This window comes from Porites lutea, chromosome 2 (genome assembly GCF_958299795.1).
Source record: "Porites lutea chromosome 2, jaPorLute2.1, whole genome shotgun sequence".
NCBI lineage: Eukaryota > Metazoa > Cnidaria > Anthozoa > Scleractinia > Poritidae > Porites > Porites lutea.
In genome coordinates, this window is record NC_133202.1 from 44,879,829 (window position 1) to 45,023,314 (window position 143,486).

General features: G+C 39.0%; 11 protein-coding genes across 11 annotated transcripts in view; 7 read left to right on the forward strand and 4 right to left on the reverse strand.

Annotated features, from left to right (window-relative positions):
• LOC140928754 (uncharacterized) overlaps positions 1-823 on the reverse strand; it is a 2,217-nt gene extending 1,394 nt beyond the window's left edge. The window contains exon 1 of the mRNA XM_073378538.1: positions 1-823. This exon is cut by the window's left edge and continues 1,394 nt beyond it. Within this exon, the coding sequence (XP_073234639.1) occupies positions 1-794 (794 nt within the window). The 5' untranslated portion in view covers positions 795-823.
• Positions 824-7,777: 6,954 nt separating this feature from the next.
• LOC140928765 (cytochrome P450 10-like) lies at positions 7,778-16,625 on the reverse strand. Its single transcript, XM_073378548.1, has 9 exons — positions 16,200-16,625; positions 13,726-13,925; positions 13,015-13,296; positions 12,602-12,699; positions 11,626-11,792; positions 10,795-10,873; positions 9,612-9,768; positions 9,112-9,155; positions 7,778-8,255 (listed from the first exon to the last, which is right to left on the reverse strand). Exons 1-9 carry the CDS (start codon positions 16,619-16,621, stop codon positions 8,145-8,147), a joined length of 1,560 nt encoding a protein of 519 aa, XP_073234649.1. The 5' UTR covers positions 16,622-16,625; the 3' UTR covers positions 7,778-8,144.
• A 6,778-nt stretch (positions 16,626-23,403) lies between these two features.
• LOC140928756 (cytochrome P450 10-like) lies at positions 23,404-34,805 on the reverse strand. Its single transcript, XM_073378541.1, has 9 exons — positions 34,352-34,805; positions 31,692-31,891; positions 30,552-30,833; positions 29,659-29,756; positions 28,884-29,050; positions 26,823-26,901; positions 25,644-25,800; positions 25,109-25,152; positions 23,404-24,212 (listed from the first exon to the last, which is right to left on the reverse strand). The coding sequence occupies exons 1-9, from the start codon at positions 34,771-34,773 to the stop codon at positions 24,102-24,104; spliced, it is 1,560 nt and encodes a 519-aa protein (XP_073234642.1). The 5' UTR covers positions 34,774-34,805; the 3' UTR covers positions 23,404-24,101.
• Positions 34,806-37,724: 2,919 nt separating this feature from the next.
• LOC140928755 (uncharacterized) lies at positions 37,725-40,100 on the reverse strand. The gene has a single exon (XM_073378540.1). The coding sequence runs from the start codon at positions 40,087-40,089 to the stop codon at positions 38,335-38,337; it is 1,755 nt and encodes a 584-aa protein (XP_073234641.1). The 5' UTR covers positions 40,090-40,100; the 3' UTR covers positions 37,725-38,334.
• Positions 40,101-51,133: 11,033 nt separating this feature from the next.
• LOC140928760 (universal stress protein in QAH/OAS sulfhydrylase 3'region-like) lies at positions 51,134-54,970 on the forward strand. The gene is made up of 4 exons (XM_073378544.1): positions 51,134-51,305; positions 52,121-52,207; positions 52,809-52,909; positions 53,827-54,970. Exons 1-4 carry the CDS (start codon positions 51,224-51,226, stop codon positions 54,028-54,030), a joined length of 474 nt encoding a protein of 157 aa, XP_073234645.1. The 5' UTR covers positions 51,134-51,223; the 3' UTR covers positions 54,031-54,970.
• A 4,753-nt stretch (positions 54,971-59,723) lies between these two features.
• LOC140926281 (adhesion G-protein coupled receptor D1-like) lies at positions 59,724-114,869 on the forward strand. Its single transcript, XM_073376042.1, has 13 exons — positions 59,724-59,851; positions 62,089-62,373; positions 63,051-63,154; positions 63,444-63,515; positions 63,921-64,187; positions 64,414-64,572; positions 108,946-109,254; positions 110,100-110,264; positions 110,903-111,112; positions 112,023-112,182; positions 113,233-113,369; positions 113,692-113,949; positions 114,761-114,869. The coding sequence occupies exons 1-13, from the start codon at positions 59,803-59,805 to the stop codon at positions 114,854-114,856; spliced, it is 2,271 nt and encodes a 756-aa protein (XP_073232143.1). The 5' UTR covers positions 59,724-59,802; the 3' UTR covers positions 114,857-114,869.
• Positions 66,306-72,476, forward strand: LOC140928764 (adhesion G protein-coupled receptor L3-like). The gene is made up of 8 exons (XM_073378547.1): positions 66,306-66,498; positions 66,751-66,915; positions 67,481-67,690; positions 68,612-68,771; positions 69,806-69,942; positions 70,265-70,522; positions 71,280-71,415; positions 72,063-72,476. The coding sequence occupies exons 1-8, from the start codon at positions 66,457-66,459 to the stop codon at positions 72,197-72,199; spliced, it is 1,245 nt and encodes a 414-aa protein (XP_073234648.1). The 5' UTR covers positions 66,306-66,456; the 3' UTR covers positions 72,200-72,476.
• On the forward strand, positions 87,824-94,186 carry LOC140928658 (uncharacterized). The gene is made up of 6 exons (XM_073378436.1): positions 87,824-88,114; positions 88,298-88,439; positions 89,531-90,172; positions 92,043-92,353; positions 92,611-92,752; positions 94,086-94,186. Exons 1-6 carry the CDS (start codon positions 87,824-87,826, stop codon positions 94,184-94,186), a joined length of 1,629 nt encoding a protein of 542 aa, XP_073234537.1.
• On the forward strand, positions 94,241-108,158 carry LOC140928670 (uncharacterized). The gene is made up of 14 exons (XM_073378446.1): positions 94,241-94,531; positions 94,714-94,855; positions 96,476-96,786; positions 97,046-97,187; positions 98,300-98,610; positions 98,794-98,935; positions 100,746-101,056; positions 101,289-101,430; positions 103,041-103,351; positions 103,539-103,680; positions 104,561-104,725; positions 105,394-105,485; positions 106,985-107,251; positions 107,991-108,158. The coding sequence occupies exons 1-14, from the start codon at positions 94,241-94,243 to the stop codon at positions 108,156-108,158; spliced, it is 2,937 nt and encodes a 978-aa protein (XP_073234547.1).
• A 12,295-nt stretch (positions 114,870-127,164) lies between the features above and the next one.
• LOC140926282 (EGF-like repeat and discoidin I-like domain-containing protein 3) lies at positions 127,165-130,464 on the forward strand. The gene is made up of 3 exons (XM_073376043.1): positions 127,165-127,455; positions 127,644-127,785; positions 130,103-130,464. Exons 1-3 carry the CDS (start codon positions 127,165-127,167, stop codon positions 130,462-130,464), a joined length of 795 nt encoding a protein of 264 aa, XP_073232144.1.
• A 6,509-nt stretch (positions 130,465-136,973) lies between these two features.
• Positions 136,974-143,486, forward strand: part of LOC140926283 (adhesion G protein-coupled receptor L3-like) — a gene marked incomplete at its 5' end in the record, with an annotated part of 11,726 nt that continues 5,213 nt past the window's right edge. Inside the window, 6 exons of the mRNA XM_073376044.1 lie at positions 136,974-137,087; positions 138,055-138,321; positions 139,394-139,552; positions 140,072-140,338; positions 141,260-141,424; positions 141,952-142,161. Coding sequence (XP_073232145.1) covers positions 136,974-137,087; positions 138,055-138,321; positions 139,394-139,552; positions 140,072-140,338; positions 141,260-141,424; positions 141,952-142,161 — 1,182 coding nt within the window. The remainder of the gene's footprint in view (positions 137,088-138,054; positions 138,322-139,393; positions 139,553-140,071; positions 140,339-141,259; positions 141,425-141,951; positions 142,162-143,486) is intronic.

Consider the following 143,486-nt stretch of genomic DNA (forward strand, 5'->3'; position numbering starts at 1 on the left):
GAGGTCTTGAACGATTTTGCGCATAATAGGCATTTAAACGGCGTTTCCCGCCCCGAGTGTGTTCTCTCATGTAATTTCAAATTACGAAGGAAGTGGAAAGTTTTGCCACAAAATCTGCAAGTGAATGATTTTTCCTCGTTGTGTGTTACCATGTGATACTTCAAGCTGGATGCTGTCGTATAACTTTTCTCGCACTGGTTACATTTATGAAGTCTCTCCCGCACTGTGTGTGTTTTCTCGTGGGTCTTCAGAATTTCAGCTTTCTTGAATGACTTTCCACAGTCAGTGCATTTCCACGGCCTCTCTTTCTTGTGCACAAGGCCATGAGACTTCATGTCCTCCATAGTTTTGAATCCCTTACCACATTCGTCACACTTGAAAGGCCTTTTATTGGAGTGAACGGTTCCGACATGCCTCGTCAATTTGGTTGAACACTTGAAACTCTTACCACATTTAACACATTGGAAAGGTCTGTCATCTCTGTGTGAAACTTTGTGGGCCTTTAATTTAGACAGTCTCCGAAACGTCTTGCCACAGACCTTGCACACGAAAGAATTTTCACTGCATGACGGTTTACTTTCTTTTCTCGCCTGATCCACCTTTGATGATCCTTCCGTTATATCACTGCCCACGGTTTCGATTCTTTCATGCCTACAACCTTTTGACTTTTTAGTGGCTTCGGCACTCTCAAGCGGATCCTCTTCACATTTCACTGAAATTGGTTCATTTTTACCGATTTCATTACCACTGGCGATGTCAGTGAGAGCAACTATGTGATCAGACTGCTTTGCCATGGTATCTTTCCCTGTAAAGAGAAAGCAAAAAGAAGACCACTATCAATAAACTTTTCAAAGGCTCCTTGAATCGATACATGTACTCTTCGTCATGTCAGCAATGCAACACTATTTTTCTTTTACAAATTGCGCTATAGTTTAACAACAAGATGTCATGCATATTTAACTATTATTAGTATTATTATCATCATTATTATCATTGCTGTTGTTGTTGTTGTTATTATTATTATTATAATTTCTGTTTGAGTTTGAGATGTAAAACACAACTAGCAAAATGAAAATTATACAAAAAGAAAACATTTAAGGTAATTGAAGCATTTTCGGTAACCCTCATTACCACCATAAACAAAAAATGGAGAATTTTATATTTATCATCACCTGTTATAACCAAGAACCTAAAAAACATGTAATGTAGGTACCTAGATTCTTTCAAGATAACTACATGTACATGTTTCCCTACAAATACACTAAGTTTATTATTATAAAAAGAAAACAATGATTTAGAACAGTTTAACTGCATTAACATGGCAGAACCAACACAAATGAGTTTGGCTCTAAGAAAAGTGCTGCCTTGAGACAGATGATGCCATTTGCTAAGTGATCAGTGATTGAATGTTCTTTTGCGACCCACAGAATCAGATCAGTAAAAGCACTGTGAGACAGCCTGGCCTACTGTTTTTCTTGTCCTTAATGTCCAACAAGGTCTAACCATTTGCAGACATTTAACAAAGGTAGCACCTTCTCGTCAATTTTTTTAAAAGACAAATCTTTTAACTTTAATTCATGGCATTAATTACATCTATTTTTTCAGTTCTTTGCAACAGTTTCATCTGCATTTGTTACACGGGTACATAGAGGTTCCTTATTTTCTTCATTTATTGTGCATGATTAGCCACCACCCTTATTGTATTGGTGCAAGGTTTTAAGAAATTTGCAATATAATTTTAAGTAGATAATTAACCCTATGCAGAACTTGGTCACGTGATTGGATACCACTTAGCAATGGCTCACTTAATGGCCAGCCATCTAAGCATTTCAGATTACAAAGCTATGAGTGGGATCGGGTGAAGCCTTCTTATGTTAATTCAAATATCTTTTAAGTCTTCTAGTCCAGTCATTTTGGTTAATTTTCAACAGAGAAGAATAGAGAAACTCTTTGCTCAAACACATTCAAAGATTTGTGATTGGAATGAACGCTTGAATGGCTTGCCATCCAGTGAACCATTGCTAAGTGGTATCCAAACATAATGACCAAGTTCTGGTAATGGCCAATCAATAAGCCACTTAGACTTACTTATTCCTAGAACTTTTGCTGAAAAATCCACTTTGAGGCTAGTCAACCTGTTTTCTGGTTACAGTCTGGCCAAAAAGAAACAAAACTTCCCATAATGCTGCCTAATGCTGCATTCTATTCCTGATGAAAAATATCAGCTCCCAAAGTTTGGGCATATGTAGAAGCTACATATCCATGTATTACCTATCAGCATGCCGTAGCCTGGCATCTGCCATACTGTTCCTGTTACTTGACTATTAGTGATTCTCTTGTTTGATTACAAAAGTCTTAATACACTAATTGGTCATGCCTTGGTTCCTGTCTTATCTCCTCAACTGGCATTGGAATTTTCAAGTCAATTTTTAAGTTGACACTTTAAAATGTGTTTTTGTTTTACATTTTGCTTAAAACCTGTGTGGCTGAATCATGGGTATGGTTATGGTTCAAAAGGTATCTTCCCCTTTGCACAAGTTAGATGTCCAAGTTGTTTATGACTGTTACTGAGCTTTTTACAAAAATGCAAACTCTTAAGTTCAAAAGCCACCTTCACGATTGTGTTTTTTGCTGCCGTCAATCATAATTACGATCACAAGCAACGAACCTTGAAACACAAAAACACACAAAATGGATCGAAATCCACCAATCACAAATCACAAACCATGACCTTTTCAACCCGTTAAAGTAAAGTTTTGTTTCCTAAGAGGTCCGTTAAGTTGATTGACAGCAGTGAAAAATGCAATCGTCAGTTGGCTTTTGAACTTCACAATTCGCATGTTTGTGAAAAGCGCAGTAAATTGAAGACCACTTGACTAGGATTAGGATAGCAATGTGGACAAACAAGTGACTTCTATTACAAAAATAATTTGCCCAAAAGAAAATGCCGAGAAGGAAGTTTAAAGTAGAGAGCGGGGTTACTCCCAGTGCATAGAAATGACCTCATTATAAACTTTAATAGTACTTAAAAAGAGTAAGTCATATCATTAATTATAATAATAATAACAATAATAATAATAATAAAACATCAATTATTTATACAGTGCAACTAAGCATTAGAATGTTTAGCTGTCAAGATAATTTGAATTACATTAATAATAATTTAAAACAAAACTTTTCTTTAAAAAATAGAAAACATTTTTCAAACATTTCTTTTAAAGATTCATAACTTTGTACATGTCTAGTGGCTGTTGGCAATGAGATTGTGCCAGAGCCACTGAAAAACAGCTTCTCTAATGATCATTATCTGGAATATTCAGGCTACAGAACTGAATCATCAATGAACCATAAGTCACCCAAAAAAATTATTAAAACATTTTTTACCCTAAAATGAGTTCCCCCACTGGGATGTCGCTCAAATCCCACAGTTAATTTACGCTTCAACATGTAGCCACAATGTCTTGGAAGGACATTATGTGTATTAAAAGCGACAAGTAACATAAAGAGAGTGATTGCATAGTGTAAAGCAACAGCTTCAAATTAATTTAACTTCAGGCAAGAAGCCTCTTAGGCAACCTGACTGTGGCATGTAAAACCAGACCTTGTAGCCCTGAGAAAATGCGGAACTTTTAAGTTCCACACCATCAGGCAATTTAAAAATTGCGTGATGATTGCTGAAAAACAGGCATGTAACACTGAGTAGCAATAAATGTTCAAGACTAAATCCAGTTCCATCAGTCTACTTTAACTTAAATTACATGTATAACAAACTCAACGTTCAGTGGCAGATCCAGACCTTGAGATGGGGCGGGGGGGGGGATACTGAGGGGGCCGGTCTCCAAAAAAAATTTTTTCCACCCTTTAGGCCTCAGTTTGGTTCTAAAAATAAGGGAGGGCGGGTCCCCCGGGCCCCTCCCCTGGATCTGCCAGTGATGTTTCTGGCCGCTCCAATATCAATATACTTTATTGACTCCTGTATAAGCGCACTCCTGACACTTAAAACTATTTTGTTTGTTGATAATTAATTTGCATTTTGTTATATGTTACAGGTCGAAATTAAATGCAAGATAAAAGTTTTTAAGCTTTTTTAACCTAGGTCAATTCTCAGTTTTATTTATTTCCTAGCCCTAATTCATGAATAAAATTAGTACTTTTCGCACGCCAGCTCATACTGCGAAAATGTAGCCTCTACTCACGGGGTAGGCTAGGAGACAAAGGAAATTGGTTCGAAATTGAGAATCGACCAAAGTTTAAAAAATTTAACCTGAATTTAATTTTGACCTGTAACATATACAACCACTCCAGTCAGCAATCCAGGGCGGATCAGCCAGGCACTCAATTTCCTTTCTGTCTACTCGGGTCAAAGGCCGGGAATTGTTTGAACTTTTTATATTAGATGCACTAATTCCTTTTTCGACCTCTTGATAGTGCAAAATTGAAACGAACTTTAACCACTGACACTGAGCAATGAATAAGGAATATTTATTTTTAAAAGAGCACTTTAAGAACAACTAGGTACACGCTTCAACGGTAAGCGCAGCATATGCTTCCTGGCAGACTTAAAAATGTATCTTTCAATGGGGACTGAATCACGATAGCAAAATTCGTTTTTCACAGCAAAAGATATTTAAGTGAAGAACATCTAAAATACCCAATAAATAGATGAAGTACAAACTTACCTGCACTAACAGTCTTTTGAGGAATCCTTTCGGAATACTGCAAAAGATAATTCCTCGCTACCCGCTTTGTTTTCCCAGCTGCCTCGCTCGGAATAAAAGGACGCCATCTTGACACCAGACCGAGGCACTGTTTGGGGCCAAATGAACAAATAGCAGGGGTGGACATGGGGGTTAACTGCTTCATATGAAAACTAACAGGAACCAAGGGTTAGGAAGTGCTAGCCTGTTCACAGACCCTCTATTTTCTCTTCTTTAAAGTCCGTCGAGGGCGGGTGATAAAATATAAACCTGCGGAAATGCGTCTGCTGTTCGCAGGCTACTTAATGGTGCGACTGATGTTGAGAACCGCTATCATAATTGTGTACATGAATATGGAACGATTCTATTCACAGTTGCTTAGATACAATTGACGACTCCAGAAATACCATAACATACCATAATTCTTTTTGCTTTTTTTTTTTCAGTTCCTCTTGGGGCCATTTTAACTCCCAAGAGAAACTGAAGACAATGCTTTTGCAAAATTTTGGGGCGACAAACAAAGAGCATTATGGTATGTTTTGGTATTTTCTGGAGTAGTCAATTAGGCCCGATTCAGACGCCGCTCCACCCATGTGCCCAACCTAACTGATGAATTAAGTACGGCAAAAGAGCGGCGTCTGAATCAATTTGGTACGGCAGTTTTAGTTTAGTGCGGCAAAAGCGTTAAGTTCGACAGACTCTGTCGAACTTTTGTCTAACTTAACTTAGGTTCGGCACACGGTACGCCGTCTGAATCAGATATCGCGCCAGTGTCGCTCCAAAGTCGAACTTATTCAGTTAGGTTCGGCACATGAAAAGTACGGCGTCTAAACTAGGCCTAAGGCCCCAAAATAAGAAATAAAATAACATTTAAACTGCAAAGGACCGCAAACGCATATGCCGAAGAACATAGGATCTATAGAATACCTGATCAGGAAAATTATACAAAGAAGACACATTAAATTCTGCAAAGCTGATCGCACTACATGAAACTCAACTATCATGCACCCTTGCAAATTTTCACGTAGTACGATCACAGGGAGCCCACACAATCTATTTGTGTAGCCGATTGTTATTTTATAGTATTAAAATGTACTGGATTTACTGTTTTCTTCACCTATAGCGACATATCGCTAACTATGTATATAAATCAATGATAAATAAACGTTGAATTACTTTACCTGTGGTAAACCTTTGAGCGATTTTGAAGGAGTTTGATTTCGCCGTTGACTGTTCCTTATAATAGTGGTACGATCAGCTTTGCAGAATTCAATGTGTCTGTTTATTCTGGCACTGTTTTAATGACCCTTAAAACTTCGTTTCAAAATATTTCCAAAAAGGCTTTCATAAAATTTGTTCAAAATCGAGACAAACTAAGGGAGGTACAAGTTCTCTTAAGCGATTTCTGTGAAAAAATTTCCTGGTAGAGAGAAATACAAAGGCAAGTAAAAATCGTAATGGCAACATTTCGTTGCCATGGCAATTCCGATGTTAATGGAACCTAGATCACAACAAATTTTCACCTTTATATAATACAGCCGATATCTTTGTCAAAGGCCAATCAAGTAAACGCTTAAAGTGGGGAAGTATATTCCCTAAAACGCTTTACGACAAAATCCAACAACTTCACTCAGCATGAAAACTAGCCTCCCACGCAGGCGATTTTAGGGGAGTTCGTATTTCTTCCTTCTTGGGGAGGGAAGAAATACGAGCTCCCCTAAAAACGCCTGCGTGGGAGGCTACATGAAAACTGACTGATGGTACAATATTCAGGGACACCCAACGTCAATTTTCGGAAAATATCTGTTCGGAAGACGATATGAGATCCAGAATTTTCGGAACGTTTGTTGTAAAATTTCTTGCTTGCCTGCCCCTCCTAGGATTTTCGAACATCTAAAAAATGGTACATTTGCCCATTTTTACCTAGAATTCACCTAGAATTTTCGGGAGCTTTTTTCTGGCTGAAAGTTTCGAAAAGGCAAGTTTTGATCCCTAGAATTTTCGCATCACTAGACTTTCAGCTAGGAAATCCGAACAGATGAAAAATGTTTAACGGATGAAAATATGCCTATATCTACCGTTTAAATATTAAAATACGTTTAACGATGCAATGTTTAAGTGGTTTTGAACTATAGTCTCGTTGAGTGCCCCTGAATATTTACGCCCGCCATAGTGTCTAGTGTTTCGCACCGTTCGATAGAGACGGCTGCAGTTCCATGTTGAGTTTATAGTTTATCGCTGAAAACAATTGAAGATAATTAATACAGACAGCTATGATTTCCGAACAGATAACTGCATTAAAATTTAATAAGCCCCAAGTCCAGAAAAAAAACTCCTTTTTTTCTCTCCTTCCCTTTACTTTGTATGTGGTGTGCAAAATTAATTAAAAAGAAATTTTTAAAAAAAGCTAGTGAGTATTAAAGCCCTGAAGAGGAAATTAAACATATAAAATTGGTTATCTAAACAATAAGAAACGCATATTAAAACAAAAACTAGCAAACTTTATTTCGCTTGACGACCAAGAAGTGGCATTGTTTATTTTCATCTTTGATATTTTCATAACGAATTCTTCGAGCCCAGGTTTTATGGATATAAAGAAAAATATAACCATTCATTGCGACAACAGACGCCTTGTTAGAAAACTGAAAAATGTTTTTACTCCGTGGTGGGCACTGCTCAGAAAAAGTTTCCTACTTCTTCGAACCCGTGACCTCTGACGCTGGTGTCGCTTTGGTAGCATACAAGTCGGAGCTAGTGACTGTATAGAGTGTTTTCACATGACGTCACGGCGGCCATATTGGTGTCCCAAAACAATGAAACGGCGGCCATGTTGGTGTCCCAAACCAGTCCTGTGGGAGTTGAACTCTTTTCTTATACAAACGCTTTGTTTTGTTCCAATAAGTTTGCATAGATGCTGGCCACGTTAGTGAAAACACTCTATACTACCGTATACTGCCGTCTTATAAGCCATCCCTCCCCCCTCCCCCCCCCCCAATTGTAGGCCCTTTGAAGCTTTATTAAAAACCAGTATATGCAAAACGTATTTTTATCAGCACTGCTGTTATGGGATACAAGCCCCTCCGTTGATAAGTCCTCCTCAAACCCCGTACGAAGATTTATCCCAGGGCTCGTGAGCGGCGGCAGTTTACGGAATCCCGGTATCAACGCTTCTTTGTCACACACACAAAAAAGAAAACATCAAAATTTTAATGCGACCGAACTGACTTAGATTTTGTCAAAATTAACCTTGAGACCCCGACGTCTAGCAACGGCAACCTCGTCCCCAGGGACTTCTCTGTTTTCATTGGAAAAGAAGAAAACCTACGCAGCCTGCGTGGCTTGACTCGTGGCAAGCGCCGGTTGGTTTTTTTCTGCTACGTATGCTTGAAAAGACCCTGAGGACGAGGACGCAAGGGACAGCGGTGTTCGCAGGTTACGCAGCGTCAATTACTCTCGGTCTATGAACTTGATTCTCATTGGTCGATCAGGAACCAGCACGAATTCACTTGTTATTTCAACTGGCTTCTCGTGGAACTCCAACACAAAGCGCTGGACGATCTGAAAGTTAGAATCGAGGGATATTTGTATTACTTATGACCTGAGACAGTCAGTAAAAATTGACAGAAAAGTCAAAGAGGCCGGATGAAATTAGTTCAAAAAACAATTTATCTATGACCTCCTACGCCCAAGATTCTTGATTCTCGATGGACTCTTCTCGAGACAATCTTAAGATCATCATTATGCTACATCTCGGCATTGAAACAACCACAAGTGCGGAGTACTTATTAATTCAAATTTCAAAATTCTCAATGGGAAAAGTTCGATCAAACACTCAGAGCTAATAAGTATAGAGAATGCTTCAAACCGCAGAAATACAGAGCCCTCAGTCGAGGAGGATTGCTCAAATCATATCAAGATGGAGCCAGCACAGGCTTACAGCTGACGGCTGGGAATCCAGACCTTGAAGTAAAGATTGGGAGAGCCGGGGGGGGGGGGCGGCGCTCTCTCGCTGAAACGAAATAGCTGGGCGCCACGACCTGTTCGGAGAACAGTTGCATGTCAGCTTCTTTCTACACACCAACCCACATAATGACTAAATACACTAAACATTATGCTGGCTCCACAAGCTGTACTTCAGCAATTTGTAATAATCATAGCCTGCGTAGCCGGCGGGATGGTTTGCGCGAGGAAAGTTTTAGAGCAGAGGAGCTGTGAAGACGTGCGGAGAATTGGGCTGGGGGGAGAAGCTTTGAAATGCCGAGAAGTTATTCGGCGCTCACTTCTCTCGGCAAAGCTGCGCGAGAGTGGCGGTATCGCCGCTGAAACTCTCGCATGAGCAACAATAATTCCGCCAGCTAGCACAGGCCATTATATTCATCGCACTTTGTTTGTAATTCCACAATCAGCTCCTTACCATTGCGGCCAAAAGGCAGAGTTCAGTCTGAGCTACGCGTCGTCCTGTATAAAAAAAGGAGCCAGTCAGTAAGAAAAGCAGTAATAATGACTGGACTGAAACCAAGAGAGAAAATCGCCGCGGTGCTGCCTAGATTCAAGGCGCCACTTTAATTCGAAAAACAGAAAGCACATCTTCTCGAGACCCAACGCTCCCCCGTGTAAGAGAATCCGGATTCCGGAATCGGCAAATTTTTGCTTGTGGAATCCGGAATCCTGGGTTTTGGAATCCGGAATACAGCACAAGGAATCCGGAATCCCACTGACGATTGGAATCCGGAATCCAATGTTCCACTTACAAATACTGGAATTCAGTACCTGGAATCCGGAATCCATGGCGTGGGATCCAGTCCAAGACTGTGTCAGATTCCCTTACGAGGGGCGACAGCGCCGCATAAGAGCAAAGAAGGAGACCTGCGACGAGGCAGAAGCAGTAAATCTGTGTGATAAAAAGTCACCTACCTATACACATGCGTCGCCCGAAGCCAAATGGAATTGATGCATAAGGATGAGGGCCATTCTTTTCCGTGTTCAACCAACGTTCAGGTTTAAATTCAAGAGGATTTGAGAAAATTTCTTCTGAATGCCCAGACAGATAATTGGAGTACCTAATCGGGGTCTAAAAAAAGGTTCACATCAAAGCTGAATAGAAGGCTAAGAAATGTCGTCGCATTTGAAAAGAGCTTGGTGTTTTTTAACGGCTAAATATGCCTAAATAAGGACAACCAAAAAAAGACACATTCCTCTGAAGACACTAACATTTTAAAACATTTACCTAGGTAGAAAGAACAATGCAGTTCGTCTTAAACTGAGGGAATTTTTTTTTACTATCTTTTAACAAAGTGTTGCACATTGGTTTCTAAACCTCTCCACTATTAGATAACTCAAAGGGGCTGAGTTACGGCTGTCCAGTAGTGACTCTAGTTCATTTTGTTGCCAACTAATCGACCTTGTTCGCTGTGGGACTTGAAAAATTACTTGTGGATGACAACAAAACCACAGCTTTGAATCAAACAAATAATGCCTTCCAAGCATTATGTCAAACCTTATCAAACGTCGCAAACAGCAAAAATGAACTTTGACAAACTGTTAGCCTGACAAGTTTTCCTGAAAAACCACAATCGCGGCAATCCGTGTTAATCTTCTTCAAGTTTGTCCATTCGTTCCTTGTTTTGTATTTGCTGTCTTATTTTTACCTTCTTTTAATTCTTTGAGGGGTTATTCAAGTTTAGGTTTCACTCGACAATTTGGACGCAGTTGCCACCGTTTGAATTTTTGATAAATTTCCTGTCATAGACCCATTACTGAAGATGCACGGTTTCCGGTTTACGGGCACGGGTAAATTAAAGTCGCCTCGTCGGCTAGGCTACTGGGCATAACCACATCTAGGAAAACATAGTCTCCTAAAACCAAGTGAAACATGTTCCTCTACCAGCAACGGCAAGAAGAAACAGTGTATCTTGAGGCTCTTATGGGCTGTTCAAGGCTTGAATACTCAACATCTCCGTTGTTTGCTAGTGCCACAATATCTCCTACTTAGTGTCGTATATCATTCTCGTTCATGGTTTTGTTCTTAAAACCTTTTACCTTTTTGTACCCTCTGCTAACTATGTTTTTATTAACCCATACTTTTTGTGATACTTACCCCCGCGGGAACACGGTAACCAGAGAGAACTGCATCCCTGCTGAGAACACGTGACCAAAATCCTGGATCAGGGTATAACCTGGACGATCGAAGAGACCGATAATTAAGAAGTATACAGTTTACTATTTTATACCAAGAATTTTTGTATGTGTTTGATTGGATATCAGTACAGTTGTCGAAAGAAGTGTTTTCCGCGACAAGCGCTCTGTTCGGTCGCGAATTCGACCATTGTAAATAAAACTGTCGGCCACAGTGACCTCACGTTGCTAAAAATCAAAAAACCAGAATGAGCTATCCTGAGTCAACATAAACGACTGTTAGATGAAAGGAGTATTAAGGTCCCCACTAAACGGAGTGAGATTACGTCTACGACGCAAGCTATTAAAGTGTAAACCTATTGCATTGTGCCACAGGTAGCCCAAGCTCGAAATATGAGCATCGGCGAGTATCGGCATTGTTGCGTAACATTCGAAATGGGAAAGAAACGAATCGTTTCTGTAACCTACGAAAATGAAAGGATTTCGATTAAAAAAACAGCTTACCTTACTTAAAATGTGTGTTACGTCTCTCCTGTGTGGTCCACAGGCCGATTTATGGCCGTTTTATAGGTTGTACTGTAAACGGTTTTCTCTCTATGTATAAGGTTTATACAAATCCTTATATTTTGAATGTTACGCAACAATGCCTATGCTCGCCGATGCTCATATTTCGAGCTTGGGCTACCTGTGATTGTGCTTTATTCGCTTCCTAACTTCCAAATCTACATCACTCCCAGCTACATGACGCAGGCTCTGCTGAGAACTCCCTATAGTATCGAATTTGGGTCCTTACCTTAGAGTTTCCCTGACACAGGCCTTTGTGTAATGCAGTTTTCCAAAGCTTTCAGTAGTGAAGTCTTCATTGGTTTTTATCAATGAGGATACTTCTTCATACACCTTTTCTTGCACCCTAGGGTTGCGTGCCAGCTCGTACAAGAGCCAAAGAGCGATGGTACCGGTCTATATGAGAAAAAATTCCAGACTGTAAGATAAATTATTCAGCTATTAAAAAAAAATTATTGACATTAAAAGTGTTTTGTAAACGAAATGATGGGAATCTATCAAATGGCCTAGCAGTCCCCAAAGTCTGTCCATGGTTTAGTAATTAGAACCGCACCCCGCGACCAGTGTCTGCGTTGTCATGGGTTTCCGATGGGGGAGGAGAGTTTTTTCTCTGCATCACACTCCTAGCTCAACAAAATTTTATATGGGGAGGATACGCCGGGAGGTTTAACTCCTTACCCGGCTTTTATATACCATTTTTGGTAGAAAAGGTACCCCTTTGGTAGTATACCTTCTATTTAAAAAATAATACCCCTTGCAAATACCTAGTTTAGAACTTTGCATCCCTTTTTCTGACTACGATTAAATTGCAAAAACACAAATTTTTCTCTACTCAGTTTTTCGCAGCCATAAAATGCATCTGTAAGCCCTTTTGGGCCTCTTTGCAGACCGAAATGGTACTACAGATATTCTTACCCTTTCATATACTTCAACTCTATTAAAATCCCCTGCCTTTTCATACACCTCATTTAGGTTTCTGGGGAAACTGCCCACCTAACCCTCCCCTAATTCAACATTCTTCCCTAAGTGAAAAGTAAGTGTTAATGTTGACTTAGGGGAGGGATAGGTGGGCAGTTTCCCAGAAACCTAACTTGATCCAGAGCCCCCACGTATAGACCATTGTAGGGAGTACACCCCGGGGCAACGCACTATTATTTAAACTTATTTGATACTTGCTTTGTTATCCTGCCGCATTGTTATCTTACCACTTCAACACCTGCTCTGAACATAATAACTGAGCTAAGAGTTGCTTCCTCCATCTGCAAATCACTTTTGGTTAAAAGATACGTCAGCAAAGGAACAGCTGGAATTAAAAACAACATGTAAGATAACTTTATCGCTCGTTTAGATTTAGCAACAAAGAAAGATATAATATGTAGGCAAAAGAAAAAAGAAAATTGCTTCGCTACTCCAGGTATATCCAGGAAGATCGACTCGGAAAAGAGCAGCAATTCATCAGTCATGGAAGTCATTCGCTCCGCTGAAAAGAAAAAGTCGTTATCTTGCTTCATTTCACAGAGTGCGCCATTCCTACCCCATTTTCCTACCTATCCAGCGCATCCCAGAACTAGGCCTTCGCGAAACTAAGGACTTAAACGGCTCCAAAGCATTCATTTACCTTGATCGTCTTCCACATCATCAGCTGTTTCTTGAAATTTCTTCATCGTCTTGTCCACAAGCTTATAACTGGTTTTTAGAACGACGTCCAGAACGTCACACATTGTTTTGAAGGTAGATGTCTTATAGCAGGTGTACTTTAGAAGAAACGATTCCAGTCCTCCATTTAATTTCCCCATCAACTTGAAAGAATCATTTATAGCTTTAACCATTTCGACTGCTTCGCTGTTTGGTGGGTCGTCAAAGAGGCCAACTCTGCTATCAAATACTATTATACCCATAGCTTCAATAAAAGAAAAAAGAAATTTTATACAAACATGTTATAGTATTTATTCTATTAAACGCCACAGCTTTTATTGAACTTTTCGCTATTGAAGGGTGGCGTTTATTTAAGAGAGGTATTCAAATCACTGATAACAAATGCCATAAATCATTTGTGGATATTATGTAAAGTTTCAGTGTCTCGCTGTTTTTGCTGGGGTTGAATCGTAATTGTCTGCATGATGTGCAATACGAAGTTGTTCGCAGTTGTTTTCTCATAATCCTCGAATAGACCGTCGCAACGGTTTCGGCGCGGCGTTTTTTCGGGGATAGCTTTTACTGACAATTTTTCCTCTATGCAGTGCGTTTAATCGAGTAAATACGGTAGACAAATCCAATTGGGTTTGGACAGGCTGCAGAGACCTCGACTACCACTGATAAATGGACTTACTTTCGGCGGCAAAGTTATGAAGAACGTCTTCGAGGTTAGGAATCTCGTTGTCAAATCCAGCATCTCCCCTAGTCTTTGCCAAATAACTAACAGCATCTCTTGTCATTCTCCAAAAGCTTTGAATATTCTCTCCAACATCTTGGGGTCGGAGAAGTTTGGGTGTCATTGCTTTACGCAGTCGGGCCCACTCTTCATTATTTCTGACATAAGAAAACAAAAATTCGTCAACTGCTTAGCTTTTATTCCTGCATGACCACATTGCCGCCTGTGGCCCCAAAACCAGAAAAAAAGCGAGTCCGGATCCATTCCATGAAAGCATAATAAGGAAGGTTTACACGGCAAAAATATCTGGTCTGTACCAACTTTTATATGGGTCCGGACCCATTTTTTTCTGTTGTGTAAATGGGGCTTGAGTACCCTGGATGCCAGAGACTTTTCATGCGCGGTTTCCAGTTTCGGTCAAGTCTTACAAGAATTTATGCATTAGGTTCGGTACGTGAAAAGTTCGGCGTCTGAATCAAAGCCGTTCCAAAGTCGTTCCACAGTCGAAATTCCCGGCCGGGCTAGGCGTGAAGAACGGCTGAGCGTTCCAAATTGAAACAGGCGTTCCTAACTGATTCGGAGGCCGAACTTTTCATGTACTTAATTCAATGAATTCGGTTCGGCTCATGAAAAGATCGGCATCTGAACCGGGCCTAAGCATGAAAAGTGTCTCGATTTCAAATCTTGATCTCACACCAACTGCCTGGTTCAACCCTTTTCCCACCATTTGTTGTTTTTGTTTCTGTCGGCACCTTTGTTTCCTCTTTGGAGTTGAAGAAGATAGACAAGCCAATAATATGAAATCGATGTCCATTGTTTGCAAATTCAATCATACACATTGCTAGCCAACTCATTCCGCTGAAGTACTCTTCTGACTCTCCACATCAATCTCGACCGGCAAACAGGTGCTAGTATTAACGCAGCCATTTTGTTTTGTATTGTTAGTTTGTTTGTTGTTTTTCTTCTTTCTGTCCAGTCCCTTCCACAAACTAAAAATTGGTTTGAATTCTTCTCTCCAATCTATTCCTGACGAATATTATATTAGGGGCCGTCGACATATTAGAGAGTTTTAGATCCGAGTTTACCGCGAACCTCTAACCGCGGTTTGCCGTTACCCGTTTGCGGTTCAACGTTCAAACATAATTCGATTTAGATTGGTGGTGGAAAAGAAGTGGATTCTGGTTTATTTTTCCGCTTAGAAATAGAAGAAAAATCAATCAGTGAAAATAAAAGAAATTTACGGTAACACTGGGTTATCTAGCAGCAAAGAGCTGTAAATTCTTACTTTAGTTCTTCTTGCAATTTTAACGGCCGCCATTTTGAACCAGCAGCCATGAATGGCACTAGTTTTCAAGATCCAATAGGATTTATCAAATTTAGCATTTCGCCCGTATTTGTGCCTTTGTTAATGGATAAAGACTTGCTCCACAAGATTTTTGTATCATTACGTGGGATAAAACAAGATTCATACGCTAAAATCTTTCAGGTAAATGACATACGTGAAAACCTATCTCCCCAGGTTGAAAACGCACGTCGTAAACCTCAAACGTGACGCGAAAGACTTGTCACGTGACCTCCAGCGGTTAGAGGTTCGCGGTAAACTCGGATCTAAAACTCTCTATTTACTTTTCCGCCGCTTAACGTCAACTGGACATTTAACGGGGAGGGGGTAAGGGAGTGGACGCTAGTGCGGGGCATACTTTTGGACAAAAGCAAACTGATGCATTTTCATCAGTTTTACGTCATGTGTTGTAGAATGGCGCTCCCAAAAATAATTTTGTTCGAAATAACTGTACCCCAAACTTCACTTTCTTTTAAACAGATGTTTTTTGCAAAGACCAGAAGATATTGATGTTAAGCGAGGATCACGCACTGAACACGAAAGCAATAGCCCTGTCACGTTTGTCATACACAAGCGTTTTCAGTGTCTGTCGTCCTGTTGTGTAAACTAACTATTCTCGGAAACCTTGCATCAACCTTTGCAAATTTGGCATTTTTTTTGTCTCAAAAACTTGCATGACAAAGGTGCACTTAGTTTCAATTCTCTCTCGGGAATATACACAGTCGACTCCCGGTAACTCGAACCCTCTATAACTCGAACCTCCCGCTAACTCGAACCAATTTTTATTTCTCTTCAGAACACTTTCTATATCATTTTACCCTCGATAACTCGAACTCCCGATAACTCGAATTTTTTTCTCTTTCCCTTGAAGGTTCGAATTATCGGGAGTCCACTGTATTTCGAAATATTTAAATAACAAACCGGTCTGATTGAATAATTACTCGCAAAATTGGTGGCTAAAAAAATTAGCATTTTCTGGGCGATTGGTTTTTTTGGTGAAAACGAAACTGGAAAATACGAAGAATTGCACTTTTGCATGACCATGCTCCTGTCATGTTGGGATAAAATATCCTGTGGATAGAATACTTACAGCAAACCGAGGCTAGGCACTACCATAACGTTCCTGGTTCTAAGGTATTCCTTCAGTGTTAACATTACATCGGTTGATCGTTTAGGAAATTTTCCTTCGGCTTTGAACACGGCTTCAAGATCGGCGGGACTTTGGATGTAAACGTGGGTCTTGCCCATGACAGTCTCCTTAAATATCGGCCCGTACTGTTCAAACAGCTTTTTTTGAGTACAAACATGTTGAATGGATTTTGCGTTCATGATGTGCTGAATCACAGAACCGAACCACGGTAATCCGCGAGGACCTGGAATCTTACTAAACGCTCGAACATTTTTTGGTAGCTGGGCTTGCGAACCATTCCATGCACTGCGGAATTTAGTGAACAACCAAGCAGCTACAAAGAGAACCACAGCGATGCATGCAACAGCCAATGCGTCCTCCATTGGGTACGTGTGTTGCATTGAGCTGGGCTATGCATATTTTAAAAAATCCAACTAGTGGTCTATTATCAATGCTACGTTCTAATTGGTTGAGCTACTACTAGGAGTTATAGCACACTAGTAGCGAAAAGCGCCGGCTTTTCACCGGCTTTTTGGCGGTAAAAAAGGATTAAAGTCCAGCTTAAACTAGCTAAAAATGTTTTGTCTCGATATTTTTGACCAACTAGTTGGATTTTACAAAAAACAATTATTCCTCGAGCCCGAATGGTCTCTGAGTCAATAGCCTATTCGTCCTTCGGGCTCGAGGAATAATTAACGAGTTGAAACCCGGATTTACTGGAAAATCAAGAATCGGTGATCGAGGATCAGGGATCGGAGACTTGATAATATAATAATTAATTAAATAAATAAATAGCTGAAAAATTGTAGAATATTCGTGGATCTTGGTGATGTGGGCCGGAGACTGTGGATAAATTTCACAGAACATATCCCCCCATAGGGGTACTGGCAGTGGTTGTTTTGACTCGAACCTGTGTTTGATGCTGGAAAATGAAGCGCTTAAGGTCTCTTGTCTGTCAGAATTGCATTTATTTTTAGTGCATTTTTGTTGAATTGTATTGCTAATCTGTATGACATTAAAATAATAATAATAATAATAATAATAATAATAATAATAATAATAATAATAATAATAATAAATCAAATTAATTATAAAATGTACCCTCCACGTGATAATCGATCCCCGACCTCTCGACCAAAAGTTGGACTCCGAAGACTAATATGGGGTCAGACAATTGGCCACAGAATTGACTATAGCTGGGTAGGGGTTGTGAAACTGACTAGCTTATTGAAGTGCGCCTTCTTCGTTTTAGCTATGTGCATCACTAGGGGAACAGACTTCTTCTTGGCGACCTGACACAGCATCTGAATATTTTCTCGTTGACATCGCCAAGAAAGGAAGAATTTTACAATTTTCAAAACACTGTAAACCAGGCAAAACATAACTCATGCACCGCTTATAAACCTTGTCCATAATCTAGAAACTGTTCGCAGAACTAGGTGATTGGACGATAACGCGTGAAAATTAACATGGGAAGTATCTACGTAAATTCTTTATATTTATTTCTGCAATTCTTCGGTTACTTTATTTTTAATCAATTAAATCCTCGATCCACGATCCCCGATCTCCGATTCCCGATTCCCGATTCCCGATTCCCGATTCCCGATCCTCGTTTCCTAGTAAACCTGAAACCCGACTGCCTTTTGTTCTTGTCCAGGCATGTCTGAAACTTATGTAAAATCATTCACTGGTATATCGCTGATTCAATAAAGGTTTCTTGTTTGGTGGTCACTGAAGTAAATCATTGTATTGTGCCATATGCCAAAACGCCCAACGCCCAATTACCAATGACCAATTACTAAAGCAACCTTTTTTTGATTTAGCTGTATTAAAAAAGTCTAAGACGTCTCAATTGTTTTTTTTTTTCGTTATCATTTAAATATTTGTTGCTGCAAATTTTAATATTTGTTCGACTCTTTCTTCAGTACGTACTATTTATTTTTGATTTCACATCTATCACAACAGTCACAAAACAATAAAGTCACGCGTAGCCTACGTGTAGCTGCACCCTCCCCCCAACAAAGGAAAAACGGAGAGAGGGGGAGGGTGCAGCTACACGTAGGCTACGCGTGACTTTATTGTTTTGTGACTGTTGTGATAGATGTGAAATCGCCACCCCCTCCGGGTCGATCTGTTCTGCACAGTATAGACTGCGAGCAGTCTCTTATTTTTCTTTGCAAAGGTACTGTACGCAAAACCCAAGCAGATGGAAAGAACCTAAATAATGTTTTTTAATTTGAGGTAAAAATGACGGTAACACTTGTGCTGTGTCTGTCCTTTAATAAAGACTGACGTCTTTAAGAATTCGTTTTTGTTCGGATCTGTCGCCTGGGGAATGAATTACCCGTTTAGTATAAGAGATTCAAATACCTTATCAATCTTTCGAAAGAATTTAATGGCCTTTTATTATGATAAGTTTAAGGTATTTTTACATTGTACTTTACTCAATCATTTGTCCTTTTAAGGTGATTGTTTATTTTTTATCTCATGTCTTCTATAATTTTTTAATAATACTTTCCAAAATAACGTTTTAGATAATTTTATTAGTTATTTAAATATAATTCTCAAGATCTATTTATGATGTATTGTAATAATACCGGTAGGTAGCTTATTTTTAAGGAGTCTTGTACTCTGTTTCAAGCCTACCTCAGATTGAGCGATTGATTGATTTAATTGTCATTGTAATTGTAAATCTGAAACTTGATTAAATATCTGTTGGCTAAGTGTTCGCTTATTAAGCCATTGCGCGAATTTTTAACACAGGGCACCCACACAAACTAAGTAACCGTTGGTATGTTTGAATTGAGAGGAAATGTATGTCGAATCCCGGCAGCCGATGTCGGATGACCGAAAATTTCGTAATATACCACAGGTGGCCGAAAATCATATTCTTGAGAGGAAAGGTAGCCTTCCGCGCAGAAATTCTTAGGGCTTCGTCAAGCGTTCCTGCCCTATAATGGGCGATTCGCTGGAGACACAGTATATAAGACTGGCATGGATGGCATATTTTCATTCCATCCATTTCCCACATTTGCCCAAATTGATATCCAATAGTATTTCTGAAGCTTGTCCATTCTTGCATCATTCAGTTTGCCCCTCCTTCCCAGGCCTCGGTTTTCACGCTTCAAATTACGAAGTGCTGAGCTCAACTCTTTTCTGAGCATGACCGGTACACTCTTTCTTTTAAACTGACACACCCTCCACCCTGCAGAAGCTTTGGCTGTCTCCTTCTCCATAATGCTCTGTATCTTGCAACTCTCTTGCCCCATTGTCCCCGCGAAGTCTGGGAAAGGGCGGGCGAGTCTCTTTTGGGATGTCAGAGCTCACAGTAGAGTCCATGACTGACCGAGCCGAGAACGTCTAGGGACTAGGCTGATACAGATCCACAGATCAACACCTTCAGGTTCCATGGCAAGAGCAGAACCCTTACCATTCGCTTTGCATGTGTTGTGGCCTGCTCTCCATCTCTGATATTCCTCGCTGTTTTTGTCAGTAAATGTGGATGCAGCTTACATTGCTTTGCTATCATGTCTGGCTAAGGGCGTATTCGATTGACAGTATTCCAGAATAAGAATAAATGGAATTAACTATAGAAATCAATTGTTTTGGCATTCGTTGCATTCGCTATTTTCACATAGACTATAATGCACCTAAGTTGACCCCCAAAATTTTGCATAACTATTGGATACTATAGGGTACTAGGTATTACGGTGGCCCCAAGAGAAATCAAACACAATGGTTATGCAAAATGTTGGGGGGTAAACAAGGTGCATTCTGGTCTATGAGAAAATGGTGAATTGCGATGTCTAGAAATCTCCTTAAAATAAAAACATTCAAACATATAAATAATAAAAACATTCAAACATTCAAAACATTCCGATGCCTGTAGCGTTTTAGTAGTCCAAACTCACTATACACTGAAGAGGTTTGTAACAAAAGTTAGCGTATCCTTATTCCGGAATCACGAGATCAATCGAAGCACCTCATTGCGTTCGAGGTACGAGAACGCAACCCCTAATTTGTGTTGGGTGTATCGGGGCTCGAAGAAAATTGCCGAGAGTAAGGTAAAAAACAGTTTTTACTGCACAGTGAACATTTTAATCACATTTAATTGTAGAAATGTCTAGTGAAAATTAAAAGATACTTCTAGATTATAAATCAGAACGTAACGTAACAAACCATAGCCTAAATAGAGCATGCGTTTTACTGTTTTGAGAAGTAAAGCTGCTTCACGTTAGCCTGTGACAATCAATATCAGCCTCCACTAGTAAACTATACTCATACAACACGTCAATAGGAAGTCCAAAATTCAATGTTTCGGACGCCAGTAGACGGCTTTTTTCCCGACTTTTTAAGGGCTCAAAACATGGTTCGAGTTATCGAGGGTAAAATTATATAGAAAATGACCTGAGGGGAAACGAAAGTTGGTTCGAGTTAGCGGGAGTTCGAGTTGTCGAGGGTTTGAGTTACCGAGGGTAAAATTACAGTAAATGTATGACGGAAATCCAGGGGAAATCGATTTTGGTTCGAGTTAGCGCGAGGTTCGAGTTAGCGATTAGGGGTTCGAGTTATCGGGAGTCGACTGTAATTCATTTTGTCAACAAGCTGATAATTGGATGCTCTTAAAAATAACATAGGAAATTATCCGAAGAAATATGTTTTTGAAGAAAGAAAAAGAATCCCGGGTTAAGCACTAATCGGCCTTAGCAACTGCGCCCTGTAACTCACACCAGTAAAACAAAATGTTCTATTAACACGCCCGACGCACTCTGGCCAATGTCTCCTCCGATTACAAGCACTTGACACCGAACCATACGATATCTTTTCAAAAGCTTCTTATAACGTGATACACAGTTTAAATAGAGGTTTTGCTGTACGCAACCCTTACATTCAAAATATACCATAATCATATTTATCTATATCGCAACCACCCTTCCCCCTCAACTGCTACCTGTACGCCTAACAAACATATCGAACACACTCTCCTAAGCTCCGATTACTTCTAGTTAATTAAAGAGGTTCAACTTCAAGCACTTTGCTCGGCCTGTGATGGCAGTCACACAGCTATTCCTTGATGGAAAGCCTCGTTTCTGCCACTCAGGACACGCAACAATTCACCGTGTCTGTTCCATTAGAGTTACTTGACCTAATCAGACTTTTTCCTCCCCGGCTGCTTCTAACTTTATTTGTCTGTCCCTAGGCAAATCTAGGATAAAAAGGAATGTTTAGTCTAGCAGACATTCTTCAAATGGCAGTTGTCATCCGTTGACTTGTGTTTTTTCTATTCTTGCTGCGTTTTTAGGCTTAAGTTCGGCTACTCCTTCTTGGCAAGACATGTGAAATTTGCCCCATTTTCTCCAGCTTTACCATGCAACACATCCGATCCGCGAGCTAACGCAACCTCGTTCACAGGGCTTCTCAGTCGCAGTCTAGAGCCTGTACTATTGACGTCATTTTACCGGATATTTGGAAATGTCTACCAAATTTGTTCAACGCTAGCTGATTATGAAGATTTAGCAAGGGGATTTGAGCCAATCAGAAACAGTGAAATATTTTGAATTAATAAAAAGATAATGTAAATATTCGTCGCAGTATATTAAGATGTAAAAATTTTTTTCGATAAATGCTATAAATTCCTTTAATATTAAACATTCGAACAATCACATAGTTTGTGTCGACACCATGTAATTAACCTGGGCAGAATTTCGGGAGTTTTGGCTCGCGGCTCCCCCTTGATTAGTCCTCTTCGCCGCGACTTTCCTTTCACAGCGCAGCAAAGCACCATAGGTAAGAGAAAATGGCAACTTAAACGATAAGGCGTATTTTTATGTCGATACAGGAAATTTTAGGCGTCCCAATCAGCGCACGTACGACCAGTGTACCGTTAACGCCTCCCATGTAGGCCACTGTGAAATGTACCAATCGAGATAACCTCGTGTAAGAGAGATTATTCTCTCTTTTGCCTCGTGCCGTTTTTGGCGGGAAATCATAATGGACCTGAGACCTCGTTTGAACAGCTCCCACACATTTTCCCCTTAGTGGTAGCGCTTCGTTTCGCTGTATTCAATAAATGAAAGGACAAAAAGAGCGCTTGAGTTCAGGTTCATGCATGGATAACCTGCATTTTCGGGAGGGAATCGCACACAGACTACGTTTTTTGAAGAAAGTTGATGAAACTACAGGCAAAAAAAAGCAAACTTATTGGCTTTTCCGGTCCCCAAAATTAACAGTTATCAGCAAAACTATAGAGCTCCGCTTTAAACTTGGAAAATCTATTTGTGTTAACCGCTAGTTGCGCAGCTTAGGTTCAAAATACGACTGGAAATTGTCTGACAACTAGAGTAATTAATTAAGAAATGGTCGTCAGGCGGAATAAGGTTTGCGTTTCTTATTGTTAAGATAATCTATTCTATATGTTTAACTTCCTCTTCGGGGCTTATTCCGCTTGACGACCATTTCTTAATTACTCTAGTTGTCAGAGGGGTTTTTTAAACTATGGAAGTGTATTATTTTCATCCAAGAGAGAATGATTCTCTCTTGTTTCATCTTAGATATTTTCATAACGGATCCTTCGAGCCCAGGTTTTATGGATGTAAAGAAAAATATTTAACAATTATTCCTCGAGCCCGAATGGGCTCTGATTCAATAGTCCATGAGGCCGAAGGCCGAATGGGCTATTGACGGAGAGGCCGTGAGGGCGAGAGGAATAATTGTTTTAGTAAAATCCAACTAGTTAGTCAAACATATCGAGAATAAAAAAAATTGTAGCTGCTTAAAGCTAGACTTTAATCCTTTTTTGCCGCCAAAAAGACAGCGCTTTTCGCTACTAGTGGGCTATAACATATAGCCTAGTAGTAGCTCAACCAATCAGAACGCAGCATTGATAATAGACCACTAGTTGGATTTTACTAAAAGCATTTATTGCGATAACAGACGCCTTGTCAGAAAACTGAAATATGCTTTTACTCCGTAGTGGTTACTGCTCAGAAAAAGTTTCCCATTTCTTCCATGGGGATTCGAACCCATGACGCTGTTGTCGCTTTGGTAGCAGACAAGTCGGAGCTAGTGACTGTATAATACCATTAGCTGTCGTCCTATACCCCCCCCCCCCCCTCCCCAATTGTAGGCCCTTTAAAGCCTTAATAATAATAATAATAATAATAACAACAATAATAAAAGCTTTATTTATACTGGAGATATCTATCAGCATTATACAACGCTGTTCTTAACAAGATGTCCAGTAAATAAAATTTATAATAATATTATTCTAAATTACATTTCAAATACGCTGAAAACTGCTAAGATAAGACTACTATAAACCGTTAATTTAAGAACTACTAAAAACTACTTAAAAATATCAAGAACCACTAAAAACTGTTAAGAACACTAAAAAAATCAACCTAGTTGAGGTTGAGGTTAAGCCTTATCAAAAACTAGTATATGCAAAACGAATTTTTATTAGCACTGCTGTTATTTTTTCTTTTCCGGTTATAAACCCAGTGGGATATAATTATATATAAGCCCCTCAGTTGATAAGTTCCCCTTAAACCCCGTACGAAGATGTATCCAAGTATCAACGCTTCTTTGTGACATACAAACAAAAAAGAAAACATCAAAATTTTAATGCGACCGAACTGACTTAGATATTATCAAAATTAAAATCCCTGGAGACCCCGACGTCTAGCAACGGCAACCTCGTCCCCAGAGGCTTCTCGGTTTTCATTGGAAAAAGGGAAGACCTACGTAGCCTGCGTGGCTCGTTTCGTGGCAGGCGCCGATAGTTTTTTCTGCTACGCAGGCTAGAAAAGACCCTGAAAAAGACGTCGCAAGGGACGGCTGTGTTGGCAGGTTACGCAGCGTCAATTACTCTCGGTCTAGGAACTTGATTCTCATTGGTCGATCAGGAATCAGCACGAATTCACTTGTTATTTCAACTGGCTTCTCGTGGAACTCCAACACAAAGCGCTGGACGATCTGAAAGTTAGAATCGAGGGATATTTGGGTTACTTATGAACTGAAACAGTCAGTAAAAATTTACAGTAAAGTGTAAGAGGCCGGGTGAAATTAGTTCTAAAAACAACTTATCTATGATCTCTTACGCGTCCAAGATTATATTCTTGGTTCGCAATGGACTCTTCTCGAGACAATCTTAAGATCATTATAAGGGTACATCCCGGCATGGAAACAACCACAAGCGTGACGCCGATAATTTTACATATTACCGTAATCCAAATTTTAAAATTCTCAAAGGGAAAAGTTCAATCAGACAATCAGGGCGAACAAGTATCTTACCAGAATGTGCTTCAAACCGCAGAAATACAGAGCCCTCAGTGGAGAAGGATTGCTCAAATCATATCAAGATGAAGCCAGCACAGGCTTACAGCTCACGGCTGGAAATCCAGACCTGGAGATAAATGCGAGAGCCGGGGGGGGAGGGGGGGGCTCTCTGGCTGAAACGAAATAGCTGGGAACCACGGCCCTGCGGGCCTTGGTTTGGGTTTGCCAATTCTGAGATCAGTTGCATGTCAGATTCTTTCCACACAGCAACCCACATAAATACTAAATACCCTAAACGTAGCATTATGCTGGCTCCACTGTACTTCCACAATCATAGCCCGCGTAGCCGGCGGGATCGTTTGCGCGAGGAAAGTTTTAGAGCAGAGGAGCTGCGACGACGTGCGGAGAATTGAGCCGGGGGGAGACGCTTTGAAATCCAAATAGGTCATTCGGCGCTCGCTTCTCTCGGTAAAGCTGTGCAAGAGTGGCGGCATCGCCGCCAAAACTCTCGCACGAGCAACAATAATTCCGCTAGGTACATAGGCTATAATAGTCATTGCAATTTGTTTGCAATTCCACAATCAGCTCCTTACCATTGCGGCCAAAAGGCAGAGTTCAGCCTGAGCTACGCGTCGTCCTGTATAGAAAAAGGAGCAAGTCGGTAAGAAAAGCAGTAATAATGAGTGACTATAACCAAGAGACAAAATCCTGTGCTGCCTAGATTCCAGGCACCACTTTAATGCGAATAATAGAAAGCACAGCTTCTCGAGACACAACGCTCCCCTGTGTAAGGGAATCCGGATTCCGGAATTGGAAAAATTTTGCTTGTGGAATTCGGAATCGGGGAAATTTTGCTTGTGGAATCCGGAATCGGCAAAACTTTTGCTTGTGGAATTCGGGATTCAGGGGTTTACAATCCGGAATACAGCTCAAGAAATCCAGAATCCTAGTTCCACTGACAAAGACGGGAATCCAGTACCTGGAATCCGGAATCCATGGTGTGGAATCCAGTCCAAGATTACATTGGATTCCCTTAAGTGGGGCGACAACGAGCGCCGCATATGGAGCAAAGAGGGAGACCTGCGATGAGGCAGAAGCAGTAAATCTGTGTGACAAAAAGTCACCTACCTATACACATGCGTCGCCCGAAGCCAAATGGAATTGATGCATAAGGGTGAGGGCCATTCTCTTCCGTGTTCAACCACCGTTCAGGTTCAAATTCAAGAGGATTTGAGAAAATTTCTTCTGAATGTCCAGACAGATAATTGGAGTACCTAATCGGGGTCTAAAAAAAATTTCAAATCAAAGCTGAATAGAAAGCTAAGAAAAGTCGCATTTGAAAAGAACTTGGGGTTTTTTAACTGCTAAATATGCCTAATTAAATAATTAAGGACTACCAAAAAAACACATTTCTCTGAAGACACTAACATTTTAAAACCGCATTTGCCTAAGTAGAAAGAAAAATGTAGTTCGTCTTAATCTGAGGGAATTAGTTTACTGTCTTTTGACAAAGTTTTGCACATTCGTTTCTAAACCTCTCCATTATTAGATACCTCAAAGGGGCTGAGTTATGGCTGTCTAGTTCATTTTGTTGCCAACTACTCGACCTTGTTCACTGCGGGACTTGAAAAATTACTTGTGGATGACAAAACCACAGCTTTGAATCAAACAAATAAAGCCTTCGAAGCATTATATTACACCTTATCAAATGTTGCAAAGAGCAAAAATGAACTTTAACAAACTGTTAGGCTGTCAAGTTTTAAAAAACCCGATTGCCGCAATCTGTTTTAATCTTCTTCAAGTTTGTTGATTCGTGTCTTCTCGGCTTTTGTATTTGCTGTCTTATTTTAACTTCTTTTAATGTTTTGAGGGGTTATTCAAGTTAAGGTTTCACTCAGCAATTTGGACGCAGTTGCCACCGTTTGCGGAATTTTTGATAAATTTTATGTCACAGATCCATTAAGATGCACGGTTTACGATTTAAGGTTTACGGGTACGAGTAAATTAAAGTCCCCTCTTCGGCTAGGCTACCGGGCAAAACCACATCTGGGAAAACATGGTCTCCTAAAACCAAGTAAAACATTTTCCTCTACCAGCAACGGCAAGAAGAAACAGTGCCCTTGAGGCTCCTTTAAGCTGTTCGGGGCTTAAATACTCAACAGCTCCGTTGTTTGCGAGTGCCACATTATCTCCTACTTAGTGTCGTATATCATTCTCATTCACGGTTTTGTTCTTAAAACCTTTTACCTTTTTTTGTCCCCTCTGCTAACTATGTTTTCATTAACCCTTATTTTTCGTGATACTTACCCCCGCGGGAACATGGTAACCAGAGAGAACTGCATCCCTACTGAGAACACGTGACCAAAATCCTGGATCAGGGTATAACCTGGACGATCCAAGAGACCGATTATTATGATGTATACAGATAAGTATTTTACATTAAGAATTTTTGTTGCTGTTTAATTGGATACGGCGACGGCAGCGAAAACATCACGTTCATTCGATCTTCATGGCAATTGTTTAAACTCACTTACATACATACATACATACATACTTTATTGAGACTCCCTTCAACAGGGCTTTTCAGTCACAATGTTAATTATTACATAATACTGGTAATTAAGAAAAGAAAAGAAAACTTATTTACAGTAGTTCAATTAAATTCAAAATACATTCAAAATTATCCAAAATATATTCAAAATCATTTCGTATGAAATATCTTATTAAAAAGTCTCCGCTTAAAACTATCAGTATCTTTAGTGTTTTTAATATTGTCAGGTAGCCCATTCCATTCCTTTGGACCTCGAAAATAAAATGCCCTTTGTCCCATTGATAGTCTACATCGGGGGACCACAAAATTGTTACATCCCCTTGTGTTCTTGTTGTGAACTGCTGAACGTTTAATAAAATATTTACCTAAATAATCTGGAGCTCAGCCATTTACACATTTGAATACTAAAACTAAGTCATTAAATAGAACCTTCTCCGAAACATCTAACCATTTAAGAGATCTCCGTCCCTAGGAGATATGTCAAACTTCTTTAAACCTAATACAACTCTGGCAGCAAAATTTTGTACCAACTGCAGTTTGTGTAGGTTACGTTTAGATGTGTTCCCCAACACTGAGGAACAATAAAAACGTTTACTGAAAACAAAGCTATTTATAAGTAATAAAAGGGTTTTCTTATCCAAAAGATGTTTAATTCTACTACCTATCTGTACCAACTGGTTCATGCAGCTAGAGACTGTTTTACTAACATGTACATCGTAGGTAAGATATTGATCAATTTATACCCTGAGGTCCTTAGCAATAGACACTGGTGAAATAGTTTTGCCCAACAGGGATAAGGAGATATGAGGTAGCCTCTTAATAAGTTGTGCTAAGCCAACAACCACTAATTTTGTCTTCTCTGGGTGTATGAGTAGAGAATTCTTTGCACACCATTTACTGATGTCCCTAAGATCTTGGTTTACGGCTGCCATAGCACTTGATGAGTCTGATACAAAAAATTTAAAGTGCAATTGGCTGTCATCAACATATGCAGCGGATTGGCTATGGGTAACAACACTGATTAAATCATTAATGTAAATAGTAAAAAGCATAGGACCCAAGATCGAACCCTGAGGTACTCCATTTGTTACCGGTAACAATTCTGAGACTGAATCTTCGTATCGTACTCTTTGGTATCTACTTTGTCCAATGTAGGCAAACTCTCCTGGAGTTGAATTCCTAAAAACCATATCCAAGCTCAGAAAGAGAAAGAAAATTTCATAGCAGCTTGTTTACGTCCTCCACAAAACGTTACAAAGGTTTTTTTTTCACGTCGTAGTCGTGTAGTGACGGCAAAGAAATGTACGAAAAGTGTGCTGCACGTGCAAAGATGTTGTTTTGCTAATCTTAACCCTGCTTGTTTGATATTCCCGTTGCCGTTGAAGTCATCGAATTTTAAGATCCCTAGCAACCTGGGTGAGATTACGCCTGCAACGCAAGCAAAAAGTTCGCCCAAGCTCTAAATATGAGCATTGGCATTGTTGCGTAACATTCGCAATATTAGGATTTGTATGAGAAAAAACTATCGTTTCTGTAACCTACGAAAATGAACTGATTTCAATAAAAAAAACATCTCACCTTTTATAAAATGTGTGTTACATTTCTCCTGTGTTTCTCTCTATGTATAAGGTTTATACAAATCCTTATAATTCGAATGTTACGCAACAATGCCGATGCTCACCGATGCTCATATTTCGAGCTTGGGCTACCTATGATTGTGCTTTACTCGCCTCCTAACTTCCAAGTCTAATCACTTCCAGCTACATGACGCGGGCTCCACTGGGAGCTCCCTGAGTGTATCGAATTTGGGTCCTTACCTTAGAGTTTCTCTGACACAGGCCTTTGTGTAATGCAGTTTTCCAAAGCTTTCAGCAGTGAAGTCTTCATTGGTTTTTATTAATGAGGATACTTCTTCATACACCTTTTCTTGCACCCTAGGGTTGCGTGCCAGCTCGTACAAGAGCCAAATGGCGGTGGTAGCGGCCTATATATGAGAAAAAAATCCAGACTGTAAAAGAAATTCAGCTATCAAAAAATAATTATTGACGTTAAAAGTAGTTTGTAAATAAAAAGATGGGAATCTATCTATGGGGGGGTTGAGAGGTTTTTTCTATGCATCACCCTCCCTACTCAACAAAGTTTTATACTGGGGGGGGGGACACCCGGAGGTTTAACCCCTTACCCTTTTATATATATACCATTTTTGACCGAAAAGGTACCTTCTATCTAAAAAATAATACCCCTTACACATACCCTACAAGTTTAGAACTCCCTTTTTCTGACTGCTGTAAATGCACTGTCTTTTAAATATTAATAAATCACAAAAACCGCTCGACTCAGTTTTTCACAGCCAAAAAATGCATCTATAAGCCCTTTTCGGCCTTTTTACAGACCGAAATGGCAGATATCCTACCCCTTATATACTTCAACTAGTAAAATCCCCTACTTTTTCATATACCTGAAGCCTGAAGAGGTACCCCTTTCGGGTGGAGCTTCCATGTGTAGCCATTATAGAGAGTACACCCCGGCCCCGCATTATTATTTAAACTTTTTTAAGAATTGCTTTATTATCCTGCCGCACTGTTATCTTACCACTTCAACACCTGTTCTGAATATAATAATTGAGCCAAGAGTTGCTTCTTCCATCTGCAAATCACTTTTGGTTAAAAGATACGTCAGCAAAGGAACAGCTGAAATTAAAAACAACAAGGTAACTTTATCGCTCGTTGAGATTTGGCAACAAAGGAGGATATAATACATAGGCAAAAGAAAAAAATAATTGCTTTGCTACTCCAGGTATATCCAGCTAGGTCGACTCGGGAAAGACCAGTATTATGAAAGAATTTTCTAACATAACTAATGTCTCTCCTATGAGACTAAAGCTTACACATGTTTTAAACCTTGTTAAACACGCTTTCAATCGTTTTCATCACAAAAGCTGTTTACTGATTTGTTGTCGACTAAAATTAGCACAAATGAAAGCTTATAACACAGTCCAACAGGGTTTGTTGATGATGTTTGTAACTAGAGTAGGTCTCTTACGAAATTTTCATACCGGAGTGATCGCAAGGAGACTGGGTATTACTAGAAAAAATCCGTAAAAGTCGTTCAAGTTGTATAATCTATTGGAATAGTTAGACTAGAAAAATTCCAAATACAGGGTTTGAGATATATAAAAAGAAAACAAGTGAGCCCGTGGTCTTGAAAGCATATGTTTACTGATCCGTTAATGGCTGCCGCGCAGAATTTTTCCAGCAACCTAAAAAAGCCCGGCCTCACTCAAAATATCCTTCAAAAAACGTGCGGGTGAGAAATGGCAAAACTCATCATGGAAGTCATTTTCATTGCTGAAAAGAAAAAGTCGTTATTTTGCTTCACTTCACAGAGTGCGCCATTCCTACCCCATTTTCCTACCTATCCAGCGCATCCCAGAACTATAGGCCTTCGCGAAACTAAGCACTAAAAACTCCAAAGCATACATTTACCCTGATCGTTTTCCACATCATCAGCTTTTTCTTGAAGTTTCTTCATCGTCTTACCCACAAGCTTGTAACTGGTTTTTACAACGACGTCCAGAACGTCACACATTGTTTTGAAGGTAGATGTCTTATAGCAGGTGTACTTTAGAAGAAACGATTCCAGTCCTCCGTTTAATTTCCCCATCAACTTGAAAGAATCATAAACAGCTTTAACCATTTCGATTGCTTCGCTGTTTGGTGGGTCGTCAAAGAGGCCAATTCTGCTATCAAATACTATTATACCCATAGCTTCAATAAAAGAAAAAAGAAATTTTATACAAACATATTACCGTATTTATTCCAATAAACACCACGGATTTTATTGGACTTTTTACTATTCAAAGGTGGCGTAGGTATTCAAATCACTGACAACAAATACCATAAATCATTTGTGGATATTATATAAAGTTCCAATGTCTCGCTTGTTTTGCTGAGGTTGAATCGTAATTGTCTGCATGGTGTGCAATACAAAGTTGTTCCGAGCTTTTTCTTATAATCCTCGAATAGACGTCGCAACGGATTGGGCGCGGCGCTTTTCTGGGGACAGCGTTTACTAACAATAGACCTTTTTACCGATACGGCGGCCATATTGAATTAATTGGATTTAAGGAGTATTATGGGATGCCCAGGGGGCATGAGCAAATTTCCTTTCTATTTTCGAGCGCTTCCTCGGAAACTTTTTCTTAAAGTTTTCTTAGAATAAGATTGTAATGGGAAAAAAGATCCTTGTGCCGAGTTTGGATGTATGATGATCGCCTTTTTTTAGTTTAGTATTTGAAATATGGTCTTTCACTGTATATTTCTTTGCAAAAAAAGCGATCATTATAACATCCAAACACGGCACAAGGATCGTTTTACCCATCACAATCTTATTCTAAGAAAACTTTATGAAAAAATGTCCCGAAAAGCGCTCGAAAACACAAACGAAATGTGCTCATACCCCCTGGGCATCCTATAATACTCCTTAAATCGAATTAATTCGATATGGCCACCGTATCGGTAAAAAGGTATATACAGGGCGTTTAATCGAGTAAATACGGTAGACAAATCCAATTGGGTTTGGACAGGCTGCAGAGACCTCGACCTACCACTGATAAATGTACTTACTTTCGGCGGAAAAGTTATAAAGAACGTCTTCGAGGTTAGGAATCTCGTTGTCAAATCCAGCATCTCCCCTAGTCTTTGCCAAATAACTAACAGCACCTCTTGTCATGCTACAAAAGCTTTGAATATTCTCTCCAACATCTTGGGGTCGGAGAAGTTTGGATGCCATTGCTTTACGCACTCGGCTCCACTCTTCATTATTTCTGACATAAGAAAAAAAATTCGTCAACTGCTTAAATAGCTTTAATTCCTGCATGACCAGTCTACGCTCACAACGACTTTAAGAAAGTAATATGTGCGCTCGCTGATTGTCGAAAACAAAAACAAAAAAAGCAACGTTTGACATGTGTACAGGCTACCATTGCTTGGTAAAATTTATGCTAAAGACGGATAAAAACAGGCGTTTAAACGAATTTGGCCCAAAATTCGTCTACACTTGAGCCTCTGTAAAGGTACCTGCGGACGTCGATTTCATCTCGCGTTTTCCATCAACTCGTCGGCTTTTCCGCGGTGGAAATCGTCAGATGTCAAGACTGTTTTGCGTGGTAACGCTACCAGCGAGCTCAGACACAACCACAACGGCGAGGGAAACGAGAAAATATATAATTTTTAAATAATTCTGAACGTGCAGAACACTTTTAGTGGCAGGTTTCTTTGCAGTCATTGTACGACTACAGGAGCCTGACAACTAAATGTTGTTAAACTTAATTGAAATGGCAAGATGACACTGAAGATGAGATCGTCACTCCATCAAAGGCGATCGTCGCAACTTCAATTTCACGGGAAATACCCATAGTTAGGCCCACACTTGATTCGTCTGTCAGCATGTCTTATAGACGTGCTAAGAGACAAAATATTTCTTTTGAGACGGATCGGAATCCATCTCGTCTCAGAATTTGTATCTGGACAGAAATCGAAATTGAAGGTGGACTTGACCTAATCTTTGACTGAAGAGGGGCTGGTACTTGTTTCTTCGAAAGGTTTCTTATAAGCATTAAAAGTGTCTCAATTTCAAATCACGATCTCACGCCAACTGCCCAGTTCAACCCTTCTCCCACCATTCGATGTTTCTTTGTTTCTCTCGGCATCTTTATTTTCTCTCTGGAGTTGAGAAGATAGACAAGCCAATAATATGAAATCGACGTCCATTGTTTGCAAATTCAACCCTACACATTGCTAAGCAACTCGTTGCAAAATATTTTTTCTTCCGTTTCCTAGACGTATAACCACTAGGTTTGTAGTTCCCATACGCAAATCTGTACGTAGGAGTTTTGTATTGAATATAAAATTCAGTTCGTTTTTTAGGTACATATACAGGTATTCTTAGTTGTGTGGTATTCTTAGTCGCACGAAACGCGTAGGAAAAAATATTGCAGTTTTTGCAACTCAAGAAGTTTGCAGAAGTGCTACTCACTGGTTTATCCTTTTAAAAATAATCAAAAGCATCGACAGGAAAAAGCAGTTATGCAGATTTTGCAAGAGAACATGTAAGAGAAACTATAATTCGAAGTAAGAATTTTCTACCACGTTTTAAAACAGGGGCACCCAACGTCAATTTTCGGAAAGTATCTGTTCGGAAGACGATTTGAGCACGATATATCAGATGTATTGATGTCAGCATTAGCGAGTTTCAAAAAACACGCCTTTGTAAATTTTCAGCTTGCGTGATGTTTCTTGATGTTTCTTGAATTGTACCATTTTATGGAGATGTAAACCGTCGCCGCAAAGTGGGAACTTAAAAAAGAGTATAATCCATTTATCTCGAAACATAATACACATGACTTACACGACCTTTATTTTCTTAATGTGAGGGGCAAAAACAGTTTTAATATGAATGAACCATAGGGTTTTAATTAATATGAGGGTCAATTATTGTGCATTGAAATGAATCGCTTGAAAAGAGAGAGTTCGCTTGCAGATTAGACTGTTCACAGTCCTCTATTTTTCCGTAAGATCATCGATATCGAGCGCTTTGCGTTACGGGCTGCCATCTTGCATGAGTGTCAAAACTACTTTTAAAAGGGGGCGGGGGTCTCTGTCTAGTGCAAATTAGTCCAGTGGGGAGTAGCTGACCCTGTCTCCTCATTTTATACTTGTAGAAAGACAATAGTTTTTGGAAAATCCGGTTACGTCTAATTAGGCACGTTATACTGTCATACTATGCCGGGTTTTGGGAGGCAGAGTTTCCTGCTTAGAATTAATGACTAACTTGTTTATTTTTATTCATAATGGTGGAATTTAAAAGTTATTATACAGCCCCCACTTAAAAAAGGTACTCATTTCTTTTGTTACGAAAGTCTTTCAAAAGGGTACAATGTTCTGAATGAGTTAATGTTTCAGTCTCACGTGAGATTCTGTCTCACGCAATGATCGGCGACAAGGTTTTATGGTAGTCTGAGTGTTTATAGCCACCCCCTCCCCTCAGAAAAAATAGCCCCTTGGCAGCCCAGTTAAAACTCGCCTTTCGGCGATTCTTGTTTAACAAACCGGTTTGATTGCATAACTACTGGTGGCTTAAAAAATTAGAATTTTCTGGGCGATTGGTTTTTTGTGAAAACGAAACTGGAAAATTCGAAAAATTGCATTTTTGCATGAAACTACGGGATCAGGAGCCCATGGTCTTGTCATGTTGGCATAAAATATCCTGTGGATAGAATACTTACAGCAAATCAAGGATAGGCGCTTCCATAACGTTCCTGGCTCTAAAGTATTCCTTCAGTGTTAACATTACATCGGTTGATCGTTTAGGAAATTTTCCTTCGGCTTTAAACACGGCTTCAAGATCGGCGGGACTTTGGATGTAAACATGAGTCTTTCCCATGACAGTCTCCTTGAATATCGGCCCGTACTGTTCAAACAGCTTTTTTTTAATACAAGCATGTTGAATGGATTTTGCATTCATTATGTGCTGAATCACGGAACCGAACCACGGTAATCCGCGAGGACCTGGAATCTTACTAAACGCTCGAACATCTTTTGGTAGCTGGGTTTGTGAGCCATTCCATAAACTGCGGAATTCAATGAACAACCAAGCAGCTACAAAGAGAACTACAGCGATGCATGCAACAGCCAATGCGTCCTCCATTCTGTCCACTGAATACGTGTGTTGCCGTTGAGATGAGCGAGACGACGATCGAATAGTATCCCATAATGCATTTTTCCAGACGAATCACGCGATATCGCAGTCATGGAAGAGTTCCATCGTGAAATAACTCGTGGGCTTTTTTCTCATTCGTCTTCCAGTAAAAGTAAGAAAATTGCATTATTTCGTTATTTTACATGATTTCTTCGATTTGCAATGGTTAAGAGCGATGTTTCCAAATAGAAACATTTTTTTTTCATGGTTTCAATTAGTCTTCGCATCACACCACAGGCAGACCACCCTCTGTTAGTGGGGGCCGTTGTTGATTGAAATCTGAGCAACGATCTTTTGTTATTTATAGAAGGAATACATATGAACAATACGGTAGCTATAATTTGTTCCAAAATGCAGAATTTAAAGCAAATTTTTCAATAAAAGTTTGAAGAAAATGTTAACTGAGTCATCTGCATGTTTTTTTCGCCGTCCCGAGCTGTTTTAAGCGCTATTTTGCAAGATCAATATTTGACCTCGGCGGTTAGAACTATTATAGTATTCTCGTTCGCCTGCTCGTTTCCGGTGTCATCTCCGGGATGGCAACGATTAAAATAAACTCATAAAAAACGCAATGTAGCATAAACTCTTTTTTTGTTTTTTTTCGTCTTTTTTAAGAAAGCATTTTTCTGGCTATAGCCTGGCCAGAAAAGGAAAAAATCCGTATTTTTGTGTGATGTTTGACCGATAACGCCGTAACCCAAACAAAGGTGCCACGCAGCATGCAAGCGGCAAAACGTAAAAGAGCCTGCTCAGAATTTGAAAGAAAAACAAAACATCAGAAACTTTATTTATTCAAAAGAACAGATCAGTATTCTGGCCAGGAAATTTCCTTGAAGATTGGTTGAGTCAATACCGGGTAGATTGTGCTACAGAGGATTGTTTGTCGCATCGATAGGTTAAATTTTATTTGTAACAGTAATTGCCGTTGTAAACTGAGGTCGATGCTGTAATAATAGCCTGCGAAAACATCCGTTTCTCCTCGCTCTTTGTAGGTGTCCCCAGCGGCAAAGAGCGAGGAGAAACGGATGTTTGTTTTTTAAATTCTTCTCATGTGTTTTAATGACATCGATTGCATCGATTATTACCTTTTCCAAAAAAAAAAAAAATTGGAAAAAAAAATGTTACCCTCGACCCTCGACATGGTACCCTCGCCCTCGACATGGAACCCTCGACCCTCGACCCTCGACCCTCGACAAAAAGATAGACTCGTCAAAAACAGAGTACGTACCCTTGCATTTTATTTGAGGTCGTGTTGCGTAATTAATGACTTAACAATGCTTGACTCACGAGCAGTGTCCCGCGAAGAAATTCCAGCTGTGTTATTCAATTACAAAACAAAACGCACTGTTAGTGAAATGTTCTTCTGACTGAAATACTCATGTATGAACTCTGAATTACTGGTTGTCTTTAATTCTTTACACTAGGCTGTTAAGTAAGACTTAAGAGCCGCTAAGTTTTACTTAACCAAGAATTCGTGGGTGAAGGCCTAAGTAAAATCTCAATTAACTTTGCTTTGCATCTCATTAAAGTCGGAAAGTTGAAACGATTCAACAAAGTTTCAAGCGACTTGAAAACCATCCTTATAACCGACTTAGCTGACTTGCGATTTTTCGGTTTCTTGAGCGTTGAGAAAGGCGAGACGTGTCAATCAATGTTACAGTCAAGCCAGGTGAAGCGTACCCCCAAGATGCAATTAATGAATTTATTATTCAAAAGTTGAATCCGTTGGTAGTTGTAGATTTCAGATTCATCTCTGCATTGTTGCATGCGTAATGAGCCGTGAATTCACACGCGAGGCAGTTACGAAATTTCTGCCAGCTCAGTTTCCCTGAATTTGATGTAAATATGTAAATCTTCTAAGAAATATAATCTATTCAAAGATTTCAATCTGACCTAATACAGAGAAGTTCTCATTAGATATTCACTGCTCATAACGCATGGTTAAAGCTTTTGTGTTACCGCCAAAAAGCCGGCGCTTTTCGCTACTAGTGGGCTATAACCATAGCATATAGCCTAGTAGTAGCTCAACCAATCAGAACGCAGCATTGATAATAGACCACTAGTTGGATTTTAATATGCATAGCTCAGCTCCAGACGACGATCGCATAGCATCCCATGATGCACCTCGTTTCATGTTATGCAGTTTAACCCCGCTGTTTCGAAGTCCCAAGGGGGTTTCGAAATAACCGTGGAAGCGTAAAATTCGTGACAAAGAATCATTTTTTAATAAAATACGGTACAGTATAAAGAAAGACACTGATTAAATAAAAATACAATGGTAGTCTTTACACTAGAGCCTAAATAAGCTAAGAAATATTTCAAGACAAGTACATTTAAAATAAAGCTTCACACACAAGCGATTCTTTTTTACTTCAGGTTATTTTCCCACGCAACACGGTCCAAACTCACTTTACACTGAAGAGATTTGTAACAAACGTTAGCGTATCCTAAATCCGGAATCACGCCGTTGACTTGTATTTTTGCTGTTCTTGCTGCGTTTTTAGGCTTAAGTTCGGCTTCTTCCTCTCCGCAAGACGTGTGTAATTTGCCCCCATTTTCTCCAGCTTTACCAACACATCCGAACGTACGAGCTAACGCAACCTCGTTCACAGGGCTTCTCAAATTGTAGTCTTGAAACCGGCTGAATGCATAAAAAAGCAAACTTATGGGCTTTTCCGGACTCCAAAATTAACAGTTATCAGCAAAACTATAAAGCTCCGCTTTAGACTTGGAAAATCCATTTATGTTAACTGCTGGCTGCGCAGCTTAGTTTCAAAATAAGACTGGAAATAATTATTTGTCTGCTAGGGAGAGAATGTCAAAGGAGGCCAAATTAACGGAAGGGGGAAGGTTGTAAACTAACGCACTTCATCAGAGAAAACACTCCTTTTCTTGTTTGATATATACCACAGTTTTAATAGCCCTTTAGATGTTGAAGAAAAGAAGTAGAAAAAAGCTTCTTAAGTGAAGATGTGTTGGAGAGATACGAAAGGTTGCTATAATTCAAACGTTTGGGGACTATTGCCCCATCATCAGGGTAAGTCTTTGTTGATTCTGATTGTCTCAGTCTCAATGTCGTTCAATTGCGACACAAAGTCACACGTTTACTTCATATGATAGAAAAAATGACTCGTTTAAATGCCCTCGATAAACTGAGGTTCTAATATCTTTCAAAAGGTAAATTATTGAAAAATTAAATTCTCGATTCGTACATAGAGGAAAGAAAGGTCCTATGTCCCATTAGCCAATCGCTGATAATTATGAGAAGTGACAATTTATCTAACCTACTATTTAACCTAGCGCAAATAAGCGGGAGACATAGTCGGCGAGTGCGACGCGAGAGGAAGACATTTTTCTTCCCGGGGCCGGGAGGAGGGGTACTCCCTAAAATGGCCTATACATATAGCCTATATATATTATTATTTTTGCCTTTCGCTCTCGAACGTCTATGTTTTCCGCTTATTCACGCTCATAAAAACAATTCACCCAATATACATGTACAGCAAAAGTTTAAGTCACAAAAGTCTTGGAGTGTACAAGTCTGTTCACACATTTCTGGGTATGCTGGCGTAGGGATTCTTCTGATACCAACATGCGCCCACACAACCAACAATCAGGCAGCCTTTCACGAGTGTGGACGTAACTATGTTCTTTAAGGTCTGACGCTGTTAGAAACGCCCGTTCACACTGGTTACACTTAAATGGCTTCTCATCCGGAGGCATTGCTTTTAGCCACTTTAAATGTGATACCGTTTTAAAATGCTTATTCAGTTGTTCCGATGATTTAAACCACATTTCGCACACAGAGCACTCAAAAGGCCTCTCATCGCTATGAGAGACTTGATGTTTTTTCAGTTCAAATCTAGTCTTGAAGGACTTTTTACATGAGCTGCAATTAAATGGTCTTTCATCACTGTGAACTCGGCTCTGGTGAACTTTGAGATGCTGTGAATTCTGGCAAACCTTTCCACACAAACTGCACTGTAACCGTTTATCGTTGTTATGCAACATCATATGCTTCTGCTTGGCGCAGAGTGTCTTGAATCTCGTCTCACACTGGTCGCACTTGTAAGGTCTCTCATCACTATGAGCCCTGTAGTGACCACTTAGCTGTGAAGACGTTGGAAACCCCTTTCCGCACAACGAGCACACGTGCGGTCTTTTGCCACTGTGCAGCCGAAGATGGCTGGTCAAAGCCTCCTGCGTCTTATAATATTTCCCACAAACTTTGCACAGAAATGGTCTACTGTCACTGTGAACTGAATTCTCGTGTCGCTTCAATTTACTTCTGTCTTTGAAGCACACACTACATAAAGAACACTTAAATGGCCTCTCTTCTCGGTGAGTTTTATAAACATGTCCTTTCAGGTGGCTTTTGCTCTTAAAGAACTTTTCACACACGTCACACTGGAAGGTTCTTTCATCAGTGTGTGCTATTTGGTGACCTTTGAGCTCATGGGTTGTCTTGAAGGCTTTATGGCATTTGCTGCACTTGAAAGGCCGTTCATCACTGTGTACTATACGGTGTCTCTTAAGCATTGCAGTTGTCCGGAAGCCTTTCCCACACTGAGTGCAGTGAAAAGGTGTCTCTTTACTGTGTGATAGACTGTGCTGCTTCAGACATTTGGCTTTCATGAAAGTGCTGTCACACTGACTGCACTTAAAAGACCGCGCACGGACAGTGTGCGTTTTTAAGTGTTCGGTCAAATCTCCACTTCTCTTAAAGCGCTTTCCACATTGACTGCACTGAAAAGGTCGATCATCACTGTGAATAACAGCGTGGTTTCTAAGAATTTCCTGACTTTTGAAGTGTTGCCCACACTTGCTGCACTGGAATGGTCTGTCATCTGAATGAACGACGGCAAGGTGTCTCCTCAGCTTGTCAGGAGTTTTAAAGCCCTTGCAGTCACACTGATTGCACTTAAACGGTCGCTCTTTACTATGTACAACACTATGTAACCTAAGAGCAGCCGGGCTTGGAAATAACTTATCGCAATCATCACACTTGTATTTCCTTACTCTGGAATACTTACGAACACCACGATCGCCATCATCACGCTCACGATCACGTTCCTCGCTATCCCGATCACGATCATCACACTCATGCTTGATTTCAGAAACTTCCATAGTTGACAAATTTTCACCCTCAGATGAAGACTTTGATGCTGAAGCACTCTTCTTGGTTGCTTTCTGGGAACAACTCCGGTTTAAATCTTTTACTGAGCTTTCTTTTGAATCATCATGTTTATGTCCCACTTGATCCATGTTTTTCTACAAGTACCTGTCCTGAAAACACAAGGGGAAAATTATTGACAACGCTGAAAACTATTTAAAAATGGGGCAAAGAAGGGTATTATGTAGGGATAAAAGCTTCCACAAATAAAAAAAATAAAGATTTGAGATTTGAGTGATTGCCTTATCCAAGAAAGCCTGTCATTAGTCATTAGTTTTGTTTCGTTTATTCTCTTGCCTGTCTCTTTGCCCTCTTCCCCAACCCCCACAAGAATTCTTTCTTCTGCACCCCCTTCCCTTCCCCCCAAAGTGCCTGCATCATAGCTCTGACAGAAAATGCCACAACACCAACAGATTAATAAATTTAATTTACCCTATGGATGAGAGAGTGAAAAATATTTCGGCACTACTTTCTACTTTTTAAACTTCAGGTAACATGTTACTGTAAACTCCCTTTAGCAATAAGTAAAGAAGTGTGAAAACACCAATATTAGAATTTTCAAAATTATGGGCTTTGTTAGGACCTTCTTAGACAGAAAGGATGATAAATTCCTCCTCAGCCAAAAACAGTGTGTATTAGAGAAAAATCACAGTGGTCAAATGTAAATGCTAATAATTTAAACTAAAACTGCAAGATAATACTTGCTTTTTGCAAGGAGGCAATTTCATATTGCTCTTTCTGAAACAAGTAGCCTACCATGCAGATGTTCTTAGGGTTTTGCAGACATGGGGGAGGAATTTGTGACAAAGCCCTAAGAACGTCTGCATTGGAGGCTAGGAACAAAGCCTCAAGTGACTGTTCACATAACAACAATTCTTTGGAACAATGTAATCTTGAAGTTTATCTGAAGTCACTTATCAATAATTAATTATTCTGCTCAATCAAACAACAGGAAATGCACAAAAAATGTGTCATGTTAATGGAACACAAGTCTGGTATCACTGTAAGATAAAAGATCACCTGACACACAATCACATGGCAGTACAATACATGCCACAATTAAAACACAGAATTAAAAAAGACAATCATTCAAATCAGCACTAAAGCAATTAATTGTCCCATTCTGTTTTTTCCAGTACCTCAAAAGACATTCATCAGTTTTAAATACAAAATTATATTAACTACATAAAAGGACCAGAAAAATATATATTTGAATCTATTAGATAACCACTGATGAAATACCAGGTTAGCTTTGGCGCAAAAACATGATATCTTGACACATTAAATTAACATGTTTTATTATATGGCTACAACAGTATGCACACTCTGATTGGCTGTTTTCTTGTAATGACCAGGCATTATTTCCTTGTAATGACCAGGCATTACTAGCTAAGTGTCCAAGGCATAAACATTCTGTGTTTAACTTGATAGTAGACATCCTTATGGACATCCACGTTATGATCAATTGACAGCTGTCAAAAAGGGTATCCGCTGACAAGTATCACCTGAATGTGTACAACTCAAGTGTACAACTCATTGCGGTGACATTTTTTAAGTTATCCGCTGACCAGTTGTTGGTTTTCATTGATCGCAGGCTCAGTTCCATAATGAAAAGGCCAAATAATAAATAACTTATTAACCTAGTCCATTCGGTCATTACAAGGAAATCTCAGACCTCGGCCTTGATGTATTGAACTCAAGGCCTCGGTCTAAAATTTCCCTGTAATGACCTCACTCTCAGTAAATAAGTAGTATATCTTCACACATGGTCACCATTTTATTGCTACATGTATGGCTACATTTATCCTCTCATGTTCAGCAACCAAAAGAGACAGATTTCATAGATACTTGCATGCCCATGCATGTCGTATCCTCTATGTATTTTAACAGAATTTGTCTTTTTTTAGCTATTTTGAAACAACAGCCCATCTCAGTGGTCTGAGCTCATGTATTTTGTATGTTCTTGGGTGTCACAAGTTGATGGACCAGCTCCATGAGGCTGAAGATACTACAGTCAAAAAGTTCAGGGCTCTGCTCTTGCAGAGCCTGGTGACCTCTAGTGCCTAACTTACACTCCTGGGTGACTCAAAAATCTTACTTTTTTTCTTGCAAATCATATGCTGAACACCCTAAATTTTACAGGTTCAGAGTACTGTGCTCCCTTGAATTTTCCTTAAAGCACAGCCTTGTCATATTTGGAACAAATGAGATTTTGGCATAAAAGATTTCACCACTAAAAGTCAAACAAGAGCAATTTGGTTCTTCACATTTTTTTCTCTTCAAAAGCCGAACATTAAAATTACTTCCTTCTTTTAAACAATATTGAGTACAGAGATGGTGCAGTTTAAAGGTTCATATTTTAATAGAGCTGTTACCTTAAGAAAGCTCCAATTAAACCACTTGACTTTGTAAAGAAAAGAGATCTATTTAGTGAAGTGTGCTCCCCACCATTTGAACAAGCTCCAAATATCTTTTATAGCATCTAAGTTGGTTTGATGTTAAAGATTGCCCCACAGCCCTATACATGACTATTGTGTGGAACTTACCTGGCTCATATAAATTGAATGAACACATTACATATCGATGTTAGCAAAACCCGGCACTGTACATTGCTAAGCAATAGTCCATGTACGTAAACATCTTTTTGTGATTCAAATGTATCAAACACTGAAACAAAGAACCTCTGATTGTTTCCAGGGTCACTTCTCTCGAGCGGTCTCATATATTTTTAACTTTACGAGAAATATGTTTATCACAGAACCAAACAACAATTAAAGATTATTAACAGAATCCCATAGAAAAGATGGGGGCATTCATAAGATATCATTAAGCTTGAGATTTTGCAGTCAATAAAATTGGTGGTTACAACCACAGCTACACAGGCAAGTTCACGAGTGAGAATCCTTACATAACAGAAATATTATAAGGGCCAGCTGTGTGGGGGTTTTAGTGTTCATTATTCAGGGGGCTAAATGTCAACATAGCAATAAAAATACAACCTATCTTCTTACCTTGTCTCCTTGTTTCATTGATGGTGTGCTCTTAGCATTTTTGGCTGTTTCAGGGACATTCTGGAAAGTTTTGGTTCTGTCGTTGTTCTCTCCATATGTTATTCCCCAAGGTAAACGTGTCGCATATCCACTGAAGAATATCAGCTGAAATTCCTAATTTACTTAAGTGGATAGGCGAGACCTTCGCTAGCAATTATTAGTCACCAACGTTGGGGAAGTCATTGTTTATACTCAGAACAATAGCAGAACCTAAACTCAATGGAATCGCTCTGTAAACGGGCAAGAATGCTAAGAACAAGTTCAGATGTATTTTCATTGCTATTTTTAACCCCCTCGTACCGTAGCGATCGCTAAAATCCCCACAAGGTCACGATGAGTCCAGAATCTCACTTGTCGACTTGTGGCACGTACAGATGACTACCATTTCGGCCAAGAGAGTTTACGCTGAGTACACAGTGTGTTTTAGGTGAATATAGTTCCTTTGATATAATATTATTATCATTAATATTGCACATATTCTTTAACTTTTGTGAATCTAGCCTACTGACCGTCAACTTTACCTCGCACCATGTTAGCCACGAGGTTAACCGAAGCCGAGTTTAACACCGTTCCCTTGAATTTTTAAGCTTCACAATTACTATTTTCATAGCTTTTGCACAAGGAGAATCCTTTCACGTTCTTGTACAACAGCCGTTCAAAACATACCTCTGACAACAATTTCCAACTGTCCGCTTAACTCCAAACAGCGCCCGAAGATTCCCGTTGTGTGTTCAGGAGCTTTTGTTTCTCTGTTGTGATCAACCTGGTTCTAACTCTTCCGGGGTGGGGACAGGAGTTATGACGCCGTTTGTATCACCTGTCGTGGTTTTAGTGCGCACTAAAAGCAAACTAAAGGAAGAGGCCAAGTCAGGGGGTCCCGAGGGTATTGGCTGGATTAAAATCATGAGAACAGCAAACACAGAAGAATTAAACGACTAAAATGCTCACTGGTCAGATATTACTGCCGCAAAAAAGACTAAACCAAATCTGAGCTTCACCATTTCATCGCTAACCTTCCAGTACCTCACAATAAACACGTAGTCGGGCCAGTTGGTGAGGAATTCAGCTTTCGTCAACCACACCTCCTAAAGCCAAAAGGCAATATGAATTCTTATGAGTCATATTAGCTGTATCTCTCGATTGTAGCCTTGTCATTAACTGTGTTATCCCACATACCTGGTATTAAATGGAATCGGTTGGTTGATCTTTCAAGGACCTAAATATTTTCCCTACTCTCTAGTGTAAGAAGAACTTTTTAGGGGGGAGCTAGCAGATTTATCAGTCTTCAACAAACTCGGAGATGTGACTTCTTTCTTTAAACTTCCTTTAATAGTTACCGAACTTCACTGTTTGCACGATAGCTACAATTTACTCTCTCGATTATGGTGTGGCACCTCTTTTTACAGTGACCAGAAACCCACCTGTTCCGGTTCAAATCAATGGTTGCATACGTCTTCTGTGATTGGCTAGAAGAGACTCGTTACCATTGAACCTTCGAGTTATTGATTTCGGCAAAACAGTTTACTTTCTTAAATTTCACCTAAAAGCATAGGTTGTCCAGTGAATATAAAACAAAGAGAGCAATATAAAAATTACAGACAATTTTTTTCTAAATAAAATCCTTACGATAACAGTGAGAAAAGTACTAAAATTGCAGTTTGAAAATCATGTTTTCGACGCACAGAAGGTGTTAATTTCCTTCATCGAAAATGATTGGCTAAACTCTTTCATAAATTAAAAAAGACGTGTGTGGAATATTCGTAGGACAAATTAAAAATGCAGTTCACGGTAGAGAGCAGAAATTTCAACAATAGATATTTACTCTTAACCAACACCTGTGAGTTGGAGGATATTCCATACTATTATTATTCAGCGCCGAAAATATGGAAAATGAGCTAAGAATAGGATAAAGGTAATTTCCTGGAAATCCAGACGAGCGGTCAAATTAAGGCGAAATATCAAACCATGCAATATTATATATTTTTTTTAAATTCAAACAAACCTTTGTTGAAAACCTTAATTAAACAGTATTCTACGATAGAAGGGTTGTCGTGGAAGTGCCATAAAATAGAACATATTTGTTTAAGAACGAATTTATGACAGGAGAAGGTTTATGTTGATGACTATTTAATTTTAAACGTCGATATGTAATTCTAAACAACTAATACGTGAATCTTCGTGATACCTGGCATTTTAAAGAGAAAATAACAGAAACCACTTAGGCCCCGTCCACCCTTATTCCGATGTTTTTGAATCAGCTACTTTTTCTTTCCGGATTCAAAAATTTCCATGTTCACACGTATCCGGTGAATGCGGCATACGAATCCGCAACTTTTTGAAGCCGCTTTCCAGAGTGGAAATTTTGAATGCGCGATTAATCCGGAATCGTGTGGACGCTTTTATCCGGTGACGTAACAAGGTCGAGCCCAGTTCTTTTCCCCTAATACAGTATTCGCCACTTTTACATCTCCCATAATAAACCATGTTTGCCCCCCCAAGCCCCCGCCCCCAGCTTTGATCACGACAAATGAACTATAAAATCAAAACAGCAAAGACAAGAGGGACTTACGCTTCCAGATATTTTTGACAGTTACATCATATTTTATGTCCACTTTACTTGTTAAGTCTCGAATATCATACACGTTATGCATTACCCAGCTGGTTACAAACTATTCACAACTTGTCCTTAGTCTTGTCTTACAAATCTGGCTAATTTATCGTTTGAAGTTAGCCTCCTTGAATTTGAAAGTTCTTTATCCGGAGTAATATCTCTTGGCGCAAGGACTTCTCGGTCACATTTAAGAAGAACTGGTAACCAGTCAGGAACACTTGATGACGAGGTTCTGTTGGCATAGGGAAGGTAGTAGAAGTTTCGAACTTGTCGGGGAGACAGACTTGGCTCGTTTTCTTGCGTCAACTCATCAACTGTGTTGGCTTTTTTCTCCTTCTTCCATCTTTGGCGTCGATTTCTAAACCACATCTGAAAAAAGATAAACAAACAGCATAGATATACAAGCATAGCACTGGTTTTATGAGCTTTTCAAATGTCAATTTCGCTACTTGTCAAATTCCGTACGCGGTTCGTTAAAGCGGCATACATTTTCATAGTTTCTCTCAACTAAGAAATATGCGTTACAAAGTATCTTCTTACGCGGCTTACAGTACGAGACACGTCGTCTGAAGGAAAAAATCTATTGTAGCGAAGAGTATTTAGTGGTATTCAGCTCATTCCTAGGGTAAAACCTGTATGCCATTACAATTGCAGTGGTTGGCGTAATAAGACACCTATATCTCCAAAGAGGATCCTGGATGTTGACTTGTCTTACTTGCTCAAGAGAAGAGAATTTTTTGTAGATTTTAGAAAAAGGGTTCTTAGACGCGGGTTCTTACTGCACATACAACTGAATCTATAGAGCATAGATCACGCGTTTTTGTCGAAACATCAGGTTGCCAGTAAAAGTACCTGAACGTTGAAGTAGGTAAGCCCAAGCTCTATTGCTAATGCTGATTTCTCTCTTCTGTTTGGAAACATATTCTTCAGAAAAAGCTGTTCTAGTGCTGTCTTTTGTTGAAGGGTCAGACACGTTCTCCTCGAGCGGCAAGACTGCTCACGAGCGTCCTGTTCTGATTGGCATCGATTGGGAAGAAGATCTGCTAATATAAAACCAATATACGAGTTAAAGGAGCTCTGTCAAAAATTTATCAGAATTCAAAAAGGGAACTGCCATCAAATTGCGTGAAACATGAAAATAACAGCTCAAAATGTTAAAAGAAGGGATGGATAACACGCGCGGCAAATACAAAAGAATTAAGGCGCGGATAGACAAATCTTGAAGAAAATTGAAACGGATTGCAATGGTTGTTTTTGAAAACTTGTTTGCCTAACAGTTTTTCAAAGTTAATTTTTGCTGTTTTCAAGTTTGAAATAATGCTTGGAGGTATACTTGTTAGACACAAACCAAGAGACTATAAAGGGGACAGAGAGGGCATCCCCCCTATACACCCTATTCCATAGGTAATTCGTCTCGAGTTATTTTTAACACCACAGATCTCAAGGGGGATTAGACAACAGCCAATCACATAGTGCGAATGTGTTCCGCGTGGATGACCCACACTGAGAGCCACGCGTCCTTCACGAAATGACGCAAAACAAAATGGGGGAAGACGCGGAGAGCGATTTTGCTATTCCTTTTGTCGACGAAAACGACTACAGCAAGATTTCTGCGAAAGCTGTGTCAGCGAAACCGAAATTAAAAAAGAGTCGCCCTTCCTCTCTTGTATAGAGCTAACAGTAGAGCAGGGAAATCCTGAACACACTGAATATTCTCTCAGGATCATTTATAATTTACAGTTTGAAGAGAGCAATTTCGGGTTTGATGTTTATTTTTTCAGTCTTTATAGCGATTATTCCTACCCACTTTGTCAATTGTAGGCGAACCCTCCTAAAGCTGAATTTCAAGGGACCATATTCAAGCTCACTAAGAAAAATAAAATTTCGTCGTTGCTTATTTACGTCCTCCATAAAACGCGAAATTAGGCATTTTCACGTCGTAGTCGTGCAAAAACGGGAAAGAAATGAACAAAAAAGTGTGTTGCACGTGCGAAGTTGTTGTTTTGCTAATTAAACCTATTGTTTTTTTGACGTTCTAGTTGTCGTCCACGTCGTTGGATCTTAAACTCCCTAAATTGTACAAACGACCGGTTTCAATAGACCGGCGAAATTTCTCATTTTATTAAGTACTGAGGTTACGACAACTTCGAGTTAAACTGATTTCACGGGTTGTCAAAGAGTCCAGCGATTCCTTTTTCCCAGGTGAGCGCCGACTCATTTCGCTTCAATATTCAGGAATGCTCTCGATCTTTTTACGCTTTCATTGCCTCTCGCCCGACATGTTTTGCACGGCGTTTGGTCATGCGAAACCTCCACGAAACATCCACGCCTCGCGCGAGGTAACTTTATCCCGATTCTAAAAATAACTCGAGACGAATTACCTATGGAATAGGGTGTATATGGGGGATGCCCTCTCTGTCCCCTTTATAGTCTCTTGACACAAACCTGTAATTTTGTCATTTATAAGATATTTCTCAACTGTCATAGCGAATAAGGACGCTTAAAATTGCATCATAAACGGCAAAATGAACTTGCAAGCTGAGACACAGCCCCTGTAAAGTCGTCATCAAACTGACTCCTGCTTAAGACTTAAGTTATCTCGCTAACATGATACATCGTTCAATTAGTGCTACTTTGCACCCTGTTACACGCAACAAACTGTAATTAAAGTTCACTTACCCAGAAGAACAAGCAATGCCGAAGGATCAGTTTCTCCGAAGTCTAGCCGACGGCGAACGGAGCTGTTGCTCGCATTTTCGGTATGATAGCGATCTGTTCTGGCTGGCCGAGGTTTCTTGACAACTTCTCCAAAATCCAGTTTACGCCTGACATAGTCTATTGGCGAGGAAAAGATAAGTGTTTCAGCAAAACGATTGGGACGAGACATGTCGTTGTAATTCTCGGCGAGTCTATTCAACGCACGCGTAGTGTAATTGCTTCAACTGACTTGTGTTTACACATTCAATGTTCTTTACTTATATAGCCTTCTTGAGTAGGAGGAGATAAGTTTTTCTTGTTTCAGGTATTTGCTTTTAAAAAACAATAGATGTAAAATTGAAAGGACTTGAAGTGCTAAGATGATAATTAGCACTCTATTCTGTAAACATCAAGAAATTGTTCTCACCTTCCTATTGGCTGAAGCATCGAACTTTTTACAACACTATATAACAATATGATACGATATAATAACTTATTAAGTAAAAGAACAAAAACTTGATAATCACACTCCAATTCAAATAAACGGCAATGACGCGCTTTGAAATATCTCACCTATATTGGCCCTACGACTAACTGCTTTATACAGTACCTTTTTTAAGGAATGAATGGAAACGCGCTTTTTCTCGTGAAATTATTTTGTGCCTAACACAGTCGTGATGTTGATCAGGAGAAAATAAAGGACGGTAGAGCGAGAGATCAGAGGGAGGAAAAATAACTCTTTTCTCTTCCTCTGGTCTCGAGGTCTTAAGAATACTTTTCTCAAGGTAGCATTACTAGATTCTAAAATGACCGAGCGAGAAATACTGCTTCCAGCGTGTGCGTTGATGTGAGAGAGACTTACAAAAGGTAGAGAAAGCCTACTTTACCAGCTCTTACGAACTTTCACTAGAATTTATAGTTGAAAACTATCTAAAAAATAACTATACAAATTCAAGAACGCCCAATTTTGAACTAAGCTTGAGCCACTGGCTGAAAGTTCTTGCCTAAATAAGAGAAGCAGGAGTGAAACTCGGAAAAGAAAAAGAATAAACAGATGATATCATTCCTGGTGGTCGGTACGGGTATAAAAGGCTCATTTATCGTTTGTCTCGCGATAGAGACACTCGATCCCTTTCACACAGGTCTGGACAAATTTTTGAGGAGAGAAAAACTTGCACGGATCTGCTTTCAGTTTACACGGGACCCGCGCACCGTGCAAGTTTTAAAACGGCAAGGTGTGAACTTTTTGTAACAGAATACGCGCGGATCCGTTTAGACGCGTTGCACAGGTAAAAAATTAGTCAGTTCAAAATTTTTCCGGGTTCATGTAAACAGGGTCTTGGTTGTTCATCGCGACGCTTTGACCGCTCACTGCTTATCTTCTTAGTTTGTGATTGGTACATTATGAACCTTACTTATGCATGGTTAATGGCGTTTCGATCCAACAAGACAAGACAAGATAAGACAAGGCGAGATATTTATTATCATAATATTGCCTGTACAATTTCTTGGCACGCAGTTAGCAAGAAAACGCTAGTCGTGGCGTGCCAAATTAATTCTATTACAAATCAGATATTACAGATAATAAGTAAAAAGCAAAGAAAAAGAAGAAAAGAATATGTGTAATAAAGTTAAAAGCACGAAAGAAAAATCTGTTTAATGCAAGTTGTGAAAAGAAGCTAAAGTTTAGGATTTCGCGATTTTATTTCTCGTGTTATCATGGTTGCATCCAGGTAATCATCTTTGTCTTTTAATATTTCAAAGAGCATACTGATTAGTTTTCGTTTAAACGCCTTTCATCCTAAGCATGCCACTGTCCCTCAGCTGAATACGCTTTAGCTGCTGTGTTTACGTTTCTGGATTCCGCTTTCCGCCACCACCTTGATGTTTTTGGGGAGAAGCCTGATAAATACCAGCAGTACTAGGTCGAAACATCGAGATAAAAATGACTATGGCAAAACAAACGATAAACAATCCCATCAAGGAGAGAAAAAGTTTGTCAAAAAAGCTTACTGCTGAGATTATGAATTTATGTGAATTTCATATGCCCACTAGTGGTGCAGGAACGCGTGACGAACCCCTAAGAACGTCCGCGTCAGAGGGTAGAAGGCATCGGACCGGCATCATCGATAATTTTGCAGTTAATGACAGGAGCACTTTTACAGTTGTTTAATACACTAAAGCCCCGCGCAAACGGACGCAACTATTCGCCAACAACTCCCAGCATTGTGTTACATGTTGCGTCCGTTTGCACACCCTGTTGCATGTTGTTCATGTTATTGCCTGTTGTTGGACTGTTGTTGTGCAAAGTTTGTAACCGGCCAAACTTAAGCCTTTAGCTACATGGAAACGGACGCAACAACTCCCAACATTGTTAGGCCGGCAATGTTGGGAGTTAATGCGGCCGTTTTCACCAACCTTGATGTTGGGAGTTGTTACTCAGTTTGCACGTACTATAAATCCTCTGCTAAGCCCCCCAAGCCCATTTGAAGGGGGAGGGGGCTTATTTGAGAGGGAGGGCTTATTTAATTTAGAAACGACGATGGTATCAGTTCTCCATAAAGAACTAGAATACAAAGTGGAAACGCTCAAGTACGAGAAGTTTTAGGTCATGTCATGTGTAGGGGCTAATTAACTTTCTTCTTCTGAAAAGGGGGGCTTATTTGAGAGGGTGGTTTGACAGAGGATTACGTATTCCCCGCGAGGGTGGTCGCGTGACTTGGTTCCAGTATTTTCTCCGCCTCACATTGTCCATTGCGTGACTTGTTCCCAGTCTTTTCTCACGCTCACATTGTCCTTTGTCGTGGTAGACAACGTGTTCTGGGTGCTACTGTTATTGTAGATTCATAACATAAGTTTTCTTTAAATATGGCTGAAGTTTCCCAAAATCCGTCGAGAACTGTCTTGGTAGCAGTAGACAACAGTGAATACAGTCTGGAAGCGTTCGAATGTGAGTACACAGGAGTACGGCAAAAAATCTAACGTGCATGTGCCTGTTCATACTGAATTATTAACGTGCCACCTTTCACGAATTCAGCTGTAAGTTAATCACACGCTTTAGTCGAACTCGAAAAACGGTTTTTAATCTCAAAAAGGAAACATGTCAGTGCTAATGTCTTCGGATTTTAAAAATGGTTTTCCCCCGCATCCTAAATTTTAACATGGTTACGCTGCCCATTTCAGGACAACTTTGATCTGCTTTCATTACACTCATTAAATATTCATTATAAGTTTAAATTTAATGCTTAGTTTTATTTATATTTCTTTTATTCGTCGTTTTTTGTCTGTTTTTCAGTAATATTATAATACGACTTGGAATGCTTGGAATGTTTTTTACAACCATGAACATTAGCAACAAGATATCCCATTAACCCACAAAACCATCATACCTCTTAGCTACTACCCCCCCCCCCCTCCCACCCCCGACAATAGAGGTACTCATTCAAAAGAAAAAAGGAGTTTGCAGATCTCCAAAAACAGAAAAATATAGATGGAGAAAGATAGGTAAGGGAAGGGGAGGAGAGGAGAAGGAAGGGGCAGGGGGTGGGGGTTGGTAAGCATGATTTCACCTGGAGATGGATAAAATCTAAAATTCAGACAAGATGAAAAAAATCCAAGGATTCCCAACTCCAGGGAAGGAGGAGGGCCTCTCAGACATCATTCATTAATTATTTAATTTATAAAGTACCATTTTTGTTTTTATAATGTGCCATCTGTGATGATGCACAGCTAATAGATCTAATTCACTTTTCCAAATCCTGACAGGGTTCCTGGCGAATATCTACATGAAAGGAATGGATGAAATTATTCTATTGCATGTAGCAGAACAACCACATGTTCCATTTTTAGCTGGTAAGTGCCCACATTGTCCCTCATAAATATATACTAAAGTGATTGACGACTGTGTTTGAAATAAATTAATTCCTGATATTTTTGAGCAACAGGCTGAAGCGGTTTTTGTAGTAATTTTTTTTTTTTCGGGGGGGGGGGGGGATTGGTCAAATCCCCTAGGATGGAGACATTGGGTGGTACCCAATACTGGACATAGTGGAATACCACAAGAAAAATTGGCAAATACCGATATACCAAGTCCAAAATTGACAAAATACTGATACCGCATTTATGATCAGTCAAGCTTACTTAAAGTTGCTTCCACCTAGCGTAATGACGCCCCCTGTCAACATGTGTTAAGTGAAAGACAGTCTTCATAAAGCTACCTGAGAGTGAATTTTTTTTAGTAGTAAAGCAAAGCATTCATGATGAGCTCAACTGCAGCATACAAGACTGTACCTGTCTATATTTACTTTAATTGTTCACTTTTTCTTACTCTCCTTTTCAGAGGTAATAAATTACAACCATTTTTTCATCAATACAGACAGTTTGATCGTATAATTTAAATTAAGAATACTGGAACTCATATTCCAAGGACTAAAGTTTCAAAATTTTCTGACAGATGCCTTGGGTATTGAGGAATGGAAACAGGAAGTGAAAAAAGTAGAGGAGCATGTCAGAGCTGTGGAAAAGAAATTTATCGATAGGTGTAAAGAGCTAGAGGTAGGGTTGTGTAGGTGTAGTGAATAATATCTACCACTTCAATAAGTGATGCCACCCTCGAATTAGTGCCACTGAGCCCTAATATAATTGAAATCGTAAGGCTTCAATTTTTTTAGTTTATAGAAAATAATAATAGTGTACGATACTGTAATACAAAAATAATATTTTGCATTTGGTCCAACTTTCAAATAAATATTGTCCTCAAATAAATGCTGCCCTTGAATATTAGCACCACTTTTGAGGCATTTAAAATTTAACAAGAATGCTCTTACAGCGGTATTCAGTCACACTTGCTTGGAGATTAGATCGAGAAAAAACACAAAACAGGATTTACCCGCTAAAGGTTTTTTACTTCCTACTTTATTGAAGTTGGTACTTTTTATTTGTTTCTGAATTGATTTAACGCATGTTAGTCATGACCGGAAATATGTCTGGAGTCACAGGCTATACACGTGTATAAATACACGAAAATTCAAGAGCCTCGATTCCAGAGAAATAACATCATTGCTAGAGATCAAAAGAGTGATTTACGTGGCACGTCATTTCAATCATCGCTGAAAATAAACCGCATGCTCGTCAGACGACCATTTGCATACAATGAAAGTTTACAACACCCAACCATCGCAGTTTTGCTAAGATTCTCATTTTCTTTTGACCACTCAGTAGTGTTCACTTTTTCTAAAGTAATCAACACTTTCAAGCGATAGAATTCGTGGACCAACATGTCCCGCAAAAGCTCGAAATTTAATCTTTCCTAAGCTTTCTTCGCAAAACGTGCATGGCTTCGATCACACAACAATTCTTAGTCCCAGTTTCAAGGGTCTCTGCAAGGAATTCCTGGCACAATGACCTCCCCTTTGTGTCCTGAATACTACAAATAAATAAATATTTTATTGTGGTTTCTTTCTGCCTGACAGCTTGCTCATGTGACTTTCAAGTTGGAGCAAGGCAAACCAGGAGAGAAGATCTGTGAAGTAGCCTTGAAAGACAAAGTCAAATTTATAGTGTTAGGCAGCCGTGGCATGGGAGCAATAAGACGCACTGTTCTAGGAAGTGTAAGCACTTATGTCATCCATCATACAAAAATCCCAGTTATTTTTTGCCCTAAAGATCATAACTAATCAAAACTTGTCTAAAAAGACCTCATGGGGGTCCCTTTAAAATGAAGGGGTGCTTTTTGTACCTTTAAGAGGCTGAAAGTTGAGGATTGGTACCACAAGAGCTTAAGGGAACTACTGACTTCTTTCTTACTTGTAAACTTAGATAGATTATTGTAATCAAAAGGTTGGTGGTGCCCTTAAATTTGTTGTCAGTTCGTGTACCTCTAAAAGGTGAAATTGAATAAGAGCCACACCCATGAGTGAGATCTAGGGTGCTTACCATTTGACAGATAAATCCAGTTGAGTGTAAGCATAACAGGCTATTTGATTACTAGTTTATTGTAGAATTGTTCCTTCAATTACAAGTTGAATCTGAAAAAGGCTCAAATTTGTGTAGCGTGATTCTGGAACCAAACAAATGGAAAATGGCAAGTAATATTCCCTTCAGTTTAACCAACCTTAATGAAAGCCTGTTAACGCAAAATGTAGTCCTTAACGTTTGGTTGGAATTTCCAAAAAATCACGTTATAAACAATAGCATTCCTCCGAAATAATGAAATTTTTTAGCTAAATGGTAAGCACCCCCTTGTAGAGTGTGGGGGTGAGGGGTGTTTTGCAAAGGTTCCAACAAGCTTCCCTTTTTTTATAGGGACGTCACCCAACATGGTTTAAATTACCCAACAATCTAATTGTTCTGGCTTGTATAATGAGGTTTCAGTTCGTTTCACCACATAGTTGTCTAAACTGACAGAATTTAGAACTTTTAGCAGGGCTTATATTTAAAGACAGAGGTTTAAATATGAAGAGAGAGTATAAAATCCAAAGATTGTTTTTGTTTTAAATGTCACTTGTCAGAAAAGGTGTTAATTAGTAGTTACCGACATTCAAAGATTGTCTTCATTAAGTTGTTCATTATTTAATTTCCAAAGTGAGAACAATAAAGCCAGTCAGTTATTTAAAATTCTGTTATCTTTCCTCTGGGGGCAATGTTTGCTTACCCTTTCTAGCTTTCTCTTTGTCTTTTACCCTGCATTTTATCCAAGTCTACTGGCAAGTATGACTGTAGCCTATTCTAGGCTCTCAGATAGTAGGGAAGACGCGAAAGAAAAAAGCACGCGAAAGGTTTGGGGGGCGAGGCGCCGCCCCTGCTCTCCCCAGTTTCCTCCCGTTATATTTTCGTGTTTGCGCTTTCTCAATTCAGCGGACCCGACTATCTTGGAGCCGCTAGTATGACTGTTAATTATAACTCGATGTAAGATTTCTTTTTGTTTCAGGTCTGTTTGTAGCCTGAGAAAACAGCCGACTTTTCACGGAGAAACCAGGGGTGGCATCGCAAAATGTCGGCTTTCTTCCAACAGACTAGTCTGTCCGCAACAAATTTATTTTCTGAATACACCGATCCCACGGCATGGGCGGTCAAGGGCGTGTCGACGGTCGTCTGCTTAGGGGTGAGCAGGGTGCCAAAGGCGTCTTGGGAACCCCTACTAGACTAGTCTGTCCGCAACAAATTTATTTTCTGAATACACCGATCCCACGGCATGGGCGGTCAAGGGCGTGTCGACGGTCGTCTGCTTAGGGGTGAGCAGGGTGCCAAAGGCGTCTTGGGAACCCCTAGCTCTCTCCGCGATCTCTGGAATCGACGCCAAAAGCAAAAAGAGTCGAAAAAGAACAGAACCGTGAATACTGGTAGGCTCCATTTACCCTGGGCAAACGGCTAGTCTATGTGGTAGAGCGATTAGGTCATAACTATAAGGAAATCATGGTTGCCAACATGTTCAACCCGTACCCGTAAAGGTCCCTGTCATGAAATGATTTGGATTCTGGCAGCCAAAATTATTAGAAGTGCCTACGCTGTTGTCTCTATGAGTCGGTATCAAAAGTTTATCAGGAACACCAAGAGATAAATTTGCCTGTGGTTAATGGCCATATTATTTCAAACAGGTTCCATAATTGTCTCCTTCAACCATTTCTGAAATGTTAACCTTTAATAGGCAAAAGAAACACCGGGACATTAATTTGTTTTTGCACTCGAGTGTGGACATTTTTCTGCTGTTTCTATTGGGTAAACGTTTACCTTTTTAAGTGGATAGGAGCTTTATTTGTCTGTATTGAATGGTTTTTTTTTTTTGCAACAAGTTACATTTATTTCATTTTAACCGAATTTCGTGACTCCTTTATGGGTAAAGTTTACATTGCGTAGTAAAGACCCTGGGGCGTTAAATTCCCAATTATTTGCTTTTCCGGCAGCCAATATAGATTTAAAGGAGTTGTGTCACGTTTTTTCTGGTATAGCTGCTGAATCGGTCAAAAACATTGGACTAAAAGAAAACTCAGACTGCTATGGAAAAGGATGAAAATAGATTGCAACTTAAGAAACAAATTAAATCATTGGACCTAACATGCGAAGTAATGACCGGTGAGGATACATAACAAGACATAACGGTACTTGGTTGCTGATTTCAGATACGTGTTTTGACCCAAAAATATGACATTTATCATTACAAAGCCCCTTTTGCCCTCGGGTTAAGTTTTGACTATCATGTCCTCTCCTGCACTTGACTGAGCAGCGCAGTGCTTTTAAAATTCCTGATTTTTTTAGGTGTTAGTTATTTGCTTTGTTTTGTTTCTACTCATATTATATATTGTTTTCTCTTTCTTTCATGTGTAAAAAGCAAGCCACTTAGGTGATCAGCATGTCGCTTTTCTTAACTTCCGACAACCCAGTCGCCCTCAGTTCCCGCCGCAGCAGCAGCAGAATGATTAAAGAATCGATTCGCCATCAGCCTAATCCCTTAACCAGGAGAACAATTAACTTACTTGTCTGGCGCTGGTTTTCCTAGTTTACAAGCAGATTGTGTAAACTGTGCATTCAAATTACATCATTAACTGTGTAAATGATTACAAGGATCGAGAAGATAAATCTTTCTTTCCCAGTAGTTATCAGTTTTCATTTTATGAAGGAAGTGATTTTTTGCCTCGCCAATTGTATGTTGCCCCAGCAACGGGGTTTACATGAGGGTTTTTTTAACTGAGATTTTTAAAGAATAAACAGGAATCGCCGAAAGGCGGTTTTAACTGGACTGCCAAGAGGCGATTTTTTCTTTGGGGAGGTGGCGGCTGTACACACTCAGGCTACTATAAAACCTTGGTCGCCGACCATTGCGTTAGATAGAATCTCGGGAAGAGTGGAACATAAACTCATTTGAACATTCTACCCTTTTGGAAGACTTTCGTAGGCAAGAAAAATGCGTACCATTTTTAAGTCGGGCTGTATAGTAACTTAAATTCCACGATTACCGTGTGGCACGAAATTTTTGCGGGATCGAGTTTATAACTTTTGAGGGTTGGCGATTTTTTGTGTTTTACAGGAACTAATTTTTGCAATAAGAACAGGTTGGTTTTTCTTGCCTGGAATATTTTTTTTGCGATTTTCAGAAAGTACCCAGTACCCAGCATTGCTTGTATTTTCGTTGTTATTGAGTACGTGCCAGTGGCGGATCCAGGGGAGGCCCCCCCCGCCCTTATTTTTAAACAATACTACGGATCCGGATGACCCCCCCCCCCCCGCCCCACCCCTTATCTGAAGGTCTGGATCCTCCACTGTGTGTAATAGTAATACATATTTTCAAACAATACTACGGATCCGGATGATCCCCCCCCCGCCCCTCCCCTTATCTGAAGGTCTGGATCATCCACTGTGTGTAATAGTAATACATATTTTCAAACAATACTACGATGTGCGTATCCTACGTAAAACCAGAATTTCGTGCCACATGGTATAAAGAATAAAAACAAGCAAATAGGCCACGATTAGCATTATTTTCACGCACCCCTCCCCAATCCCTCTCCCCCCTGAGCGTACTCATCGCGGGATCTTTTGAAGAAGACGATGAAAAAGCCCAGTACGCTAGCTTTTAACCAGAATCCCCGGGGGTACTCTCTTCCATTAACCTTATAGATATAGCTCTGAAAGAGTGTCAAGATTAGGAGAACCGGACGGCACACCCCCACTACGACTTCCCGGAATTACCCCCCGAGAAGAAAATGGAACGTGAACTGGACCTTGCCACAGGCAGCCCAGTTAAAAAGCAATCGTTTTATTCTAACCTGGCTAAATATCATAGAGATTTGACAGTCCTTGCTGAAACAAGGTGAAACGTTTTAAAAATCTTGACCTCTGATAAAGCAAGAATAGGCTTTTTACTGAAGTGAAATGCGTTTCTTCTAAAATATCAACAGAACAAATCAGTCCGGCCTGTTATGGAAATCTTCGGGTGTTTTAAGTGACGATGTTAAGCTATCGAGTTAAAGTTCAAAATACCTTATATTCCGAAAATAAGCCCCTCCATGTATAAGCCCCTCCAAATATAAGCCCCCCAAACTCGTAACGCAAAAAAACGCCTCCGTTAAATCGCCCCTCCAAATATTGTACTTGTACTTGTGCTAGTACTTGGAAATTGCCCTCAAATACAAAGTAAAACAAAGCAAAAACGGTAAATTCCTTCCGCTTATAAGGCTAGCCAAATCGATTTTGAAACGCAAATTTCCTACATAGGTAAGCCCCTCCGAATGTAAGCCCCTCCAAAAATAAGCGCCTCAAAAAGGACCTTTAAAAAATGTAAGCCCCGGGGCTTATTTTCGGAATTTTACGGTAACTGAAATGGGTAATGTGGGGGTTTTCTAAACTACTAGCATGACTAGTTAAGATCAATCTTCCCAGTAAAGTGCTTATCCGCAAATACTGAGTTCCGGCCGATGAATTTGATGGCAAGATCTCAGATTTGTCTTTGCACGTGTTATTGGGTCACTTAAAGGAATTTTTTGGCAAGGTAGACCCAGTCAATATCAAAACTTGAATCACTTACATGTAAAAACCCTCTTGAGCCTCTTAACCCTTTTAGCCCTACGAGTGGTCAGCATCAATTTTCTCCTTCAGTAATATCAATGCTTTGTAAAATAGAATGGTCATGAGAATCACGGACATGATCACACAATTAAGGTGAATTTGCTTGATATTTTATCAACTTCTCCCCACTACTTCTGTAGGAAAAAAATAGGGGCAACAAATGAGAATTCAAATTTTGATCTTAGGATTTAAAGGGTTAACAACACCACTTATGATAGAAGACAGCATGGCACCCCAGCGATTCTAAACCAGTAGACCTGCACCGTTCTAAACCTCTTATTTCACTGGTCCCCTTTAATCTGCACTTCCATTGTTTCGTAATCAAAAACAATCTTTCAAATAAGTGCAGGAGCGCCCTTGTAAACCCCTTGCTAAACCCCTAGGCCCATGCGAATGCAGAAGTTAGATTCCTTTGACAGTAAAATAAGCGTTGAATGTATTTATACAACTTAATTTCTAACACAAAGTGGAAAGATATTTTTAAAAAAAATGTCAGACATAGGACGGAAATCAAGGATCGTATATTTATAATAAACTTACAAATAGACGGACATGGCCAGGCCCTTTTTACGTCATGAAAAGGTTTTTATAGTTTTGCACAAAGAAATGCCTTCGTATTTTCTGCTTTATATATGTTGTTCTTTCTATTTTCAGAATGATAATAAATTCCTTTTGTTTATTTGTTGCTTCCTACGCAACTTAATTGGCAATAAATAAAGCTAAATAAGTTAGCATGATATTCGCCTGACCTGCTCAGGAAGTGATTGCCGCAGCCGAGTATTGCTGTCTGAAACGCTAAATATATGATAAATAGCCCTTTTCAAACAATGTATCAGTAAACAAAGACGAACAATCAGTCGGTCAGCTTCTTTTTTACCTCAACAAAAATGTTTACTTTGGTAGTTTTGACTTTGTGGATTACTCTAACTGAAACAGGTAAATCAGTTTTGTATGTATTATAACAAAGGCGTATGCAGTTATTACTTTGTTCCGAAGCAACGCGAAGCATTTGTATTGAAATTGGGGTCCTTGCTCCTAGCTTTATCAATATTTTTACAATTTTACCAATCTTCCCGTAAACTTTCACTTAACTGTTAAATAGGCGACCTTCGATCGCAGTATTGTGTAATCACAAACTGTAAAATTCATAAACGAATGGATGATTATCGCCGACATATTGTTAACCATAGGCGAGACATGGGAAGGACTTTAATACTGTTTTCGTTTCATGACTTCAGTCCTAACTGAACCAGCTTTCTGAAACAGCCGTCCCGAGTGTACAGTTATTGAACTGAGAATTTGCTTTCATGAAAGATAGAAAGTGATCTTGAGCAGCCTTGCTGCTATAAGAAAAATTACAGTTCCAATTAATTACGAGCGTAAGTTCAGATAGTTATCGATATATTGGAATATATGACTGAGCAGATGAAAGCACTTGGAGTTATTAAAAAGGCATGCAGTACTGTAACACCAAGGACTAGGCTTTCCGAACAATCTTTTAAGGTGAAAGGAAATGGATGACACCAACCTTTGAACGTTATAAACTCATGGTCATTCAAATTTCTCCCATTAACCATTTATTGTTCTCTAGGAAGCAAAAAGGGTCAAAAAGAGAAAGTATTAATAAATTTCCCTCATCTCATGGCCGTGGAGCTGTTTAAGTGTATATTGAAACATGCGCAAACTTTCACAGTTAATTCAAAATCTCTTTTGTATCACACCAGATGATGCGGGGGAAAGCATTAGAAATATTGACTCCGGCAGTGAAAGAGAGAGCAAACCGACTTCAGATATTAAAACACCTTCGTTATTTCGGTCTTATCTGACGCAAGACGTGAAATTCAGAAAAGGAAAGCGCCAGGGCTCATATCTTGAGGCCTTTTTGAGAGCAGTTATAGAGGAAAAATTGCGTTTCCAAAATCTGTTGGGCTTATAATTGGAGAAAAATATGTGCAAGCTTTTTTTGAAACTGCAAGTCATAAGGATAATTCTCAGGCATTGCAATTACAACAGCCGTAAAATAAATTGAAAATGAAACATTTACATACCGTTGATAAAGGCAAGTCAATACTTCATTAGCCGCCATAACAGCGCCCAAGTCATTAAGAAACACCCCATGCACAACTCACTGACAACTACTATTAATTACTTTATAGTTTATGAGGTAGCTTAGTTTATTAATAGTTAAGTAATGATGTAATTGAATATGTTTACTCAAAGTTCATAGATATCTCAGTAACATGTGAAGATTTACCTCCTGCCTTGTCTTGTCTTTATTTCATAATTGAGGGTAATTCCCAGATACAAGGCCCCCGGGGGTGTATATGCGCGGGCACTTGTGAAGAGGCCTTTTTGCGTTTCTAAATTAACTTATAGGAGGCTTGTATTTAGAGAGACATATAAACGAAAGGGCTTAATCTTTTTGTGAATGTTACCGTATATTTTGTCTGGTTCAACGTTTAATTATTTTTTTTCTTTAATTTTGTAACTTATATCTACTTATAACAGTACTTGAGCTTCATTACCCGAGCTATCTTTGAGGCCGCGAGACTGCGCCTTTGAAAGCGGAAGAATTAAAATTTAACTCTTTGTGCAGCTGTAGCTTCGGTTGCACTGATCTTGCTTTTGATATAAGGCTGTATATTTTCGTACCAGCATATTTTGTGATAAGTTTCGACCTCTTATAATTAATTAAATATTTTCTCAAGTCGGTATCATAAATTACCGCGAAATGGAGTAACTATTAAATCTTCCTTTTTGAAATATCCTGGAGAGCTAAAAAATAAAACTGGATCCGGATTAGACTGCGACCAACAAGCTCTCCAATTCAGTGGCGAGCGATGCGACTACCGTACCCTGAAATGTTGAGCTTGTTCGCAGGCTAGAGCCGGATTCCTGAAGCCGTCCAACCCTGCCTATAGTTGTTAACAGTTGGCTATTGTTATGAGATAATACTTCAGATACACTGTCTTAATATACGGATGGTATACTGGATCAGAGATGGATGGATGGATCGAGTGATCGATTGATTGATTGGTTGATTGATTGATTGATTGATTGATTGATTGATTGACTGATTGATTGATTGACTGATTGATTGATTGATTGATTGATTGATTGATTGATTGATTGATTTACAAGTAGAAATCATTCCATTATGTTACTTTTTAAAGCCTTTGGACAGATAACAGAGTCTTACTCAAGAACCTCTTCGGTCCACAATGGAGACAGACTTTTCTTAAGGTGCACTCATAGAGAACTGAGCAGGATTTCCCCTATAGAGAGATTAATATGGTTCAAAGATAGTGTCGCGATCCCAGCATCAGATCCGCGGCTTAATTCGGAAAATGGCACCCTGACAATCGAACAAGTGCGTGAAAGTGATGCAGGCACGTACCGTTGTGAACTGAAAACGTTAGATATCTTGAGCAACAGCAGCACGACAATAAATGTTATAGGTAAGCTACTGAATCTCAATTTCCTTTTAAGCCCTCATATCCTATAAGCCTCGCACCTCTCTAACGCGCACACCTATCGTTGGTCTCTAGACTCCTTTAGTCATCTTCTTTGTCTCTCCAGTAACTCTCGACAAGGCGGACATTTCCTTAAAGGGAACACCTAAAGATACTCCCTGCCATCTTTCAGCCATCTTCTTTGCCTCTCTATAAGCCCAGGGGCAGATCTAGGGGGAGGGTGCAGGGGGTGCGCACCCCCCCCCCCCCCCGAGATGACCTGCGGTTTCTAATACAACTGGTATTCTGCAAAAAAAAAACTACGTGGTTTATTGTTGTTGAAGTAGAGCAAGAGACGAGTGCACCCCCCTCCTAAAAAAAATCCTGGATCCGCCCCTGAAGCCAGATCTATTTTCAAGAGATTTTTTCCCAGAGACGGAGTTGACTTTTTTAATGATTAAGTAAGGATTATCTCTTGATGAAGTATTTTACAGCAATCAGAAAAGTACTTTGGCTGATGGTTACAACTACCACACTGAGTAAAGTAAAAAGGTCTTATAATGAATTTAAGAGGGGCTGAAAAGAGATTTTAATGCAAACTTCTCCTACAATATAAGTTAAATCAAAAGGAAACCGCACTCCGGTTATATTCCTTAAAGTGTTTTTTTTCATCTCTCTCACAGGAATGGACCCATTCAATCCAAGCAGCGTTACACATACGGTTATAAATATCAGTAGCAGTCCTCCAACAACATCGTACAACAAGATTGCATCGTTACAAAAAGAGGTTTGTTTGCAAAGTGGCCTACCCAAATGTAAAATGATTACTGGCTAACATAATACACTGTACGAGCTTTTTTTCCAAATTCCAGTCACTGTGGTTTTAGTTTGTTTATGCTTTAAAACTGCGGAATAAGCAAAGGTCTGCTCGACTACACCAAAATTAGTACAACTTACATGATGTACTATCAGACAGTACCAACAGCGGTTCTAAATGTAATGTGGCAGTGCTAAATAGATTTGCTGTTCATAATTATTGTTTATTTCTCTTCTAACTTTGTTATTCTCTTTTCTAGGTCAACGTTATGAGTAGCAGTCCTCCACCACCAACAACATCGTACAACAAGATTGCATCGTTACAAAAAGAGGTTTGTATAGGACACGTCATGCTGTTGAAATCTGTTTGATGCGGTCACTGTTGGGGAACGGCCAACCGCCCCCTGAGTTAATACAGGTTAATACAGGTCTGACAAACAGAAGAGTTACCTTATCAAGAAAATAAAGATATCAACAAAGCAAAATTTTTTTCGTCAGGCGACAAATTTACCTCAAAGTGTTTCTACCTCTTCTTTTGCCAAAAGAAAAGGAGCAAGGGATCACTCGTCTATTGTGCCATGCACAATGTATATATGTAGCACTAGTGTGGTTCGCCTTCGTTGACAAAATGGTCCGTAGGCCGCGCGTAAAAGTAGTATCCACTATCATCAGCACGAAGATATTGAGAGTCCTTTGTATATCAAGCGAATCACCTTTCTATTTTTTTCCCGATCTAGATTGACGAACTATCGAATGGGAACTCCTCGGTAAATGTAAGCAGTTTTATAAATAGTCTCGCAAACGCAACAAAATCAGGAAATGAAATCACACTCACTGCAAAAGAATTGTCAGCATCAGTGAAGATGTTAGTTCAACTTGTAAACTATAATTCATTGGTGAACAACAGTGCAGTTAATACGACAACAGACCAGCAAAATATTGTACAAGTAGCAAGTAATCTTCTGGAGGAAGAAAATACCCCCACTTGGTTATTTCTGGAAGAGGTATGTGACGTTGTTTTAATTATTTAAAACACTGGAGCAGCTATTTTCTAGCCTGCGTCGCAGACTTAAGGAACAATGTATTAGGAAGGGGGGCTGAAAAATGAGCCTGACATAGAGTGATATTAAGTAGCCCTTCCTCGCAAAAAGACAAGTTAGCCGGCTCTGACTGTGCAGGCTACTATTTTCAAGAAATTGCTCTTACTACGTTTTGTTTACAAATTCTTAGAGTGGCAGTAATGTAACGGATAACCTTTTAAAGGCAATGGACGACTTTGGTTCACAAGTTGGTAGCCAGCTAGACGCGGGTTTGGACAACTCATCTAACGTGACAATCTATACTCGGAATATTGTTTTTAGGGTGGATCTCTTAAAAACTGCAAAAAAGGTAAAATGAATAAAATAGCCTAGTTTGGAGTTAAAGATTACCGCTGAATACAAATATTAACGACACATTCATACAGGGTTAGCCTCGACATGAAGTAAAACTTTCACAAATTCCGACAAGTCATTGAAATGTTTGAAATTTGAAATTCATCACAATAGACAGAGTAATAAACAGGTCTTCGTCTCGTTGGAATTTGTAAATATATTTACTTTAGATGGAGGCTAAGCCTGTAAAATTTGCGTCTTATTCACCTCTTTTATTCAGCGGTCAAAGCGATCTCAAAACTGGACTATGAGTCATGGACTAGAATTACTTTTCGCATTTGAGGAGCAAGGATGGAGCAGGGGTGAGAGTACTCGTCTCCCACTAATTAATGTGACCCGGGTTCAAATCCCGGCGTCGACCCCATATGTGGGTTGAGTTTGTTGTTGGTTCTCTCCCTTGCGCTGAGAAGTTTTTCATCGGGTACTCCGGTTTTCCCCTCTCCTTAAAAACCACTGAACACTTCCCACTTCCAATTCGACCTGGAACGTACGGACACGTTTAAATGAGTTAATAAAAAGTGCTTCGTGGGTAAACAAATTACAAGTTACAAATTTGTATCATGATATATTTGAGCAAGAGAGAACATTCTCTCTTGATTGGAAACATTATATTCTCTTGGTTGGAAACATTATTTCTCCTCTGTTTGGAGCAACACCACCCAATCTAATCTGGACAAACTCCAAGGTGTACATAATTTCGCCTGTAGAATTGTGAGCGGGGCTGGAAAATTTGACCACATCACTTGCGCTGGCTCCCAGTCAAGCAACAGCTATAATTTCGACTTGCTGTTTTAATAGTTAAGTGCATGACTGGGTGTGCTCCAGCGTACTTAACATCAAAGTTCGTAAAAAATAGGCCGTTTTGACAAGGACAACCAGGAACTCAGAAATGTTGAGAATATCACTCTTCCTCACTGCTAGTGGCCAAAGGTCTTTCGAATATAGAGCGACATCCCTTTGGGATAAGTTGCAACCAGAGCTCAAGCTAAGCAAATCCGTTAAAAGTTTTAAGCGTCAACTTAGACGACTTCTTCTGGACGCCTCCTTCAGCTATCAGTTAGTTAATTATTTTTCGTGTTTTAGCTTTCTGTGTTTAATATTATTACAACTGTAACACTGACTCTTAAAAGTCCTGTGGGGACGAGCCAATAAATATGTATGTATGTATATTTATAATGTTCTCCAATCTCTCTACGTGGATTAGAATTTTCAATTTTTTTAATATAATTAAAACTTTGTTCTCCTCTGACCGCGCATGAACAGACCAGTCTTGAGTTGTTATTGGTATGGAGGCCAATTTGTTAAGCCCTTTTTTTAATGCAAATTCTGCGCAAAAAAATTTATATAACTAATTGTCTTAACTTCCAACATGGCCGCCATCCTACTCACATGGTTCTAAACCAAAACTCTACAAGAGAGACGTATTGACTCCTAATCAGTCAAAACTCCTGAATGATAATCACAAAGCTCCCATTTTCATGTTTCACCCGTTGTCAAAAACCAACTGTATTGTCGTGGTTTCGTTCACATAACTTTTAAAATTAGTTCTTCTTTGCATTATCTCTTGAGAGGAAAGCCCCAATTCTGCATTGATATTTCATTTTATTTTTTTCAGCTCAGCGTTAACTTCTCCCAGCACGGCGCAGAGATATTTGTTCCTGGTGAAGTGTTCGCCTCAAATTCAGCAACTAAAGCTTCCACCATTGTCTACAAGACTCTCAACAATATCTTAACACTTAAAAAGGAAGATGCAAAGAACGAAGAAAAGAATGGAAAGACAAAATTCAAGAGTGGCTCAAACATTGTTTCTGCCACAATTCTTCCGCGTCCTGTCAGTCCGATGAAAAAACCAATCAAGTTTGTTTTTCATCACAAGAACAAGGCAAGTTATCAGACAGCAAAAAAACTGAGAAAAGATGTCATTTTTATGTCCTTTATCCGCAAGTCCTTGAGTCCAAGCGGTGGCTTTAATTTATTCATTGTTTATCACTTTTTCCATCACTTTTAACACCCTAGCACAAGTCCAACTAGCAGTTTCCTTTCTTCAACTCTTCTCAGCTTCTATCCGGTGTCCATAAAGATGGAAAATGAATGATGTAACTGATCAGGAAGTAAACTGTCTTTTTGATTACAGAGTGAAGATGTTATTGGAAGCTGTGTATTCTGGCAAATAGGACTTCCGCAGAGAACGTGGTTAACTCGTGGATGCGTGCGTGTGGAACACGAATCAAGTGCGCGAGTAACCACATGCGAGTGTGATCACCTGACAGTCTTCGCAGTGTTAATGAACAACAAACCGGTAAAAATAATTATTTTGTATTCTCCTGTAACTCCGAGAATATCATGATGAGTAAATAAAAATATTTATATTGCAGCTTTTTTGCTGCAACCGAACTTATCTTTTTTAGAAATTCAGTTAATATCTTCATTTATCTTTTTGTCATTAACGTTGTCTACTGCATTTCATTCACGATTATACCCCGCTGGTTCTTTCTAAGGACGAGTTTGTGTCACAATGAAGCCCATATCAACGGTTACAGGCTGTGACCATGTAGCTCAGCCAGTTGAACGCCTTGAGCTGATCGAAGGTTCTTGGCAAAGTGGACTACCCAAATGTCACTTTTACTGGCTAACATAATACAAGCTTTTTTTCTAAATTCTGATGGCGTTAGTTTGTTCTTGCTTTAAAACCGCGGAATAAGCAAAGGTCTGCTCGACTACACCAAAATTAGTACTGGTTACATGATGTACTATCAGACAGTACCAACAGCGGTTCTCAATGTGCTGTGGCAGTACTAATAAATAGATTTGCTGTTCATAATTATTGTTCATTTATCTTCTAACTTTGTTATTCTCTTTTCTAGGTCAAAGTTCATCACGAACTGTACTTGAAGTCTATCGCCATCATAGGCTGCGCATGCTCTTTGCTGTTTCTACTGCTGACCTTCATGTTAATGGCATGGTTTTGGAAGTATTTAAAGAGCCCGAGAGTGAAAATGATATTACATTTGTGCCTTCCTATTGCTGCGACTTGTATTTTAATCATTATCAATGAGAACTACCACCTGGAGGAGGTAAATATTTATATCTCAAGTATTGTTTACCAGGATAAGACTGGTACCATCCTCTTACTCACATATTTGCTTAAAAAAATTAAAGGCTATTCCAAACTTTCCCGAAATTTCTGCATTTAGTCTTTACCATATGAACCAAAATCCTTCACCATCCTTCTTCAAAATCCTTTACCAATCAAAGAGACAAAGAGGTTTTTTAAAAATGTTATGTTGAACTCATTGTAATATATTTATTGCTCCTTCTTCAGTTTCGGGTTGGTCTCTACTGTTGCAGATGATGCGATCTCCAGATGACGTAATACAAAACATTAAACAAGCACTACACAACACTCACACCACATCACAAAGCGTTACCAACAATCTACAACACCGAGAAAGACTCAACACCCCAATTGGCTATTTGGAAGACTTTTTTCAGACACCGACTACATCTCTTTCTCTTCTTTTTTTTTTTTGTGCCCCAAGAATTATTACTTGGCACCAATAAAGACGAAACAAAAAAAAAACGGAAAAAATCATCGTTTCTTGCTCATAGTAGTAAGCCTTGGATATCTTCTTTCTCGGTGGCATCACCTCATTTTGTTTCCCTAGCGACTGATCATCTAATTACAATAGCGGCTGCTGTTGTTATAAGAATCAGATTGAACCTAAGATCCTTTAACCCTGGCCTTTAAGCTCCAATATACAAATACAATTTAATGTTCTCCAGAATCATTGAGAGAATTTGATAAAATATCTAAACATTTTTCCTTTGGTGATAGATTTATCGATTCTCATAGCTGATGATGCATTGATATTGCTATTGGAGAACTCTGTTTCCTTTAAGCCAGGCAAGAACGAAAGACGCACGAGGAGGAACAAATAGGCGGTCACTCTGGGATTTAACGGGTTAACAGTCACTTTATATTTGTTACTTGACAGGCTTGGTGTACAGCCATGGCGGCGTTACTTCATTATTTTCTCCTGTGTGTGTTTACATGGATGTTCAACCATGGGGTCCTGCTTTATTTACTCATCATAAAAACGGAACTGAGAGACAACATTCATTCAAAGATGAAGTGGTTTTACACTTTTGGATGGGGTAAGAAAAAAGTTAACGTCAATTTGCGTCATCACACCCATTTCCACAGAGGCTCGACGGAACGTTATTGGATTTCCGCTGTGCGAAATAAATGAAGACGCGAAAACTGAAAGATGGAGCCTGCCACCTCACTCAAAAAAGCCTCTTTGAGCTTCTGTGGAGAAAATACAGGCTGTCATATTGTATATGTTCTTCGGCTATATTGCTAATTCTCTGTATCATAGAAAGGCGGTAAACAGCAGAAAAGCATTTCTCACCAGCTCATCCAACGTCCCTCTGTCCTTTGCTTTCAAATTTTATGGAATGCAGAGACGTCTAAATAACGTGGCCGGGTGCATAACTATAAGAAATACATGTTGCGTTCTCTTTCAAACTGAAATTATTAGAAACAGTGTTTGCTAAACCTGATAAAACGTTGGTCGTGGGGTACGAGAGAACCAAGATAGACTGGAATTGTTTCCATTATTCTCTCTTGAGAGACCTTAGTTAATTTTCGGTGAGAAAGTAAGTGAACAAAAGGAAAGAAAAAACAGTGAAGTTTAACGTTATTTAAATCTTGATTGTAAAGCAAAGGTTTTCTCTATTTAATGGAGAAATTGTTTTCTCCAGTGTATGTCAGTAAGTTACGAGATATACTTAACAATTCGACAACAATTTTCCATGGTGTACTGTATACTCTCATCGACCATAGTAATAACGTCAACATGTTCAAAACTCACTTTGGAACCACCACCCGCAGGCGAGTGGTGTCACTGCAAAGAGTTTGAACATTTTGACGTCATTCCTTTGGTCGATAGGTGTATAGACCATAGGAAATCGTTGTTGATTTGTTTCTTAACATTTACAGTTTTTTACGCCAACTGCCATTATGTGCCATTGAGGTTTTTTTTTTCGTGAAAGCTCGCGCGCAAGAAAAACAAATAGCTTCACCATCACGTAATTTCCTTAGTCTGTACTTTTTTAATTACCATCATAGCTCTCAACCAATCAGAGCTAGAAATCGCTCAGATATTTTAAAATGTCCTTCGTTTCAGGTTTCCCTTGCACAGTAGTGGGAATGTCCCTTATAGTAACTGGTATCGACAAATATGTAGCTGAAAACTGCTGGCTGACATTAGAACATAACATTCTTTATTGTGCCTTTGTCGCTCCGGCTGCTATGATTATTTTGGTAAGTATTCTTTCTTAAAGATCCTATTTCCCTTTTTTGGCTCTATTTCTTTTATTTTGCGAAGTTTACTAAGTGTAAAAATTCAGTTGGTCGACTCTTATAAGGCGAAAACTGCTTATGAGCATTGACACTCGCCTCTGAATGAGATCATCGATGGAGGTTGTTGTTGATCCCTGGGACCAGGCCAATACTCAGGAGCCTTCACAATCCGATGAAAAACCTTCAAGGAGCAACCGTTTTGCCCTAAACATGTTAAGGTACCTTAAATTTCTTTTTAAAAAAAGCATCAATTTATACCATTATTATTCTGTATTTGTTTCAGGTCAACTCTATTTTGTTCATCACTTTGCTTTGTCGAATAAATAGAGTGTCAAAGTTCAGAGAATCCATGACACGTGCTCAACACGTGAAGGCGTGGCTGAGGAGGTCCCTAATTCTTCTGCCAGTCCTGGGAATAACGTGGTCTTTTGGCCTTTTAACGTTTATCTCGTCTACTATTGTCTTTCATTATTTGTTCACAATTTTTAACTCTTTGCAAGGATTTGTCATCTTTTTCAACTTTTGCGTTCTGGACTCTGAGGTAGGTTTTTTGGTTATCCTAGTCACTACTGTCAATTTAGACTCCAGTTTCGTCGTTTTTTCTGTTGAAATCTTCAAGGAGGGGAGCGCGCGAGGCGCCCGAGTTTCAGCCGTGAGGCCTAGTGTTTCCTGAGTCTCGGCATATGCCGTTTCTCATTACCCCTCGGACTAGACCTTGACCTGTGCAAAAAACCCTGCTATTTTGCAGTCTACAGTGCGACTACTATAACCTGGGCCACCTAGACCACAGGCGGCCCAAATTCTGTGTGGGTTCGTTGGACTTTGAATTTATAAGAAAATGTATGAAAATAAAAATACGTCCTAATTCCATTTAAAATGACTCACCTTGTGTTTTTGTTTTGATTTTTAGTGTCTCTTTGCTTCTAGAGCCATTTAAAAGCCATTTTATCGACGTTTAATATTTGAGTTGCACTACTACGTCGATAAAACGGCTTCCAAATGGTTCTAGAAGCGGGAGACAGTAAAAAACAGAACAAAAACACAAGGTGAGTCATTTTTATTTCTATTTTTTGGAGCTTGTTCTCTTAAATTTGTGTATTCAGTGTTTGACTGAGTTTCTCAAAATAAGAAACTGTTTCAAAATTGTAGGCTTAAACAGGTTCTTGATGTTAAAGGGATCTAAATGGACAATCTTAGCATAACAGGCTTTTAACATTTAGGTTCTTATACGCGGGTTTTTACTGTACCGAAAGTGGCCTACTAATAATTTACTTTGCAATTTAACCATTTTCTTGCAGGTCAGAGCTCGTGTAGTTGGGGCTTTGTGTAAAAAGAAACATACGTCCGCTGGATGCGTCAGAAACAAAGCTGTAGCAGAACCAATCAGTATTGAGGATAACGTCCACAAAAATAATAATCTGCAAGCTCCAGCAGGTAAATAAATCACCGAAAGTCGTCTTCAGTTTTAGTCCTTGGTAATTACTTCATTTCACGAGCTGAATCAAGCATTATACCTCTGGTCCAACAAAACCTTAGGTCTTCTTTAATAACCCGGGAAAAACACGTGCAGACTGGGGAGAGAGGATCAGGCGCTTCTTGGGATGAGCACGACTGATCGTATTCCTGAATAGCAATACGCAGAAATGTTATAACAAATATCTTTTAGCCTTATTCTGGGATCACAATGGAATGCTACATACATCTTAATATTTTATTTCAACCAAATTTCTGTATTCTAAGTTGCAATATATGCCTAAATTACTTTTTCCGGAATACGGTCAGTCGACCACGCCCTTATTTTTGGGTGCCAATGACCGACTACTACCTGAGAGCCTAGGACAAGCGACCTTTGACGGGTTGGGGCGACTAAGGCCAAATTTTCAAATCCCAAGTAAGCCATGCCTAAGGCTCAAATTAGTGTAAAAAAATATTTGCTGTCCTAAAATATGTAAGGTCTTAGGAAACCTTTTCAGTCAACCCAAAAAAGTTCTTGGAACGCAAATTTTTTGGCAAATTTTCTTTACCAAGAAACACTTTGCTTAATACTGTGAGAAGTAACATTATTGTTTGTCTTTATTCAGTCATATTCCTGACAGCTGTCCCAGCAAGGATTCAGGGAATTGAAAACAAGCGATTTTTCAGCACGGATGAAAACCAACTGACGCTGGAAAGACAAGACCCAAAACTACAAACGTGGATGACGAAATCATATCTCTGATAAAAGCTACATGAACCGAAATTTAAGACACTCTACTGTATTGTTTCATAGTTAATTAATACAGAGGTCTTCCTTGGCTGACATAAAACAATGGAAGAGACTTTCATCAAGCAACAACTGTAAAGTGTCGGTGTAAATATATATTTCCATTTTTTTTTGTCTCTTAGAATTTAGCTTAAGATGGTGAAGCACTTTTGATCAGGATATTGTGAAGAGCGCTATTTTAGCTGAAAAATTATAAAATGAAATGAAATGAAATGAAAATGCAAAATTTTAACAAGTGCTGTACGCCCCATAATTTATGTGATTACACTTAATTTTTTATGAAATACAAATTTCTTGAACAGAATAATGCAGAATCTATGCTTTTCTTAAAGAATGAAAGGAAGTAGGCCAAAATCTGTTCGCCCTTTTATACATTTTCGAACACCAGTAGCATGTCCAAAACCAATCTAGCTTCCAGGGTCTCTCCTCTACCTTGTTCCCAGGGTTCTCTCCTAGTCCTACTCTCTCCGGGGAACGAGTAGGAGAGGACCCTGGAAACCTGGAAACGATTTTTCATTTCGCCACCTTGCTATGTTACAATAATAAAAAAAATAACAAAGTTGTACGACAAAATGGCAAGAAAGCCCACAGAAAACACGAGGGCTATGCAAAGTGGGCTTTATCTACTAAATTACAAAAAACGCTAAATATTAATTGAACGGCTGTGGTGGAGTAACAAAACGTAGCCAAAATGTATTAAAGAAAAAAATGAAAAAAAGCAACAAAAGTAAAAAAGAAAAGAAACAGGAGAGGGGGGATCGAGGGAAAAGAATAAGTTTCGTAAGGTGTTTCTTCAGTTTGTTCTAAAAAGTTAATGCACTAACTGAACTTTTGGTGCCTGGGCTGAGAGAATTACATGTGTAAAAAGGAAACTAGTTTGGTTTAAAGCCATGTCACGCCAATATTTCAGTTGTACTATGGGACCCTTTTTGAGCTGACAATTTTTTCCCAGTGACCAGCGCAGCCTAAAACTGGCCCAAATACTGAAGCTCTAGCATCCCTAAAAATTTAGTCCGCTCCAGTTTCCAAAATAGTAATGTGCAGAGATCGTTAAAAACCCTTTTCCAACTTTCGCGCTTCCTCCCTTAACCTCGCTTTCGCGACTTCCCTACTACTGAGAGACTGGAGCAGGTTACCCAAAACATTTCCATTCAACAGGTTGAGTTCCACAGAATTCAATTCTAGGACCTGTATCAATCTGTAAGTGAATGATTTGTCAGATTGCTTAAGGTCCGTCATGTCACATCAATTTACCGACGGCACCACAATCTATGATCACGGAAGACAATCTAATTTGATGGACTGGAGAGGCAACTGCATCAGGCCCTTGATCATCTTTCCATGTACCTGGTCATCTGACTGTAATCTGCGCCTCAACTCCCAAAAGACAAAGTCCTGTTTTACTCTCAACCGATGGCACGCGCTCATGGACTGGAGAATTATTCAGCGCCAGTCATCAGAGTTAATAGAAAACAACGACCCCAGAGCAAAGGTGTATAGGTAAAAGAGAGTCCGTTTTGCATGGGTGCGCGTGGCTCACTAGTCGATATAATAAGTAAACACAACAAATAATGCCTAATGGTGCAGTAAGTCTTACTGCAGATCAGGAGCCATAATCAGGGTAGGAGACCGTAACTGGATACCTTCTCCAGTAATCGGGTTGGTTCCATCAAAAGACAGTAGCCAAATGTGCTATTTTTAGCACAAATTGTGCCATCTCGCTTGACATGCGCGCACATTTTCGCGTGGGAGCCGCGTAAAGGAAAAACAAACAAAATGGCGTCAGAAATCACCCCCGCAGGAGATGAATAAATTCAATTTCCGTCGTCATTTCCTCCTCTTTACTTGAGGCAAGCTGTGAACAGGCTACCCGAGTGTCGCTATGTAAATCTTTTTTTCAAGGAGGATCTCAATTTGTTTGGGAAAGATTACAGCCAGATAGACTCTGTTTTAGACTGTTCATACACCTTATTCCAAAATGGCAACGACTTTAATATTTTTTTTATATTTATGTTTATTAGCGCTCGATGCCTCGATTCCAGCTAGAAATGCGATTGAGGCATCGAGGGTAGGGCTTTCCAGAAGTGGCTCGAGATTTTCCAAAATGTTTCCCGGAATCTCTCAAAAAGTTCCTCAAAAGTCGCTCGAAAAAACAAAAATTTTTTTTTGGTCTGATGCTTAAATATGCAAATTTTACAACAAAAGTAAGATTCCTAAGCATTTTTGTGCAATTTTGCGGCATAACCAACGTTGGTAAATAACTTTGTCCTCAATTAAAAACGAAAAATGTAATGAGCCAATGAAATGTTGAATGACCTTTTTCACCCGAGACAGTCAAGTAAGTCGAGTGTGAATCATCGTCTTCGTTGAATTTTCTCTAAAACTGCTAACCTAGTAGCCAGGCTACTTTTATCCTGCGCCCATGATCTGCCCCAGGGGTTGGTGCACGATGTACCAAGTGAATAGCAAGTCTCGAGTTACGTCACAAAGAACACAATTAACAATGATCCCTAGCCCTTAAACAATAACACAATAAACTTCACACAACAGAACGAGACAATAGTGCATATATTGACTTGGCATATCGAGCATCACTTGCCCCAGGGGAAGAGGATTTGGCTCCTTTTTTACAGGAGATTCATAAAATGTCTACTAAAACATCGTGGAATCTGGAAGAAAGGGCAGTTTAAGCACTAAAAGCTGCTCAGAATTATAAGATAACAGAATGCAAGAAGTTGCTCGCAACGAAAAACGTTGCTCGAAATACGAGAAGTTGCCAAAATGTTGCCGAGCAACTTGTGGAAAGCCCTAATTGCGGTTTTTTGTTTCTCGTTCTGCGTGTTTAGTGAAAAACTTTTCGGCATTTTGCAAATTTTATGCTACCCAGGGACCGGGCATTTGCCAACCCTGGGGCTATTCCCGAACTTTTGACATGCACGCGGTTTCCTATCAGAATATAACTACACAGAGGATATAACTGAAAAAAAGCAGATTGACTCATCTGTCCAGGACAGGGGGTTGTAAAGGCATGTTCTCGATTTTATGCATGCATTTCTTCATTGCTCATCAAGCCAGAATTACATAGCAAAACTCGGAAGCTATCGACGTGAATCAACAGTTTTTGGTTAGTGAATCAATTTCTGTTGATATTATTTGAAGAACGTCCTTTCATATTTATAAAACTATTCATAACATATAACTTTACAGCGTTCTGTTAATTTTAATGTCAACAATTCTATATCAATACTAAAACCACAAACTGGGGCATGTCGTCTCGGCGTGAAGTCTTAATTAGAATCCTAGCGCTATTACAAAGGAAGACGTTACCTGAAACAAAAAATCGCACATTAAAATGCATAAAACGGCACTATTTGACTGTGCGATCAATGAAAAATGTTGCAGTGCTGACGGAGGACGGGGCATTTGCACTCTTTTTTCGTCTCCACCCCGGGGGATTTGACAGCTCAAGAGTTCCCACCCTTGGGAATTTGCCATCCAAGGCAAAAAAATGCTAATGCCTGGGGGTCAACCCGGGGCGGGGAGGCTGGGCGCAACTGGAAAAGACTGATGCATTATACAACAAGAAGAGCTAATGGTGTGGCACCCGAGTGGAGTTAAAAGAACCACGATTCGAGTAACTGGGGTAAATTTCAGTCTTTTTTATCAAGGGAGTTAGCGGGGAATTCGAGTTATCCCACGAGTTCCGAGTTAACCAAGCAAAAGTGTCAAAAAAGTGAGGTTAAATCCAAGAGAAATTGGACTTCGTTCGAGTTAGCGGGAGTTCGAGTTACCGGGGTTCCACGGTATCTTATTTCGTCAGCAGCAATCAACAGTACCTTCTGTTTAAAACAATCAATTTCATGCCTATACCTAAACTGGAAAGACTTTCATAAAAAGGTCGGATATGAAACTGGAGATTTTGAATCAAGGATTTTCACCAGTCTGACGTGACCAAGCCCTTTCTACGTCATCCAATAGAAAGGTTTTCTTAGTTGTCTTTACCAAGAAATGCCTTTGTTGCTGTTTCTTCTATTTTTAGACTATAACTTCCTCGTTTCGTTTGTTTTTGTTTCCAGGTTTCCCACGCAACATGAGCATGATATTTGTAGGGGTAAAAATATTGCCACACTTGTGTATTGCTGTCTGAAACGCAGGAAATGCGAAAGAGCCTTTTCATTATTCCACATATAAATCGGTAAACTCAGACGAACAACCTCGTCTTTACGACCACAAGAATGTTTAATCACTTTAATTTGGTGGTTTTGACCTTGAGGATTACTCTACCTAAACCAGGTAAATCAGAGTTAGTTATGTCTAGCTATGTATCATATGACAAATGTTTCTGTAATATTATTACCTCAGCTGTCGTTAGCCATTAATCCTTTATAACAATGTTTTTCGTCAGTACCAACTTTTCTCCGTACATTTTAAATTTCTATTTTTTTGTTGACTAGCTGTTCAGATACATGATTTTCGATCTACTTATTCACAAATTGTAAAATTCACAAAAGAACGAGTAAGTATTGACGTAGTATTACTCACGAGACGTGAAGACTTTTAAAATCTGTTCGTTGTCCCTGATTGCGGGACTTTTACTTGACCAACTTCCGGGGTATTTAAAATGCATGCAGTCCACTGAAACAAGGCTTAGTGCAAAACTCCCACGACGGATAAAATTTACACTAATATTGAGACCCAAGGGCATTCAAAATTCTCTTATTATAACCTTCTTTTTCTACTGGAAGAGATAAGGTTTGCTTATCGCATGGTTCATGGCACCATGAGGAGCAATACAATAAAGGCTCAATATTGCTTACTATTGTGTACTCAATATTGATTACCATGCGCAAACTTTCACCAATTATTTCAAAACCTCTTTCAATTAAGTAGATGATATGGGAGAAAGAAATTACAGAAAAGGGGATTGAAAGCATTGCCTGTCAGGTCTCTCATCCTTTAATCTTTGTCACCTTTATTTTTCTCTGTTTTAGATATACTCAAAAACCTGTATCACCAATGCGCCAAAAAAATAGATATCTCATAAGTAACTGTAGAGTTCCTCATAATTAACATTTGCCGATTGTTAGGAGTTAATACTTTTGGTGGTTTGGTAATCAGACAGGACAAGACAAAGCTAAACAAAAACAACAAAAAGGAGCTTTTGCAATATCTTATATTCAGTCAGTCTTGCAGGGGAATGAAAGTTTACAAATAAATTAAATAATAGTTTAAAAAATAGAATAATAAACAAACTGACAGATTCTTGAGTGTTAACAAGAGCGTTTTTATCGAAGCTAGACAAGACAAATTTTATCATCAGAAGATTAACAACATAATTAGCAATTATTGAATTCGGCTTTCGTAGAATGTGAAGAATTATGCAGATCTCGGAGTATGTTATCCAGCGAGGCTGAAGGCCGAGGTGGATAACATCCTCCGAGATTTGCTTAATTCTTCATATCCTAGGAAAGCCGAATTCAATAATTGCTTGATTATTTATTCAAAATATTTTTAAGTCCTTAACATGCTTACCTCCTCTTAGACTTTGGCCTATTTTTTGGCACAGTTTTACAATATAAACCACAACAACAACGACGAGCTTTATTTGCATGACCATACAAGCACATACAGTGTTTAAGGAATCAAAATTACAACACACGGCAATTACGTTACTTTGATAATAATTTGTCACGAACATCAAAACAAGCTGAAATATATTTTTATGAATTGTATATTGATAAAGTAATTAGAAGAGTTCATCACTTCATTGATCAAACCGTTTATAGGTAACTTGGTAAAATTTGGAATCGGAGTCTTGACTTTATAGTAAAATTTATTCCTAATCATAGAGTACGTGGGACATTGAAAAAGAAAGTCAACTTCGTCTTCTATCACACTGCATCTATAAAATTCAAGTTTTTGAGAATGTTGAAGGGTGTTTTGCCAATATGAGATATATTCCTGTTTCATTGAACTTACCTAGATTTTTACCATAGCTATATCTAATAAATCAGGGTTAAAGTCAGGAAGCTTAAAGTATTCTGACATATTCATTAAATGAGAGTGGAAGCTATTTTATTTGCCATTACAGTGTAAGTCGAATGACATTAAAAAAAGCTTGTTTGACGAGAGATTCCACATCTTTAGACTGTATGTACAAATTGTATTTGAGACGACCAAGCTCTGCTCTACAAGCTATATTAGAAGCTTTGTTGTTTACCCCCAAGTACTGTTTGCAGAACTGAAGGTGTGCCTTCTCGATCTGTGAGCTGTCCCAGGTCTTAAAATCTGGTTTGGCATACACACCCCAAATTTCAATGTTATTTGTTAGTATAGGGGAGATCATAGTATCAAATATTTTACAAGCGAGAACTGCTTTTAGTCTGCTAAGATTCGTGTGTCGTCTCAAGCTGAAGAGGGCATGAAGAGCTTTCTCCTTAAGATGTTCACGTGACACTGAAAAATTTCGCGATGAGGACATTCGAGTTCCTAAGTAAGTGTACTCTTGTACAACATCAATTATTTGACTATCTATGAGAAAGTGAAAATCAGTATTTTTTCTCGCACGTTTCTGAAAAACCATAATTTTTTGTTTTCTTGGGATTGATTTTGATCATCCATGAAGTACAGAATGAAGACAGTTTATCGAGGGAATTTTGTAGTCCTGTTTTGGATCGTGATAAAATGATTAAATCGTCTGCATATAATAGAGAATTTAGTTTTGCACCGTTTGGCAAAACAAAAGGATCAGATAATGTATTTTGAAATGCGAAAGGTAGGTCGTTAATATAAAGATTAAAAAGCAGTGGACTTAAGATACAGCCTTGCCGCACATGCACCTCTCACATAACGGAATGATCGCGTTTGTTTTTGGACAATTTTAATTGATCAGGAAGAGTCGTGATATAAGCTTTTAATTAAGTTATAAAAAGAACCACCAACATCAATTTGCAGCAGCTTATTCAAGAGCCTGTCGTGCCAGACCGAGTCAAAAGCTTTTTTGAAATCTACAAAACAAGCATAGATCTTTTTGTTGTGATTATGAACGTACTTATCTAGCAAGGTTGGGAGAGTGAAGACGTGGTCTGCTGTGCGGTTATTTAGTAAAAAGCCAATTTGAGATTTGTGGAGTATATTAAAAGAAACGATATACTCGAGAAGTCGTTGGTTTAAGATAGAACAAAATAGTTTTCCCAGGCAGCTGGAGACACAAATACCCCGGTAGTTTGCTCACCGGGATCGCTTCGTCCGCCCGATATATAAATGGGAGTGATAAGACCACCACACCAAGTCTGCAGGGGCGGATCCAGGATTTTTTTTAGGAGGGGGTGCACTCGTCTCTTGCTCTACTTCAACACCAATAAACCACATAGTTTTTTTTTTGCAGAATACCAGTTGTATTAGAAAACCGCAGGTCATCTGGGGGGGCGGGGGGTGTGCACCCCCTGCACCCTCCCCCTAGATCCGCCCCTGGTCTGTGGCATGGTCCCTTGGTTAAGAATTGAATTAGATAATTTTTCATATACGGGCATCAGTGTATCAATACTAGCTTTTATCATTTCATTTCTAATTTTATCCGAAAATGGTGATTTATTATTCTTTAACTTTTCCACAGCTTTACGTATTTCTCTTTCAGTTATCATGAAATCTCAGTAAAGGACAAGAGTGTTGACCATGGCATTAATTCATTTTGTCGTAGCTCATTGCAAATGTTTTGCTGCACTGGGTTAAGATTGTGGAAATATTGTAGACAATTTTCTTCCGAAACTGATGGAACATCCTCTCCTTTTCTAGTGTCGTCCATCGATTACAGCCATTGCCAGAAAGTTTCCGCGTCTAAATTGTCTGCGGTTTTTTCTAGCTCAGAAATCTTGGCGATGTAATAATCCGTTCTTTTTAGAATTATAATGAGTTATTTCCTGTGTTGGGCCAGAGTATCATGGTATTGCTCGCGTATGATAGTATTCAAAGGGTCTAGATGTTTCTTGTTTGCCATTTTTCGTAATTGATACCTTTTCAAACGACATTCTTTATCGAATCTTTTTTTGTTTGATATTGATTTGATACGCTTACGCGTTTTACCTGCTCCTATCTTTAAACAACACTTAGCCGTTGTGATTAAAATGTTTTCCACCTTTTCAAGGGATACCTCAGTATTTTCATTAAAAGTTTCGTCAGTAATATAATCGCGTATTAGTGTTTGTATACGGGGAGACCTCAGAGGTTTTTTTTTTGTTTTCGCAGATACTCATCAAAAAGTATATAACATCCACATAGCAATATGTTTTGGGTATTCTTGATTTCCTTCCATTCAGTTTTAGTCCGAAAATCAGCTATTTCGTCTCGGATAGCCGTGAATACAATTTTTTTTTTGTTCACTCGTGAATAAACAGCCAGGTCGAAGCGCCTGGAAACGAGGATGATCGATGGTCTTTTGTCCTAGCAGCCTCGTTTTCAATCCAATATACCATCGATTAACCTCGTTAAATTGCTCTCATCTTCCAAATTTAGTCAGCGCCGGTTGGTTAATGAAGGATTAGTCGGCGGATTGGAGAATCAGTAATTTGAATGAATTAAATAATTAGCAATTAATGAATACAGCTTTCGTAGGATATGAAGAAGAATAATTCCTAGTTTAAAAACATAGCTAAAACTTGCTTACCTGCATCGATGTTAAGTTCATCTTCGATAGTGACGTTTAGGTTTGTCCAGCTCCGCAAATATTCTCCAAACAGCAGACGTCGCCCTCCGAATTGTCTTCTTGCTGTTTTTGGTATGTTTTTAGCAATCATTTGCCTAGTTCCAGCTATAGTTCTTACTCTTGAAACGAGTGAAGTGTCCGCCATTTTTGCTTTCACAACCAAAACAACGCAACCTCGTCCCCAGGTCTTTTCGGTTAACGGTGCATTAACCTGTAGCGGGTTGCATTTTTGACGTCATTTCCTCGTTAAACACAAAATTCTTCCAAATTTGGTCAACAGAAACTGGTTATGCTGAATTATGCGTGTGCTTTTAGCCAATCAGAATTGGGGAAATATTTTGAATGAATAATAAAATAATTTCCAGTTATTTAGTTTGCATTGCAAAATTAACCCTTTAGAACAGAATATTTTAATAGGGGAGTTGAAGGGAGGCATTCTAACTTCGTTAGATCTGCAATGACTATTGCAACGCTTGTAGTTTTTCCTCCAGTCTCATAAAGATGACAGACTTCTTATGAAACTTATAAAACTGAATGCATGAATACACAATGAATAAATATGTAGATGTCACGAAAAAATATATATCTCTCATTGGAACCATAGTTAGGAGAGGACACTGGTTAGGAAACCCGGCAAACATCAAAGTTGAAAACAATGGTAAACTAATTCATATTCGCATAAAGGTCACCCTATGCCTCTTGATAGATAAGTTATAGGTGAAACATTTTGCATAAGGCATAGGGAGAGCTGACAGAGAAAATTTGACAGGGCCGCTGAAGGGGAGGAGAGTGGGGAAACTTGGTTGCCCGGCCCGTTGTAGAGTAGACTTAGGAGAAGACGGCGAATTTGTTTGCTAGCGCGTATAAAAGGGAATTTCCCTGGGGACCGTATAGGGCCAATAGACTGCCTTACAAGGGAGCACGCAGTTATCTAGTTGATTAAATCGTCATGCGGCGGCTTTTACGCGAATGAGAACAGTGCTGTAGGTTATGTTGGAAGCTCCCGTGACCGTGCACAATCCTTTCTGTTCACAAATTATGACTCAATAAATTAATGTAATGTTTCCATTGGTCAATAACTTCAAAATGATAGGAATGCTATTGAACGTTGTGCACGGTCAGGTCTAAAAAAGCTGACAAAAACCTATAACAAAGGGTTTCCCAACCATTCCACTAATGAACTATGTTGGAACCAAACCCTTCAACACTCACAAAAAGTTAACTTTTAACAGTAGTAAACAATCAAAGAAACTATCATAGCCCCCTGTTTAATTACCCTCACGAGAAAAAACCTTTCTAGGAAAGCATTAGTGAAACTAAGAATTAGCAGTCACAAACCTAACACTTAAAACAGGCATCTAAGATACTGACAATACACCACGTTATGAAAGGCTATACAGTAAAAAAATGAAGATAAAACTCACTTTTTAGTAGATTGCCCAAGCTGTTTTATAAAATAACTGAGATAGTACGCGTGATCTGATTGGTCAAAAACCCATAGAAAAAGGCATCCGGACCACGGGCCATAAACAAAACCAGCTATTCATCTGCAAACAATGATTTTAGAAAGGCTAAAAAGCAGAACAAGTTTCGCATTCGGCTCGTGATTTACAAGCTTTTCTCGTGTTCTCCCAACATTCCAAGTGGGTTATCACGCCGGTAAACCCATAGAAAGTGTGGTCTATTGCTTAAATAAGATATGTTCCTTAGTACGAAAATATAAACTAACTTACCAAATGTTATGAATTCAACTGACCATTTCTTAAAAAGTCAATTAAATCCATTCATTTCATCAGGCGAATTGAGGGACAAGCTTGTCCCCGGAAGAACTACTCGTAGAAGAATTAGTTATAAGTAGCTTTGCAAACTGCAAAACCCTTCATCTATTATAGCCATCTCAATGAAGATTATTATTGTTGTTAGCCTGTTAACAGGCTATCTGTTTATTGTTGTTGGTTCTCTAGTGAAGAATATATACGAAAAGGCTAGAATGGAGGAAAGAGAAATTTTGTCCTCGCCTGACCCTAACCAGAAGGATTTCTGGCAGGCTAATCCCTTGCAAACAGGGACGATATACAGAAAGGTCCAAACCAGGATCATTCAAGATGTTTCACATGTGAAAGGAAAACAAAACAAACCAGCAAAGCTTTTAGTTAAAGAGCATTTTATCAAGATTACAGCGGAGCCCAATACCTAAAAGAGAATAAAACCTATAGACGAAAGACCGCCGTACAGACTCTGGTAGTAGGGGTAAAAAACTCAGTAGGGAAGGGAAGGGAAGGAAGTCCCAGACATATTCGTTGCGTTTCGTTTTGGCCCAAACATAACCATTAAGGAAAGCCAACGGAGTGGCTCGAGTAAAAATCTTGATTGAAATTTCTTGTGTTCGGCTTGGGACAAAATTTTCGGAAACAATTTTCTAAACTTTACGTTTGCTTGGTCACGTTTTTGGTTAAGTTTTTGGTCAAACTCCAGGAACGAGCCCCCACCCCCCACCCCCGCTTGGTTAAAATTTTGACAGGTGAATTTATGAGTGACAACTCATGCACTTGCCGGGAGGCATTTTTTCATTTCAGTCAACTGTTAAGGTCGCTCGATACAGTTTTTCAGCTGGGGACAATACCTCCATAGTTTGAGCATAATCTACGTCACCATAAACAAAGATTCGGCAAAATTGCCACCACAGTTGTATCAGAAAAAGACGAAAAATTTGTTATTGGCGATTTAAGATTGGCGAGAGTGCTTGCTCGCAGGGTATCTCGTATTTACTTATTATTATTATTATTATTATTATTATTATTATTATTATTATTATTATTATTATTATCATGACTGAAAATTTTCACCGATGAATTAAAAAAATTTGATATAGATAAGGTATATCCTCGTCCAATCAGCATTTTTAATAGAGACGTTCATGATCAGGCAAGAGGGGTTCCCTCTCATCCAGTCCCTGACGTTCTGCCGTTGTTCTCTCTGAGAGAACAACGCAGAACTAAAACTCGCTTGAATGACCCTCAAACGGCCGCAAATTCTAAGAACACACCAAAAGTAAAACAAGGGGACAAGGTAAAAAGTTCTGATGTATTTTTAGTGCTATTTTGACCCCTAAATATATAACGGCGATCGCCAACATCCCCAATCAAACCTTAAAAATATTTATGTTACGCAACAACGATTGATTGATTGATTGATTGATTGATTGATTGATTGATTGAGTGATTGAAAAGAAGAAAGCATTTCTGTCATTTCTCTTTATTCTTTTACAGCCTTTGGACTGATAACAGAGTCTACCTCAAGAAACCTTTCGGTCTACGGTGGATCCAAAGTTCTTTTAAGGTGTACTAACAAAACATTGAGCTCGATTTCTACTATCCAGAGTTTGATTTGGACCAAAGATAAAGTCACAATTCCAGCACATGATCTACGGCTTAATTCGACAAGTGGCACATTGTTGATAGAACAAGTCCGAGAAAATGACACGGGCACTTACGTCTGTACACTAAGAGCTGCAGGATACTTGAGCATCCGCAACATTACACTGCATGTTATAGGTAAGCCAATAAACCTCGGCAGTTTCTCTAAAAGGACCTCCCTATCATATTCCAAGTTTGCCCATCCCCCTTCGGGGGTTTCTTGCGGCATGTATCAAGTCGTGTATCCCACGGATAGGGAATTTATCCTCTAAGGTCTTTTCCCCGGGGTTGAAGAATTCGTTATTGTTGAATTTCACTTTGGAAAAAGGAAAATCTGCTATTTTCTCATCCAATTCTAGATCTTCGCAATGCGGTTAATCTTCTGGACAACGCCGGTTTAGGGCCAATTAGCATGGGAATGGCTAGAAATAAGATTAAACATCCTACTGTTTTGATTTCGTGTGTACGTGGAACCCAATGATTTAAACGTTTTAAACTCATATTTCGATCTTTCTTTTTTTTTCTCTCTTTTCTGTTCCTTTGCCACATTTTTACATCCAGTTTTGTTTCATCCCTGTTTATTTAAGGATGTTGCTAATTCTGGGGGAGAGGTGTACTTCACGCCCTCCCCCGTCGAGCGTGAGGTGCTTCACGTTCCTCGCCGGTCTGGCGCTTGTCTTTGCTCGCCTGAAAAACGCAAAAAATAACGCCTGTTCTGTGGGCTAGGACAATCACGTGAGACAGAAAAAAACACTAACGTTAGAAATCGAGAACGATTCGTCTAACTGTTTTAGTGGATACCAACTAGGGATCCTGCCCTTTGAGGCAGGCACGCATGCGAACCCCCAAGAACGTCAGCGTGGGAGACTACCAACTAGCATACGTACTTCTTTCGAATTTATACCAAGTTTTGATGAAAAAGTAGAAAAACAAGCACTTATTACACAAATTAAGAGCGACGGTCAGGAAATATCTAGCATTGAGTGGCGAGAGTTGAAAAGTCGATTTCTTCCATTTTGTTTCCATAGACAGCTTTTAGCTAGATAAGAAACGTGATGTAAATTGTTTCTTCCAAAAGTTTTTTATTTGGTAGAAAACTTAGAATATCGGTTTTCGAGGTCGGATTCTCAAAATAGCCTAAATTTCACATGATTACTTCGAGTCGTTTTTACTCCCTCAGTAACGTCGTTAAAGTCCCAAAATGGCCTAATTTTTAACCCGAAATTCGCTAACATTACGGTGGCTCCGTCATTAATACTGGAGCTTTTAGCAGTGACAAACTTTCCGTCATAACTTTTTCGTTTTTAACGCGGTGGCTGCGAAACTTTGCAAAGAACAACAGATATCAATCGGCAATAGTAAGAAATATTCCGATTTCATTGACGGTAAATATTTCTGGAGAAATTAGCGCTTAAAAGGACCCTACCGTTCAAAGAAAATCGTCTCTAGTAAAAAATTTTGCTGACATTTTTTTACTGAAATTTCTGGTATCGGCTTTTATTGGTATAATAAATATGCCGGAGAAATTTCAGAAAAATCGTTGGGGCAGAAGTCCTTAACTAAAAGTCGCTCAAAATTCAGCTGTGAAATGGTTCTGGAATTTCGAAAATAAATTACTATCAGGTAGAAGGAGACATCAGTTTGAATATTCGGTACAAGTAAATTCAGGGCAATAACGAGACTCGTCGAACTGAAACAATTCCAAAATGAGGAAAAAGTTTTCACGATAATAAAAACTAAAAGTTTGTTACTCATTTTTGACGGCAATATTTAACATGTGGTATCACTCCAAATTTTCTTCATCCTTAGTTAAATCATACATTTAGACATTCATCTAAAACATACCTGGGAATTTGCTTGGCTTCTTGAAGGTAATCTCTATGTGAAACCATCGAGGTATACTGTAATAAGTATAGTATCCGTACAAGCTGTAGTATCTGTAGTAGGTGTAGTATCTGCAGTATCTGTAGTTGGTGTAGTAGCCGTAGTAGGTGCAGTAGCCGTAGTAAGTGTAGTATCTATAGTAAGTGTAGTATCTGTAGTATATGTAGCTGTAGCTGTAGTATCTGTAGAACGTGTAGTGGCAGTAGTACATGTAGGTGTAGTAGCTATAGTAAAAAGTTCAGCTAAGCGATACATGTAGCTTCCAAAGCAATCTATCTAATAGACTCATCTAATAGGCCTTTCCTCCTTTCTTAAAACTCTTAATATCAACCAGATATCAACTGATATTAACTGACCGCTGAAAAGCCAAGCACTTTGATATTTGTAACATGAACAAGTTTGAGAGTGATTGACATAGCTAGTAAAGAGACGGACCATTAAAAATCAGAAGCCGGAGGCGGGGTGACAATACTCCCAAAAATATTCCTGATCAAAAGCCTTTATTGCAATTTGACATGTTTCGTAAAATTCAAGAGGTGAACATTAAGGTTACATTTTAAGCCCCCTTTTATTTATAACCTCTTTTCCATATTTATTCCAAAATACACTGTCTGAATAAATAAATTCACTTTATTATATGCAGATGATTTGATTGTTCTATCGAGATCCAGAACAGGATTGCAAAACTATTCACATAATAAACAGGCTTCATTCTTATTACGGAATCCGAAGATAACAAAATTTCATATTCCAAAAGCGTCCAATAAATGAAATTCAACTTCAACATAGGCAACGAGCAAGTCAACGGCATTCAAAAGTTCATGATCCTTGTGGATCCTTATGAATATGCGTACGTGCATGTCCACCTGAGGATCTTCCTTTATCGTTGAGGATTTTTTAGTTTTCTCAATGCACTCTCACTGACAGACATCTCTGCAGATAACTGACAAAGTTAGAAGTGCCGTAAATGCCCACGATAAATTTGGGTGGAACTCTTGAGGACAACAATATAGAAATGTCTCAACCATTTATTGATGGCTCTCTGATCATGTAGTGCGTTTTCCATCACAATAATTCCCTTTTCTGCCGAAAACTTTCTGGAATCGATCATATCTCGTACGCAAGTTCAATTTTCGACTTCATACTGGGAAGAGTAATGTTAATGAGTCAAGCAGGCAAAAGAAATTGTGGGCCCGAGCCTACGGGCCTATGGGCTAGCTACGCCCCTGCAAACTAATCCAATTTTTTACCAACAACCCTTCAGCAACAATAACTGTATTATAAGCGGAGTCTTTAACTTTCATTTCCCTACAACGTGATATGAAAAATAAGCCACAAACATATACAAGTAGGCATCAAAATTAAAGTCCAAAAAATACCTCTTCTTACATATCTTGTAAGACATTTTTCGCTTAACAAACAAAACGAACTAACACTTTCGACACTGGACAGAATGATTCTACAACACCATATACTTAACAGACGCATCCGCTCAAAACAATTAAACTTAAACTTGCACTATAGTCCCTTGCAATAATAACGTCTTCTCTGTGCATAGCATGTTCCGAACCTCTCGGGATGGAGAGCAGAAAAATCAACGATGGACAGATAAGAGCTTCAACAGTATGGAACGCTGCACACGGCGCCACCAACGGCAGACTCAATTTCAAGGCTGGAGGAGGTAAGACTGGTGCATGGTCCTCCCTCAGAAATGACGTTCATCAGTGGCTACAAGTGAATCTTGTAGCTAAAACCGAGGTGACAGGAATACAGATCCAGGGACGACAAGACACCGATCAATGGGTTACGAGCTTTACTATCTCCTACAGCGGCAATGGAACCGCCTTTACACCTTATCAGAACAGCAAGGTATGGAAACCAATAAAAGTCGTACCAAGACAAACTCAAGCAATTAATTAAACTAATTGAATCTCAACTTGGTAAAATGCAATTGTCTCAAAAGCTCAGTCCCACATTAAAAGCTTAGTAACACTGTCACCCTCCACAAGTAACTAACTAGTTTAACCTTAACACTTCATTTATCTGCTCCAGGTCTTTAATGGCAACACGGACCGCAACACCGTGGTTTTGAACGTTTTACACCCTTCCATAAATGCACGCTACATTCGGGCGCATCCTAAGACATGGAGGGGTCATATTTCTATGAGGATGGAACTATTGGGATGTCCGTCAGGTACTGACAATCTTGTTCGTTTTCTTCTTAATCAACAAACAAGTTCCCACTAACTTTCACCACAGCGCTAGACAATTTACTCGTTAAGTCTTTTAACTGCAGTTCACTTCTCCTATTATTACATAATCACAGGCCCAAATAATATGTTTTAGAATCATATAATCAATTTTATAGAATAACGGGTTAATTGCCTTTAAACTTATCATACTTTGCAAATACGTTGGCTGCGAAAATCAAAAACGATCTACTTTTAAGCAAATGCATTTTTACAAACAACGCTTTAGCCACAATTAGTTTTTAAAAGGACTTCCTTGAAAGTGGAACTTTTACAACCTTTTTTCTTACATTGTGCTGTAAATAATGCTGGCCACAGGAAAATTCAAGTTCGTATCCAAATTGCGAGTCCTTAAGATGTTTCGATATAGTTTTTCGGATGCCATACCGATATTTTTCCATCGCTTTAAAAGTGATTTTATTCTTGTCTGATCGCTATAAAATTTTTACCAATGATTAATCATAGATTGAAATTTCGCAAAATGTTAGGTATAGTAAAATCGATCATACCATGACAACAATAAACAAAAAACTTTGAAATTTATAAACGCCTAATTTTGCGCGGTCTAGACCAGCTACTTAAAATCTAACACAAGGAACGTAAAGTTTTGTTTTTAGCAAATAACATCCGTAAGAAGTATAAAAACTCTGTATGTTTGAATTCGATTAAAACGAAAATATATTATTTCAAACCTTAAATTTTCAATAGTCGTGATAGACTATTTAATAAAAACGTTATAAATGACTCAAATTATTCTCAAGTAGCGTCTGAATGCTGCTTAATATCATATTTCGATGCCAGGAAATTTGGGTGTATTTTCGTTCCTGCGATCCTAAAAATTAACCCGTTTTCTCACCACCTAGCTGTCTTAGTGCAACTTCATTCAACATTTGGACTTTTAGGGCTTTTAGCGCTTTCCATCTGATTGGAAAACGGCCCTTGTGGATCCAAGACTGAAGAAGACCAAGCAAGGGACTTCCTTATCCAAATTAAAACGTGTGAGTAATCTACCTCTCTAAATTGGTTGAAAGGGCAGTTTATGATCAGACAACCGATCACGTTACTCAGTCGGGCTTGTATCCCATCCTGCAGTCAGCCTATCGACTTGGTCATAGCACAGAGACTGCCCTATTGAAGATACAGAATGACATACTAGCTGCAATGGACAATCAACGAGTTACTCTCTTGGTATTGTTAGACCTGAGTGCAGCATTCGACACGATTGACCACCAAGTGTTGTTGAATCGCCTGTACGTGACGTATGGAATTACAGGTACCGCTCTTAAATGGTTTCACTCGTATTTATCAAACAGGAAACAGCGAATCCTGATTAACGGGAGCTATTCGAGTGACTTTGATCTGCCTCAAGGGGTACCTCAAGGATCATGTCTTGGTCCCCTGCTCTTCACGTTGTACGCAAGTAAGCTGTTCGATGTTGTTGAATCCCATCTCCCCAACGTTCACGCATACGCTGATGATACGCAGCTCTATATCTCATTTAAGCCGGATGGTTCTGCTACTGAGACGGATGCTGTTGATGCTTTACAAGCTTGCATCAGGGACATAAGAACCTGGATGGTCCAAGACAAACTTCGGCTGAACGATGCTAAGACCGAGTTTATTATTATAGGTACACGCGCACAGTTAAATAAGGCTACGATAAGTGACTTGCAAGTAGGTGAGGTAAAGGTTTCTGCTGTTTACTCTGTTAGAAATCTGGGTGCTTGGTTTGATGCAAACATGAATATGACCACACATATTAACAGCATATGTCAGGATATTTATTACCATCTACATAACATCCGGCGTATTAGAAAGTATTTATCATATGACAATAGGAAGTCCATTGTACAGGCTATTATAACGTCACGATTAGACTATTGTAACGGTCTATTATATGGTACGCCCGCTGTTCATCTTGGTAAGCTGCAACGCCTGCAGAACGCGGCAGCTCGGCTGGTATGTACTGTATCTAGGTATGATCCTATCACACCATCCCTGATCAACCTGCACTGGCTTCCGGTTACCCACAGAATAGAATTCAAGATAGCAATGCTAGTCCACAAATGTATCTACGGCGACGCACCACAATATCTTTTAGACTTGATAAAAATCAAAGAGAGCTCGCGCTATCAGTTGAGATCATACCGGGGCATACTCCTAATGGGCAATACCTATAGAACAAAAAAGACAATCGGGGATAGGGCGTTTGAAAATGCTGCGCCCAAAGTATGGAACCGACTCCCTCTAGAAATTGGACAATGTCAATCATTGAACATTTTTAAAGTTTTACTAAAGACACATCTTTTTAAATTAGCTTTTTATTAGTTCTTTTATCAACTCATATTTTACTTTTATTGTTTTCCGAAAATTGTAAATTATTATTATCATTATCATTATTTGGATTAGCCATTTATTACTTTAAGATTTTAGTGTTGTAATGCGCATTCGATCATATCTTTATCGCATGCTAGACTGCGCAATATAAGAAATAAACATTATTATTATTATTATTATTATTATTATTAGCGCTTTTTTGTATATCTCTGAAACGACTCCAACGATTTTTTATAAAATCTCTTCACCTGTTCTTCACAGTGTATATAAGAATGTCTGAAACTTTGATTAAGATTGATTCACTGCAACACCTTGAAATTTTAAGACAAACCTATCCTAATAACCGGTCAAAAATCTGCGCTACAACATTCACAGTTTTGACGTTATGCTAATTTTTCAAAATTAATGCCGACAATAAATGTATCCATGACTAGTACATTTCAGCGTGAGTATTGTCAATGTTTTATATTCAAAAGATGCAATAAATTCAAACTAAAATGTACTAGTCATTAAGGTATGCTCGGGGGGGGGAGGTACTTTAGGAATTTCTGGGTGGGGATGTGCCGCTGGCACCCTGGAACCCTTAACCTATACCAGAGCTAGTTCAGCTGAATTTTGCTACCCTATACTAGAGAAAACTCCCCAAATCCCCTCTATCCTAGAGTAGCTGTTTCTCTTGTCTAGATAAAATCTTCAACCAACTGATCAGTTTTCTGAAAAATGATACCCTATTCTAGACCCAAACGCTCTGATTTATATACCCTATACTAGAGTAAACTGCTTGAAAACCATACCCTTCACAGCAGCACATTCCTATATAGCCAATATATGGCAGTACCCCCTCCCCCCCCGGGGGGTATGCTAAACACCAAACTTAAAGTTCCTCACCGGCTAGTGTTGGATTTTCAGTAGCTGGTCCAGATCACACAAAATTCAGCTTTTATCAATTTCAATTTTTTTTGGTTTGTTGTTGTCATAGTAATATTGATTTTACTTAAAACTACATTTTCACAAATTTCAATCCATAGCCAATTACTGGTGAAATTTTATGGTGATCGGACAAGGAAAAAAACACTTTTAAGGCAATTGAAAAATATCGATATGGCCTCTGAAAATCTGTATCGAAACACCTTAACGTACTAATCGTGCAAAAACAATTCAACTTCAACGTGCACCATAGTTTTTTGAACTAATGCATTTTCTTTGTATAGCATGTTTGGACCCTCTCGGGATGGAGAGAAGAAAAATCACCGATGGCCAGATCACAGCTTCAACCGTATTGGACGCTGCACACGGCGCCACCAATGGCAGACTCAATTTCAAGGCTGGCGGAGGTAAGACTGGTGCATGGTCCGCCCTCAGAAATGACGTTCATCAGTGGCTACAAGTGAATCTTGGAGCCAAAACCGAGGTGACAGGAATACAGATCCAGGGACGACAAGACGTGGATCAATGGGTTACGAGCTTTACTATCTCCTACAGTAGCAACGGCACCACCTATACACCTTATCAGAACAGCAAGGTATGTGTGCGCATTAGATCATATATTTAAATGCTATTTTGCGCATTATAAATGATAAATTATTATTATTATCAAGTTTTATTATTATTATTATTATTATTGTTATTATTATTATTGTATTTTTAACTTATTGAATCTCGACTCGGTAATATGAAATTGTCTCAAAAGCTCAGTCCCACATTAAAAACTTAGCAACACTGTCACCCTCCACAAGTAACTAACTAGTTTAACCTTAACACTTCATTTATCTGCTCCAGGTCTTTAATGGGAACACGGACCGCAACACCGTGGTTTTGAACATTTTGCACCCTCCCGTAGATGCACGCTACGTTCGGGCGCATCCTAAGACGTGGCGTGGTCATATTTCCATGAGGATGGAACTACTGGGATGTCCGTCAGGTACTGACAATCTTGTTCGTTTTCTTCTCAATTAACAAACAAGTTCCCACTTACTTTCACCACAGCTATGGAGGCCCGTTCTGGTCAACATTAACATAATAAAATGGCACCACAAGTGACTTTTTTGGCCAATGCAGCATTTATTATGGACCCGTTGTGTATTTTTGTCATCACTACCCAGGATTTTTTTAGTGTGTTGTTAATTTTTTTCAGCTGCATGAATTATTTTTTGTTAAGGCTGTTTACATTTTTTACGTTGTTGTATGAATAAATTTTTGATGCGTGCCACAAATAATTTTTTAGTGGTACTGCGAATTATTTTTAAAACAAGTATTGAGAATTATTTTTTCATCGTGCTGATAATTATTTTTCGCTGTATCGCGAATTTATTTTTGGGCCTACAATGCTTTGCGGGCCTTGCAGTTAAAGTGGACTGGTTCAAGTCTTTTACTTCCTTGGGCGACCATTTTGAAAACTTTGTAGTGGAGGAGTGCTTTCCAAGAGAATGCCAAGGCGAAAAATTGTCAGGGAAAGAAACAAAAGGGGTTTTCATCTTTCTTACAAAATTTGTCAGGAGCCAGTATTCTGTGCGTTCGTGATGAGGTTTTCTGGATCGAAGATTTAATAGAGGAGACTACGAAGCGACTTCACGACTCGTACACAATTCTGACCCTTACTGAACATGGCATGTCTGCGCGATTGAACAGTTCTCTACCCCCCCCCCCCCCCCCAAAAAAAAATAGATAAAATAAAAACAAAAAAATAATATACCGCAAAAAATAATTGTCGGCCCAATTAAAAATAAATTCTTGATACACATTAGAAAAATAATTCATGGCACGAATGAAAAAATTATTCCTATAAATAAAACAAAAATAACTCTTGTTGCTAAAAATAATTACTAACACGATGAAAAAAGTATTGTTCAGTGATGACAAAAATACACAATATGTCCATAATATTTGCTGCAGTTGGTTTAAAATTGACTTGCGGTGCAATTTTATTGTCATGATTTTGACCAGAACGGGCCTTCATACACCGCAGCCCTAGACAATTTACTCGCTAAGTCTTTCAACTACAGTCGACTTCTCCTATCATTACATAATCACAGGCCCATATACTTTGTTTTAAAAATCGTGCAATAAATTCTGTAGAATAACGCGTTTTGTCTTTAAACTTATCATACTTTCGAAATATGTCGGCTCCGAAAATCAAAAACGATCTACTTTTAAACAAATGCAAGTTTACAAACAACGCTTTAGCCACAATGAGTTTTTAAAAGGACTTTGTTACAAGTGTAAATTTTAACAATAATTTTTCTTACTTTGTGCAGTGAATGATACACCACAGGAAAATGCAAGTAGGCATCCAAATTGCAAGTCCTTAACGCACTATTCCTGTGCAAAAACCATTGAACTTAAACACGCACTATAGTTCTCTGAACTAATGCATTTTCTTTGTATAGCGGCATGTTTGGACCCTCTCGGGATGGAGAGCAGAAAAATCACCGATGGCCAGATCACAGCTTCAACCGTATGGAACGCTGCACACGGCGCCACCAATGGCAGACTCAATTTCAAGGCTGGAGAAGGTAGAACTGGTGCATGGTCCTCCCTCAGAAATGACGTTCATCAGTGGCTACAAGTGGATCTTGGAGCTAAAACCGAGGTGACAAGAATACAGATCCAGGGACGACAAGACTTCAATCAATGGGTTACGAGCTTTACTATCTCCTACAGCGGCAATGGAACCGCCTTTACACCTTATCAGAACAGCAAGGTATGGAAACCAATAAAAGTCGTAGCAAGACAAACTCAAGCAATTAACTAAACTAACTGAATCTCGACTCGGTAACATGCAATTGTCTCAAAAGCTCAACCCACATTAAAAGCTTAGTAACACTGTCACCCTCCACAAGTAACTAACTAGTTTAACCTTAACACTTCATTTATCTGCTCCAGGTCTTTAATGGCAACACGGACCGCAACACCGTGGTGTTGAACGTTTTGCACCCTTCCATAAATGCACGCTACATTCGGGTGCATCCTAAAACATGGAGGCGTCATATTTCTATGAGGATGGAACTATTGGGATGTCCGTCAGGTACTTACAATCTTGTTCGTTTTCTTCTTAATCAACAAACAAGTTCCCACTTACTTTCACCACAGCGCTAGACAATTTACTCGCTAAGTCTTTCAACCGTAGTTCACTTCTCCTATTATTACATAATCACAGGCCCAAGTAATTTGTTTTAGAATCATGTAATCAATTTTATAGAATAACGCCTTTTCCCTTTAAACTTATCATACTTAGTAAATACGTTGGCTGCGAAAATTAAATCAAAAACGATCTACTTTTAAGCAAATGCATTTTTACAAACAACGCTTTAGCCACAATTAGTTTTTAAAAGGACTTCCTTGAAAGTGGAACTTTAACAACCCTTTTTCTTACATTGTGCTGTGAATAATGCTGGCCACAGGAAAATTCAAGTTGGTATCCAAATTGCGAGTCCTTAAGGTGTTTCGATATAGTTTTTCGGATGCCATACCGATATTTTTCCATCGCTTTAAAAGTGGTTTTATTCTTGTCTGATTGCTATAAAATTTTTACCAATGATTAATCATAGATTGAAATTTCTCAAAATGTTGGGTATAGTAAAATCGATCTTACCATGACAACAATAAACAAAAAACTTTGAAATTTATAAACGCCTAATTTTACGCGGTCTAGACCAGCTATTTAAAATCTAACACAAGGAACGTAAAGTTTTGTTTTTAGCAAATAACATCCGTAAGAAGTATAAAAACTCTGTATGTTTGAATTCGATTAAAACGAAAATATATTTCAAACCTTAAATTTTCAATAGTCGTGATAGATTATTTAATAAAAACGTTATAAATGACTCAAATTATTCTCAAGTAGCGTCTGAATGCTGCTTTATATCATATTTCGATGCCAGGAAATTTGGGTGTATTTTCGTTCCTGCGATCCTAAAAATTAACCCGTTTTCTCACCACCTAGCTGTCTTAGTGCAACTTCATTTAAAATTTGGACTTTTAGCGCTTTTTTGTATATCTCTGAAACGACTCCAACGATTTTTTTTAAAATCTCTTCACCTGTTCTTCACAATGTATATAGTAATGTCTCAAACTTTGATTAAGATTGATTCACTGCAACACCTTGAAATTTTACGACAAACCTATCCTAATAACCGGTCAAAAATCTGCGCTACAACATTCACTGTTTTGATGTTATGCTAATTTTTCAAAATTAATGCGGACAAAACATGTATCCATGACTAGTACATTTCAGCGTGAGTATTGTCAATGTTTTATGTTCAAAAGATGCGATAAAATCAAACTAAAATGTACTAGTTATTAAGGTATGCTAAACACCAAACTTAAAGTTCCTCACCGGCTAGTGGCTGGTCCAGATCACACAAAATTCAGCTTTTATCAATTTCAAATTTTTTTTGGTTTGTTGTTGTCATAGTAATATTGATTTTACTTAAAACTACATTTTCACAAATTTCAATCCATAGCCAATTACTGGTGAATTTAATGGTGATCGGACAAGGAAAAAAACACTTTTAACGCGATTGGAAAATATCGATATGGCCTCTGAAAAACTGTATCGAAACACCTTAACGCACTAATCGTACAAAAACAATTCAACTTCAACGCGCACTATAGTTCTCTGAACTAATGCATTTTCTTTGTATAGCATGTTTGGACCCTCTCGGGATGGAGAGCAGAAAAATCACCGATGGCCAGATCACAGCTTCAACCGTATTGGACGCTGCACACGGCGCCACCAATGGCAGACTCAATTTCAAGGCTGGAGCAGGTAAGACTGGTGCATGGTCCGCCCTCAAAAATGATGTTCATCAGTGGCTACAAGTGGGTCTTGGAGCTAAAACCCAGGTGACAGGAATACAGATCCAGGGACGTCAAGACGCGGATCAATGGGTTACGAGCTTTACTATCTCCTACAGCAGCAACGGCACCACCTATACACCTTATCAGAACAGCAAGGTATGTGTGCGCATTAGATCATATATTTAAATGCTATTTTGCGAATTATAAATGATAAATTATTATTATTATTATTATTATTATTATTATTATTATTATTATTATTATTATTATTATTGTATTTTTAACTAATTGAATATCGACTCGGTAATATGAAATTGCCTCAAAAGCTCAGTCCCACATAAAAACCTTAGCAACACTGTTACCCTCCACAAGTAACTAACTAGTTTAACCTTAACACTTCATTTATCTGCTCCAGGTCTTTAATGGCAACACGGACCGCAACACCGTGGTGTTGAACGTTTTGCACCCTTCCATAGATGCACGCTACATTCGGGCGCATCCCAAGGCGTGGCGTGGTCATATTTCCATGAGGATGGAACTATTGGGATGTCCGTCAGGTACTGGCAATCTTGTTCGTTTTCTTCTTAATCAACAAACAAGTTCCCACTTACTTTCACCACAGCGCTAGACAATTTACTCCCTAAGTCTTTCAACTGCAGTTCACTTCTCCTATTATTACATAATCACAGGCCCAAATAATGTGTTTAAAAAATCATACAATAAATTTTGTAGAATAACGCGTTTTGTCTTTAAACTTTTCATACTTAGGAAATACGTCGGCTGCGAAAATCGAAAACGATCCACTTTTAAGCTAATGCAATTTTACAAACAACGCTTTAGCCACAATGAGTTTTGAAAAGGTCTTTTTTGCAAGTGGAACTTTTACAATAATTTTTCTTACTTCGTGCTGTGAATGATACACCACAGGAAAATGCAAGTAGGCATCCAAATTGCAAGTCCTTAACGCACTAATCATGCAAAAACAATTGAACATGCTTTAAGGTGGCTCGACTGGATTTTTTTTAGCGGGATACCTCCCAAGTTTGAGCCTTAACTACGCCGGCATGAGTAAAGATATGGAAAAAAAGGTTACCACAACTGTATTACATAAAGGTGAAAATTTCTTATGATCTGGGTTTTATTACAATCGGAGTCGCCATGGCAACGTAATGACGCCATTACATTTTTCATTTATCTTTGTGTTTCTCTGTACCCGGAGTCTTTTGAAGAAATCGCTTAAGGGAGTATGTACCTGCCATAATTGACTCCATTATGGCAAAGTTTGAAGAAATTCTATGAGAGCGTTTTCGAAATATTTTGAAATGCAGTTTTAAGAATCATATAAACAGTGAAATAGCATGCTAACCGCACAATTCGCTAATATTTTAAGAAAATGACAAGCTTTAAGACCGCGGCTTCATCTCATAGTAAATTGATTCCATTGAAAACTGCATACAAGAAAAGAGGGGAATTGCTCAGGGCGATTGCGTGTAAGAAGAATTTATTAACTTGCATTCTCAAGGAAAAAAACTTTTTTAACGAGATTGGAAAATATCGATATGGCCTCTGAAAAACTGTATCGAAACACTTTAACGCACTAGTCGTGCAAAAACAATTCAACTTCAACTCGCACTATAGTTCTCTGAACTAATGCATTTTCTTTGTATAGCATGTTTGGACCCTCTCGGGATGGAGAGCAGAAAAATCGCCGATGGCCAGATCACAGCTTCAACCGTATGGAACGCTGCACACGGCGCCACCAACGGCAGACTCAATTTCAAGGCTGGTGGAGGTAAGACTGGTGCATGGTCCACCCTGAGAAATGACGTTCATCAGTGGCTACAAGTGAATCTTGGAGCTAAAACCGAGGTGACAGGAGTACAGATCCAGGGACGACAAGACACCGATCAATGGGTTACGAGCTTTACCATCTCCTACAGCGGCAATGGAACCGCCTTTACACCTTATCAGAACAGCAAGGTATGGAAACCAATAAAAGTTGTAGGAAGACAAACTCAAACAATTAACTAAACTAATTGAATCTCGACTTGGTAACATGCAATTGTCTTAAAAGCTCAGTCCCACATTAAAAGCTTAGTAACACTGTCACCCTCCACAAGTAACTAACTAGTTTAACCTTAACACTTCATTTATCTGCTCCAGGTTTTTAATGGCAACACGGACCGCAACACCGTGGTTTTGAACGTTTTGCACCCTTCCATAAATGCACGCTACATTCGGGTGCATCCTAAGACATGGAGGCGTCATATTTCTATGAGGATGGAACTATTGGGATGTCCGTCAGGTACTGACAATCTTGTTCGTTTTCTTCTTAATCAACAAACAAGTTCCCACTTACTTTCACCACAGCGCTAGACAATTTACTCGCTAAGTCTTTCAACTGTAGTTCACTTCTCCTATTATTACATAATCACAGGCCCAAGTAATTTGTTTTAGAATCATGTAATCAATTTTGTAGAATAACGCCTTTTGCCTTTAAACATATCATACTTAGTAAATACGTTGGCTGCGAAAATCAAAAACAATCTACTTTTAAGCAAATGCATCTTTACAAACAACGCTTTAGCCACAATTAGTTTTTAAAAGGACTTCCTTGAAAGTGGAACTTTAACAACCCTTTTTCTTACATTGTGCTGTGAATAATGCTGGCCACAGGAAAATTCAAGTTGGTATCCAAATTGCGAGTCCTTAAGGTGTTTCGATATAGTTTTTCGGATGCCATACCGATATTTTTCCATCACTTTAAAAGTGATTTTATTCTTCTCTGATCGCTATAAAATTTTTACCAATGATTAATCATAGATTGAAATTTCTCAAAATGTTAGGTATAGTAAAATCGATCATACCATGACAACAATAAACAAAAAACTTTGAAACTTATAAACGCCTAACTTTGCGCAGTCTAGACCAGCTACTTAAAATCTAACACAAGGAACGTAAAGTTTTGTTTTTAGCAAATAACATCCGTAAGAAGTATAAAAACTCTGTATGTTTGAATTCGATTAAAACGAAAATATATTTCAAACCTTAAATTTTCAATAGTCGTGATAGATTATTTAATAAAAACGTTATAAATGACTCAAATTATTCTCAAGTAGCGCCTGAATGCTGCTTTATATCATATTTCGATGCCAGGAAATTTGGGTGTATTTTCGTTCCTGCGATCCTAAAAATTAACCCGTTTTCTCACCACCTAGCTGTCTTAGTGCAACTTCATTTAAAATTTGGACTTTTAGCGCTTTTTTGTATATCTCTGAAACGACTCCAACGATTTTTTTTAAAATCTCTTCACCTGTTCTTCACAATGTATATAGTAATGTCTCAAACTTTGATTAAGATTGATTCACTGCATCACCTTGAAATTTTACGACAAACCTATCCTACGAACCGATCAAAAATCTGCGCTACAACATTCACTGTTTTGATGTTATGCTAATTTTTCAAAATTAATGCGGACAAAACATGTATCCATGACTAGTACATTTCAGCGTGAGTATTGTCAATGTTTTATGTTCAAAAGATGCGATAAAATCAAAAAAATTTTAAAAATTTGAAATTTTACGACAAACCTATCCACGAACCGATCAAAAATCTGCGCTACAACATTCACTGTTTTGATGTTATGCTAATTTTTCAAAATTAATGCGGACAAAACATGTATCCATGACTAGTACATTTCAGCGTGAGTATTGTCAATGTTTTATGTTCAAAAGATGCGATAAAATCAAACTAAAATGTACTAGTTATTAAGGTATGCTAAACACCAAACTTAAAGTTCCTCACCGGCTAGTGGCTGGTCCAGATCACACAAAATTCAGATTTTATCAATTTCAAATTTTTTTTGGGTTTGTTGTTGTCATAGTAATATTGATTTTACTTAAAACTACATTTTCACAAATTTCAATCCATAACCAATTACTGGTGAAATTTTATTGTGATCGGACAAGGAAAAAAACACTTTTAACGCGATTGGAAAATATCGATATGGCCTCTGAAAAACTGTATCGAAACACCTTAACGCACTAATCGTGCAAAAATAATTCAACTTCAACGCGCACTATAGTTCTCTGAACTAATGCATTTTCTTTGTTTAGCATGTTTGGACCCTCTCGGGATGGAGAGCAGAAAAATCACCGATGGCCAGATCACAGCTTCAACCGTATTGGACGCTGCACACGGCGCCACCAATGGCAGACTCAATTTCAAGGCTGGAGCAGGTAAGACTGGTGCATGGTCCGCCCTCAAAAATGATGTTCATCAGTGGCTACAAGTGGGTCTTGGAGCTAAAACCGAGGTGACAGGAATACAGATCCAGGGACGACAAGACGCGGATCAATGGGTTACGAGCTTTACTATCTCCTACAGCAGCAACGGCACCACCTATACACCTTATCAGAACAGCAAGGTATGTGTGCGCATTAGATCATATATTTAAATGCTATTTTGCGAATTATAAATGATAAATTATTATTATTATTATTATTATTATTATTATTGTATTTTTAACTAATTGAATATCGACTCGGTAATATGAAATTGCCTCAAAAGCTCAGTTCCACATAAAAACCTTAGCAACACTGTTACCCTCCACAAGTAACTAACTAGTTTAACCTTAATACTTCATTTATCTGCTCCAGGTCTTTAATGGCAACACGGACCGCAACACCGTGGTGTTGAACGTTTTGCACCCTTCCATAGATGCACGCTACATTCGGGCGCATCCCAAGGCGTGGCGTGGTCATATTTCCATGAGGATGGAACTATTGGGATGTCCGTCAGGTACTGGCAATCTTGTTCGTTTTCTTCTTAATCAACAAACAAGTTCCCACTTACTTTCACCACAGCGCTAGACAATTTACTCGCTAAGTCTTTCAACTGTAGTTCACTTCTCCTATTATTACATAATCACAGGCCCAAGTAATTTGTTTTAGAATCATGTAATCAATTTTATAGAATAACGCCTTTTGCCTTTAAACTTATCATACTTAGTAAATACGTTGGCTGCGAAAATTAAATCAAAAACGATCTACTTTTAAGGAAATGCATTTTTACAAACAACGCTTTAGCCACAATTAGTTTTTAAAAGGACTTCCTTGAAAGTGGAACTTTTACAACCTTTTTTTTTACATTGTGCTGTGAATAATGCTGGCCACAGGAAAATTCAAGTTGGTATCCAAATTGCGAGTCCTTAAAGTGTTTCGATATAGTTTTTCGGATGCCATACCGATATTTTTCCATCGCTTTAAAAGTGATTTTATTCTTGTCTTATCGTTATAAAATTTTTACCAATGATTAATCATAGATTGAAATTTCTCAAAATGTTGGGTATAGTAAAATCGATCATACCATGACATCAATAACTTTGAAATTTATAAACGCCTAACTTTGCGCGGTCTAGACCAGCTACTTAAAATCTAACACAAGGAACGTAAAGTTTTGTTTTTAGCAAATAACAACCGTAAGAAGTAAAAAAACTCTGTATGTTTGAATTCGACTAAAAAAAATATATTTCAAACCTTAAATTTTCAATAGTCGTGATAGATTATTTAATAAAAACGTTATAAATGACTCAAATTATTCTCAAGTAGCGTCTGAATGCTGCTTTATATCATATTTCGATGCCAGGAAATTGGGTGTATTTTCGTTCCTGCGATCTTAAAAATTAACCCCTTTATCTCACCACCTAGCTGTCTTAGTGCAACTTCATTTAAAATTTGGACTTTTAGCGCTTTTTTGTATATCTCTGAAACGACTCCAACGATTTTTTTTAAAATCTCTTCACCTGTTCTTCACAATGTATATAGTAATGTCTCAAACTTTGATTAAGATTGATTCACTGCAACACCTTGAAATTTTACGACAAACCTATCCTAATAACCGGTCAAAAATCTGCGCTACAACATTCACTGTTTTGATGTTATGCTAATTTTTCAAAATTAATGCGGACAAAACATGTATCCATGACTAGCACATTTCAGCGTGAGTATTGTCAATGTTTTATATTCAAAAGATGGGATAAAATCAAACTAAAATGTACTAGTTATTAAGGTATGCTAAACACCAAACTTAAAGTTCCTCACCGGCTAGTGGCTGGTCCAGATCACACAAAATTCAGCTTTTATCAATTTCAAATTTTTTTTGGTTTGTTGTTGTCATAGTAATATTGATTTTACTTAAAACTACATTTTCACAAATTTCAATCCATAACCAATTACTGCTTAAATTTTTATGGTGATCGGACAGGAAAACAACACTTTTAACGCGATTGGAAAATATCGATATGGCCTCTGAAAACTGTATTGAAACACCTTAACGCACTTATCGTGCAAAAACAATTCAACTTCAACGCGCACTATAGTTCTCTGAACTAATGCATTTTCTTTGTATAGCATGTTTGGACCCTCTCGGGATGGAGAGCAGAAAAATCACCGATGGCCAGATCACAGCTTCAACCGTATGGAACGCTGCACACGGCGCCACCAATGGCAGACTCAATTTCAAGGCTGGCGGAGGTAAGACTGGTGCATGGTCCGCCCTCAGAAATGACGTTCATCAGTGGCTACAAGTGGATCTTGGAGCTAAAAGCGAGGTGACAGGAATACAGATCCAGGGACGACAAGACGCGGATCAATGGGTTACGAGCTTTACTATCTCCTACAGCGGCAATGGAACCGCCTATACACCTTATCAGAACAGCAAGGTATGGAAACCAATAAAAGTTGTAGCAAGACAAACTCAAGGAATTAATTAAACTAATTGAATCTCGACTCACTAACACGAACAATTTTCAAACCCTGAGACCCACGTCACAAACTTAGCAACACTGTTATGCTAGCTATAAAAGTCAACGACTAGTTTAACATTTACGTTTTATTTTCTCCCTTCAGGTCTTTAATGGGAACACGGACCGCAACAGCGTGGTTTTGAACGTCTTGCACCCTTTCATAAAGGCACGCTACATTCGGGTGTATCCTAAGACATGGAGTGGTCATATTTCTATGAGGATGGAACTCTTAGGATGTCCGTCAGGTTACTAACATTTTCTTTTTCATTTTCTTTACTTGTCAATAAACAAGCAGGTTTCCACTTAATCGCCAAAAGCGCTAGACTATCTCCTCGTATACTCATTCAACTACAGTTCGGTCTTAATGGTCTTGGGCAAGGATCAAAGAGCCAAATATGAAATCAGTTTTATAGCAAACACTCCGTTATGCCTTTTACCTTATCGTACTTAAGAGCGACGGGAGCTTCGAAAACTGAAAGGGAACTACTTGTACAAACTAATGCATTTTACAAACAACGCTTCAGCAACAAAACTGTGTTACATGTGGCGTCTTCAACTTTCTTTTACATCACCTTCCTTATCTACCCAGAAGCTATCTATGGACAAAAATGAAAGAAATCGATTTTTTCAACTCTTGCCGGGAAATCAGGATTTTGCTCGAGTTTTCCTGACCGTCGCTCTTAAATATTCTCGAAAGTGTCGTTTGTTTGTCACAAACAACAACTAAGTTTGTACTTCTTACCATTTTGAATCATATAATGTTTATCCCTTATTTTGTAAACGATCTCACGTTTTTTTTTCTTCTGGGATAGCGACTTTCTTCTTCTTTATCACTGACAAACACTTTTCCATCGTTTTTTAATCGAACTAATCACAGCACCTTTTTTATTCGTACTTCGCGCTCGAATCAATTTTTAAACCTTTATAAAACAGTGTAGTTTGTGTTCCCTCCTACATAGACCATAGCTCTTGACCAATAAGCAGGCGCACAATCACTTAGTTATTGCGGTATAAACTGTTATAGACCTTTGCTCTCGACCAAAGAAAGGGCCAGAAATTACCCAGTTATTGCATAGGAGCCAAATGACTCACTCACTCATGCATTTTCCTTTACGCTGTTATTAGCTGGCGCTCCTGTTGACGGTAGATTTGGACAGTGGAGTGAATGGTCACAGTGTAAAGCCCCCGGTATTGCAAGTAGAACGCGACTGTGTAACAGACCACCTCCCGCGAGAGGGGGGCAAACCTGTCGGGGTCACGTATTAGAAGAACAGTTTTGCCTTTTTCCAGGTGCGTAAACGTGAGATAAGAAAAAAAAGAGAAGGAAGAAATTCCACCTTCTTTTATGGGAACAACCGTTTTTAAAACAGAGAGTGACGTTATGCCTTTTATACCTTTATACACTAGGTACAACATTTAAATTTACCTGCTCCCGATTGGGACCCTTTTGGTTAGACAGCTCGAAAATCTAATGCGTAGGTCAATGACGAGGTCAGTCCTCGCCCAAGCCAAAAGTTTGTAAACGTTACGATCCAAGGCAGTTTTAGCAGGATTTGGGCATTTGAATAATACTTAAAGAAACAATGATCTAGCATTATATTGTGCCGCATATTTCCATAAATCAAGCACAATTTTTGGCATTCACAAAAATACGAGCTATTAAAGCATACCTACATAACTTTTTTATTACTGGTGCAGTGCTGTACCTAACGAAATAAAAAAAGGGAAGAGGGAGTTCTTATGACCAACAGAAGCCCGGCATTTGCCTAATTTGCTAGTTAGTGCAAACAGTAACAATGAAGTCTTGCCAGCAAACCAGCAGAATGAAACCTATCGCAAAACATGTAGATTCTGACGACTAAGTAAGATGGGAGTCAGAAATTAAAATTTTTTGATACAGTTTTATGGAGATAGCCTGCGTCGCAGACACCTGACTTTTTTGTGCACGCCTTTCACAGGAATTACAGGAAAGGACATTACATTAAGTAACATCAGTAGCAGCCCGCCATTACCAACAAGATCATACAAGATTGTATCGTTACAAAAAGAGGTTTGCATGACACGATATATTTTATTTTGTCGATCATCTAACGATAAAGCAAATTCCAGTTTGAAAGGTGTGGTAAGACATTATGTGGGGTAATACATTGATAAAAGGTGCCGTTAACCCTTGTTTCGTGGCCTTCTTAGCAGGAGCAGTAGCAGCAGTAATACGCATATGCTAACAAAAGACATTTAATAACCTTTATGATAAAGTTGACGTTTCGCACTCAAGGGGTTTAAGGCCTGGGTCAAAGATGTGTTCTGAGCATATGAATAATTGAAAATAGCTCTCGCTAGGAGACCTGGAACAAAATGAACGTTTCCCCAAAAGTAAATCTTGAGTTTTTCTTGTGCCTTAACGTTTAATTATTGTCACGTGACACGTCACCTGACCAAAAATTAAAAATGAAGGAAATTGGCGAATTGGTGGCGAATCTACTTTGTTTCGATAAACATTTCGGTATTTCTGAAAGAGGATAAACATACCTAACTTTCTACGTTTGGAATGAATTTACGCGAAGTTTAAAATTAGTTTAAATAATCCAAGTTTTAATTTGGGCATTTAAAATGATATTTTCCCTCATAATTTTTTATTCAGGTACAATGGACGGTCTTTCCAAACGTGGAGTGTTAGAAACATTTAATTTGAATTAGAACAATGTATTTTCCCGATTTCTTTTCTTAAACCGGCCATCAATTCGTCAATAATTTACGATTTTTAGCAAAATGGTCACGTGACTTATTAACACAATGTTTATACTTTAAAATGGTAAGAACGATGAGTTCTTTATGTGTGCCAAATTTTGATTCAGCGCCATCATCTATGCCAAACTGATAGCCAGTAATTCATTTTCCACAAGTAAACATCTTAGTCCCAGGCGTTAAACTACTTGAGCATGCAAGTGCACATACCTTTTCAAAAGTAACAATGTACAAAAATGGGAACGGAGATAGCAATAATAACACCGTTTGTGCGTTTGCCACAAACCTCAAGACCGCGAGTACATAAGATAGGACTGATTTGAAATAGATGACAATTGTCCAATCCTTTTACAAAGAAAGTTTGTATCCAAGCCAAAGGAAACCAGCTTGTCGCACCCGGTGTCCTGTCTCTTCTTCCCTTGTAACGTCTCTAACCCAAGCGATCCAAACAGGCGTGATCAGATTGCGCTCTACGCATTCCATTCATTCTTAGTGGAAGTTCAAACAAATGGGGATATGCTGTAAGTCTATGCTTTAAGTCTATGCTGGCTACATACGTGCCGCACATGCGTAGACCATCTCCGCAACCTGGAGATAAGGTTCAGTAATGAAGCACTATCGTTTGTTGGGGCATTGTTTTTCAAACGTCTCCCAAGTTTCCAAATGACATCTATAACTACGAAATCGCAAATTCATAAATTAGACAGTGTCTCATCACAGTCATTGTGGTCAGAACAAAGATATTGAGAAATCGCTTCACATCAAGTGAATTTCTTTTTTGTGTTTTTTTTTTTCTCGATCTAGATTGACGAATTATTGAAAGGGAATTCCTCGGCAAATGTAAGCAGTTTTATAAAAAGTCTCGCAAACGCAACAAAACCAGGAAATAGAATCACTCTCACTGGAAAAGAATTGTCAGCATCAGTGAAGATGCTAGTTCAACTTGTAAACTATAATTCACTGGTGAACAACAGTGCAGTTAATACGACAACAGACCAGCAAAATATTGTACAAGTAGCAAGTAATCTTCTGGAGGAAGAAAATACCCCCACTTGGTTATATCTGCAAGAGGTATGTGAAGTTAATTTAGGCCTAGGCCAAACGTCGATCTTTTCAGGAGAAGTTCGTCTGAATAAGTTTGGATCGTCCAACACGTTCTATCTGTCTGCTTCAGACGGGTAGAACGACTGAAGATCGTCCCCGGGACAAGCGTCTACCTTCACATGCGACGAACTAAACTAATAAATTAAAAATCTGCCTGTATGATAATGTATATTTAGCTCGTTCGGAAGAAAATTTATTACTTACCTGATTCAATTTATTGGTTCTACGTACGGTCCTAAGTTCGACGTCAGACCCAACAGACGATGTTAAATTACCGTTAGACCGACCCAAATTAGGGTTTGGCTTGTCTCATGAAAAGTTTGAAGTTTGGCCTAAACCTTAGTTGTTTAAAACAGCAGCTATTTTCTAGCTTGCGTCGCAGACGTAATTTAATTTCGGCTGGTAGACTTCTACTGTATATATTAAACGCTTCCCCTCTGCCCCCGGGATTCAGCACCGATATCCTTCTTCTGGGCCCCCAACGGACTCAAAGAATGAAAGGAACATCTTGGTTGGCCAATCAAACAATGGCTATTTCGACAGGCCAATCATGGGTCGTACTCAGATCCCGGTACACAGGTGGGGACCCAAACAAGGATTTCGTCGCTGTTTCGCAGACGGCCTTAACCAGAGTTCAGTTTCATCTGTGGCGATGGCTACTATGGCAAAAAAATGCTCTCATTACTTTTTGTTTACAAATTTTTAGAGCCGTAGTAATGTAACTGACGACCTTTTAAAGGCAATGGACGACTTTGGTTCACAAGTTGGTAGCCAACTGGACGCGGGTTTGGAAAACTCAACTTACGTGGTAATCCGCAAGCGGAACATTGTTTTTAGGGTGGATCTCTTAACAACTAGGAAAAAGGTAAAATGAATAAATTCACGACCTAGAATTACCTTTGGCCTTTATTTGTAGAATGTGTCATATTTATCAGGGTTCAATCTCTGTCCGTGGAGTAAAATGTTTAATTACTAATTAAAACCTTTCCCTCCACTGACTGCGCATTAATAGCGCAGCCTCTTACATAGGTAGTGGTTTGCGGCTGATGTCATGGCCGCCAATTTGTTCATAAGAACCAACTATTTTTTTAAGGATTTCTAATAAACAAATTTCTGTTGTCTTAACTTCCCTAACACCTCCCTACTCATATGGTTGTAAACCTTGACTCTACGGGTGACGTAATGACTCCTAACCAATCAAAACTCCTGAAAATAATTTGAATATCAATCGCATGCACACAGCTCCCATTTTCATTTTTCCTCCCTTATCACAAACCACCTTTTTAATCATTTCGTTCATATTACTTTTGTTTCTTTCGTTGTTTTTTCTCTTGAGAAGAAGACACCAATTAAGCATTTATGTGCAAAATAATAAATGAATTTCTATTCTCTTAACCTCCCGAACACCGCCCTACTCATATGGCTGTAAGCCATGGCTCTACGGGTGACGTAATGACTCCTAACTAGTCAAAACTTTTGAAAATAATTTGAATCACAATCATCCACACAACTCACATTTTCATGCTTCCTCCCTTGTAACAAACCAGCTTTATTGTTATCGCTTTTTAATCGTTTCGTTCATATTACTTTTGTTTCTTTCGTTGTTTTTTCTCTTGAGAAGAAGACACCAATTCTAGATTGATATTTCAACTTTTTTTCAGCTCAGCATGGACTTCTCCCAGCACGGCGCAGAGATCTTTGTTCCTGGTGAAGCGTTCGCCTCAAAATCAGCAACTCAAGCGACCACCATTGTCTACAAGACTCTCAACAATTTCTTAACACTTGAAAAGGAGGGTGCAAAGAACGAAGAAAAGAATAGGAAGACAAAATTCAAGAGTGTCTCAAGTATCGTTTCTGCCACAATTCTTCCGCGTCCTGTCAGCCCGATGAGAAAACCAATCAAGTTTGTTTTTTATCACAAGAACAAGGCAAGAAACATTTCAACTAGCCAGCGTAGCAAGTGTTTCCGCGTGAGTTCGTCCCTCAGTGAGCTTGCGCGGAAACGCTTGCTACAACATCTACATTACAACTTACGTATACACCGTATGCAACTAAATTATTATTTTATGGATAAGCTTTATTGTGCTTCTTTGAACCAATTTTATCGATTCGTAAAGACGGGTTTTCCTCACTGGGAAACTGATATATTTTGTGAAGTTTAGTTGCCTACGAGATTAACGTGCCGAGTCATTCAAGTAAATATGCAATCAAAATTTAAAAAATGTGAAATAACATCCATGTAAAATATGAAGCGAAGCTGGTATGTTCAAAAATCAATTCATGCACAGAAAGATTTTGCACTCCTGATTCACGCCAATATACCACTTCGTCTTCAGGTTATTCAGATTATGCCCCATACCAAATAATGAAAAAGAAAGAAGTAGTTATCTAAATTAGAACCAACAAAAATTCAATGCAGCTCAGTATATAAGATCTAGTGACAGAAAAGATGATAAAAGAAGACAGTTGGAAGTGATCGAAGACTTGTGAAATGGTATTCCAGGCATGAGTACTAATATATTGCCGGGGGTGTTCAAGCCGTAACAAGTGGAAGATTAACGTTAACAGTTGCCAGAAAGCGAAGGAAATGCGAGGAAAGAAGTGTCCTCTTTATGTTCTTTGTCCATAAGTTTTTGAGTTGTATCGCTGGTTTCATTTATCGTTCAGCACTTTTTTCTATCATTTGTATCCCCCCAGCAAAATTCCCACTTGCTTTCATTTGCTTCAAGTTTTCTAAACATTTATCCGGTGTGCATAAAGATAGATAAATGAATCAAATAACTGATCAAAAAGTAAATTGTCTTTTTGACTGCAGAGTGAAGATGTTATTGGGAGCTGTGTATTTTGGCAAATAGGACTTCCACAGAGAACGTGGTTAACGCGTGGGTGCGTGCGTGTGGAACACGAATCAAGTGCGCGAGTTACCACATGCCAGTGTGATCACCTGACAATCTTCGCAGTGTTAATGAACAACAAACGGGTAAAAAAGATTATTCTTTTATTCCCCTGCAGCTCCTGGAATATGAGCTTAAGTTTAGAACAAATATCTATTGCAGTTTATTTATCACTATTATTATTATTGTTAGTATTATTATTATTATTATTACTATTATTATTATTATTATTATTATTACTATTATTATTACATGCTGTACCCTGTCACCAAGCGTTCTCGGGTGGAGAAAGAGGCGGGACCCTTGGGACGATTTTGTGTCACAAAGAAGTCCAGACGGGTCTTCCGTGAAGGCAAGCGTGATCATGCAGCTGCGTTGAAGTGACCTGTCTTAATTCAAAATGGTTACTGGCAACCATAATTCGAGCCCTATATTTCCGAATTCCAAAAGCTTTAATTTCTTCATGCTACAGTAGAGAACCGCGAAATAAGCAAGGAAGTGATGGACTGTTCAATTCAATTCAATTCTTTATTTCACACTATATAAGATATTTACACAAGTGTATGTAGGTAAGAAAATAAAGTAGCTGATAAATAATAATTAACTAAAAGACATTAAGTTCATTTGTGTACAGCAAAATCCCTTTTGCAGCTTGCATGACGCACTATGGCACTGGGAATACGAAATCGTTTTTCTCTTGAAACTTTTTTATTCTCTTTTCTAGGTCAAACCTCACCACGAACTGTACTTGAAGTCTATCGCCACCATAGGCTGCGCATGCTCTTTGCTGTTTCTACTGCTGACCTTCATGTTAATGGCATGCCTTTGGAAGTATCTGAAGAGCCCGAGAGTGAAAATGATATTACATTTGTGCCTTGCTATTGCTGCGACTTGCATATTAATCATGATCAATGAGAACTTTCACCTTGAGGAGGTAAATATTTTTATCTCAAGTATTCTTTATCGTCATTAGATTGGTATAACCCTCTCACTCACCTCCCTACTTTAAAAAAAGGCTATTTCAAAACTTTCTCGAAATTTCTGGAGTTAATCCTTACCAGAGGAAACAAAATTCTTCATGACATTTACCAATCAAGTAGATAAAGTGGTTTAAAAAGTTATGTTGAACTCATCGTAGATTTATTGCTTCTTCTTCAGTTTCGGGGTGGTCTCTGCTGTTACAGATGGTGAGATCTCCAGATGACGTAAAACAAAACATTAAACGGGCACTACACAAAACTCACACCACATCACAAAGCGTTACCAACAATCTACAACACCGAGAAACACTCAACACCCCAATGGACCATTTGGAAGACTTTTTTCAAACACCGACTAAATCTCTTTCTTTTCTTTTATCAGCCCCAAGAATTATTACTTCCACTAATAAAAAAAAAAAAAACGAAAAAACATCTTCTCATCCTCATAGTAGTGATCCTTGGATATCTTCTTTCTCGGTGACACTACCTCATTTCGACTCATTTTGTTTTCCTGGCGACTGATCATTCAATTAGAATAGCGGCTGCCGTTGTTAGAAGAATACTTAAGATCCTTTAACCCTGGCCTTTAAACTCCAATATCCACATACAATTTAATGTTCTCCAGACTCATTGAGAGAATTTGATAAAATATCTAAACAGTTTCCCTTTAGTGATTGATTTATCGATTGTCATAGCTGATGATGCATTGATATTGCCATTGGAGAACTGCAACTTTGGTCCCAGGGGTTTCTCCTCTGTTTCCTTTAAGCCAGGCAAGAACGAAAGACGGACGAGGAGGGGCAAATAGGCGATCACTCTAAGATTTAACGGGTTAACAGTCACTTAATATGCGTTACTTGACAGGTTTGGTGTACAGCCATGGCGGCGTCACTTCATTATTTTCTCCTGTGTGTGTTCACATGGATGTTCAACCATGGTGTCCTGCTTTATTTACTCATCATAAAAGCGGACCTGAGAGACAACATTCATTCAAAGATGAAGTGGTTTTACACTTTTGGATGGGGTAAGAGAAACGTTAACGTCAATTTGCGTCATCACACCCATTTCCACAGAGGCTCGACGGAACGTTATTGGATTTCCGCTGTGCGAAATAAATGAAGGCGCGAAAACTGAAAAATGGAGCCTGCCACCTCACTCAAAAAAGCCTCTTTGAGCTTTTGTGGAGAAAATACAGGCTATCATATTGTATATGTTTTTCAGCTATATTGCTGATTCTCTGTATCATAGGAAGGCGGTAAACAGCAGAAAAAGCGGCATTTCTCACCAGCTCATTCAACGTCCCTTTGTCCTTTGCTTTCAAATTTGCGTAATGCAGAGACGTCTAAATAACGTGGCCGGGTGCATAACTATAAGAAATACATGTTGCGTTCTCTTTCAAACTGAAATTCCTAGAAACAGTGTTTGGTAAACTGATAAACCGTTGTCGTAGGGTACGAGAGAACTAAGATAGACTGGAATGGTTTCCATTATTCTCTCTTGAGAGACCTTAGTTAATTTTCAGTGAGAAAGGAAATCGAAGTGAACAAAAGGAAAGAAAAAGCAGTGAAGTTTAACGTTATTTAAATCTTGATTGTAAAAAAAAGGTTTTCTCTATTTTTCTCTACTTAATGGAGAAATTGTTTTCTCCAGTGTATGTCAGTAAGTTACGAAATATACTTAACAATTCCACAACAATTTTCCATGGTGTACTGTATACTCTTATCGACATAGTAATAACGTCAACATGTTCAAAACGCATTGTGGAACCACCAACCGCAGGCGAGTGGTGTCACTGCAAAGAGTTTGAACATTTTGACGTCATTCCTTTGGTAGATAGGTGTGTAGACCATAGGAAATCATTGTCGATTTGTTTTTTAACATTGACGGTTTCTTACGCCAACTGCCATTATGTGCCATTGAGGTTTTTTTTTTTCTTGAAAGCTCGCGCGCAAGAAAAACAAATAACTTCACCTTCACGTCATTTCCTTGGTCTGTACTTTTTAAATTACCATCATAGCTCTCAACCAATCAGAGCGAGAAATCGCTCAGATATTTTAAAATGTCTTTGTTTCAGGATTCCCTTGCACAGTAGTGGGAATGTCCCTTATAGTAACTGGTATCGACAAATACGTAGCTAACAACTGCTGGCTGACATTAGAACATAACATTCTTTACTGTGCCTTTGTCGCTCCGGCTGCTATGATTGTTTTGGTAAGTATCCTTTCTTAAAGATCCTATTTCCTTTTGTCGGCTCTACTTCTTTTATTTTGCGCAGTTTACTAAGTGTAAAAATTCAGTCGGTCAACTCTTCTAAGGTGAAAACTGCTTAGGAGCATTGACAATCTCTTCTGAATGAGATCATCGATGGAGGTTGTTGTTGATCCCTGGGGCCAGGCCAATACTCAGGGTCCTAAAATAAACCATGAAAGACCTTAAAGTGGCAATCGTTTTTCCCTAAACATGTTAAGGTATTTTAAATTTCTTCAAAAAAAAAACATCAATCTATATCAGTATTATTCTGTTTTTGTTTCAGGTCAACTCTGTTTTGTTCATCACTTTGCTTTGTCGAATAAATAGAGTGTCAAAGTTCAGAGAATCCATGACACGTGTTCAACACGTGAAGGCGTGGCTGAGGAGGTCCTTAATTCTTCTGCCACTCCTGGGAATAACGTGGTCTTTTGGCCTTTTAACGTTTTTCTCGTCTACTATTGTCTTTCATTATTTGTTCACAATTTTCAACTCCTTGCAAGGATTTGTCATCTTTTTCAACTTTTGCGTTCTGGACTCTGAGGTAGGTTTTTTGGTTATCCTAGTCACTACTGACAATTTAGACTCCAGTTTCGGCGTTTTTTCTGTCGAAATCTTCAAGGCGGGGGCGCGCGAGGCGCCCGAGTTTTAGCCGTGAGGCCTAGTGTTTCCTGAGTCTCGGCATTTTCCGTTTCTCATTACCCCTCGGTCTAGACCTTGACCTGTGTAAAAAAAACCCTGCTATTTTGCAGTCTACAGTGCGACTACTATAACCTGGGCCACCTAGACCACAGGCGGCCCAAAATCTGTGGGAGTTCGAAACTCTGTGAGTTCGTTGGACTTTGAATGTATGAGAAAGTGTATGCAAATAAAAAAAAAAAAAATACGTCCTACATTCCATTTTTTTTGGCAAAAGTAGAAATAAAAATGACTCACCTTGTGTTTTTTGTTTTGATTTTTACTGTCTCTTTGCTTCTAGAGCCATTTAAAAGCCATTTTATCGACGTTTAAGATTTTGAGTTGTATTAACTAAACGTCGATAAAACGGGTTCCAAATGGTTCTAGAAGCGGGAGACAGTAAAAAACAGAACAAAAACACAAGGTGAGTCATTTTAATTTCTATGTTTTTTAGAGCTTGTTCTCTTAAATTTGTGTATTCATTGTTTGACTGAGTTTCTCAAAATGAGAAACTGTTTCAGAATTGTAGGCTAAAACAGGTTCTTATGTAAAAGGGATCTAAACAGATAATCTTAGCCTAAGAGGTTTTTAACATTTTTGTTCTTATACGCGGGTTTTTACTGTGTCGAAAGTGGCCTATTAATCGTTTACTTTGCAATTTAACCTGTTTCTTGCAGGTCAGAGCACGTGTAGTTGGTGCATTGAGTAAAAAGAAACATACACCCGCTGGATCCGTAAAAAAACAAAGCCGTAGCAGAACCAATCAGTATTAACGATAATGTCCAGAAAAATAATACTCTGCAAGCTCCAGCAGGTAAAGTTGTCTTCAGTTTTAGTCCTTGGTAATTACTTCATTTCACGAGCTGAATCAAGCATTATACGTGAGGTACTTTTCTACCTGTGGTCCAACAAAACCTTAGGTCTTCGTTGATAACCCGGGAAAAACGCGTGCAGACTTGGGACAGAGGATCAGGCGCTTCTTGGGATGAGCACGATTGATCGTATTCCTGAATAAGAGAATAACAATACGTAAAAATGTTATTACAAATATCTTTTAGCCTTATTCTGGGACCACAATGAAATGTCACATACATATTAATATTTTATTTCAACCAAATTTCTGTATTCTAAGTTACAATATATGCCTAAATTACTGATTTCTTACCGTAATTCCATTTATTGTTTTTCCGGAATAAGGTCAATCGACCACGCCCTTATTTTTGGGTGCCAATGACCGACTACTACCTGAGAGCCTAGGACAAGCGATCCTTGACGGGTAGGGGCGACTAAAGCCAAACTTTCAAATCCCAAGTAAGCTAAACTTTAGGCTCAAATTAGAGCAAAAAAATACTTGCTGTCTTAAAAATATCGAAGGTCATAGGAAACCCTTTTTGTCAACCCAAAAAAAAGTCCTCGGAACGCAAATTTTTTTGCAAATTTTCTTTGCCAAGAAACACTTTACTAAATACTGTGAGAAGTAACATTATTGTTTGTCTTTGTTCAGTCGAATTCCTGACAGCTGTCCCAGCAAGGATTCAGGGAATTGAAAACAAGCGATTTTTCAACACGGATGAAAACCAGTTGACGTTGGAAAGACAAGACCTAAAACTACAGACCTGGATGACGAAATCATATCTCTGACAACAGCTACATGAACCTAAATTTAAGACACTCTATTGTTTCGTAGTAAATGAATAGAAAGTCTTCCTTGGCTGACATAAAAAGCAACAACTTTCAGCTTTCAACTTTATTCATTCAATCTCAATTTACAATTTCAGGATAGCTTCCACCCGCGTATAGGAAAGTCTAATCGAGGCGGGGGAAGAGACACACAAATTTAAAGAAAGGAAAGGGAAAAAAAGAAAAATTTTACAAACAGTACCAGCTGTCGCAAAATAAAATTTATAGTATGTATCAAGCTAATCAATTAAAATAAGATTTACACCGAGAATATAAGTTGAGTCGTGTTCCTGAGCGAGTTAAATTTAAGTTGATGCAAGATTTCAGTGATTTCAAGATAGTTGTCAGCTTTAGATGAAATTTCAAAGAGCTCATTCCTTATCTTTTTCCGAAAAGTAGATTTTGGTAAGTTTCTCATATCTGAGGGTAAAGAATTCCAGATTTTTGAACCAACTCTTAGAAAAGAACTACGCATTTTTTCAAGCCTTGAGTGTTCAGTACAGAAATCATCATTGAGAGGAGATCGGGTAGGATATGACTACACCTCAGAAATCCTAGTAAAGGCTTGCTTGATTTTCAGGTGCAGAATTGTTAGCAACGTCCCACCCGATACTACAAAGACAATCAAAGTAAATAAAAGATATAGGGGAAAGACTTTCGAATTTAAGAAAAATGGTACAGCATGTTGCTTATAATCCGTAAAGTAAATCAGGCGTAGGGCTCGTTTTTATATTAAGAGTATCTTATTTAAATAAGTTTTAGGTGCAGTGCCCCAAGCACAGATGCCATAATAAAGATAGGGGTTGATAAGGGCTTGATAGATATTTAAGAGGGGACGTAACGGAATATTATGTCTAAGCTTTGCTGGAATTCCCACGGTTCTGCTTATCTATAAACAGATTAGATTAATATGTTTTTTCCAGGAAAGTTCATAATCAATCAGAACACCAAGGTATTTGACAAAATCTCTCTTTTCTAAGGTACTCAATGCATTTATGGCTGGATCATAAGCTTTGATGGGGGAATTATGTGTTAAACATTTCTGCCGAGGACGGAAAAGCACGTGATTAGATTTTTTCAAATTAAGGGTTAGATTATTGGCTAAAAGCCAGTCACTGACATTACGTAGTTCAGAATTAACTATCTGTTCAAGATTATGGAGGTTCTTGTTTGCATAAATAATGCTTGTATCATCAGCAAATAAAGAAAACGAAAGATGCTTTGAAGAATTTGCAATGTCATTCACATACAATAAGAATAAAATTGGGCCCAGCAGAGAGCCTGGTGGAACACCATACAAAGTTGTTTCACTGTTGGAGATATAAGAGCCATTTGAAGTGGTTTGTTTCCTATAGGTTAGGTAAGATCGAAACCAATCATTAACAATACCTCTGATGCCATGATAAAAATCAAGTTTTTGAAGAAGAATATAGTGATCAACAGTATCATAGGCTTTTTTCAGATCTATAAAGAGTCCACAGGTGAATTTACCACTATTCATGTTACTCTGAATTGTATTAACAATATGCAGAATTGCATGTTGAGTATTATGACACCCCCTAAAGCCATATTGGGAGTTAATCAATATATTGTGCTTAATGATAAATGGAAGAGAATGGAAGAGACTTAAATCGAGCAACAACTGTAAAGTGTCGATGTAAATATATATTTCCATTTTTTTGTCTCTTAGAATTTAGCTTAAGATGGTGAAGCGCTTTTGATCAAGATATTGTGAAGAGCGCTATTTTAGCTGAAAAATTATAAAATTAAATGAAATGAAATGAAAATGCAAAAGTTTAACACTGAGTGATGTAAGCCTGATAATTTATACTGATTACACTTGATTTTTACTAAAATACAAATTTCTTGAACAGAATAATGCAGAATCTAAGGTTTTCTTAAAGAATGAAAGGAAGTAGACGGAAATGTGTTCGCCCGTTTAATACATTTGCGAACACCTGTAGCATGTCCAAAACCAATCTAGCTTCCAGGGTCTCTCCTCTACCTAGTTCCCAGGGTTCTCTCCTAGTCCTTCTCTCTCCGGGGGACGAGTAGGAGAGGACCCTGGAAACCCGGAAACGATTTTTCATTTCGCCACCTTGTTATGTTACAATTATAAAAAAAATAACAAAGTTGTACGACAAAATGGCAAGAAAGCCCACAGAAAACACGAGGGTAATGCAAAGTGGGCTTTATCTACTAAATTACAGAAAACGCTAAATATTAATTGAACGGCGGTGATAGAGTAACAAAACGTGGCCATAACGTATTAAAGAAAAAAAAAATGAAAAAAAGCAACGAAAAAAAAAGGAAAGAAAAAGGAGATGGGGGATCGAGGGAAAGAATAAGTTACGTAAGGTGTTTCTTCAGTTTGTTCTTAAAAGTTAATTGCTGGTTTTCACTAACTGAACTTTTGATGCCTGGGATGAGAGAATTACATGTGTAAAAAGGAAACTAGTTTGGTTTAAAGCCATGTCACGCCAATATTTCAGTTGTATTATGGGACCCTTTTTGAGCACACAATTTTTTTCCCAGTAACCAGCGCAGCCTGAAACTGGCCCAAATAATGAAGCTCTAGCATCCCCAAAAATTTAGTCCGCTCCAGTTTCCAAAATAGTAATGTGCGGAGATCGTTAAGAACCCTTTTCCAACTTTCGCGCTGCCTCCCTTAACCTCGCTTTCGCGACTTCCCTACTACTGAGAGACTGGCGCAGGTTACCCAAAACATTTCCATTCAACAGGTTGAGTTCCACAGGATTCAATTCTAGGACCTGTATTAATCTGTAAGTGAATGATTTGTCAGATTGTTTACGGTCCGTCATGTCACATCAATTTACCGACGGCACCACAATCTATGATCACGGAAGACAATCTAATTTGATGGACTGGAGAAGCAACCGCAACAGGCCCTTGATCATCTTTCCATGCCCCTGGTCATCTGACTGTAATCTGTGCCTCAACTCCCAAAAGACAAAGTTGATCCTGTTTTACTCTGAACCGATGGCACGCGCTCATGGACTGGAGAATTATTCAGCGCCAGTCATCAGAGTTAATAGAAAACAACGATCCCAGAGCAAAGGTGTATAGGTAAAAGAGAGTCCGTTTTGCATGGGTGCGCGTGGCTCACTAGTCGATATAATAAGTAAACACAGCAAATAATGCCTAATGGTGCAGTAAGTCTTACTGCAGATCAGGAGCCATAATCAGGGTAGGAGACCGTAACTGGATACCTTCTCCAGTAATCGGGTTGGTTCCATCAAAAGACAGTAGCCATATGTGCTATTTTTAGCACAAATTGTGCCATCTCGTGTGACATGCGCGCACATTTTCGCGTGGGAGCCGCGTAAAGGAAAAACAAACAAAACGGCGTCAGAAATCACCCCCGCAGGAGATGAATAAATTAAATTTCCGTCGTCATTTCCTCCTCTTTACTTGAGGCAAGCTGTGAACAGGCTACCCGAGTGTCGCTATGTAAATCTTTTTTTCATGGAGGATCTCAATTTGTTTGGGAAAGATTACAGCCAGATAGACTCTGTTTTAGACTGTTCATACACCTTATTCCAAAATGGCAACGACTTAAATATATTTTTTTATATTTATGTTTATTAGCCCTCGATGCCTCGATTCCAGCTAGAAATGCGTGATTGAGGCATCGAGGGTAGGGCTTTCCAGAAGTGGCTCGAGATTTTCCAAAATGTTTCCCGGAATCTCTCAAAAAGTTGCTCAAAAGTCGCTCGAAAAAACAAAAAATTTTTTTTGGTCTGATGCTTTAATATGCAAATTTTACAACAAAAGTAAGATTCCTAAGCATTTTTGTGCAATTTTTTGGCATAACCAACGTTGCTAAATAACTTTGTCCTCAATTAAAAACGAAAAATGTAATGAGCCAATGAAATGTTGAATGACCTTTTTCACCCGAGACAGTCAAGTAAGTCGAGTGTGAATCATCGTCTTCGTTGAATTTTCTCTAAAACTGCTAACCTAGTAGCCAGGCTACTTTTATCCTGCGCCCATGATCTGCCCCAGGGGTTGGTGCACGATGTACCAAGTGAATAGCAAGTTTCGAGTTACGTCACAAAGAACACAATTAACAATGATCCCTAGCCCTTAAACGTACAATAACACAATAAACTTCACACAACAGAACGAGACAATAGTGCATATATTGACTTGGCATATCGAGCATCACTTGCCCCAGGGGAGGAGGATTTGGCTCCTTTTTTACAGGAGATTCATAAAATGTCTACTAAAACATCGTGGAATCTGGAAAAAAGCCAGAATGACATAGCAAAACTCGGAAGCTATCGACGTGAATCAACAGTTTTTGGTTAGTGAATCAATTTCTGTTGATATTATTTGAAGAACATCCTTTCATATTTATAAAACTATTCATAACATATAACTTTACAGCGCTCTGTTAATTTTAATGTCAACAATTCTATATCAATACTAAAACCACAAACTGGGGCATGTCGTCTCGGCGTGAAGTCTTAATTAGAATCCTAGCGCTATTACAAAGGAAGACGTTACCTGAAACAAAAAATCGCACATTAAAATGCTTAAAACGGCACTATTCGACTGTGCGATCAATGAAAAATGTTGCAGTGCTGACGGAGGACGGGGCATTTGCACTCTTTTTTCGTCTCCACCCCGGGGGATTTGACGTATCAAGAGTTCCCACCCTTGGGAATTTGCCATCCAAGGCAAAAAAAATGCTAATGCCTGGGGGTCAGCCCGGGGCGGAGAGGCTGGGCGCAACTGGAAAAGACTGATGCATTATGCAACAAGAAGAGCTAATGGTATGGCACCCGAGTGGAGTTAAAAGAACCACGATTCGAGTAACTGGGGTAAATTTCAGTCTTTTTTATCAAGGGAGTTAACGGGGAATTCGAGTTATCCGACGAGTTCCGAGTTAACCGAGTAAAAGTGACTAAAAAGTGAGGCTAAATCCAAGAGAAATTGGACTTCGTTCGAGTTAGCGGGGAGTTCGAGTTATCGGGGTTCCACTGTATCTTATTTCGTCAGCAGCAATCAAAAGTATCTTCTGTTTAAAACAATCAATTTCATGCCTATACCTAAACTGGAAAGATTTTCAGAAAAAGGTCGGATATGAAACTGGAGATTTTGTATCAACGATTTTCACCAGTCTTGACGTGACCAGTCCCTTCCTACGTCATCGAATAGAAGTGTTTTCTTAGTTGTTTTTAGGCTATAACTTCCTCGTTTCGTTTATTTTTGTTTCCAAGGTTCCCACGCAACATGAGCATGATATTTTTAGGGGGAAAAATATTGCCACACTTGTGTATTGCTGTCTGAAACGCAGGAAATGCGAAAGAGCCTTTTCATTATTCCACATATAAATCGGTAAACTCAGACGAACAACCTCGTCTTTACGATCACAAAAATGTTTAATCACTTTAATTTGGTGGTTTTGACCTTGTGGATTACTCTCCCTAAACCAGGTAAATCAGAGTTAGTTATGTCAAGCTATGTATCATATGACAAATGTTTATGTAATATTATCACCTCAGTTGTCGTTAGCCATTGATCCTTTATAACAATGTTTTCGTCAGTACCAACTTTTCTCCGTAAATTTTAAATTTCTATTTTTTTGTTGACTGTTCAGATACACGATTTTCGATCTACGTATTCGCAAATTGTAAAATTCACAAAAGAACGAGTAAGTATTGACGTAGTATTACTCACGAGACGTGAAGACTTTTAAAATCTGTTCGTTGTCCCTGATTGCGGGACTTTTACTTGACCAACTTCCGGGGTATTTAAAATGCATGCAGTCCACTGAAACAAGGCTTAGTGCAAAACTCCCACGACGGATAAAATTTACATTAATATTGAGACCCATGGGCATTCAAAATTCTCTTATTTTAATTCTTTTTCTTCTGGAAGAGATAAGGTTTGCTTATCGCATGGTTCATGGCACCATGAGGAGCAATACAATAAAGGCTCAATATTGCTTACTATTGTGTACTCAATATTGATTACCATGCGCAAACTTTCACCAATTATTTCAAAACCTCTTTCAATTAAGTAGATGATATGGGAGAAAGAAATTTCAGAAAAGGGGATTGAAAGCAATATCTGTCAGGTCTCTCATCCTTTAATCTTTGTCACCTTTATTTTTCTTTTTTTTAGATATACTCAAAAACTTGTATCACCAATGCGCCAAAAAGTAGATATCTCATAAGTAACTGTAGAGTTCCTCATAATTAACATTTGCCGATTGTTAGGAGTTAATACTTTTGGTGATTTGGTAATCCGGCCGTGACAGGACAAGACAAAGCTGAACAACAACAACAACAACAAAAAGTAGCTTTTGCGATATCTTATATTCATTCAGTCTTGCAGAGGAATGAAAGTGTACAAAAAAATTAAATAACAGTTTAAAAAATAGAATAATAAACAAAAAAGATTCTTGAGTGTTAACAAGTGCGCGTTTATCGAAGCTAGACAAGATAAATTTATCAACGGAAGATTAACAACATAATTAGCAATTGAATTCGGCTTTCGTAGGATGTGAAGAATTCCCGGGGGGGGGACTTGGGTTAATTTTTGCAAGGTATGTGCCGCTGGCCTACCAGAGGCCCTACCCCATTATTGTCAAGGGACTATAAAGGGGACAGAGAGGGCATCCCCCATATACACCCTGTTCCATAGGTAATTCGTCTCGAGTTATTTTTAACACCACAGATATCAAGGGGGATTAGACAACAGCCAATCACATAGCGCAAATGTGTTCCGCGTGGATGACCCACGCTGAGAGCCACGCGTCCTTCACGAAATGACGCAGAACAAAATGGGGGAAGACGCGGGGAGCGATTTTGCTATTCCTTTTGTCGACGAAAACGACTACAGCGAGATTTCTCCGAAAGCTGTGTTAGCGAAACCGAAATTAAAAAAGAATCGCCCTTCCTCTCTTGTATAGAGCTAACAGTAGAGCAGGGAAATCCTTAACACACTGAATATTCTCTCAGGATCATTTATAATTTACAGTTTGAAGAGAGCAATTTCTGGTTTGATGTTTATTTTTTTCAGTCTTTATAGCGATTATTCCTACCCAATTACTTTGTCAATTGTAGGCGAACCCTCCTAAAGCTGAATTTCAAGGGACCATATTCAAGCTCAGAAAGAGAAATAAAATTTCGTCGTTGCTTATTTACGTCCTCCATAAAACGCGAAATTAGGCATTTTCACGTCGTAGTCGTGCAAAAACGCGAAAAAAATGAACAAAAAAAGTGTGTTGCACGTGCGAAGTTGTTGTTTTGCTAATTAAACCTATTGTTTTCTTGACGTTCTAGTTGTCGTCCGCGTCGTTGGATCTTAAACTCCCTAAATTGTACAAACGACCGGTTTCAATAGACCGGCAAAATTTCTCATTTTATTAAAGCACTGAGGTTACGACAACTTCGAGTTAAACTGATTTCAAGGGTTGTCAAAGAGTCCAGCGATTCCTTTTTCCCAGGTGAGCGCCGACTCATTTCGCTTCAATATTCAGGAATGCTCTCGGTCTTTTTACGCTTTCATTACCTCTCGCCCGACATGTTTTGCACGGCGTTTGGTCATGCGAAACCTCCACGAAACATCCACGCCTCGCGCGAGGTAACTTTATCCCGATTCTAAAAATAACTCGAGACGAATTACCTATGGAATAGGGTTTATATGGGGGATGCCCTCTCTGTCCCCTTTATAGTCTCTTGATTATTGTCTATTCTGTGGCCAGTTATAGACCCCAACTTGGCCACTTTTGGGAAACTATGTAATTTTCGCGATCCCAACTTAGTCTTATGAATTTAACCATTCTTTAGACTGAATGAAGAACACTTTCCTTTTGATCTGCAGTACAAACATCTTGGTACGTTTGCCTAAACGTAAATATGAAGAACTGTCTTACCCCAAAAATCCGAAAATGTGCGACCCCGTTCTAGTAACTCTATTGAAATTGCGACCCCATCCAGCGGGACATCCCCATTAGCCTCTTATAACGAAGTTTTGGGTATTCTTTCTTTCCTTCCGTTCAGTTTTAGTCAGAAATTCAGCTATTTCGTCTCGGATAGCCGTGAATACCATTTTTTTAGTTCACTCGTGAATAAACAGCTAGGTCACCGCGCCTGGAAACGAGGTTGATCGATGGTCTTTTGCCCTAGCAGCCTCGTTTTCAATCAAATATACCATGATCCATTTACCTCGTTTCCGATCAAATATATTCCATCGAATCGATGGTATATTGCTCGCATCTTCCAAATTTAGTCAGCGTCGGTTGGTTTTGAAGGCTTAGTCGGCGGATTGGAGCCAATCCGAAACGGAGAAATAATTTGAATGAATAATAATTCCAGTTTTTTACTTTGCACTGTAAAATTAACACTTTAGAGCAGAATACTTTAATACGGGAGTTGAAAGGAGGCACTTAAACTTCGTTAGATCTGCACTGAGTATTGCAACGCTTGTAGTTTTTCCTCCAGTCTCATAAAAATGACAGACTTCTTATGAAACTTATAAAACTGAATGCATGAAATAGAATACAAAATGAAGAAATATGTAGATCTCACGAAAAAAATATAGTTAGTAGAGGAGAGTGGTTAGGAAACCCAGCAAACTTCAAAGTTGAAAACAATAGTGCTGTAGTTTATGTTGGAAGCTCCCTGACCGTGCACAATGCTTTGTTTTCTGTTCACAAATTATGACTGAATAAATTAACGCAATGTTTCTATTGGTCAATGACTTCAAAATGATAGGAATGCTATTGAACGTTATGCACGGTCAGATCCAAGAAAGCTAACAAAAACCTATAACAAAGGGTTTAATCCTACTATATTTTTAGCAAAAGTTTCTTGTTTACAAGTGAAAGCCTCTCATTATTCAAGGGTATTGTCTCCAAGTTTCATTTTCACGAGAACAGCAGTAACTAACAATGCATTTTAAAAATATGCAAAAATGCTAGCTATTGTTGTGCAAGAAAATATAAAACTTGGAGACAATACCCCTGAATGATGAGCAGAAAAGAACGCAAGTCAGTGCTGAACAAAAAAACAGGTCCTGTGGGTGTACATGCAGCTGTACATGTGGCAAGAGTCACTAGTTTAATCTTCGAATGGTGAAAAGAAGAATATTACTTTTAAAGTTAAAACGTGCTTTTTTGGAATGCGTTAGTCGCATAGAGTTAACCGTTAAAATCTTTTTTCCTAGCAATAAATTGTTTTGTAGAGAGTGTCAATATGGCTTTTTTACGAGTTTCCGTGTCTAGTCTGATGGCTGATGGACCCCATTTTACCTATTTTCCGACCCCAATCTCGTTCCTAGAGACCGCGCTATCCTTGGCCAGGACAACGGGGACGGTAGATACTTCATATATGATTCCTATAGTGCGGATCCCGGGAACGGTATTGTTCCGACCCCGGAAAAGTCGTTGGAGGCTTAAAGCGATGAAACCTCTGAATTTTTTTTCAAATAATTGATTTTTCTTCATCAAATGTCTGTTAAACGTAACAAAGAGAAATTAACCGTTAGCCGTAGAAAAGCCAAAATATTAACCGCTAGCCGCAAGTGCCTCCGCCCTATAACAATTGATGGAATAGGAGATTTTATTGTTTTCTCTTTTCTCTACTCGAACTCAAAGATTAGCGAGAGTGCTGGCTCGCAGGGTATCTCATATCCAACTAGCATTTTTAATAGAGACGTTCATGATCAGGCAAGAGGGGTTCCCTCTCATCCAGTCCCTGACGTTCTGCCGAGAACAACGGCAGAACTAAAACTCGCTTGAAATACCCTCAAACGGCCAAAAATTCTAAGAACAGACCAAAAATAAAACAAGGACACGAAGTTCTGAGGTATTCTTCGTGCTATTTTTGACCCCTAAATAACGGCGATCGCCAACATCCCCAAGCAAACCTTAATAATGTTTATGTTACGCAACAACGATTGATCGATTGATTGATTGATTGATTGATCGATCGATCGATCGATCGATCGATCGATCGATTGATTGATTGATTGATTGATTGATTGATTGATTGATTGATTGATTGATTGATTGATTGAAAAGAAGAAAGCATTTCTGTCATTTCTCTTTATTCTTTTACAGCCTTTGGACTGATAACAGAGTCTATCTCAGGAAACCTTTCGGTCTACAGTGGATCCAAAGTTCTTTTAAGGTGTACTAACAAAACATTGAGCTCGATTTCTACTATCCAGAATTTGATTTGGACCAAAGATAAAGTCACAATTCCAACGCCTGATCTGCAGCTTAATTCGACAAACGGCACATTGTTGATAGAACAAGTCCGAGAAAATGACACGGGCACTTACGTCTGTACAATAAGAGCTGCAGGATACTTGAGCATCCGCAGCATTATACTTCATGTTATAGGTAAGCCAATAAACCTCTCTTAAAGGACATCTCTATCATATTTCAAGTGTGCCCATCCCCTTCCCCCCTCCCCAGAGCGTTTCACGCGGCATTTATCTAGTCATGTATCCCACGGACAGGGAATTTGTCTTCTAAGGTCTTTTCCCCGGGGTTGAAAAATTTGTTATTGTTGAATTTCACTTTTCTCATCCATCTAGATCTTCGCAATGCGGTTAATCTTCTGGCCACCGCAGGTTTACGGCCAATTAGCTTTTTAGGGGGGGTCGCTGAAAACTTTGGAAGGATTCAGAGTGGGGACCACTCAAATTTGCTTGGAAAATGAAGACGTGAGGGGGGGGGGATCTCGCAAGTCATCAAAAGTTATTTGGGAGGATCGGCTAAATTTCATCTTGTTTAGTCCCAAATCCTCCGCCCCCACCACAGGCGATAAATAATGACCGGTCCCTAAGTACCAGTATGTTTTCGACTATTGATAAGAACATTTACAACCACCACTTCATTTCAACAGACTGTAACCACACCATCCCTTCATAACCAAATTAGCACTCCCAGCCTTCCACAACTATCTCACTTCAAGACCTAAAATCATTTTTACCTTCCAATAAGATGTTACTTCTTATCGAATTCTATGAGAAACCAGTTTCGCTGAATTACGGTATTAGATTTGACATAAACCATTCCATTTCAAAAATTTATTCCTCAAATGATACAGAATTTTGCAAAAGAAAAAGTACACAGGTCTATCAAGCGAGAGCTGAGCTTTCAGAAAATTGATATTACAAACAACGCTTTAGCCATGACAATGAGTTTTTAAAGGGACTTTGCTGCAAGTAGAACTTTTACAATGATTTTTCGTACATTGTGCTGTGAATGATACACCACAGGAAAATGCAAGTAGGCATCCAAATTGCAAGTCCTTAACGCAGTAATCGTGCAAAAACAATTGAACTTAAACTCGCACTATAGTTCTCTGAACGAATGCATTTTCGGCTTTGTATAGCATGTTCCGACCCTCTCGGGATGGAGAGCAGAAAAATAACCGATGGCCAGATCACAGCTTCAACCGTATGGGACGCTGCACACGGCGCCACCAATGGCAGACTCAATTTCAAGGCTGGAGGAGGTAAGACTGGTGCATGGTCCGCCCTCAGAAATGACGTTCATCAGTGGTTACAAGTGGGTCTTGGAGCTAAAACCAAGGTGACAGGAATACAGATCCAGGGACGACAAGACGTGGATGAATGGGTTGCGAGCTTTACTATCTCCTACAGCAGCAACGGCACCACCTATACACCTTATCAGAACAGCAAGGTAAGGAAACAGATGAAAATCGTAGCAAGACAAACTCTAGCAATTAATTAAACTAAATGAATCTCGACTCTGTAACATGAAATTGTCTCAAAATATTAGTCCCACATTAAAAACTTAGCAACACTGTTACCCTCCACAAGTAACTAACCAGTTTAACCTTTTAAAAATACTTCATTTATCTGCTGCAGGTCTTTAATGGAAACACGGACCGCAACACCGTGGTTTTGAACGTTTTGAACCCTTCCATAGATGCACGCTACATTCGGGTGCATCCTAAGACGTGGCGTGGCCATATTTCTATGAGGATGGAACTCTTAGGATGTCCGTTAGGTACTAACATTTTCTTTTCATTTTCTTGTCAATAAACAAACGGGTTTCCACTTAATCGACAAAAGCGCTCGACTATCTCCTCGCATACTCATTCAACTACAGTTCGGTCTTATATTAATTCCTTTGAATAATCAAAGAGCCAAATATGCAATCAATTTGATAGCAAACACCGTTATGTGTTTTACCTTATCATACTTACAAACCACGGGGGCGTCGAAAATTAAAAGGGAACTACTTACAAACCAGGGGCATAGCCAGCTCTTCGACATGTTGCAGGCCTGTTCCCTACAGGTAGCGTCGAAGGAGACCGGGTAATACGCTGCACTGGAATTTTTCTCAGGTTACACAACCCGACCTTCAATGTTCTGGCTTATTCTTTTTATTTCTTTTAAGTGTATGCGTAGCTCGTCGAATAGATTGTATCTAAATCTCGAACTATTGATCTCAGCACCGAATCCACTGATACATGTTACTGACAACCGACCTACCAACGGCGAAAAGAGAAGTTCAATCCTCTTGTTTCTAGAGGCTTCCAAATCATCTAACCAGCGTCAGTGCCTTTCCCAGTTCTTACAAAGTGAAAGTGGCACCGATAAGTCACCTCGTTACGTCTTAGTTGGCGGGTATGACCTTACCAAGGAGTTGAATGAAACCTGGACTATTCATCTTCATGCAACTCATCTGTTGCGCGCCTATTTCCGAGATTTTCTCGAATGTAGCCCACTCAGGCGAATAGCAGTTGGTTTTGAAGCTCCTCATTTTGTACTGGAATTGACGCAACACAGACCTAATAGTAGATGGGGGAGTTTTGCCAGATTTTAAGATATTTCAACCAAGAGTCACGGGGTGCAACATCCAATAGTGTGCAACTTTCAGGTCCACAAAGGCTATGAAGATAATTCCAATAATTCGATAGGGTAGCAATTTTAATCACCTCTCCGAAGATTTCAGCAAATGACCGCATGCCACGTATATGGAATTACCCATTAATACTCGTACTAAGCTACCGAGATGGCACTTGCAGAGTCGTCCATACCAGCTCTATAATTAGGAAAAAAAAAACATACTCAGTTAACAACCGTTAAAACGTCACATATCTAAGATGTTCAGCATGCATATTTTATCTGTTCGTCTCTGGATGCTCCAGGTTGATAAGTGGCGCACTTGACCGTCCCAAAGATGTGTATTGTTTCTTCTCCTGCTTTCCGTTGCTCGCTTGAAAGGTTTAATAGTTGGTCTGCCTTGACTTTATAACAGGAGTTCTTTAAATGAGTTCTGAGTTTGTTTTAACATCCTGAACAAGAACCTTTATTCTCGCAGGCTTACTTTAGTGCGGCTGTTCAGTGGGTTAGTATAGTTCTTGTTGGCACATCGTCTCTGAGATATGGTATATTAACATCTCAGTTAGCAGGCTCCAGATAACAATTCCTTGGCCAAAATGCTCTTGGTCTTCCTCGAAGATTAGGGTTCTATCACGACAATGTGGTGGTTAGATTTAAAAGACTCACTGGGCAAAGGATAAACGCTACAGTTCTTGGTCGCCAGTTTCGCGTAACATTCAGTAAGTCAACGGCATTCAAACGTTCATGATCCTTGTGGATCCTTATGGAGATGTGTAAGTTCAAGTCCACCTGGAGATCTTCTTTTATCGTTGTGGGTTTTTTAGTTTGCTCAAGGCACTCTCACTCGAAGACCTCTCTCAGACTGCAGATCATTGACAAAGTTAGAAGTGTAGTAAATGCCCACGATAAATTTGGGTGGAACTCTTGAGGACAACAATATGGAAGTGTCTCAACAATTTACTGGTGGCCATTTGATCATGTAGTGCGTTTTCCATCACAATAATTCCCTCTCCTTCAGTGGTCGATCATATCTCGTACGCAAGTTCAATTTTCGACTTCATACTGGGAAGAGTAATGTTAATGAGTCAAGCAGGCAGAAGAAATTGTGGGCCCGAGCCTACGGGCCTATGGGCTGGCTACGCCCCTGCAAACTAATGCAATTTTACCATCAACCCTTCAGCAACAATAACTGTATTACAAGTGGAGTCTTTAACGCTTTCATTTCCCTGCAACGTGATATGAAAAATACGCCCCAAACATATACAAGTAGGCATCAAAATTAAAGTCAAAAAAACACCTCTTCTTACAATCTTGTAAGCCATTTTTCACTTAGCAAACAAAAAGAGCTAACATTTTCGACACTGGACAGAATGATTCTACAACATCATAAACTTAACAGACGCATCCGCTCAAAACAATTAAGCTTAAACTTGCACTACAGTCCCTTGCAATAATGATGTCTTCTCTGTGCATAGCATGTTCCGAACCTCTCGGAATGGAGAGCAGAAAAATAACCGATGGCCAGATCACAGCTTCAACCGTATGGGACGCTGCACACGGCGCCACCAATGGCAGACTCAATTTCAAGGCTGGAGGAGGTAAGACTGGTGCATGGTCCGCCCTCAGAAATGACGTTCATCAGTGGTTACAAGTGGATCTTGGAGCTAAAACCGAGGTGACAGGAATACAGATCCAGGGACGACAAGACGCGGATGAATGGGTTGCGAGCTTTACTATCTCCTACAGCAGCAGCGGCACCACCTATACACCTTATCAGAACAGCAAGGTATGGAAACCAATGAAAATCGTAGCAAGGCAAATTCTAGCAATTAATTAAACTAATTGAATCTCGACTCTGTAACATGAAATTGTCTCAAAAGATTAGTCCCACATTAAAAACTTAGCAACACTGTTACCCTCCACAAGTAACTAACCAGTTTAACCATAACGCTTCATTTATCTGCTGCAGGTCTTCAATGGACACCCGGACCGCAACACCGTGGTTTTGAACGTTTTGAACCCTTCCATAGATGCACGCTACATTCGGGTGCATCCTAAGACGTGGCGTGACCGTATTTCTATGAGGATGGAACTCTTAGGATGTCCGTCAGGTTACTAAAATTTCTTTTTCCTTTTCTTCAGTTGTCAATAAACAAACAGGTTTCCACTTAATCGACAAAGGCGCTAGACTATCTCCTCGCATACACTCTGTCTTAATCGTCTTGGACGATGAAAGAGCCAAATATGCAATCAATTTGATAGCAAACATCGTTATGCCTTTTACCTTATCATACTTACAAACCAGTGCCGGATCCAGACCTTTAGATAAGGGGGGGGGGGGGGGCGGTCTCAAAAAATTTTTGTCATTTTGGTCTAAAAATAAGGGGGTCCACCCCCCCCCCCCCCCCCTCCCCGCGTCTTCAACTTTCTTTTACATCACGTTTCTTATCTACCCAAAAGCTATCTATGGACAAAGAAAGTGAAAGAAATCTATTTTTTCAACTCTTGCCACGAAATCAGGATTTTGCTCGAGTTTTCCTGACCTTCGCTCTTAAATATTCTCGAAAGTGTCGTTTGTTTGTCACAAACAACAACTAAGTTTGTACTTCTTACCATTTTGAATCATATAATGTTCATCCCTTCTTTTGTAAACGGCCTTAGGTTTTTTTCTTCTGGGATAGCAACCTACTTCTTCTTCAGCAACAGTGCAAAAACGAATTGACAAACAGGTTTCCGCCATCGTTTTTTATGCGAACTAATCACAGCACCTTTTTTGTTCGTGCTTCGCGCTCGAATTAATTTTTGAACCCTGATAAAACACTGCAGTTTGTGTTCCCTCCTGCAACGACCATAGCTCTTGAACCAATAAGCAGGCGCACAGTCACTTAGTTATTGCAGTATAAGCTGTTATAGACCTTAGCTCTCGACCGAAGAAAGGGCCAGAAATTACTCAGTTATATTGTATAGAAGCCAAATGAATCACTCACTCCATAAATGCATTTTACTTTACTGTTAATAGTTGGCGCTCCTATTGACGGTGGATTGGGAGAGTGGAGTCAATGGTCACAGTGTAAACCCCCCGGTATTGCAAGTAGAACACGATTGTGTAACCGACCACCTCCCGCGAGGGAGGTGCAATCATGTCGGGGTCACGTATTTGAAGCACTGTTTTGCCTTTTTCCAGGTGAGTAAATGTGAGATAAGAAAAAAAAGGGGGGAAGAAATTCCACCTTCTTTTATGGGAACAACCGTGATTAAAGACAGAGAGTGACGTTATGCCTTTTAAACCTTTATACACTAGGAACAACATTTAAATTTAACTGCTCCCTATTGGGTCTCTTTTGGTTAGAGAACTCGAAGATCTAATGTGGAGGTCAATGACGAGACCAATCCTCGCCCAGGCCAAAAGTTTGTAAATGTTACGTCCCAAGACAGTTTTAGAAGGATTTTGGCATTTGAATAATACTTAAAGAAACAAAGAGCTAGCATTAATATATTGTGCAGCATATTTCCATAAATCAAGCACAATTTTCGGCATTCAGAAAAATACGAGCTGTCAAAGCATACCTACATGACTTTGTTATTACTGGTGCAGCTCTGTACCTAACAAAATTAAAAAGAGAAGAGGGAGCTGTTATGACCAACAGAAGCCCGGCATTTGCCTAGTTTGCAAGTTAGTGCAAACAGTAACAATGAAGTCTTACCAGCAGACAAGGAGTCCTTTTAGACCTATGGTATCCCAGGTAGAATGAGGACTATCGCAAAACATGTAGATTCTGACGATTAAGTGAGATGGGAACGAATAAGTCAGAAATTAAGTACAGTTTCATGAAGATAGCCTGTGTCACAGACACCCGCTAAGGTATACTAGAAACAGTTCTTCCTTTAAGTCTTTTTCGGAGACTAGGGATAGGTTCTGAAGGCGGCTGCGGGTGAGAGGGTAACCATTTAGATTTTTGCTACCATGCACTGTTTCGAGAAATACGATACAGCGACAGAAAGAAGTGGCTTATGCAGAAAGCTAACCGAATAGGTCTACTTTTTATTGCAGTCAGGCACGTATTAAGAATGTAATCATAACTATAACAAAATTGTCAAATCTGATTGGCTATCAACTGCCCTGATTTCAGCCTTAATTGGACAGTTTAATAGGACAGTACGCGTCATGCCTAAGTAATTGGGCAGTATGCGCCATCACGCGAGCGCTTAAATGGGTTTTTTTTTTTTCACTGCTAGCAAAACAAAATTTTGTGTTTTGATTGTGTTTTGATTTAAAAAATAGCCTATTATATCACAAATTTTGTTAAAGTTATGATTAATTGGTAACAGAACTTCGTGTCGTCCAATTCGGTCTGTAATCATACTCGTGATTAAACAAATCACTCGTATGATTACAGACCGAATTGGACTCCACTCAGTCCTCTTACAATTACTAATCAACAGGATTATGCCAGAAATAGATTGTACGATATGTTACCAGGTATGTTACAAGGGCTACTGTAACATTCGCTAATCTCTGTAAGTACTTTTTTTAGGGCCACGGTCTATTTAGCTAAAACCGTGGCCCCAAAATTTTCTCACGCCTTCCGTAAAAATTTCACAGATTCGCCTGTTCCCTTTCGTAGATTTGGCAAAACCTTCAATGTTTGCGACCATCATTATTTTTAGTCATAAGCTGCTTAAATACAAGCGTTTAGTGTTGTAATGTAAAGACTCCCTAAAGAAGTCTACTTTAATACATAATAGTTAGACGAACGCTTAGGAGAATTAACAAGTTTTACAGCGACAGTTCGCAGAAGCCTCAGTGTTTTAGTTTAAAAGTTAAAAAGAAAAAAAAAATTAAAATCAAATTGTAACGAAAAATGCAAAAAAAATTGAAAACATTAAAAAATTAAAAGATTGGACTATATTTAATGGTCTAGACGATACGTGGGCCGGCTGCAACGCGACATATTTGGAGACCATCCCGATATTTTTTAATCGCCTTCATTAAAAATGATTATCGTCGTAAAATTTTCACCACTGACTGATCTTGGATTAAAGTTTATAAAATGTAGTTTTAATTAAAATTGCTCTTACCATGAACAGGGTATACAATTTCAACATTAAACGTCTTGAACAGGATGTCCTTTTGAAACGGAAACCTTTAGACGCGTGTAAAAGTTGTCTACATCTACGGTAGCAACATTTCCTCCAAAAATCCAATTCCATGATTGCAGTCGAACTAAGAACATTGGTCCTTTTCCCACCCAAACGCAGGCATTTAAAGCAAAGTATCTGCAAAAAAATATTAAAAAAACAATGTTTCTATCTCTAGTATTTGTCCGCTTTTAAAGTGTCAGCAGCCTCTAATATGTGGAGTACGGTGACTGGTCGACGAAACACTCCTTGTGACGTCTTTTCAAGAGCGGAACGGAGCAGCCCATCTCTTCCTTTGAATATTTCATTTATCCGTCCAAGTTTCCAGCGTAGTCTTGGAAGGCGGTCATCACTCACGATCACGGGTCGATCTATGATAATTTCAGCCAGTGTGAGTGGGAGCGGGTCGCTTGTGTCGTCGCTGTAATGCGTCAAGGGGCAACTGTTTATTTGTGCCTCGACTACTGAGCGTGTTGTCCTCCTTTCTTCTTCAGTCAACATCTCTTTTCCAAACGTCTTTTTCAAGGGTGTCTTCAATAACTTCACCAATCTCTCATAAACTCCCCCCTAGTGGTGTGCGCGAGGGCATTGAACGATTTAACATCACGTCACGGTAAATTCCAAAGGTTTCACGTGCAAACTGCGTGACAATACAACTCACAGTAAGGGCCTGATCACACGAGCCGGGATCCCAGCATCACAGTACTGGGATCCCAGCTAACCGGTCGTTTAACTAAAATGTCGAGATCTCTGCAAAGCGAGATAGCCCGGCTCATGTAATCACGCCCTTAGTTCTATAGCCAGAAATTACGCCCTCCCACTTGACCTAACTTATTTTTCAAAGCCCCCCCGAAAACACACACAAAATTTAGCCTCTCCCCTCCCCACCCCCCCCTAACCCCCCGCATCAACACCTCCATACCCCCTTCTTTATATCAAATGAAATTTCCCTTATCCACATTCTCTCCATACAAATATTATCAAAAATAACCGAAAATCAATCCTAAACAGAAAGCCTAACGTTTAAAATAAGCACAAGTATATTTTCGACTATTGATAAGATCTTTCACAACCACCACTTTATTTCAACTGACTGTAACTACACTATCCCCTTATAACCAAATTAGCACTCCCACAACTACCTCACTGTAACACCTAAAATTACTTTTACCTTCCGAAAAAAATATTTTTGTTACTTTATATTAAATTCTACGAGAAACCAGTTTCACTGATTAACAAACTACTCTGTACAGCCATTATCTTAACAATCCACGTCCCATGAAATTCCACGCCTCCCACTTCACTCATCTCAACCAACCCCTAAGATATACAACGCTACTGCACTACTCACACATCCCTATTACACATAAAAAACTTCACACACGTCTAAGTACATCGACGCCCAAATATACCGTCCCACAGCGTCTTGTTTAGACACCATAATGGTAATTATAGCCCCGACTAAAATTAAACAAATAACACCCATTTGTCTTATTGCGGGCGAGTGAAAGCGAGCCCGCAAACGTATTTTCAGTTGCGGTGTCAGCGGCACTTTAAACTGTAAAGCGGAAGCGGGGGTGTTAGCAAAATCTGACCACATTCTTGGGATGCCTTTGTTGTATTAACCAATATGCATGGTATGTGAGCTGCGAAGGCCCTGGTGTTGAGTTTAAGGTCCATCAATCTTATATCCCTGCGGTAATCACGTGAATGTAAATTTCCGAAGCACAGGAATTGTAACAATGTTTGTTCGATTCGTAAAAACATCCACACTGAACTTAAGGGTCGTCAATCTCCACCATCAAACAAAAACAATTGATTCTTCAACTATAACATAAGACACGGCTCATTTTCCCGAACACCATCTGCTCCTCTACGTCAATTTATTATTGAAACACTTTGTTTTTACTACCTAGCACCAAATTTTAAGCTTCTGAAATTATCACAACTAACGTATCACCCACATTTCTAATTTTACTTTCACCTTTACCCACTGCTTTGTCACCAAGGAAAAAAACTGTTATATTTTTTATATATATTGCCCATATTTGAATGCAAAGAAGAATACAATTAACAATTTTTTCCCTTTTACACTAAATACAGCCAGAGAAAGATGATGAAACGGCTCTAAAAAAATGAATTCGCGTCCTTTCCCACTTAATCGCGTCTGTCTGGACCCGCTCAGTTTGTCAAATGTGGGCGATTTTCCCTAAGTTGAATCGTTAGGGATTTTTTCCTGGTTTAAAAGGAGTAAGGAAAATTCCTCTTCGTATGTTTACGTTCTCCATAAAACGACGCATTAGGAGGTTTCCTGTCGTAGTCGTGCAGCAGACTTCAACGAAATGTACTGAAAAGCGTGTTGCAAGTGCAGAGCTATTGTTTTGCTCATAAAACCAATTGTTTTTTGACGTTGTCGTTGTCGTTGTCGCTGAAGAGCACCAGAAGAGGGCGATGAAGACGACGAAATTTTAAAATATTTTAAAATTGAACGGGTTTTTCTTTTTCAGCAAGAGATGGCCTGACTCGAGCTATCGGAGGTGGCTTATTACTTCTCTAACTCATTAATAATTCCTAAAGAGAAAACAATGAAAATCATAACCTTGACGGTGGTTTGGATATCGGATACTAATTACGATAATATTTTGCGAACTTTACCTTTGAATTTCTCCAAGAATTATTGTTCATTTATGAAGCTATATCAAAAACGCCACTTATTGTTTCATCCGATATCCAGACACCTCGAAGTCGGTCTTAAAAAACTGAGCCGTGCCTCGTATTTTAACCCACTTCTCGGTGTCTGAATGTCGGAACACTGTGTGTTGTTTTGGATATATTACTTATAACTCCCTTTACACTGGAGTGCCTACTTATTTTTGGCAGTGGCCAGCAAGTTATATTTATCTTAAAAGAACACTCTCGACTAAAAATAGACTGCGAGCAGTCTCTCTTTTTCTTCAGATTTAGTAAGGGGAGTGCACGCCCGCGCGAGTGTTGAGCGGCCAAGCCGCGAGACGCGAGAAACGAGGGCGGCAGCCCGAGAAGAAAAAAGAGAGACTGCTCGCCTCACAACGCAAAATACGATTGGCTGATGCGTGAAGCGTTGACAACAAACTGTCAACAATCGGTTTCAACAAATTTTGCACTGAAAAGCTTAAACTGGAGAACATTTCTGTCATATTTTCTAGTTTCCTTGACTAATTTTTCTTTTGCATCCCTCTCGCAGGAATAACGGGAAAGGACAACATTACATTAAGTAACGTCACTACCAACCCGTCACCACCAACAAGATCATACAACAAGATTGTATCGTTACAAAAAGAGGTTTGTATGACACGTCGGTCATCTAACGATAAACCAGTTAAATTCCAGTTTGAAAGGTATGGTAAGACATTATGCGTGGTAATACCATTGATAAAAGGTGACGTTCCTTGTTTCCTGGCCCTCTTAGCTTGAATCAAAATTCAAACGAGCAGCAGTAATACGCATATGCTAATAAAATACATTTAATGACCTTTATGATAAACTTGACGTTTCGCATGCTAGTGCACATACCTTTTCAAAAGTAACAGTGTACAAGAATGGGAACGGAGATAGTAATAATAACACACGCAGGGGTCTGACAACTGCCTACAAGTAACTGTTCCAACGACAGCTGATAGAATAGAGGTTTTCGCTCCCTGTTCGTTAAGCGCACGTTTTATTACTGACATTTATCCGTTGAATAGACGACACTGGCTATTTTTGCGTTTGCCACAAAACTCAAGACCTCGAGTGCATAAAATAGGACTGATTTGAAATAGATGACAATTGTCCAATCCTTTTACCAGCAAAGTTTATCTCCAAGCCAAAGGAAACCAACTTGTTGCCTGTGTCCCGTCTCTTCTTCCCTTGCAACGTGCCCAACCCAAGCGATCCAAACAGGCGTGATCAGATTGCGTTCTACGCATTCCATTCATTCTTAGTGGAAGTTCAAACAAATAGGGATATGCTGTAAGTCTATGCTGGCTACATACGTACCGTACACAATAATAGCAACCTGGAGATAAGGGTGATTGCGGGCTCCACTAGTCGCCCGCAGTAACGGCGTCAATAATGAAGCAGTATCGCTTGTTATGGCATTGTTTTTCAAACGTCTCCCAAGTTTCCGAATGACATCTATACCTACGAAATCGCAAATTCATTAATTAGACAGTGACTCATCACGATCATTGTAGTCAGAACAAAGATATTGAGAAATCACTTTACATTAACTGAATTTCTTTTTTATGTGTTTTTTTTCTCGATCTAGATTGACGAATTATTGAAAGGGAACTCCTCGGCAAATGTAAGCAGTTTTATCAATAGTCTTGCAAACGCAACTAAACCAGGGAATGAAATCACACTCACTGCAAAAGAATTGTCAGCATCAGTGAAGATGCTAGTTCAACTTGTAAACTACAATTCACTGGTGAACAACAGTGCAGTTAATACGATAACAGACCATCAAAATATTGTACAAGTAGCAAGTAATCTTCTGGAGGAAGAAAATACCCCCACTTGGTTATATCTGCAAGAGGTATGTGAAGTTAATTTAGGCTTAGACCAAACGTCCAACTTTTCAGGAGAAGTTGGTCTGGATAAGTTTGGATCGTCCAACACGTTCTATCCATCTGCTTCAGGCGGGTAGAACGACTGAAGATCGTCTCCGGGACAAGCGTCGACTTTCACATGCGACGAACTAAACTAATAAATTAAATTGGCCTGTATGATAATGTACTTATCTGATTCAATTTATTAGTTCGACGTGTCCTAAGTTCGACGTCTGACCCAACAGACAATGTTAACTTGCCGTTAGGCCGACCCAAATTAGCGTTTGGTTCGTGTCATGAAAAGTTTGAAGTTTGGCCTAAACCAACCTCGTCCCCAGGGTGCTTTTCCCTGGCTTTGTAGGTAGGGTGCCCCACCTCCAAAGCCAGGGAAAAGTGCCGTGGGGACGAGGTTGGGCCTAAACTTTAGTTGTTTAAAACAGCAGCTATTTTCTTGCTTGCATCGCAGACGTAGTTTAATTTCGGTCAGTAGACTTCTACTGTAAGTATTAAACTTCTGCAAAGCAGCGCGGGTATCCTGGTTCTACGCCGCCAACGGACTCAAAGAATCAAAGGAACATCTAGCCTCCCACGAAGGGGTTTTCATGGGAGTTCCTTTTTCATCCCTCCCCACAAACGGAGGAAAGAAAAGACGGAAAACGGTAACTCTAAGGTCACCTTTTAGTCGTGTTTAGTCTTTCAACACTTTATTTCAAAACTGTTGATTGGTCACTTACCAGGCAAATAAAACGGTGGGAAAGGAATGTTGTTTTCGGTTGAGCAGGCGTTTGTGGGGAGGGATGAAAAACGAGCTCCCCTTAAAACGCCTGCGTGGGAGGCTAAGGAACATCAGGATTGGCCAATCAACAATGGGTATTTTAACAGCAGGCCAATCAAGGCGCGTACTTAAATCTTGGTACACAGGTTGGGGAGGGGGGGGGGCAGAACAAGGATTTCGGCGCTGTTTCGCAGACGGACCTAACAAGAATTTAGTTTCGTCTGTAGCGCAGGCTACTATGTTCAAGAAATTGCTCTCACTACTTTTTGTTTACAAATTCTTAGAGCCGTAGTAATGTAACTGACGACCTTTTAAAGGCAATGGACGACTTTGGTTCACAAGTTGGTAGCCAACTGGACGCAGGTTTGGAAAACTTAACTTACCTGGTAATCCGCAAGCAGAACATTGTTTTTAGGGTGGATCTCTTAACAACTAGAAAAAAGGTAAAATGAAAAAATTCATGACCTAGAATTACTTTTAGCCTTCATTTGTAGCATGTTTTTTATTTATCAGAGTTCAATCTCTGTCTGTGAAGTAAAATGTTTGATTACTAATTTAAAAAACCTTTTACACCATTGACCGCGCCTTAACAGAGCAACCTCTTAGGTAGTGGTTTGTGGCTGATGTCACGGCCGCCAATTAGTTCATAAGGACCAAACTCTTTTTTGAAGCATTTATGTGCAAAATAATAGATGAATTTCTATTCTCTTAACCTCCCGAACACCGCCCTGCTCATGTGGCTGTAAGCCATGGCTCTACGGGTGACGTAATGACTCCTAACCAATCAAAACTCTTGAAAATAATTTGAATGACAATCGCATCCACACAACTCCCATTTTCATGTTTCCTCCATTGTAACAAACCAGCTTTATTGTTTCGCTTTTTAATCGTTTCGTTCATATTACTTTTGTTTCTTTCGTTGTTTTTTCTCTTGAGAAGAGGACACCAATTCTTTTTTTCAGCTCAGCATGGACCTCTCCCATTACGGCGCTAAAATCTTTGTTCCTGGTGAAGCGTTCGCCTTAAACTCAACAACTCAAGCGTCCACCATTGTCTACAAGACTCTCAACAATATCTTGACACTTGAAAAGGAGGGTCCAAAGAACGAGGAAAAGAATGGAAGGACAAAATTCAAGAGTGGCTCAAGTATTGTTTCTGCCACAATTCTTCCGCCTCCTATCACCCCGATGGGAAAACCAATCAAGTTTGTTTTTTATCACAAGAATAAGGCAAGGGACATTTCAACTAGCCAGCATAGCAAGTGTTTCCGCGAGAGTTCGTCCCTCAGCCCCCGGGCCCTCAGCCAGCTTGCGTCGAAACGCTTGCTACAACATCTACATTACAATGCAACTTACGTATATACCGTATGCAACTAAATTATTGTTTTATGGATAAGCTTTTTTGTGCTCCTTTGGACCAATTTTGTCGATTCGTAAAGATGGGTTTTTCTCACTGGGAAATTGATATATTTTGTGAAGTTTAGTTGCGTGCGACAATAACGTGCCGAGTAATTTAAGTAAATATGCAATCAAAATTTAAAAAATGTGAAATAACATCCATGTAAAATATGTAGCGAAGCTGGTATGTTCAAGAATCAATTCATGCACAGAAGATTTTGCACTCCTGATTCACGCCAATATACCACTTCGTCTTCAGGTTATTCAGGTTAATTCCCCATACAAAATAAGGGGAAAAAAAAGAAGAAGAAATCTGAATTAGAACCAACAAAAATTCAATACAGTTCAGTATATAACATCTATTGACAGAAAAGATGATAAAAGAAGACAGTTAGAAGTGATCGAGAAGAAGATTTGTGAAATGGCGCCAGGCATGAGTACTAATATATTTCCGGGGGTGTTCAAGCCGTAACAAGTGGAAAATTAACGTTAACAGTTACCAGAGAGCGAACATACTGTTGGGGGGGGGGGGGGAAGAAGTGTCCTCTTTATGTTCTTTATCCATAAGTCCTTGAGTTCTATCGCTGGTTTCATTTATCGTTCAGCACTTTTTTCTATCATTTGTATCCCCCCAGCAAAATTCCTACTTGCTTTCATTTGCTTCAAGTTTTCTAAACATTTATCCGATGTGCATAAAGATAGATAAATGAATCAAATAACTGATCAAAAAGTAAATTGTCTTTTTGACTGCAGAGTGAAGATGTTATTGGGAGCTGTGTATTTTGGCAAATAGGACTTCCACAGAGAACGTGGTTAACGCGTGGGTGCGTGCGTGTGGAACACGAATCAAGTGAGCGAGTTACCACATGCCAGTGTGATCACCTGACAATCTTCGCAGTGTTAATGAACAACAAACGGGTAAAAAAGATTATTTTTTTATTCCCCTGCAGCTCCTGGAATATGAGCTTAAGTTTAGAACAAATATCTATTGCAGTTTATTTATCACTATTGTTATTATTGTTAGTATTATTATTATTATTACTATTATTATTATTATTATTATTATTATTATTATTATTATTATTATTATTACATGCTGTACCCTGTCACCAAGCGTTCTCGGGTGGAGAAAGAGGCGGGACCCTTGGGACGATTTTGTGTCACAAAGAAGTCCAGACGGGTCTTCCGTGAAGGCAAGCGTGATCATGCAGCTGCGTTGAAGTAACCTGTCTTAATTCAAAATGGTTACTGACAACCATAATACAAGCTGTATATTTCCGAATTCCAATAGCTTTAATTTCTTCATGCTGCAGTAGAGAACCGCAAAATAAGCAAGGAAGTGATGGACTGTACAACAAAATACCTTTTGCAGCTTGCATGACGCACTATGGCACTGGAAATACGAAATCGTTTTTCTCTTGAAACTTTTTTATTCTCTTTTCTAGGTCAAACCTCATCACGAACTGTACTTGAAGTCTATCGCCACCATAGGCTGCGCATGCTCTTTGCTGTTTCTACTGCTGACCTTCATGTTAACGGCATGGCTTTGGAAGTATTTGAAGAGCCCGAGAGTGAAAATGATATTACATTTGTGCATTGCTATTGCTGCGACTTGCATATTAATCATGATCAATGAGAACTTTCACCTTGGGGAGGTAAATTTTTTCATCTCAAGTATTCTTTATCGTCATTAGATTGGTGTCACTCTCTCACTCACCTCCCTACTTTAAAAAAAAGGCTATTTCAAAACTTCCTCGAAATTTCTGGAGGTAGTCCTTACCAGAGGAAACAAAATTCTTCATGATATTTACCAATCAAGTAGATAAAGAGCTTTAAAAAGTTATGCTGAACTCATCGTAGATTTATTGCTTCTTCTTCAGTTTCGGGTGGTCTCTGCTGTTGCAGATGATGCGATCTCCAGATGACGTAATACAAAATATTAAACGGGCACTACACAACACTCACACCACATCACAAAGCGTTACTGACAATATACAACACCCAGAAACACTCAACATCCCAATGGGCCATTTGGAAGGCTTTATTCAGATATCGAAGAAATCTTTTCCTCATTTTCTTTCAGCCCAATGATTATTACTTCCACTCATAAAAACGGAACAAATTACAAATTCTTATCCTTTCATGCTTATAATAGTAACCCTTGGATATCTTCTTTCTCGGTGGCACCACCTCATTTTGTTTCCCTGGCGACTGACCATTCAATTAGAATAGCGGCTGCCGTTGTTATAAGAATCAGATTGCACTTAAGATCCTTTCACCCTGGCCCTTAAGCCCCAATATTCACATAAAATTTAATATTAATATCACTACACGTGGCCAAATGACAAACTGCCCTCTCTAAAACGCTCCTTTTCGCGGGCCAAACGACAAAGTGCGTGCTGTAAATGGAATTTGCAACCCACAACATGATTTCATGTTAAACAATCTTTCCGCATGAAATAAATTTGTACGATTTGGCCTTGTGTATTGATAGTAATGATAATCACATGACTTTTGTCGGGCAGACAGTTTATTTGTGTCCCTCGTAGCATCATTTGCACGCTCGCTCCGCTCGGACGCAAATGATGCTACTTGGGCCACAAATATAATAAACCATCTTAAACCTAAAGAAAACAAACTTTATGTTATTTAAGCCTAGACAGAAAAGGTATCATTTTCCAATGCAAGTATGCATAAACGAACAGAGAATCGAACAGGTTAAGGAAACGGTCTTCCTCGGTGTAGTCCTTGATGAACATCTGTCTTGGAAACCGCACATTTCTCAAGTAGCTCGTAAAATCTCGAAATCAATAGGTGTCATTAATAGAGCAAGATTTTTTCTACCTAAACCGTGTCTAGAAACTCTTTATTATAGTTTAGTTTATCCTTATCTTCATTATTGTATTATTGTCTGGGGATCTACGTACAAAACCAATCTTCGCCGTCTTGTCTCTTTGCAAAAGCGAGTTATCAGAATTAT

Coding starts and splice junctions, on each gene's coding strand:
- LOC140928670 (XM_073378446.1), top strand. CDS start 94,241: ATGGAGAGCAGAAAAATCACCGATGGCCAGATCACAGCTTCAACCGTA. Junction 94,856..96,475: donor ACTATTGGGATGTCCGTCAG/GTACTTACAATC, acceptor TTCTTTGTATAG/CATGTTTGGACCCTCTCGGG. Junction 101,431..103,040: donor ACTATTGGGATGTCCGTCAG/GTACTGGCAATC, acceptor TTCTTTGTATAG/CATGTTTGGACCCTCTCGGG.
- LOC140928755 (XM_073378540.1), bottom strand. CDS start 40,089: ATGGATCAAGTGGGACATAAACATGATGATTCAAAAGAAAGCTCAGTA.
- LOC140928658 (XM_073378436.1), top strand. CDS start 87,824: ATGGAGAGCAGAAAAATCAACGATGGACAGATAAGAGCTTCAACAGTA. Junction 88,115..88,297: donor CACCTTATCAGAACAGCAAG/GTATGGAAACCA, acceptor TATCTGCTCCAG/GTCTTTAATGGCAACACGGA. Junction 92,354..92,610: donor CACCTTATCAGAACAGCAAG/GTATGTGTGCGC, acceptor TATCTGCTCCAG/GTCTTTAATGGGAACACGGA.
- LOC140928765 (XM_073378548.1), bottom strand. CDS start 16,621: ATGGAGGACGCATTGGCTGTTGCATGCATCGCTGTGGTTCTCTTTGTA. Junction 11,793..12,601: donor TCAGAGCAGGTGTTGAAGTG/GTAAGATAACAA, acceptor TTTCTCATATAG/ACCGGTACCATCGCTCTTTG. Junction 9,769..10,794: donor GTTACCGTGTTCCCGCGGGG/GTAAGTATCACA, acceptor ACCTTTTTTTAG/ACCCCGATTAGGTACTCCAA.
- LOC140926282 (XM_073376043.1), top strand. CDS start 127,165: ATGGAGAGCAGAAAAATAACCGATGGCCAGATCACAGCTTCAACCGTA. Junction 127,456..127,643: donor CACCTTATCAGAACAGCAAG/GTAAGGAAACAG, acceptor TATCTGCTGCAG/GTCTTTAATGGAAACACGGA. Junction 127,786..130,102: donor ACTCTTAGGATGTCCGTTAG/GTACTAACATTT, acceptor CTCTGTGCATAG/CATGTTCCGAACCTCTCGGA.
- LOC140928764 (XM_073378547.1), top strand. CDS start 66,457: ATGAAAAAACCAATCAAGTTTGTTTTTCATCACAAGAACAAG. Junction 66,499..66,750: donor TTTTTCATCACAAGAACAAG/GCAAGTTATCAG, acceptor TTTTGATTACAG/AGTGAAGATGTTATTGGAAG. Junction 68,772..69,805: donor GTTTTACACTTTTGGATGGG/GTAAGAAAAAAG, acceptor CCTTCGTTTCAG/GTTTCCCTTGCACAGTAGTG.
- LOC140926281 (XM_073376042.1), top strand. CDS start 59,803: ATGTTTACTTTGGTAGTTTTGACTTTGTGGATTACTCTAACTGAAACA. Junction 111,113..112,022: donor AGAACTTTCACCTTGAGGAG/GTAAATATTTTT, acceptor GTTACTTGACAG/GTTTGGTGTACAGCCATGGC. Junction 112,183..113,232: donor GTTTTACACTTTTGGATGGG/GTAAGAGAAACG, acceptor TCTTTGTTTCAG/GATTCCCTTGCACAGTAGTG.
- LOC140928756 (XM_073378541.1), bottom strand. CDS start 34,773: ATGGAGGACGCATTGGCTGTTGCATGCATCGCTGTAGTTCTCTTTGTA. Junction 26,902..28,883: donor TGTGTCAGAGAAACTCTAAG/GTAAGGACCCAA, acceptor TGGATCGTCCAG/GTTATACCCTGATCCAGGAT. Junction 25,801..26,822: donor GTTACCATGTTCCCGCGGGG/GTAAGTATCACG, acceptor AATTTTTTTTAG/ACCCCGATTAGGTACTCCAA.
- LOC140928760 (XM_073378544.1), top strand. CDS start 51,224: ATGGCTGAAGTTTCCCAAAATCCGTCGAGAACTGTCTTGGTAGCAGTA. Junction 51,306..52,120: donor CAGTCTGGAAGCGTTCGAAT/GTGAGTACACAG, acceptor AAATCCTGACAG/GGTTCCTGGCGAATATCTAC. Junction 52,208..52,808: donor ACATGTTCCATTTTTAGCTG/GTAAGTGCCCAC, acceptor ATTTTCTGACAG/ATGCCTTGGGTATTGAGGAA.